The sequence below is a fragment of the Eucalyptus grandis genome, chromosome 11 (genome assembly GCF_016545825.1).
Source record: "Eucalyptus grandis isolate ANBG69807.140 chromosome 11, ASM1654582v1, whole genome shotgun sequence".
NCBI classification, from domain to species: Eukaryota; Viridiplantae; Streptophyta; class Magnoliopsida; order Myrtales; family Myrtaceae; genus Eucalyptus; species Eucalyptus grandis.
Window position 1 is genome coordinate 37,640,554 of NC_052622.1, and position 141,865 is coordinate 37,782,418.

At 40.3% G+C, this 141,865-nt stretch overlaps 12 protein-coding genes and 1 long non-coding RNA gene across 18 annotated transcripts; 6 read left to right on the top strand and 7 right to left on the bottom strand.

The window, feature by feature from the left end:
- Positions 1-5,230: 5,230 nt before the first annotated feature.
- Positions 5,231-8,147, top strand: LOC104444091 (short-chain dehydrogenase TIC 32 B, chloroplastic). Its single transcript, XM_010057692.3, has 9 exons — positions 5,231-5,442; positions 5,551-5,733; positions 5,846-6,077; positions 6,178-6,257; positions 6,389-6,545; positions 6,913-6,994; positions 7,144-7,231; positions 7,327-7,373; positions 7,681-8,147. The coding sequence occupies exons 2-9, from the start codon at positions 5,613-5,615 to the stop codon at positions 7,879-7,881; spliced, it is 1,008 nt and encodes a 335-aa protein (XP_010055994.2). The 5' UTR covers positions 5,231-5,442; positions 5,551-5,612; the 3' UTR covers positions 7,882-8,147.
- Positions 8,148-10,937: 2,790 nt separating this feature from the next.
- LOC104444092 (methyltransferase-like protein 17, mitochondrial) lies at positions 10,938-16,032 on the top strand. Its single transcript, XM_010057693.3, has 12 exons — positions 10,938-11,151; positions 11,260-11,525; positions 11,913-11,986; positions 12,066-12,160; positions 12,503-12,600; positions 12,786-12,869; positions 12,988-13,068; positions 13,205-13,285; positions 13,410-13,505; positions 14,689-14,768; positions 15,147-15,235; positions 15,421-16,032. Exons 1-12 carry the CDS (start codon positions 11,019-11,021, stop codon positions 15,759-15,761), a joined length of 1,518 nt encoding a protein of 505 aa, XP_010055995.2. The 5' UTR covers positions 10,938-11,018; the 3' UTR covers positions 15,762-16,032.
- Positions 16,033-32,039: 16,007 nt separating this feature from the next.
- LOC104444093 (transcription factor MYB1) lies at positions 32,040-33,757 on the bottom strand. The gene is made up of 2 exons (XM_010057694.3): positions 33,480-33,757; positions 32,040-33,030 (listed from the first exon to the last, which is right to left on the bottom strand). The coding sequence occupies exons 1-2, from the start codon at positions 33,610-33,612 to the stop codon at positions 32,204-32,206; spliced, it is 960 nt and encodes a 319-aa protein (XP_010055996.2). The 5' UTR covers positions 33,613-33,757; the 3' UTR covers positions 32,040-32,203.
- Positions 33,758-42,595: 8,838 nt separating this feature from the next.
- On the bottom strand, positions 42,596-46,987 carry LOC104444094 (ORM1-like protein 3). The gene is made up of 3 exons (XM_010057695.3): positions 46,513-46,987; positions 44,819-44,967; positions 42,596-43,051 (listed from the first exon to the last, which is right to left on the bottom strand). Exons 1-3 carry the CDS (start codon positions 46,687-46,689, stop codon positions 42,913-42,915), a joined length of 465 nt encoding a protein of 154 aa, XP_010055997.1. The 5' UTR covers positions 46,690-46,987; the 3' UTR covers positions 42,596-42,912.
- A 2,472-nt stretch (positions 46,988-49,459) lies between these two features.
- On the bottom strand, positions 49,460-51,070 carry LOC104444095 (protein yippee-like At4g27745). Its single transcript, XM_039304056.1, has 4 exons — positions 50,993-51,070; positions 50,866-50,962; positions 50,636-50,769; positions 49,460-50,033 (listed from the first exon to the last, which is right to left on the bottom strand). Exons 3-4 carry the CDS (start codon positions 50,726-50,728, stop codon positions 49,809-49,811), a joined length of 318 nt encoding a protein of 105 aa, XP_039159990.1. The 5' UTR covers positions 50,729-50,769; positions 50,866-50,962; positions 50,993-51,070; the 3' UTR covers positions 49,460-49,808.
- Positions 51,071-53,467: 2,397 nt separating this feature from the next.
- LOC104444096 (mavicyanin) lies at positions 53,468-54,423 on the bottom strand. Its single transcript, XM_010057697.3, has 2 exons — positions 54,164-54,423; positions 53,468-54,048 (listed from the first exon to the last, which is right to left on the bottom strand). The coding sequence occupies exons 1-2, from the start codon at positions 54,354-54,356 to the stop codon at positions 53,639-53,641; spliced, it is 603 nt and encodes a 200-aa protein (XP_010055999.1). The 5' UTR covers positions 54,357-54,423; the 3' UTR covers positions 53,468-53,638.
- Positions 54,424-55,411: 988 nt separating this feature from the next.
- On the top strand, positions 55,412-59,542 carry LOC104444097. The gene is made up of 5 exons (XM_039305329.1): positions 55,412-55,431; positions 56,975-57,115; positions 57,525-57,999; positions 58,665-59,022; positions 59,119-59,542. Exons 1-5 carry the CDS (start codon positions 55,412-55,414, stop codon positions 59,319-59,321), a joined length of 1,197 nt encoding a protein of 398 aa, XP_039161263.1. The 3' UTR covers positions 59,322-59,542.
- A 349-nt stretch (positions 59,543-59,891) lies between these two features.
- On the bottom strand, positions 59,892-61,151 carry LOC104444099. Of its 2 annotated transcripts, XM_039304309.1 has the most exons (2): positions 60,405-61,151; positions 59,892-60,347 (listed from the first exon to the last, which is right to left on the bottom strand). In XM_039304309.1, the coding sequence occupies exons 1-2, from the start codon at positions 61,050-61,052 to the stop codon at positions 60,219-60,221; spliced, it is 777 nt and encodes a 258-aa protein (XP_039160243.1). In that variant the 5' UTR covers positions 61,053-61,151; the 3' UTR covers positions 59,892-60,218. The 2 variants fall into 2 exon arrangements, with proteins under 2 accessions (XP_039160243.1, XP_010056001.2); XM_010057699.3 differs by having other exon boundaries at positions 59,892-61,151.
- Positions 61,152-62,163: 1,012 nt separating this feature from the next.
- Positions 62,164-67,697, bottom strand: LOC104444100 (pentatricopeptide repeat-containing protein At4g19440, chloroplastic). 4 transcript variants are annotated; one of them, XM_039304945.1, is made up of 6 exons: positions 64,860-67,697; positions 64,269-64,443; positions 64,067-64,140; positions 63,561-63,659; positions 63,387-63,446; positions 62,164-62,740 (listed from the first exon to the last, which is right to left on the bottom strand). In XM_039304945.1, exon 1 carries the CDS (start codon positions 67,487-67,489, stop codon positions 64,916-64,918), a length of 2,574 nt encoding a protein of 857 aa, XP_039160879.1. In that variant the 5' UTR covers positions 67,490-67,697; the 3' UTR covers positions 62,164-62,740; positions 63,387-63,446; positions 63,561-63,659; positions 64,067-64,140; positions 64,269-64,443; positions 64,860-64,915. The 4 variants fall into 4 exon arrangements, with proteins under 4 accessions (XP_039160879.1, XP_039160878.1, XP_010056006.2 ...); XM_039304944.1 differs by lacking the exon at positions 64,269-64,443; XM_010057704.3 differs by lacking the exons at positions 64,067-64,140; positions 64,269-64,443.
- A 731-nt stretch (positions 67,698-68,428) lies between these two features.
- Positions 68,429-73,553, bottom strand: LOC104444101 (small G protein signaling modulator 1). Of its 2 annotated transcripts, none has more exons than XM_010057706.3 (5): positions 73,076-73,553; positions 71,539-71,674; positions 71,353-71,402; positions 70,417-70,470; positions 68,429-70,331 (listed from the first exon to the last, which is right to left on the bottom strand). In XM_010057706.3, the coding sequence occupies exons 1-5, from the start codon at positions 73,384-73,386 to the stop codon at positions 68,708-68,710; spliced, it is 2,175 nt and encodes a 724-aa protein (XP_010056008.2). In that variant the 5' UTR covers positions 73,387-73,553; the 3' UTR covers positions 68,429-68,707. The 2 variants fall into 2 exon arrangements, with proteins under 2 accessions (XP_010056008.2, XP_010056009.2); XM_010057707.2 differs by having other exon boundaries at positions 72,717-73,208.
- Positions 73,554-80,055: 6,502 nt separating this feature from the next.
- LOC104444102 (embryogenesis-associated protein EMB8) lies at positions 80,056-85,414 on the top strand. Its single transcript, XM_010057709.3, has 8 exons — positions 80,056-80,551; positions 80,884-81,012; positions 81,272-81,403; positions 82,024-82,166; positions 82,250-82,347; positions 82,532-82,626; positions 83,865-83,918; positions 84,960-85,414. The coding sequence occupies exons 1-8, from the start codon at positions 80,144-80,146 to the stop codon at positions 85,173-85,175; spliced, it is 1,275 nt and encodes a 424-aa protein (XP_010056011.1). The 5' UTR covers positions 80,056-80,143; the 3' UTR covers positions 85,176-85,414.
- Positions 85,415-92,292: 6,878 nt separating this feature from the next.
- LOC120289450 lies at positions 92,293-95,629 on the top strand. The gene is made up of 2 exons (XR_005547465.1): positions 92,293-92,662; positions 95,194-95,629. It is a non-coding gene; the product is annotated as an uncharacterized LOC120289450 (long non-coding RNA).
- An 8,160-nt stretch (positions 95,630-103,789) lies between these two features.
- On the top strand, positions 103,790-105,586 carry LOC104444103 (transcription factor MYC2). Its single transcript, XM_010057710.3, has one exon. It carries the CDS (start codon positions 103,796-103,798, stop codon positions 105,320-105,322), a length of 1,527 nt encoding a protein of 508 aa, XP_010056012.2. The 5' UTR covers positions 103,790-103,795; the 3' UTR covers positions 105,323-105,586.
- The last annotated feature ends 36,279 nt before the right edge of the window (positions 105,587-141,865 follow it).

The following is a 141,865-nucleotide window of genomic DNA, read 5'->3' on the forward strand; positions in this document are numbered from 1 at the left end:
ATAACAGGAATTAATAACTTACCTCGACAATCAAAGCATATATTATCTCCCGATTGACCAAGATGCTCCCTTCGATTGTTGACTATAATATCTTGATAATACTTTCCATCCAAAGTACATATGCAAATCCGCCTACCATGATTGTAATCATAGCCATCTATTCAATTGTTCATAGCTAGCCAGACATGTACAATAATGTACTTTGTACAAGTCATATTTGCTAGGAATCTTGACCACAAAAACGAGCATCTAATTCATGCTCTCCACCAAGTCTGCAAGAAAAACTTGCCAATATGACTATCATCTAATCTCTCGTTCGTTTCTTCTTACTTTGTGAGGACACCCTAGCTAGATTCTAGTTCTCTTGCCAAACCTATTTTTGGCATGGTAGGGTTAATGTTGACTTTCTTGATTGCGAGACTACTAGATCAACAAATTCAGCTCCTCGAAAGATGAAATTTTCAAATCCTCCTCTCACTATTTCTATCTCTCCACCCCTGAACAATGAATCATCACTAGCACATGAGTCGAAATTGTAAACTTATAGATTGGAAGGATCTCACATAACACCCATCAAAATATATGCCAGTGAAACGTTCAAATTTACACGAATCTGATGCACGCTAAAATTTTCGTCAAATGATACCTATTTGTTGGGTGCAGATGGAAACGATGCCTCAAGTTATACATTCCTCTTTCCCCTTTTTCCTCTTTTTTGGCTACTTTCGTCATTTGTTTCCATTGCTGGTGCACCGTTGCAAAAGTTGTGAACCTCTTTTAGTTTGGGCCACGAAGAGCACTAACATATGTTTATATTTTAGCTTTGAGCCGGATAGGAAGGGACACTTTTTTTTTTTGAGCTGGCGACAATTACAACATCTGTTGGCCATGCTTGGGGATACTGGATAAGGTGCATGATGATAAGCAATTTGCGCTGGTGTAGTTTTTGGCCAATGAAAAGTAAAGGAGAGCGTGTAGCGAAGCTCCTTCTTTCTAGCTCATCATCTCATCATATTGCCAGTTCCATAACTTTCATAAAAATGCCATTTTCTTTGTGGGAAAATAAGTTTCATCAGACCCTCGTAAGAATAAATAAACTTGAAATGTGGTAAATAAAAGAATTGGGTGAAGCTGAAGGAATATGATGTCACTTGGCCCCTCCATTGGGGCACGGGGATGTGAAGTGCTCCTAAAAAGCTGAAGTTTCGAGAAACTTTTTGTTCGTGATCAAGGCCCTCCACCTACCCTTTTTTTTTTTGCTTTATATATAGTCACAAAATGTGGCTTCCCCATTTCCTTTTTTCTTTTGTTGCGTATTGACAACATGCCTAAATTTGCAACTTTTTCACGATTTTTACTGAAAATGTAGTGTGGTAAAACCAAATGGGTTCCATTTTTGCACATTTGCCATGACTGTACATATTTGTTGTTTGTAAAGTTCTCCCAAGATTAGCATGTAAAAAAGAGTTCGTGAGGAAAAAAACAAAGGAGGGTTCGATACAATTTTGATATAAATTTTTGCAAAATTGGACGGCGCGGCAAGGGAATATGGGTTTGGGAACTGAAGGTTATTCTGCAAATCTTATTGAACTGCGTGTAAAATTTTTTAGGGCTAGTGTCACTTGTACAAATCAAAGTCGGACTTAACTAACTCATAAGACTCAGATTATTCGACCTCTATATAGTCGAGTCTCTATATAGTCAAGTCTCTTAAGTCTATGCCCCTAAATCGAAACTAGTTACAAGAATAGGGAAAAAAAGCTCCGAATCAATCTTTCGGTGGTAGATTTTTCTAGTAGCCACTCACGAAATAGATTAAATATCCGAGCTTAACGTCAGTCAATATAGAGACAAAGGAGAGGTTAGAAATATGATTAAACATAGGATATCATTTATTTTTTAAGCCTAAAAATGATAATTTAAAATCAGGAACCACATGGGTTCTCGATTTAAAACTCCCCATTTCTTTTGGATCAATGTTTTTTATTTCTTTATTTTTATTTTTTAGTGTTGCCCTTCAATATTAAAAGTATTAAAGTAATCGAATCATTGACCATCGAGAACTTTGGCCCGTGGGATTATATGACCCCGGTGAAATGATAATGCAAACTTCCGGAAGAACTCCCCCACGTGCGATCCCCTTTTGACCGATCGATCTCCAACCGAAGCACACCTCGATCCTCGTGCCTGCCTCCCCTCCGTTTAGTCATTTGACCTAATCGCCCGGCTCTTCCTACTAAACGGAATCCGATTAGCGATAATCAACCATTTAATCGCGCGAATCGAGATTAGCGAGTTACCTTAATTGCATTCATGAATGATGAGTATATATTATTAAAATGAGAGCACATGACTAATTGCTAATGACTAATTTTATAGTGACATGATGTTCTTTGACATGATGTGATGTGATCACTATATGTATTCTCTTGTCTAAGCATTTTGAGTATGGTGATGTGAATATGTTGCAATGCCTTACATGGCACATGATTACTATATCAATCCTGCATATGACACCCCGATAGCAACACTAATACGTCGGTATAGAAATAACCCGGAGTCTTTATCGCTTTGGGTACTTGAACTTGTTGCACCTAAATCGAGTTGATCACAACAACTGTTGTATGAAGTGCACAAACTTAGCACCATGAAAGGGTATAAATGCTACATTAAGAGTTGTACGATTCAAGCTCTTGTCCACATAGTACTAACCATCATGTCGTCCGGTTGGGCAATTTGACATCTCGTATCAATTACCTTTAATGTACTTCAGGTGTTTTTTTTTTCTTTCTATGCGCATTAAAGGGTTAGGGTTGAAAGACTGATTCATAAATCAATGCAATAAGTTGTGAATAGATAATTAAACAAGTGATACATACACAAGTACGTTACAAAAATCGAATTGTATTAACAAACTTCATACAAGACTTGATTTTTCTAAACCATCGGTCCGGTTAGTGGAGCCATGATCTTGCGACCTACTTAATCGTATGTGATTCATCGCATGGGAAATGGTGCATGGATTTGACTAATGAGATTTTTTTGTGGAATTCAAGGTGGAATTAGAGATGGTGTCGAAATGACGAGGTCAAAGTTCCTCGGGAAAAGTAAATTAAGATTAGAGGAGGTCTCTTCCTTCCACATTTTGACCGTTCCACCATGCATTACGTCGGTTCAATAATAATGCCTGTACGTCATCAATTCGACTGCTCCGGAACTTTAAATTAGGCTCGGCGAACCGATCGCGTCTTTTAGCACTGCTGATGATGCGGGCTGCAATTCTTTTGCCTCCCCAAACATATATGAGATGTGAAATATGAATTGCATGTTGCTCGCACAAGGGGAAATTACACAAAAGAAAGTTTTAAATCCATTGCGATTATACTAACTCAATCATAAATACTTCAATCTGGTCAATTTAGTCTTAAACATTCTGACAATTAATTAAATTTAGTCATTTCAATCAATTTTAATTGAAAATCACTAATAAAAAAGATAGGGTGCGTTTGTTTGCGTTTCTGTTTAAAAATTGTTCTAGGGAACAGTAAATAGAAAAAAAGTGTTTACTCCTGGGAACAATTTTTGAACAAAACAACGCGTTTGGTAAACTTGTTCCGGGAATAAAAAAAATAAACGTAAAACATGTTTGGTAAATTTGGATAATTTTTTTATTTCTTTTATTTTTTCTATTTTTTTCTTATTTTTCCTTTTTTTCTTTTTTTCTTTTTCATTTTTTTTTTTTTCTTTTGGCCGGTCGGCCAAGGCCTTGGCCGCGCGGACGGCCCGGCGAGGCCAAGGCTCGCCGCCGGGCGAGCTCGGCCTCGTCGGATCGAGCTCGGGCGAGATCGAGCTCGCCTTGCCGGCGAGGTCGGCTCGCCTTGATCCGGCGAGGCGCGGCCTCGCCGGCCACCGCCAAGCGAGGCCGAGGCTCGCCGACCGCCGGGCGAGGTCGGCCTCGCCGGATCTCGGGGGCGAGATCGAGGTCGCCCAGCCGACGCGAGGTCGGCCTCGCCTGGATCCGGGCGAGATCGAGGTCGCCTGTGCCGGCGCGAGGCCGACCCCTTGCCCAGCCCACGGGCGGAGCCTCGGCCTCGCCTGGGACGGCGAGCCTCGCCGTGGCCGGGCGAGGCCGCCGCCCTCGTCGGCCCGGTTGCCGGGCCATGGCCGAGGCTAGAGGCGACCACCAAAAGAAAAAGAACAAGAAAATAAGAGAAAAAGAAAAAAATTAAGTATTTCTCAAAGTGTTTAAACAAGAAACACAAAATTTGTGTTTCTTTTTCGTTTGTTTTTTTTTTTTGTTTTTTTTTGTTCCTGGGAACAAAAGAACAAAAAACAGAAAAAGTGTTTAAAAACACAAAAAGAAATACAAACAAAAAGGCCCATAGTCATCTTATATAGTACGATTAACGTTGATATGAACAATTTTTATAAATTTTTTAACATTTTCTTTTTCATTGGTTTTTTTAATTGTGTCTGTGAGAGTTATCAGTAACGTTCGTCAGCTGCAAAATCATTCCCTAAGGCCTTCGCAGCCTTGCACGGATCGCCGGTGACTCTTGTCGGTGTAATAAAGGAAAAAGCAAAGAAAAATGAAGATGAAAAAAAAAAAGCTTTAAAAAGTAATAGAAAGAAAATTTCTTAGTTATTTCTTTTCGCAAATCTAACATTAAATAAGTTTAAATTAAGTTGCAATGATAATAACCTGAAAAGGATAATCAAAGACCAATTCTTTTTTTTTTATCACGAATTAAAGACCGATTCAAAAGGTTGACAAATCTTGCATTTTTTTTTTCTAATTAATAGCAGTTTATTTTTTCATATTTATTTTTATGAATTCTCCTTTTAAGTATCTCAAATAATGTTCCTAACTAAATACATAGGGTTCGGTACTCTTAGAGGGTCAACGGTGTCGAAAGAAGGTGGGGGTTTTAAAATGCAACTTCTAAACATAATTCGGGGGTACAGTGAAATTCCACGTAATTATCCAAAAGCAAACCATCGACAGCAGCACTGGTCATCATCATCATCATCATTAAAATTTCTCCAAAACCATCTAAGATTTCTTGGTATATTATGCATTAATCCCCAATTAAACAAAAGATCTGATCCCACTCCATCCAACCCCTCCATCTCCATCATCTTCATCATCATCTTCATCAATCAAAACGGCAAACCTGTCATCTTCTTCTCCATTCTCTCTCTCTCTCTCTGGACCACTATAAATCCTCCCTCGCCCCGACCCTTCTCTCCCTCTGCAGCCTTCTCTCTCTCTCTCTCTCTCTCTCTCTTCCTTCTCTCTCTACTGTTGCTGCGTAGCTACGGGAGACGGGATATATATATAGAGGCGAAAGCATAGCCTGCGGAAAGAAGCTGACAAAAGCCGACGACGAACGACGACGAAGACAACGACGACAGCGTCCTTTCACTGCCACGACAGAACACGTACTACACACGCTTCGATCCCTTCCCCCCCTCTCCCTCCATTACTTTCCTCTCCGCAGTTCGCTTCCCCCCTCATCTTCTCACCGCAATAAATCCCTCGTCGGCCAGCGCGCGGCTCGAAGCGGAACCCCCAAATCGAGGAGAGGGGCGTGTTTGAGTGGAGTTCCAGCATGCTGGAGACCGTGAAGTACCTCCTCGGCTCCGCCGGCCCCAGCGGGTACGGCTCCAAGTCCACCGCCGAGCAGGTCACCGACCGCCGCGACCTCCGCTCCATCACCGCCATCATCACCGGTAACTAAACTCTAAAACTCCGGCTCTCCGCGGATTTTCCCCGCTCCGTAGAGCTCGCTTTCGTCGCGGAAGGGGGACTGACGAGACTCGTTGATGATGGTGTTTGATTCAGGTGCGACGTCGGGGATCGGGGCCGAGACGGCGCGGGTGCTGGCGAAGCGCGGCGCCAGGCTGGTGCTGCCGGCTCGGAACCTCAAGGCCGCCGAGGACGCCAGGGCCCGCATCGCGTCCGAGTGTCCGGGCTCGGAGATCGTGGTCATGGCGCTCGATCTCAGCTCGCTCGCCTCCATCCGCAGCTTCGTCGCCGAGTTCGAGTCCCTCGACCTGCCTCTCAACCTCCTCATGTACGTAGAAAAGCCCAAACGTCTCGACACGTTTCGACTGCCAAAATAAAATCGCTCCGGCGAAGTCTAACTCCGGTTTCTTTCTCCGTCGCCGTTGCAGAAACAACGCGGGAAAGTTCGCGCACAACCACGCCATCTCCGAGGACGGGATCGAGATGACCTTCGCGACGAACTATCTCGGTAAGGACGGCGCACGAGGATCCTCCTCCTCCGCCATCTTTTTCGGACATTTTTGAATTCGGAGAAGTTGGTTTGTCTGGTCGTTGAGTTCGTTTTTTTTTTTTTTTTTTTCCGGTGGTCGTGTTGTTCAGGTCACTTTCTGTTGACGAAGCTGCTGCTGAACAAGATGGTCGAGACGGCGCGCGCCACCGGCGTGCAAGGTCGGATCGTGAACGTCTCGTCGACCATCCACGGCTGGTTCTCCGGCGACATCATCGGCCATCTCGGGCTCATAACCCGGGACAAGAGGTAAATAAATCGAGCGAAATCCGTACATTTTATGCACCCTTGGTACGAAATTCATCTAGTTTAGGCCATTAGATCACGTACATCTTAACGTAATTCGTCACGAAAACATAAGTTTCGGGAATACCAAAAACCGAGTTCTACGTCGCGCTTTGAGAATTTCTATATATCTTGGGATTCCTTCGGAGGGGAAAAAGAAGAAGGAAGTTTGGAAATGATATTTATGGTACATTTGATTCTTTTGTACGAACTCGCACGCCCGCACGCACTGTAAATCGCACAGACAGGTTCTTTTTTCTTTTTTTGATCCAGCACAGACAAGTTCTTTCACGGAGCTATAAATGAAGTAAATTTGACTTTTGCACTGCAGCCAGTACGACGCGACACGTGCGTATGCTCTCTCGAAGCTGGCCAACGTTCTGCACACCAGGGAGCTTGCCCGCAGGCTGAAGGTCCGCCCTCTTTACTTTATTACTAATTTTCGAGAAAAAAAAGTTAAATTTGTTCTTTTCCTATCATGTTCTTTATTGCCATCTCTCCCCATTTTTCTTTATGCTGAACTTCCTTTCGTTCCTGAATTTTAATGGAAAATGCGTTGCAGCAAATGGAGGCGAACGTGACGGCGAACTGCGTTCATCCGGGGATCGTGAGAACCAGGCTCACCAGAGAGCGAGAGGGCTTCGTCACCGGTCAGTGATCAGCCCCGTTCGTTCACTGACGAATGCTTGGTTTGTTAGGTTTTCTGTGTTGAGTTCTTGAATGTGGTCCTGAAATGTGTGTGCAGATCTGGTTTTCTTCTTGGCGTCCAAACTTTTGAAGACGATCCCTCAGGTACTTTCACCAGTTACCACTTGATCCGAGATGGGTATTTTGTTTGTTTTATTATGCGGTACATATGTCGTGCAACGGACAAGAATCTTGTAGATGGTGGTATGATTAGGGTTTCTTCAATCTACCCAAGTGGTTTCTCGCAACCCGGGATAAATTATTCTAAAGAATGAATGAACTGTATGCTCAAGACATAACAGAATGAGCCTCTTTGAAATTCATACGTGACTTTACATGTTTGAAACGGAGAGTGCATGTAGTTTCTATGTATTCTATGTGATGTGATGAATCGAACGGTTTCGTTTCATAGGCTGCTGCGACCACATGCTATGTTGCAACACATCCTAGGCTGGCCAACACGTCGGGGAAGTACTTCTCGGACTGCAACGAGGCGTCGCCTTCCAAGCTGGGGTCCAGCTCGCTCGAAGCCTCGCGGTTATGGTCCGCCTCCGAAATCATGGTTTCTAGAGATCCAAAAGCAGCTTTCGGTCTGCCCGATCCGTCGCATTGATGGGACGAGAGATGCACAAAGAAAAGGCGAAGTTCGATAAAGACATAGGGGGGAAAATGGAAAAAGGGAAAAAAGAAGAGAGGAAAGAAAGGAAATTTAGATTATACACGTCTAGTTCTAAAGGGAGCCGATCCATGGAGGAACCCAATATTAGAAAGCTAGCTAGCTAGCGGGTGGGGGCAAAAAATAAAGAGCAAAAAATACTTTGTACAGCATTTAAACTAGTGTACCCTAGAATCAGCAAATATATCTATGTTAGTTTCGTACCTTGTATGGCTTTTTCCTTCTTCTTTGCTAGTTAATACACGTTAGGCAGCTTCCTCTCGGCAGTTGTCTTAACACTTTTGTGGTTGGACTAAACTAAGTTAGATTTAAGGTTGGTTCTCTCTTGTGATGATGATACTATGATTGTAGAGGATCATATCGATGGGGGTTTTGAAATAATAGTGACAATGGGGAGTGCTTAGATACCCTTTTTTATGCTATAGTTAAGGTGCATAGAGAGGGAGAAAAAATTGGGAAATGGAGGAAAAAATTAAAGAGTGTGGGATAAAATTTAAGAACATGGGGTCGGTCGCCACCCTCCATGTGGTGGTTTCTTATTTTTAAATTTCTGGAGTATCTTTGGGAGGTGGTGGTGGAGGTGGTGGGTGGGCCTTGCCAACGTGAGCCGCGGGATGGAGGGGTTCGGGGAGGCCATGCGTTTAAGGGAAGGAAAGCTCTTTCAATGGATAATAGCTCAGCCTAGGCATCGCTAATGGGACTCGATCAAGTCAAAAAGGGATTGTGCTGTAGATACAAATGTGTAAGACAATGTAAGGCTAAGACCGCGATTATGATTTGAGACATGAATGGGTGTGTGAGAAGTATGACACGAGTTTGGTATCCAAAAAAATTACTAAAATAGTCATAAAAGTTATATTGCGCTCGTACTAATCAAGCCATAAACTTTTTAATTGAATCGATTTAATTTTAAATATTTTTAAAGCTCGCCAACTGAGTCATTCTAATCATTTTTGGTCAGATATCGCTAAAGTAGACACTGCTCATCCTACATGGCATTATCGGTGCTAATATGAACAATTTTTATAATTTCAAAAATATATATATTTATTTGAATTTTTTTAATTTTTTTTTTCATTGTAGCCGGCTAGGGTCATCATCGTTAGTTACAGAGGCTCTGGCTAGATTGGGGTGTGACCTCGCCGACAATGAAGGCCTTGCTCCCTAGGGCCTTCGCCGCCTCGCTAACACAATGAAAATGAAAAAAAACAAAGAAATATATATTTTTAAAATTTTTAAAATTATAAAAATTATCTACATCAACGTTGGTCGTGTCGCGTAAAACAGCTACCATCCATATCGAGGTTTAATCTCAAAATGAACCAAACATGAAAACTACCCATACTCAAGCAATTTTTTCATGTAGACCCAACTCTTCCATTTGCCACCTTGGGTTTTATCTTTCTTGTTTTTTTTGTTCGTCTTAATTTAAAATTTTCTCTTTCTTTTAGGTTTTTGCTTTGCTCTTAGTTATGGACCATCGGCACCATATGAAAAAAGTACCCAAAAAATCATAAATTTATTATATTTATATCAATTCAATTATAAACTTTTCAATTGAATTGATTTAGTTTAATATTTTTTATATTAGTATCAATTGAATTAATCTAGTCAATTTATGCTAGAAATTATTGACATAGATATCGGTTGTCCTATATAGCATAACTAGAGCTAAAGTGGACATTTTATATAATTTTCAATTATTTTTTGAGTTTTTTTATTAATTTTTCCTTTTTTCTTTTTGCCTTCTCTTTTCCTTTTCTTTTTTTTTTTTTTAAATTTTCTTCCACCTGCCTCCGGTTGATAGAGGTTGTCGATTGTTAATGAGGGCCAGCGAGTGTTAGGAAGCCTTGGGTAGCCCCTGGTGAGGGTAGCCTCTCTTAAATGAGGCCTCTTGCTTGGATGAGGCCCCTTGCCATCCGACAAGGCTGCCCTTGTAGCGAGGTCCTCTTGCCAAGCAAGGGGTGGCTTCGTCGGCCTTTGGAGTTGGTGAGGGGCCTCGTCTAGGAGAGGCCGACCCTCACCCTCATCGACAATCAGCAGCGTTAGTGTTAGTTTTGCCATATAAGACAACTAGTACCTATGTCAATAATTTTTAGTATAAATTGGCTTAATAGACTCAATTGATAACAATGCAAAAAAATTTATAACTAAATTGATCCAATTAAAAAATTCATAACTGAATTAGTATAAATGTAATAGATTCATGACCTATTCGGTACTTTTCCTTGCGTCACACCAAATGATTTTAAGCATGTGTTTGGTTTAGAATGGAAATTGGGCTTTGGAGCTCTAAAAATCCATAGACAAATGCTAAAGTGTTTGACAATTATTTTTTGGAGCACATTTGGGAAATGCTAGCATTTCCTTAGTTACGTAAGAATTTGCCTTGAACTTGAACTTTCAAAAGCCATATCCAGGGTTTAATGATTGCCCCCATCAAATCATCTAAATTCTAGTTCTATCATCGCATTATACACCAATCTCTCTCCTCCCGTCTCTCTACTCCATCGTGCCACTCGACTCGCCATTTTCGGTAATCCAAGTCTAGCTTATCCGCGTCCGGCTATCGTGAGTAAATTTTCTTTTATTTTGGCCATTTATTTGGAATATATAACAAAAATATTTGACAGGTTTAGTTTTTTCCCAAAAATATCATTTAAATCAAATCTAATTTTCAAGGCGCTTTTCAATTACACTTCACCAAACACCGTTTTCGTTCCGAAAAAACCCTTTTGACCTAAATTTCTGCATTTCCATTTAAATTTTTTTTTTAAATGTCAAATCAAACGCAACCTAAGAGAGTGGACAGGTGATGTGCCTTGATTTTCCATGTCGGAGAGATCAGGACCCGGGAGGCCCAATTTCAGGGCCCAATACGGCCCCGTTCCAACCCCGTTCCTTCAAAAAAATTCGGCCCACATCCATCGAGGGCCCTAAAACCCTAAACAAGAAGAAAAACCTCCCTCCGTCCCTCCCTCCGTCACGCTAAAACCCCCCCGAAATCCCCATCTCCGCCGCAGCACCGCCGCCTCCCTCCCTCCCTCCTCCGCCGTCTCCCCGCCGCCCGCGCGATGGCGGCCCTCGTCCCCGAGACCGTCCAACGGGCGTTCACTCCGGAGACCCTGCGCGCCGCCGCCAAGCAGTCCAGCGGCTGCCTCACCGTCCCCGTCCGCCTCCGCCGCGCCATCAAGAAGTACCTCCGAGGTTCCCCCGCGCTCTTCAGATCCATTTCTTCCCTCCACTGCCGTAGGAAAAGTTGCTTTTTAAACACTCCTGTCGTGGTTTTTTTTTTTTTTTGTGTGGGAATTGCAGAGCTGGAGGAGCCGTACCTCAAGAGGAAGGTCCTGAGGCTGTCCGCCTCCTTCAGCGAGATCAAGGACGTCAATCTGATGCTGACGGCCTCCACGTCGAGGGAGCTGGTCGAGGACCCGCTGAAGTCGGCGGAGAGCTCCAGGAGGTGGAAGATCAAGAGCGCGTACGGCGACATCGGCCTCAAGTACAGCGACGACGAGACCGCCGCTTACGTCGCCTCGCGGATGCCGGCCGTCTACTCCGCCTGCCACCGAGTCCTCAGAGAGGTACGGGAGTAGTAGTTTCGCGGCGGGAAAGGCGTGTCGCGCGTGTGTCGTCTTTCCGGAATTGTGTCTTTATGCGGTCGGTTGAGGGAGATGTTAGCCGGCGCTTTCAGTTGATGGAATGAGTATTAGCTCAAAACTAAGAGAGTTATGGCAGGATCGAGAAAGTCGCTGTCGAAACTTGGAGAATTACTTGGTCGCAAGAAAAGTATGATTAAATTAAGCTTGTCGCAGAATGGGGCATGGATGTGCTCGATTGAACTATACTTAGCCATGTCGTATTCGCGGTTTTCCTTGCTCTGCGAGCAACCAATGAATGCATCTTGGAATTGGAGTGAGAGGTTTAGGATGCTTGTGGAGTAATGAGAGAACTTTGATGTCTTCTTTCAGATACGCAGAAGGTTACCTGATTTCTCCCCGGCTAGAGTGTTGGATTTTGGTGCGGGCACGGGATCGGCTTTCTGGTAATCCAAAGTCGATGTGAAATGGTCCGTTGCCCACTTTTGATGCAAAAGTAGGGTCTAACTTGATTAACCATTGCAGGGCACTCCGGGAAGTGTGGCCACAGTCTGTCGAGAAAGTTAATTTGATAGAGCCGTCTCAATCAATGCAGCGTGCTGGTCGGAGCCTCATACAATGTAATGATTGGTCCACTACTTGGTTTTGACACATCTTTTCATGTGATTACGATAATCAAAATTGGTAATTTTGTAAGTAAGGGATTCTAGCAGATTTACATATAATTAAATGGGTGACTCTAGTCGAATCAACACTTTTACTTCTCCATCAGCATCGTGTGGTAGTGGTGCTCTGTAAGAAATTGGTTACTCTCTTACTCTGGCAGGTTCTGTATGATATGAGACTAGGTGATGTTACTGTCACCTGTTAGCTGCATTAGCGTTTGTATCTTCATCAAAATTCATCAATACACTGACCAATTACATGCTGAATGATATCTGGCTAATGCGTTAATTGTTTAGGTATGAAGAACTTGCCACTTATTCATAGCTATGACAGCATTCAATCACTTTCTAAGAACATCAGCAAGTCCGAGAGGAAACATGACCTTGTGATTGCTGTAAGTATTCTCTTCTTGCCGTGTTACCTGCAATTGGACAATAGAATCTTACTGTTCATTTGATCTGAATATGAGCATACTATTCTCTGCAATTACCGCCTGTGTGTTTACTGACCCATGTCTGGTGGAGTATTTGAAATTTTTTAGTCCCTTAGTGGTGATTAATTCTATTTTTCTTTCTGAAGTCATATGTGCTAGGGGAGATACCCTCGCTCAAAGATCGAATTACAACAGTTCGTCAGCTGTGGGATCTCACAGAGGATGTTCTGGTATGTTGACAACTTCATTGTTGGGAGTCTTCCCTGAATCAATAACAAATCTTTTCTAGTTTGACAGCTGGCTATAGTATTTCCACTGTTAGCATTTTAAATGAGAACAAAACTTCAGGTTTTAGTTGAACCAGGGACACCTCATGGATCTAAGATCATAGCTCAGATGAGATCTCACATATTATGGATGGAAAATAGGGTAAGTTTCCTTCCATGTTGTTGTTTAGAAGTTGAGTAACTGTGAATTCATAAAAATAGATCATTTGCTTGATTTCCTATGTGTGATGTTTTGTTTGCTCTGCTCATGTTGTAATAGCATATTCATGACTTCCTAGAAATTGCGCAAAGCTGCAAAACTAAGTCACGATTGCAAGGATTTGGTGGCTCTCAAAAGCGGGGTATTTATAGTTGCTCCTGTAAGTCCAAATCAGATTCCACTATCTTTGCCTCTCTCTTGGTTTATGTCAATTTTTATGTTGCCCGGTTGCCCCAGTATTCTTCTTCATCTCGTTTCTCTCTTTGATGGAGCTGTTATTGCAGTGTCCTCATGATGGGCGTTGTCCATTAGAGAATACGGGCAAATATTGCCATTTTGTTCAGCGTTTGGAGAGGACATCTTCGCAGCGGGCTTACAAGGTTGGTTAATTTTTCTAGGTCGTGCTGCCTTAATTCTTTAATTATAAACATCATGTATTACCATCATCCTCTTCAGTGTGGTTTGCTCATGGACGCGATAATGTTTAATGAGGATAAATATGCAGGACTGTGAGCCAGCATCTATGTTAATTATTTTTTAGGGATTTTAGTTCTCTTCTCATTAGTCAAGATATCATTTCATGTTTCTTGAGTTACTGTATTATGCTGTGTTTTTGCTCATTATATGTGTCTGCCACACAATTTAATTTTTATTGGAATCACTATTTGCATTTTATGGACTTGAGGTTTTTATTCACGACTTCTATCTTTATTTGACATTTATGCTTCAAGATAATTTAGAAGTGTTTATGGGGGCATGTCCAGGATAGTCATCCCATCAGGTAATACATTTTAAGGGATGAAAAGTGTAAGTAAACTTTGGGAGTATGATGACAGCTTTGTTTGCTGACAGAGATGTATGTTAAATTAAAAATAGTTGGCTCATTAGTCAATACTCTACCTCCCACTACTGGAGAAGTTTTTGATTGATGATACATCTTCCCTCGAAATTATAGACGTTTCATCGTGCAAATGTACTTGTGATGTTTTTCGTGCAGCGGGGTTATTTTTGTGATGATTTCTTCTCCCATAGAAGAATAAGTATATGCTAATCACTGTTAAAATTCTGCAATTATGTGAGGGGACTTTTGTATTCTGCTAGCTATGGATTGAGTATTAAACCAGTTTTTCATTTATTTAATGTAGACTTGATTCGACATATTTTGAGTTGTACTCATGGTACTCCCGTGTCATTTCAGAATGTCGTGTAACTGGTTATAGCTGAAATGCTCTCTTCCAGTCTTGTCTAAAGATGGGGATGGTTAGATTACCAGGATACTGATACTATAATAATTAATTTGCATTATGTCTCATCTTGAATGCCATTGCAACTCTCACATGGCAGTTTCTCTAGGATTTTGATAAAATTTTGGAGTGCAGAAAATGACTATTTGACCAGCATAAGTATTAATGTTCAAATTTTCTTTCCTTCAGCTGTTGCCTTGATCCACAATTGGAGATGCTGTTTAAATATTTATCTTGGAAGCAATTTGAATGCATGCTTCAACGTGAGGACTAATGTGATGAGAACTTGTCATTCCTAATAAATATCTCTCTTTTGTAGCGCTCAAAGGGTGAGCCTTTACGAGGTTTTGAAGATGAGAAATTTTGCTATGTCGCTTTCAGACGGGGACAACGACCTAGGTAAATGTGTTTGATTTTGTTTTCCTGAAATTTTGCTTCGTGTATGATACATCTTACGGAAGATCTGTTTAAGTTTAAACAATTTTTTTTTAAATGGTGACAGAATGAGTTCCTAGGACTCTACCTTAAAGGTTAAGATGGGGAGGAGTTTTTGAACATATGGTTGATTGATGTGTGGTTTGATTCAAATGATGAGGATGATACATTAACATTCTTTCTGTCGTATCAATTTGACAGTTGACACGATCTTTGTTTAGATACGTGCTTTATTGGAATTTGTCTAAAGCAGATGCTTGAGGCGATTTTCTTGTTCTTTTAGAGCATTTCTATCTTGCAGTGTGATGGTTGACTCAACCTCTATGCTTGATGACTTGACAGGGGAGCTTGGCCACTGGATGACATGAAATTTGAAACATTGAAGGAGCTGCATGCTAAGAGAAATCCTGAGGATCTTGAAATTGACCTTGGTATGGACACGTGCACTTGCATTATTCGTACTCTCTTTGTTTCTCTCAATAGTTGGCGTGTTAAACTTAATGTTGCTCTTTCTTGTTTCACTATTGCATGCATCAAGAATTTCCACTTGATGTATGTATGTACTTGTTCTATTGAGATCTCTTATTCATGTTCAATTTTTACTTCCTTCAACTAGAGGACTACATGAAGATGCAATCAGTTGAGACTCCACCACATGAAGAGATAGATCCAGTTTCATATGATTCTGACGTCATAGAATCAGATGCAATTGATGAAGATATTGAAGAGGAAGGAGACGAAGAGGAGTCTGTTCGTGCTGATCTTGGAGGTGGTTGGGGCAGGATTATCTTCACTCCTGTTCGTAGAGGCAGGCAGGTCGCAATGAATGTGTGCCGGTCAACCAAACGCGATGGCTCAGAAGGTGCATTTGAGCGCGTGGTGGTCACGAAGAGTAAGAATCCCAATTTGCATCATCAAGCTAAGAGATCTCTCTGGGGCGATTTGTGGCCCTATTGAGATTAAAGGTTTTGTCTCCACTCTTTTTTTTTTTATTGTTGTACTTGTCTGTAAATAAAATCATAGGAGATTCAATTTTTGTTACAATCTGCTTCTCTCGATGTCCCTGCGTATGTTTGCGTTATGTAGCATTAAGCATAGGTATTTTATTGGCAAAAATTGCTCAAGGGAAAGCAGATGAATATTTGTTTCATCTTTTATTGTCTCCAGCATCTGGAAATTATTATTATTTTTTAATGCTAGAGACAGAAATTTGAGTATTGTTCTTGAAGTCTACTTCCAACACCGTATAAATTTCATTAGTGCAACGATTAGAGACTCAGTGCCGTGAGTTCTAATGTGACATTCATTTGTTTGCTGACCATCCTTTCCCCAGTTATCGACACCAATTCGACGACTCTGCGTTGGCCATGTCTCTCTAGCAAATGATCATTTGTCGTCGGACTCGTTATAGTGCTATCGAATGTGTCGTATGTTAAGAAATAGGGAGATTCATGCTTATTTCGACATGTTTTCTGAATTGTGAGTCATGTTGTCTGCCATGTCGTTCACGAGGCGGAGCCCAAGCTCTGCTGTGTATCCTCAAATCCATGAAAGTACTGGGTAAAATCAAACCAAGTCGGGATCACTGGAGGCTCTGTGCTCTTTCATGTTGATCGATCTTCAAAAGTGGGTCGCTTCTTTGACAAATTTTGGCTTTGAAGAGTCAATTTGTCAAGGGTTTTGATTCAATATGCTTCAGACTAGTTTTCCTTGCTGTCCATGGAAAGGCTTCTCGTCACGTTGACAAGACACCGTTAATCTGGCGCTATTTGCTGTCAAGAATGGGATCTCATCGAGAAAATTGTGCCATAATTTTTATATGATGATTATTTTAATATCAAAACTTTTTGTCGGATTATTTAAGCGTCATTTTTAAGAAAAAATGATTATTTAAATGCTAACTTTGATTTGGGATGAAATTTGATGTGGCTTGTCAATTTCTCCTGTTGATGTGGCTTGCCAATGTGTGCAATCAAGTATTAAAAGGCCTAAATTACACATTATGTCTTAAATAGAAACCATAATTTGGACAAATCAAGTTATTTCCCAAATTCTTCGGACCCTAATTTTGAAACCCCAAATAAGAGCTGAATAATGCAACCAAAAGTAGGAGTAAGACAAGTGGCTGAAATTTGATTCAACAAAGGTGAGATGAATGTGAATATTATTGTGAATATGGGCTCAGAAGTTTGAAGAAGAACAACTTGGACAAGGTTAAATCGTGTGAGAAGATTCCATGGATGCACTTATTTTAGGGAAGGCTAAGTGCAAATATTTCAGATGGATCGATGCGGAATTTTCAAGTTGAGTAACATATATGATCTTAGAGTTACTTGAAGGATGACATTAACCTCCACCTATATTAATGGATGGGTTGGACAATGTTGACTTAATTCAAGCATAATTAAAGATGTTGGAATCTCTAGTGAAGAAGGAAGTTTCAAAGATGAAAAGTGAAAGCAAAATTTATTAAGTGTTGATTGTGTTGTTGCTATGTACTATGACTTATTTTATGCTCAAATTTAAACTAAGTGGCAAGAAGAAGCGTATGGGTTAGTTAAAGATAAGTAAGTTAAAGATAAGTAGAATATATAATTGTATTGGGAGTTGTTGCCTTGTTTTGTACTGAAAATGTTGCTTTGTTACTCAAATGTAAATTAAATTTAGCCTACCAAACAAGCTTCGACCATTATTTTTTCTCGTAATTGCAATGTGTTAGTTGTTACCTTATAGCGTGGGAAATTTGCTGCTACTTTTTATAGTGCTACAATTTTTAGTTAACTCTTATGTCTAGAAATTGTTGGTTAAGTAAGCAAGAATTCATTCACTGTATCAATTGTGTGTGGGGGTTAAATGTCCTCTTATGTGGTCAATTTGGTGGATAGTGTCTTTTCATTAAGTTTTGTGTCACAATTTCTGCTACAATAGTTTGTAAAGTTCACAAGTGATAATTTAAGTGCAAAACTTTGTTAAATGTGATCATAATAGTGTCATTTTTTTTTATTAAAAGTGATCACTTGAATGCCAATCATCCTTGTACTATTTCTAGTTGGAACTGGGACTATGGGTAATTAAATTGGCTTTCCTATCACTTATACCTTTGAAGTGATCAAAATTGAGTAGTCATTTGAGGGGAACTTTTTGTAATTGATGTTGGCTCTATGACAATGGTGTTGGGGTCATCGTTAGTGTTAGGATTGGTTGGTTGATATGGAATTGGCGTTGGGTTCTTTGTTGGCGGCTATTTTGAAGTTAGAGCCCCATTGACACTAAAGTGATCCAACTTACATCATTGCTTTCAGTTGTCCTTCTTGTTTTTGCTTCTTCAATTTACATCCCGCCTTATTGTTCTATTTCTTATCATAGTGTGAACACTTAATTTTTTTTCCCAACCCTGCTCATCCTCTTACTAATGCTCTTAAAATCTTGAATTCCCCTTTTCTATTTTGACTTGCCTACTTGCTTCTTAAAGAAGCAAAGGGGCAAGGGATTCATGATATATTGGCTCTCAAAATTTGCTACTTCTAATAGGCTGTATCATGAAATGATATGAAGCAAGATATTTGCTACTCTTGTATCAGTTTCAAAGATATTTTGGTGCTTGAGTTAGATGAAACAAATTGTACATTTGCAAACATTCCAATTACTTTTTGGGTCGACATGAACACTTTCTTATCTCCAGATTGTCATCTAATCTCTTGGTAATCCTAGAACCACATTATGTAGTCCACTTTGCGGCTTCATCTCTCTTTCCTTGCTACCTTGTAATGACCATAACATGTATGTCCTCAAGAATGCTAATGGTTGATTTGCACTATGCTTCTACTATCTATTACCGAATGCTTCATAGAGGTTTTTGTCAACAATATCACACTTGAATTCTGCAGTAAAGAAAGTTCTACACGAATCCTTAGCTTTAGTATGGAAAAGTGCGCTAAACCCTTTCCTTGTCAAGGCATATAGCCCCTGTTTGTGAATTCTGAAATCTACTATGTTGGTGCTCTTTGCAATATATGTGCCTCACATGCTCGGCATATGACAATGCATGAAGGAGTTATTATAACAATTCGACAAACGATTGACAATAATTCAGCATATGGAATCAAAAAACATATGTAAGCAACAATATGAGATGCATATTAGAAAGATAACAGTTGATAATGGCATTATCTTTTGTTGATTGCTTATGAATGTTCAACCTCCCCCATTACTTATCTCAACACTAAGTCATTACATTTATAAGAAACGAGGACCAAGTGTCCTTATTGTCGACCTTAACAACAGCCCGGACTAGAGGAAAATTCAATTATTTCCATCTCTTCCAACATGAGTCAATTACTCTTTTTTTGCATAAACCCTTTAGGAAAATTTATCCAACCTTATCGCTATTCTACATCTAGCCACGAACCTCTTTTGGCATGCATTAAATATGTATAATTCCAATCAAATTTAGTCATAGAGTCAGGTAATGGTTTCCCCACAGCCTCTACATATGCTTTACTGGGAGGGTTCTGAAGCCAATATTCCTAGCATAATCCCATGTCGGAGCATATTCTTTATTATACCTATTCATCAGTGTGCTCATCATCTTGTGCTCGACTATTTACACTAATTTCTAGACGCATTAACCCCTACTTGCTACTTCGCTAACTATTTCATTTGAGGATTGTTTGGCATGACATTGATTGTATTGAAGAAGTGCTGGCCAACTAAACAATAGTTACCCTTTTATTGTCAAATACAATGCTGCAAATAACTTGCTTTTGAAATGATCTGATTTGAAGTGAGCCAATTCTTACTCATTGAGACATATATCTTCCCTGTACTATTTTGACACGAACACTTTGCTCTCATAAAATTGCTTGGTATATATAGTGAATTCAACACTCCTCCGTTGAGCAATTAAGGACTTCACAATAGCATCTTTAAATTGTTTTGCATCATCAAATTCCAAATACACATAACGCAAGATTTGCAATAGTTGGATCATGACAAGGATACATACTTTTCCTTCTACGCACAACTACTTCATCATCTTCATTCTTATCCTCTGAACTATCACTCTCATCAACACCACTACTTTTCTCATATTCAATCTCATTATCATCAGCCACTGTAGCTCCTTCGTCCCTAATCTATCCACCAAGTGGTATGAATTGTTTTCGATGAAATTCCCTCACTTCTTGCCTTATTTGTGCAAGTTCATCATCATCATCATCATCACCATTGCTTGGGCCTTTTGCATACACCAGATATTCATTATCTAAATTACTCAATAGAGAAACTTCCCAATCCAATATTGTCCACTCTTCATCACCTTTGTCTTCACTAGAAACTATGGGACATATGCTTATTTGCCGAACTCTCTAGAACACGAGTTGTGTGCCTTGCCTCACTCTCCTCTTCTAAAACAATTTTATCCCTAGCTTGAGTACTCTTTTCAATACCATCTCCCACTATTCCAACATCATTGTTGTCATCTTCGTCACTGAAATATTTAACATACACATACGTAGCCCCACTATAAGGATAATGATAAATAAAATTTCCAATACCATGACCAGCATGCAAGTATCTTGGATTGTCTTTCAAGCTCTTACCAAAACCCTATTAGCAATTTTTCTATTTTGCATTTTAAGTGTTCCATCGTTTCCCTTACAAATTCTTTTTATGTATCCTACTTACGTTAATACGGACAATATCGACATTTCCATCATCATATTCCTACCTGTCGCCAATAAGATTCCCACCATGGAAAATAGTGATGGTTGTGGTGGTGTCACTTGTGCTAATGTTGTACCTAAAAAAAAAAAAGTTCTAAGACCATAACGCAGAAAAATGACAATTTCACATGAAGTCCCCACAATTGCACCAAATTAGATAAAAGTTGACTTACTTTGTCGCTTAGTTTGACAAAAAATAACAATGCATTTCACAAAACACAATAAATCATTCACATTTCCTCGTTATGAGATTCCTCACTTCCATGATGGGTGACTTCAAACAATGAACGAGAATGAGTGTCGAAGTCAAGGACAGAGAGAGATTTGTCTTTTGAGAGAACGACTTCATGTGTCATAGTCCATGTTGGACTAAAAAAGCACATATAATTAAACTAAGAATAAATACACTAGAAGTCTTAAAACTTATAATGAAAATATAATTAAATTCTAAAAATTTAAAAAGTGTAATCGAGTCCCAAAACTTATCATCAAAGTGCAATCGAGTCCATCGATCAATTTTGATCGAAAATTGCTGACATAGATATCAATTGTCCTATGTAGTATGACCAACACTAATTTGGGTCTTTTTGTAATTTTTTTGATTTTTTTCTTTATTTTCCCCCTCCCTTCTTCCTCTAATCGGTCATTGGGCCTCGGCAACTGACCGGAGGCAAGGGCCAGCAAGACCTCATTGGCCTTGGGCGAGCCTCATTGTTGCTAAGTGAGGTTGGCCTCACTAATGGCTAGGCAAGGCTCACCTTCTCCGGATCTAGCGAGGGTCAAGCCTCGCCATTGGCAAGTTTTAGAACTAGGCAAGGTTGGCCTCGCCAGTGGTTGGGCAAGGCTTGCCCTCGTCAAATTTGGCGAGAGTTAAGCCTCACAAGTGGCAAGGTGAGGTCAAACCTCGCCAATGACAGGGAGGGACACGCTTCGCCAATTGTTGAAAAGGTCAACCTCGTTGACCCTTGCCTCTGGCTGGTTGTCGAGGCCTGGCAAACAACTAGAGGAAGAAGGGAAGGAAAAAAAACAAAAAAAAAAAAAAAAAAAACAAAAAAAAAATATGTACATATTATTAAAAATTATCCACATCAGTGTCAACCATATCGGTCATGTGATGTAGGACGATCGGCGTCTACATTAGTGATTAAAGTCAAAAGTTATCAACTTTATTGTGTTATGGAATCTATGCGTATCTTTTCAGCTTTTGTTTGTCTAATAACTCTCTTATATTCCTTGCCAATTTGTAATTTGCTTTACTGGCCACATTGGTCATGAAAAATGTTTGTATTATCCTCAACCTTCGATAAATAAGACAAGATGGTGTTTAAATTCAAAATGGCAAAGTCAGGAAAATAGAAAATTTCCCAAAATTCTACTATATACTCTCAAATATTATTGTGAACCTTTTTCCTTTGGGCCCTCTGATATTTGTTGGACATAATGACAATCCCAATCAAATGAGATGGGCTGATTTGACTAGCATACTGTCAACTTGTCCCCTTAACAAGTACTCTCAACTTGTCCCTTTATCAAGTGGAACTTGTGGACGGCAATGTTCTTTTGATACTGATTAAATGTATACGGACAGTAATAGGTGGTTCCATTTAGTGGCATAGAGGAAGGGCTCGTGTTTGAGAAAAGCACGCCTATCTCAAATCTCCATCAGCCTCTCTTAATCACCTCACACTCCTTGACAAGAACCCTAATTTGGCTAAGAGGCAATGTCGTTATGCCCCAAGAATAGTAATTTCAAGACCATTATCTTTCCCTAGAACTTAGTTGTTAGAGAAAGACCAACAACAGAGAAGCTTACATAGCTTGATTGAGAAGTAGGCTATCGTTTTATTAGGGAAAAAAAAAACACGGTAAAGGTGGCGTGGAAGAAGAAGAAGCGGGGCCGGGGGGTGATTGAAAATAATTGAGAAGACGGAAGACACGCGAAGCTTTCAAAAGATTTCTAGAAAAACCCAACAAAAATTAAAATATAAAAATATAAAAGGAGAAAAGCTTCTCCAATGGATGATCAATAACATGGGACAACGGACCGACCTGCTCCACTCGCACGTTGCAAACTCAAATAATGGAAAAATCAAATCAACAAGGAATCCACAAAAGATTACGCGATGGAGAAACTTCCCAATCCAATTGTATCCACTCTTCGTCACCTCTGTCTTCACTAGCAACTACGCGACATGTGCTTATTTGCTGAACTCTCTAGAACACAAGCTGCGTGCCTTGCCTCACTTTCCTCTTCTAAAATGGATCCATCCTTAGCTTGAGTACTCTTTTTAGTACCATCTCCCACTATTCCTACATCAGTGTCTTCATCGTCATCACTAGAATACTTAACATACACATACGCAGCCTCACCATGGAGATAATGATAAGTAAAATCTTTGATACCATGACCAACATGCAAATATTTTGGATTGTCTTTCAAGCTCTTACCAAAAACCCTATAATGCAATTTTGCTATTTTGCATTTAAGTGTTCTATCGTATCCCTTACAAATTCTTTTTATGTATCAAGCTGACATTAATATGGACAACATCGATATTTCCATCATCGTACTCCCACTTATTGCTAATAAGATTCCCACCATTGAAAATAGTGATGTTACGGTGGTGCCACCCATGCTGATGTTGCGCTCAAGACCAAAAAAGAATAAATGTACAGGACGATAAAGCAAATAGAACGATTACACCAAATTAAATGAAAATTGACAGGCTTTGTCGCTTCGCTGACAAAAAATAACAATGCATCTCATGAAACACAATAAATCACTCACATTTTCCTTGTTATGAGATTCCTCGATTGCATGATGGGTGACTTCAAACAATGAACAAGAGTGAGTGTCGAAGGCAAGGACAAAGAGAGACGTGTCTTTTTGAAAGAACAACTTGGTACGTGTCATTTAGGCCAAAAACCTGCCAACTCATAGCCCATATTGGACTAAAAAAGCACATATAATAACACTTAGAATAAGTGCGCTAAAAATCTTAAAATTTATCACGAAAATGTAATTGAGTCCTAAAACTTTCAAAAAGTACAATCAAATCCTAAATTAAAATTTATCATGAAAGAGCAATCGAGTCATAAATTTTTCAAATAATACAATCAATGGAAGGATTTGGTTGGACTAATTTGACAAATTTAAAACTTGGTTGTAATTTTTGAATATTTTAAGATTTAATTGTACTTTCATGATAAATTTTAGAACTTAATTGTACTTTTTTAGACGTCTTGCACTTAACTATACTTTTATGATTAGTTTTAGAACTTTCAATATACTTATTTCAATAAATTATTTATTAGAAAATCCATGTTAGACTTTTGACTGAAAATTATTGACAGAGGCACTTAAATGACTGTTCTGAATCTCATCTGTGTTTGGCTCTGATAGGGGACTCTCCACCGAGAGTGGTTGAAGTCCTTGCTCGAAGTGGAAGTTTAATGCTCATCGGTACCTAGTGTGGTGTTGCAGCTGTCGCCAGTGCTTCAGTTATAAGCATGCAGTGGATGGTCCATTTGCTGTGACGAAGTTCGCGGCGGATCTCACCTCCGAACGTTGTACGACACGATGCTATCTTACTCCTGCGAAAGACACCGTGACCGCGACGTTTGATCGGGGGAACCTCGATGTTCGATCGGAGGAACCGCGACGTTAATGTGCATTTAACCCGCCCGGTCAGCAGGACCAGACACCAGCAATAATTCGAAGTCGATGGGACCAAAGTCATGGGACGGACAATCCGCGATCGACTCGTCATTTCCCCAAGTAACGTGGAAACGGTACGTTGTGCGCGGGGGATAGCAAGTAAGAACAACCAAGGAGGACATCGGCTCGCGTTTCCCTCCTATGGCCAGCGTCCGGCTGTCCACCTCCACCGTTCACGAACTTGCCCCTTCGCGAAGGCGGACCGGACTCCCCTCGGTCGATTCTCAAGAGAACGAGCGATTGACATTAATTCGTATGTTGTGCAACAGTTGGTCCATCGGTACGAAGAATCTCGCCTCGGGCCGAGTGCTCTCCCATTATTTGGGATTGTCTCCTATGTCCAGTTGTCTCCATTGCTGGGGGTCACGAAAGCTCTCTCTCTCTCTCTCTCTGGTGCTGCTGAACAAAGGGAAGGACAAGTTGGGGATGAATAAGGTAGGATTAAAGGAAAACGGAGGATCGCGCGAGCTTCACACGTTTCGGGAGAGTAGTTTTGAACCCGTTTGGTTCGGATTTTGGGGAATGCATTTGTAAAAATGCAAATACCTTTGAATAAATAAGATTTTCCGAAATGCAAATAACGTTTGGTAAAATTTACATTGAGAAATAATTTTGGCCAAAATACCATTTGGTAAAATTTACACTGATAAATGACTTTTATTAAATTAAAAAAATGAATATATATTTTTAAGTCCAGCCATCAAATCGCCAGATCTGGCCCTCGAACGATTGCTCGACCCTAGCAACCGTCACCTGAGGTCACGCAACCTCAGGCGGTCACTTGAGTCGCGCGATTCAAGCCATCAGTCACCTGGGTCGAGCGACCTAAGCATTGCCTGAGGTCCGGTGACAATCGTCAGGGTCGGGCGTCCCTCATTTGGCAATTGCCGGCGCGTCGCCGGTGAACACGACCCCTTGGCCGGTGGTCATCGGCCTCCAATCGGCTTCTCCATTGGAAAAGATGAATAGTAATCGAAACTTGTATTTCGAAAATGTAAGTTTCTAAAAGATCTCTAGACCTGCTTTGGATTAAGGGCCCTTAGAAAGTCGCCCAAAATATTGAACCAAACGCGTTTGCATTTAGCCATGAGACTTTAGAGTCCCAAAACCCATTCCTAAAGCTGAACAAAATGGGAAGTATGCAATGATCGCGGCGAGTGGACTTAAGGCAAAAGCAAAAAAAGGCAAAAAAAGAAGAAAAGAAGAAAAAAGATCGTCACAGCAGGAACTGACAAACTAAGAAAACTGGCCTGCTCTCTTGTCACGGGGTTCGCCCCAGTGGCCACCCTTCCAACTTGGAAGGGGGAGGTAGGGGGTTCAATCCACACATTCTTAGGGAGGGGGGATTGAGGTGGGGACGGTTTCATTTCAGGAGTGAGTTTCGACTCCCACGCCCTACAAGGAAGCAGGGCAAAAGTCTGAGAGTGAGTGTTAAAGTATAATTAGAGTATGACCAACCAAATATATATATAAGGGGCCCAAAAAAGGAGGAATCGTGGCAAGTTAGTTGAAATTTAGCATAGCATCACGTGGATGAGATTTCTGTAGATTTATACCAATTTCTTTCCGAACCCACGGCCGACCTTGCTGTAAGGCTACTAGGTTTGTAGCAGGATTTTCACCCGCCCTCACTTACTACATGCACGAATAACTATCATACTAGCCTATTTAATAATTATCATGATCAAAATTCTGACGTGGTGTTTATCTTTACCATCGTAAGATCTCATAATTATTCCTCTATCTTTATCTTCCCAAGGAGGAGGGAATAAATGATGACATTATGGGATCTCCCACTCCAGAGCAATTTCTTCCTCATGAGTCTTTTAAGGACTTATTTAGGTCCAAAGATTTAATGGGTCAATAAAATTTGAAATTTGCTTGAGGTGCTTTTTAACTTTTGAATTTTTGTTCGTCAAATGTTATGGTGCAAGTATATTTCGGTCTTTCTTTTTAATTTTATGCGCATGAAACTTTCACGATTTTATTAAATTCGACACATAGCTTCATGTGCAAATTTTTGAATAATAGTTTTTGAATTCTGGCTTAGGCATTGACGGAATAGCAAAGGCGAAGAGAAATATTAATTTAGTCTGTTTGCATGAGTGAAAAATGGGTCTATCATTACTATATTGGATGTCTAATATGATACTTTTTGAAAAGAAAAATGCAAAATAGCCCCAGCATTAAAGTCCAAAATTCATTACCAGGTCTGTCCACGCCTTTTAAGAAAGGCCCTTCCTCCTTCAGCCGAACCATGACACGTGGCACGCATGTGCACCATATCATACGCATGATTTAACTAAGTGTTATCCTCCGTTGATTTACATTTGGAAGTTTAATAAATATGTTTTTCGAGATTTAATGTCCATCTGCTCTGTTCATATACAGATTCTCTACTTCCAGGTGGGACTTTGGCATATCGATGAATTATGATGATTTGCTCATTCACATGTTAGATATGTGATTTTCTTTTTTTAATATCTATTTTGATTATTTCCGTACAACGATAATATAAAAAAAAAATCGAATCTAGGCATGCAGCATCTATTAGAGCAGAAATTTCCAACGTGTACTCGTTATTGACAGAGACACGGGATTTAATAATCGGCTGTCAATTTTGTTTGACAAATCTATTCTTGTGGAACAAGTATGTGCTTAATATTCTGTTGATGCTCCTTATTTTCTAGATTTGATTTTGTTTTTAGTATTCTTGCTCCATTTCAATTTGTTTTATCATGAAGAATATGTACCTATATTTTTTGAGTAATGAACACAATTTTTTCTCGACAAAAAAAATCGAATGTTCATATCTAACCAAAAAAAAAAAAACCAAATGTTCATACCAGTAATCCCACTAAACTGAAAATTCTAAAACTTATAAAAAAAAATGTAATTAAGTCTTAAAATTTGGAAAATGTGCAATTAAATTAAATTGATTCGATCAAATCTTTATGTTATCTCCGATCAATTTGGTTAAAGCAAATACTACCATGGCTTTTTTTTTTAATCCTATGTAGTGATGTCATGACTATATCGTTTTGGTATAAATCTAATTTTTAAATACATTTTAATTATATTAAATTTAAAAAAAAAGATAATTTAGAAAAGAGGAAAGAGGAGAAACGGGTTCATGAGGGTGCCCCACCGTTGCCGAGAAGGTTTGGCAGGCAACTTGGCCATCCCTGCGTGGGGCGATGGCGAAGAGGCTGTAGTTTTCTCCGCCCCACCACCCCCTCCTTTTTATTTAGCTTATTTTTAAAATTTAATTTAAATAAAATTTGAATAAAATCATATCGTTTTAGCCTTATGTTTTATAATTTGGTCGCGTTATCACCACGCAAAAGGGAGAAAATTGTTTAAAAAGGCACGTGAGTATTTTTCATTAGCCAAGTTAGACAAAATTAATGGAAGTACTCAATTCTACCAATTTGATAAGTTTTGGGATTTGATTATACTTTCTGTAAATTTTAGCATTCGATTGCACTTTCTTCATAAGTTTTAAGATTTTAAATACATCTATCCTTATTTTTTATATAGGAAATTAGATATAGTAAAGGTCTAGGTTGAATGAAATTAATATATCTCTTACTGAGTATTTTTAAAAGGAGAGATCCTTTTTTCTCGAATTTCAGCGAGAGATTACATGTACCTTATAGAGGGTATGATGGTTAATTTAACCCGATAGATAACTTCACGGGTCATATTTTATGCGCCAGGAAGGTTTTGCGTGTTTGACATTGAATAAAAAATCAAACTTTCGGTAGTACACTAAGTGAAAGAGAATGGAAAAGAGTACGATGACAAAAGTGAATTTCACCGGAGTGAATTGTGAGAACAACCGGCATGAATTCTTCGCTGCCTCTTCATGCAAGTGATGCAATTGCATTTCTGTTAGGGCACAAATGTTATGCAAAATTTCGGAAAAAATTATTAAGGAATGGAGCACAAGGAACGACCAAACTTGGCAAATGGATATTACAAATTGATGCTGGTGACAAATATTGAGCATCGGTTTTACATGGGGAAACTAAGGGGAAAAGATACATTTGGAAACGTAAGAGTGACTACATTCAAAGAAATCTCAGCCGTCAAATATGAAGTTAAGAATTTTGAGTTCCATCTGAACAATTGTAATTTTTCGTGAAAATAATTCATCATTTTTTACTTTTTCAATGGGTAGAATGGTTTTCACAATATTCTCGTGAAATCAAACATATTAAAGGTGAAAAAGACATTGTTGCATATCTTTTCTTAAGACCTAAAGAAGTTTCATCCCCGTATATGTCCCGTTAGCAATGGCAACTAAGCTGTCGGCAGATCGACCTCAGATCCACCAAACCTACGAGGAAATGTGCTACTTGAAAATAATTTAGCTTGTCCTTTCGGTACACTTTTTTCAAAGATGCGAAACGTCTCATTTGGGATTTCGTGTTGAAAATATCCAAATAATAAGAGGTTTAGATCTCAAACCTCTTGGGATCAATTCAGACTACCCTTTCGTCCTTCTCTTCACGTTTGAGATCATCGGTTTTCCGTTGGAATTAAGATGGTTATAATGGTATTTGTTTCGAAACTATAACATAGCCATTGAATTCTCTACATCCTCTGTGCATAGGATCATTACCTCCTTTCTTGCTAAACATCTTCAGAAGCATGTCAAGCATTTTGTAGAGGTTCTTCACAAGTTTCTCAACTTTTGCCTTGAACTGAAGTGAAGGGCTCCAGACCTCAGCGTTCGTACAACTATTTTCTTAAATAGAGGATGTAAACATTACATCTCAAGGCTCGTAGAACAAATCAATTGTCCTTATCTTATTGCTAAATTGTACAAATCTTTTGGATGCAGTCTTAAAGAAATTCATAAAGAATGTCGAGTACTTTAGAGGATCCTATGCAAAGAGAATAAAATTATTTCAAAGTTTTTAAAGCCCATAGTGCTAATCATGATGAGATGACATGGGGTTATTCCCACGCATATCATGCCACCGGAGATGCCATCAATTGAGGGAACTTCTCTAATTGATTTTGAAGACACTTCCTTATATTTCGAATGATTCTAATGGTAAGTTTTCTACGTGTTACTTTTAGAGCAAATATGTTCAGATCTTATTCATCAAATTCAGAGACTTATTGATCTATATGTGAAGATCTTTTTCTCTGCGTTCGTGCTTGTGATATATCTTAATAATTAAGGACAACGGTATAAATTGTAGGAGAATTGTCAAGCTAATACACATCATTAGCCGATTTGGAAAGATCTCTAATCTTCGAATTAAGTTTGTTTATATGGAGCGCAATGGTTAGGAATAGGCCTGGATTTCTTATATTGATTGTTCAGAAGGGATGAATAGCAACACAATCCTTCCATAATAAGGGTTCATCATTTATGCGACAATCAATTGGAGATGAGACACACTTTTCAAATGAGGAATTCAGCTTATGGAGACCCAATCTCTGTTGTATGGACAGCAAAATCAAATGGAGACTTTAATCTTGGCATCCTAGAAGCAATCAGATCTTCCTATATTATTTAAGTACAATAGGTTGATTGGATGAATGATCCTTAGAGTTTCTGTCTAATGGTCGGCTAGTGCATAAAAAGAGATTGTGATGCTAAAGGAAACGAAAGATCTAAAGTCTACAAATTCCACAGTTCAAAGAGAGCTTCATCGTTACATACTTGTTTTCGTGAGCTTAAACTGTAATTTCTTAAATGTTGTTATTGAGAGAGTGAGATCATAAGATATTATCACCCCCACTTGAGTGGAGAATACTTAGACATTGTAAACTTTGATTGATCCATTAGTGAAATCTAGTCAATAAACCGTTAGCGTGAGAGAGTGGATGTAGGCTTATTATAAATTGAATCACTATAATTGTCATGTGCATTTTTCTATCCCCTAAACTCTCATTTATTACGACAAAAAAAAAAAAACTGTCATTTATGACTCTTGATAGCTTTGCACACAAATAAAACCTAATCACTGCACAAGTTTGTCTTCAAACGTTATCATATTGACCTATTCACCTTCCTCTATATGATAGTTGTGGCCCTAACACCATCCACCGGCAGTAGATGAGTACAAATAGAATCAAGCAGAACCAATGGATTTTCTCAAGATCCATGGGAATTTGTAGAATCTTATTTTGAAGATTCGTGGCAACCGGATGTTAGTTCTAATGATGATTCTATACTTGACCCAAATCATGGACTCATTCATAGATGGGGGAATTTATCAAAGAAAATTATCAAAACATTCTAAAAATCTATTGTACCTTCGCCAATTCAATTCTCAATTTTTAGTTATGCCAATTGAGTCCTAAATCTTTTTATATTTTGCCAATTGAATTTATCTGCCAAATTTTTGCTGAAAATTACTGATAAGGACACCAACCATCCTATGTAGTATAGCCAATAATGATGTAATTTTTTTTTTGTAATATTTAAATATTTTTTTGAATTTTTATTTTTATTTTTATCCTTTTTTTCTTTTATTTTTCCCTTCCCTTCTTCCTTTAGTCAGTCATCGAGCCTCAGCAACTGGCCAAAAGCAGTGGCTGATGAGGTCGACCTCACCGCCTTGAGTGAGCCTTAGTTGTTGCTAGGTGAGGTTGACCTCGCTAATGTTTGGGCAAGGTTCACCCTCACTAGATCTAGCAAGGGTTGAGCTTAGCCAGTGGAAAGTTTCAAAACTTCTAGGCGAGGTCGGCCTCACCAGTGGTTGGGCAAAAATTGCCCTTGCTGGACTTAGTGAGGCTTAAGCCTCACAAGTGGTAGGGTGAGGTTAAGGCTCGCCAATGACCAGCAGGGGTGAGCTTCACTAGTTGTTGGCGAGGTCGACCTCGACCCTTGTCTCTGGCTAGACATCGAGGCCTAGCAAACAACTAGAGGAAGAAAGGACAGGAAAGAAAAAAAATAATAGAAAAAAAAGGAAAAAAAAAGAATAAATGAAAAATTCGAAAAAAAAAATTAACATATTATTTTGTCCACGTTAATGCCAGCCGTGTCACATGAGACGGTTGATATTTACGTCAGTGATTAAAGTCAAAAGTTATATAATTTATCGTGTTATTAAGTTTATGCCTATCTTTTCAGCCTTTGTCCGTATGATAACTGTATATTTTCCTTGCCAGTTTGTAACATGCATTACTGGCCACATTGGTCATGAAAAATGTTTGTATTATCCTCAACCTCCAATATATAAGACAAGGTGATATTTAAATTCAAAATGGCAGAGTCGGGAAAAGAGAAAATTTCCCAAAATTCTACTATTTTCTCTCAATAACCTTTCTCCTTTGGGCCCTACGATACCGTTGGACATAATTACAATTCCAATCAAATGAGATGAGTTGGTCATGCTTTCAACTTGTCCCTTCTTTAGGTGGATCTTGTGGACGAGAATGTTTTTTTGAGGATGATTAAAAGTATACGGACACTAATAGGTGGTTCCATTTAATGGCCGAGAGGAAGGGCTCGTGGGTTGAGAAAAGCGTACATATCTCGTATCTCCATCAGACTTTCTCTTAATCACCTCACACTCCTTGACAAGAACCCTAATTTGACTAAGACGCAATGTCGTTATGCCTCAATAGTAGTAATTTCAAGACCATTATCTTTCCTTAAAACTTAGTAGCTAGAGAAAGACCAACAGCATAGAAGCTTACATAGCTTGATTGAGAAGTAGGCTATCGTTTTATTAGGAAAAAAGAAAATCACAGTAAAGGTGGCGTGGAGGAAAGAGAGAGGGGGAGGGGGGCGGGTTTGGCGTGGAGGATTGAACAGAATCAAGAGGACGGAAGACACGCGAAGCTTTCAAAAGATTTCTAGAAAAACCCAAAAAAAATAAAATGTAAAAATATAAAATAAGAAAAGCTTCTCCAATGGATGATCATTAACATGGGACAACGCACCGACCTGCTCCACTTACACATTCCAAACTCAACTAATGGAAAAATCAAATCAATAAGGAATCCACAAAAGATTCCATTTGGAGGTGATCCTCGGACTTGAGCAGCTCGTGATACTCCTCAAATATCTTCTCCAGCATCTTCTTATTGTTGTTGTTGGGTAACCAAATACGATGGCATGGGGAAGAAGACGATGTGTTTTTATCATCATTCGAGCAGATCATCTCATCGCCACAGCCACCGCCGCCGCCGCCGCCGCCGCCGCACCCTTCGACATCCACCATGTCATTGTAATCTTCATCATCGCAGAACCAGTTGTGTTCTTTAGCCTCACTCATCATCCACGAAAGATCATTGTTACTGTTGATGATCACATCATTGCTCTCGCGCTTATCATGCGCCATCACTTCTTCGTCAGCGACCTCCACAGTCTCGAAGCTGTTGTTCCTTGCGATGGAGAATATGTGTGAAACCCTAATTGCCTTGGGTTGGTGGACTTTTATCTTCTTTGTGGTGGCGACTTCTTCTTCTTCTTCTCGATCTTCCTGAGGGCTCTTCTCTGACCGCCTCTTCTTCTTGTTGGCGGCGATGAGGTTGTTGTTGCTTCTCTTCTTTGGGCCTCTCAGTCCCTTGCTGTGGTTTTCATTGCTGTCGGTAGCGACCCTCTTGCTGAGGTGCGAGTTCCAGTAGTTCTTGATTTCATTGTCGGTTCTGCCCGGCAGTCGCCCAGCGATCAGCGACCACCGGTTTCCGAGGAGGGCATGAAGCCTCATGATGAGGTCTTCCTCATCCGGAGTGATGTTCCCTCTCTTTATGTCTGGCCTCAGATAGTTCATCCACCTCAGCCTGCAGCTTTTCCCACATCTCAGCAACCCTAAATGCATTGCACAAGACAATAGTGATAAAAAAAAAAAAGGGTCAGTTTCTCTCAAGTTCTGCAAGTTCTGTTCAAGACCCCACTCATCATTAATCCTCAAAAAGCAGACAGAAATTATACAGGGAAATGGTCCACCTAGAGCGACACTATAAGTAGCTCGGCTGGAAAATCAACGCTTGGGTCAAGAAAGTTTACATTTGCCATAATTTTGATTGAAACGACATCAAAAAAGTGCCAACTAAACAGAACAAAGAAAACCCTCACGGCATATGACTGGAGGAATTAGTAACCCTAGCCAATTCAGCTTCTCTCTTCTTCTGTCATTAGAAGAGAAGGAAAAAAATATCATCCGGGAAAGCCCCGTAAGAGACACTCCTTTTAAGTTCGCGGTAATGGCCTCCGAAGGGTTTCAGCTGAACATGAAAAGAGAGCAATTGAAGTTTAACCTGCTTTTTTAGGCAAGGATCGCCAATGACCTTCTCCATGCGTTTGAATGTACTTGACAAGCACCGTGTCTTCTTTGTTCGTCCAAGGCCCTCTACGTAAACCCACCTTAGAACAGCATGGTGCTCTTCCCATGCTTTTGGCTTCTCTCTCTCTCTCTCTCTCTCTCTCTCTCTGTAGATTGCTTCCAGCAGGAGGCAAGCTACGCCGGGGTCCTCTGTTGTACACCACGCGAGAGCCCTTTGAACTTTTCCAGGCCTTGCGATGATTTACCACCACCGAAGAAAACAGTCCAATTATATACTAATTATCAGAACATGCTCAACGCTTCCATGCTGTCGCTTTCCGCTGGGCACAGTGTGCTCTCGAGTTGCTGGCGATAAACCAGCATTTTCTCCCAGCTTCCATGTACTACTCGGTCAAATAAAATTTTCACTGAGAAGGGTTGTAAAAAAACATTTTTTTCGCAAGAAATAGAATTAATTATTATTTTATAAATCATCAGATTTATTGGGTTTTGGAATAATGTGCTTTTAAGTTTCAAGCAAGTGGATCATGCCACTTGAGATCAACAGTGGTATAATTAAAATAATATGTAGCTGATTAGCGTAGAGTGTTGTCCATGCAATAAACAATTTCAAACTAGTAAGAGCTTCTAATCTTTGCTTCTATCTATTGCGAGGAAAACGATGGATTTCAAATTTTCAATGGATGCCCCGGTCAAGAGCGTTTTGGCTTCTCAAGGTTTCCAAGATCCAACGTTGATGGGTTGACATGATATCATTATCTATATGCGGATTATTGAAAAAAAGAAAGCTTTGTCTTTCGTGGGATTTGCGTAACCACGAAGGCAAATGGAGTTTTCAAGCCTTCCCCTTTCCCCATGACCTTGGACAATGACAAGTGGACACGGAAGGCCTTCCGGAAAAAAAAAAAATGCATTATTGCGGTCAGAATTTACCTCACCTTTTCGCGGCCGTAAACGCGGGGGGGAAATAATTGAATCTCTTCCTTAAAGGAGGGGAAATGAAGCACAAGCACCGGTGCCACGTGCACATTTGGAAAACGATAGATAAAGAATTTGTTGTCTTCCTTTTGAAAAGGCATCTCCAATGAGATATTCATCTTGGTGACGAGAAAAAAAAAAAGGGGCTTTTTCCAAAAAATAATCTTGCAAAAAAATGAATATAATTAAAGAAGGATCCGGTCCCATGAAATGATCGTAATTCTGATATCATATCAAAAATTCCAAATTGAATACTTGAGCCAATAGGCAGAGGGAGACCACATACATGTAAGGCGAGTACAAAATCATGTATAATTAATTAATGATCAAAAAAATTTATATCTAAATATTTTCGTGAAAAATGAAATTATATTTTGTTCGTTCATTTTTACAAGTGATACAAATTATCATTTTTAGAAAAATATTTTTCAAATAACTTATTTTTTTGACGAAATAAATGAATCATTGATTTTGACATAAAGGTAGGAAAACACTTTTTTAATGCTTTCACTTAATGGTAAACAAATAGGCCTTATTTTAATAAAACCGCGAGAAGAAATCTCTTGTAGATCTCAAAAATAGCTACGTGCTTACTTTCTATTTTACAATCTTCAATAATTACTTAAAAATACTTATACTAACAAACACGTACGATATGACAATAATTAACTTAATTAACTAGTTGGGTGTCTATTGACATATCGACTCACTAATCATATAATTTCCGTGTTCTTTTTATTTTTAATTATCGCGAGTGATTGACACGCTAGGGGTGAAAAAAAAACCGGAGATGTCGGCTAGTTAAGACTGCAAAAAATCATGTGAATGTCAGGAAATGGAAACGACAATGGGCGATGAAGGGAAGACGTTGAAATCGCCATGGGAAGAAGGTAGCCTCAAGCTCAACTACCCCTCCTCCCCCTCCCCGTCCTCCTGCTCTTCCCCACCTCTTCTTCATCATCATCTCCATCTGCCCTTCTCGATACGCAGACAATCTCGATTGGTCGCCGGGACGTGGTTGGTGGCCAATTTTGAAGCGATGGAGATGTGATACTATAATCGAAAGAGGGCACAGCAGTCGACCGTCTTGCGTGATGCCAAAAAAACCAGGTTGAGTGCGGAACACAAATGCACGACTCGTAGATAGAGCACGAGGTGATGGTGGTGGTGGTGGTGGTGGCGGTTCCAAACAGCTGAGGGCAGGCTCCCCCACATCCGGCGATGGGTCCAAGGATTATGGTGATCATTTGGTTTTCAGTCGATTTGGATCGGAGTGCGACGTGCAGTGAGCGGGGTTGGCTTGGTTCGAGACAACTAGGAAAGTCAGTTTAAAAAAGCCCTAAATCTATTGTCATCTTCGATTCTAAACTTTTTGACTTTGCTAATTGAGTTATAATTTTTTTCTCATTTGGCTAATTAAGTCTATTCGATCGATCTTGAATGGAAATCGCTAGCATGGACGTTCACCATTTTACATGACACGCCCAACGCTAATGAGGATAATTTTTAATAATATTTTTCAAAAAAAAATTATTTTCTTCTCTTTCTTTCTTTTTTTTTTTCTTCTTTATTTTTCCCTTTTCCCTAGGCAACACGCACCCGCCTAGGCAAAGGCAAACCTTGCCCTCACCGGCCCAAACCCAAGTGTCCCTCACCCAATGCAGCGGCCTCCGCCAACCATTGACAAGGCTTTGCAAAGGGAAAAAGGGAAAAAGATAAAATAAAAATAAACAAAAGTAGAGAAAGGAGGAAAACAAGAAGGAAGAGACAAGAAAATAAAATTTTAAAAATTTAAAAATATTAATATTTTATTTAATATTGTCCATATCAACGTCGGTTGTGTTACGTAAAATGGAAGTTATTTATGTCGGTGATTTCCAATCAAAATTAACTAGATTGACTCAATAGGCAAAATATGAAATGATTTAGGATTCAACTGGCAAAATTGAAAGGTTTATGATTAAATTAACAAAATTACCATAAATTTATGACTTTTTAGATAATTTTTTCCAAGATAGTTGATAATGTATAATATTAACAAGCATATGAGAGAAGAAGTCCTTGGATTGAACAGTTTCATACCAACCCCACTACTTCAATCTTGTAGCTAAACAACATGTGAACCTGCGGATGAAAAACCCACTTACTAGCAAGTTTAGTCCTCACATGTCTAGCTGACGATGTAATTTTCCACGCATAGAAAAGACAATTGATGAAAATGCGAGGACTGCGTGTCGATAGTGTCCGTTCATACCAACTCGCGATATTGGTTTAAGTTGATTACTTGTCGAAATAGCAAAAATATCAGTGATTTGATCTGTTTTTTGGACAGGTGGCACGACACTAATGGAACAAAGCATGTCAAAGCTAGGAAGTCGAATTTGTCTTCTCACGTGCTCCCTTTGATTTTGCAATCGTAGGGACAATTCCCCCCAATCGAGGATGGTCCTTTTAGGTGCATTGCATTTTAGCTTTTAGCCGGAGATAGAAATGGAAATAAAGTGATTCTAGAATTCACATCGGGGCAACAGCACAATCGTGTGAAAAGACAATCTCCCATTTGGGCATGAGCCTTTTTTGGAAAATACGTTGTGTTTTTAGCAGGAGAGACAAGAAAAGAATCAAGTGACTCTAGAATTTACATTAGGTAGCAAGCATACTCTATTGTTAACAACATATTTTATGGATCTTGTTTTCTAAAAAGATAATAGAAGGGACAGAGACCCTCCGGTCCCATCAATATTGATTATAACTACTTGAATAGTGGCTCTGAACAATGAAGCCAATTTAAGTCGAGAATCAAATTAAATCGTGTTTACTTGGCCGTTCATAAGAGAATTGGTTTGATTCTTCTCCGTCAGAACAGCCACTCACAAGTCCTCCGATTAAAGATTTTCGCAAAATTAATAATGACTTTGAGCATTTCAACGAAAGTTGGTCATTGTGGTGTCCTTATCGACACCTTTTCCTAACTGCTCCACATTTCCACAATTTTATTCATCCACTTGATCTTGGCGACTCCCAATGCAATCATATGTTCTGCAAGAGCTGTCCCTTCATTTGCAAACCAATTAAATTCAAACACGTCCCTGCCCTTAATTCAAGCCGATCGGGGTTACCATTTTCTTAGTCTGGTCGAAGTAGTCGTCGATGCATCCCGGGTCGAAGTTACTTATCACGAACCTCAGCTCGAATTCAGAGAAGGTCAGCCCCAAATCAGGATCAAACCCAACGAAACTTGACTTCTCACGCCACGCCCTGCTCCTTTTTAGCTTATTTCAATTGGCAGATGTCGCCTCAGCATCTGCTGGGGCGTTGATTTTCACCACCAATCATAACATACTAAAAATCTTCTTGAACGTGTACAGTACCCCTTGCACGGCATTGGGATTTGGCACTGCAAATTTGAAGGTGCCAGCACTATACTGGAAGTCACTAAAGCACCGGTCAAAATGTTAAAAAAGAATTCTAAGCTGGATCTCGAATACATTATCTGATAATGATATCGGGACATGAACAATTTCACTGCAAACGAGGAAAAACCCTATAATCAAATCGCCAAATCAAGATTAAGTGGTATCTTTTTACTGTAATTAAATTAGATGCTGTTATGTTGAGATTGCATGTGATAATCCTGTCGCTACAGATTGGCATTGGCCAATGAGAGGTAAATGGTATTTCTTTTTGAGCTAACCATTCGAGACGATCCAAAATCATAAAGAGTAGAAAGAGATTCCAATGAGCACGTCCTTTTGAATTCAGGATAAGATTCCATGAGTAATCGGTGCTCATAGTACCCATGTTTGAAAGATGAATGATTTATACGATCGCACGATCATGAGCTGTTTCCATGAAGCATGGTCGAAAAATTATCCACGTTTTTTTGGGGATAGTAGCAATTCCCTCATCAAGGTATCACTTAGTACAAGTAATATCACGTAGTACAAATAATATCGCGTACTCTTTTAATTTTCAATTGACATCTCTAACATGTGTGTCCAAATAACAAAAGTTAGTTGTTTCACCGATGCTTTCTTTCTTGTATAATGTAAAGTCAACGCATCGACAATGGAAAACATCTCTTTACTAGTAGGTATAATCAATAAAGGTGTGTTTGTTAACGATTTTGTTCCTAGAAACAAATTTTAATTAAAAATTATTATTTGTATTCTGTTCCCGGGAATTGATTATGAGTAAAAGAACGCGTTTAGTAACTATACAAAATTTCTGATTTTGGAATAGAATTGTGTTTGATACCATGTTCATTGATTCTATTCCAAATCAATTTATTTTAATTTTTAAATAATTTTCTCATTTTGTTTCTTTTCTTCTTCTTTTTCCTTTTTTCCTTTTTTTTTCTTTTCTTTCTTTTCTTTTTTTTTTCTTTTTTCTCCTATTCTAATTCTTCTTCAGGCCGATCGCTGGCCCTTATTGGCTCGGCCTCGCCGGCAGCTGGGCGAGCCCCGCCTAGCCATCGACGAGCTCTTTAGACCTCGCCCTAGCTTGTCAGCGGTGGTGAGTAGTGATCGCGGGATGGCGGTCAATGAAGAAGAAGAAAAGAGAAGAAAAAGAGTTTTGATTCTCAATTTTGTTCTCGAAACAAAAATCAACTTTTTTTTTATTCTTGATTATTCTTGATTCTCATCCCAAACTAATTCTGGAAACAAAAAATTAGAATCAGGCCTGAGTGTCTCCCCGTAAATTCAAAGGAACGCAACAAGTGTCTTCTTATATTTAGGCTTTTTATGTCCTAATTCTTATAATTGGAGTCTAGTGGAGGAGATCACGCATATAAAGATCATACAAACCTTATTTTTTAGGCGATGTGGGAATTTTTAAAACCTCCTCTAATATGCAAACTGTAAAATTTGAAGTTTATAGATGGAGAGAGACTATGCAAAAAGCATAAAATCCCGTTATTAAGTGACACGGAATATTTCATCAGGTCACATTCCCAAAATGTTATGATATCAGTATTTCGCCAAGCTGCTTTTGTAGCGCTTCACTAGCAATTAGTATAAGTTTGGTTTTAATGGGAAAAGCTCAAATACTAGATACCGAGGGACGATCATAAGAACCGGCAAGCAAAAAGAAACAAGAAAAAGGCAAGACCCAAAAAGATATCTATCCGGCGAAATTGGAGGATACCCTTTTCCTTTTTTTTCCCCGTCACGTTGGAGGGTTGCCTCCCAAAAATGTTTAAATATCAGTGTTCTGACAGGTACGTTAGGTCGGCACGCCCTATGAACAGACAGGGATTCTTCTACCAAGTTGGACAAATTCCTTAATGTAGCAGTCGACGACGCAAGAACCACTGACCTGGCCACCCCCATCAAAGTACGGTCTGAGGTCTGATTAAAGTTTGAAGTTTCGGTTCTCAATGATGCTCGGTCTGACCTTCAACGGGGGGGGGGCGCTGTTCGGCCTCGCGACGCACTGTGAGGCATCGATCGGGTACTACTACGGCACATAAAGGAGCCGCGGGAAGGACCAATTGTACGTCCGGTGTCGTCGCCATCGGGTGTAGCCCCACACGGGCATGTGTCGATTTACTTTGTCCGCAAGCAAAGCAAAATACGACCCACGACGCGGGGTTTCGTTACACAGTGCCCAATGACGTTGTTCGTTTCTTTTGTTCTTTCTGGGTCAGCCAACGACTAGGAAAGAACTCGAATCGTTTAGCATGACACTGATGATCGGAAACAATCCTTGCGCAAAACGGGAGATTGATCCGATGACCCAAAGATTCTCTCTCTCTCTCTCAAAGTGTGGGTGTCATGCGTGATCAAGTTGTTCGAATGATGTGAGATATCCTAAAAACAAGTATTGACATGCTAACTGGTGCTGTTATATGATTGCGTTACATATATAAATGCGTTCATCATCTTCTATTTCGAACTCGCTTTTCTAAACACCCATAAAATCATGCCGCATCATTTAAGGTACGTTTGGTTGGACTTTTGAGAAAAACTTTTGGAAAAATGCAAAAAACTTTTAAGTTAAAAGGGTTTTCTAAAATGTAAATTGTAATTTGAAAGTCCATAGTGAAATACTTTTGAGTAAAATAGTGTTTGGAGATATTATATTTACAAAGGACTTTGGTGATTAATAAATAAAATATAAAAATATAAAAATAAAATAGTTGGCCGGCGAGGCAAGCGGCCGTCAGCGGCCTCAAGTAACCCCCGAAGAAGACCAACGAGGGCCGCCTGGGGTCGGGCAACCCTCGGCAGCCCTTCACGGAGGTCGCTCAACCTCGCGGCAACCAGATTGAGGTCGCATGACCTCCCAGAGACCAAATCTGGGTCGCACAACCTCCGGCGCCAGCTTGACCAAACCTAGTCGCCGCGAGGTCGCACGACCTTCGGCAACCCAAATTTGCTTGGTTGCCGTGACCGTCACCGGCCTCTCTCTAGTCCATTGCCTGCCCTCCGCAGCCCTGCACAATCCAAACGTCCACCTCAACAAAGAAGATGAACAATAGAAGCAAGGGCAGAAACAAGGGCGAAACCAAAGCCGAAAGCCTAAAATGGGGTTTCTAAAATCTTTCCGAAACACCTAATATTTGACCAAAAGACCTTTAGGTGTCCAAAGCTTATTGGAAATGCAGGTTCTAAACACACCAGTCCTCCACAGTTTAAGGGTAGATAGCATTGGTCATGTTCAATGCGCTACCAGACCTCTTATTCTTCTGTAGAAATAGAGGACGTGATGGGGCACCGGTAAAACCGTTTGTCCAGTACAAGTCTCAGGAGAGTGTTCGCACACAAATACTTGAGAACGGAGGTTGTAACTTGTGTGTTCCGACTTCAGGTGGGAGCTTACTGAACCTGACAAAATGGCCAAACACACCTGAGTAAGCCATCGCCTTGCTTTAAATTTTAGGTGGACCACTTACAGCGAGTCGCACGTAACAAGGCGCCATCGAAAATTAAGTAGCAACTTCACGAGGCATCGGCTCATAGTATGAATGTCGCAATGCCGCAATGCCGCAGAAAGTGGGGGGTTCCAAGTGATGAAGTTAAAAGGTAGAAGTCGCAGCTTTGTGATGGAAGTGCATGTCGAGGCGAGAAGCCTCTATGAGTGTGAAAGGGCGAGAGCCTGTGATTTGTGACGAGAGTTCTAGATTTAACATGTACCCCTAATTAGTTTCATCAAAGAAAGCTTTCGCTGGGAATGAGTGAAAAGTCGAATCCGATTCCTGTGCTTTCTCTTTGCTGCCAATCTCGCGTTCAGAGCAAGGAACGCGCACACGCTCGGCGAGCCAACCGTTGCAACGGCGAGTAAAATGGGTGGAAGAAAAGGGACATCCTAAGGACAACACCATAAAATCGTGGGACAGGTTTGGCTTCAGAGGTGGGTCACTATTCCTAATTGGAAGCAGCCCAAAGTCTTTACTAATCCACATCCATGTCATTCTCTAAATCTATACTTCAGCATAGACAGATCTCAGGATATCCTTAAACTGTTTCATCTGAACTTTGGGACAAATAACTCGAGGACAGAGAAGATAAAGATAGAACCAAGAATTAAGAAGTTTTCTCGTGTGGGGAAGGCAAACTCCACTGCAACTTCTTCGGAAGTTGTTTGAGAAATTGGTAGGCCGATATAATAACCACCCATGCCAGTGAAGGTAGGAGAGGGAGGTAAAAGCCCTCCTGCTAGGCAACTTATAGTCTTTACTAATCCACATCCGTGTCATTCTCTAAATATATACTTCAGTACATGCAACTCACCTGGACCAACAGTCTCAGTATCAAGCAAAGTCAGGATCAACGATGACCGTGGCATGGGCTTCAAGTTTTGGTATCGGCAGGTAGACACTCCAAAACTTGAGGGGTATACACTGCAGTTAATTACATTACAACCACCCCACATAAATGAACCCTGCAATAGCTAGATGACTCCCACCATGATAGGATGCACAGGATGCACGTACAGCAGACCATTCATGGACCTGATGTGAGCCAACGGTATAGTTTTTCAATCAGTGCAATTAGAAAAATTTCTTCATCTTCCCCTCACTAATACTGGGATAGATATATTTGGCCACCCATTAACAGCAAGTACATCATAACCTTCCTCGCCTCCAAATAATAGTAGCACATAGCATTGACAAGTAAATCATAAAGCAAAAATCATCATTAAGCTATATGAAGATAAAAATATCCCCAAGATAGGGGAGCAAAATAGCAAAGCAGTAAGCTTCACCCGATATCTGTGTTTAACAGAAAGAAGACATTCATCCTAGGGACCCGGGCTAATAAGAATATACTTTTTCTGTTTGATGTGTAACTAGGAGCATCGTACATTAAATCCTTAAAAGCAAAGGGAAAAAAATACATCTTCCAGTTCTCAGCTCTGACACAGCACAGAAACGTCACCATTGGCTCATACATCCCAAAATAATCCACCTTGGAAGCCTCCAGTTAGTGATCAGCATTTATTCCAAATATGCGTACCTTGTGCATATTGGGAAACTTTGCTACCACCAATACAAATACTGCCAATGTGTTGAGGAAGAGCATCGGGTTCTTATAGTCTGTTGTGTGTGAGGCTATGAGATACCTGCCAGAATGAAACGGGGCTATGACTTCTTGCGACTAAAAACAGCATAAGTGACTCTAAATCGTGAGGTTAATTGTATCTAAGATAGCAGATTTTATAGAAGACATTATGTGCAACAATGAATAAATTACCAAGGTTTAAGATGCTTTTATGCCCCCCAGGCTCCTAGCTTAGTGTGAAACATTTTATATCCTCTACTGCTACCAAATAAGATGCACAATAAGTAAACTATATATACACAGCCGTGCAATTTTTCTTTCGATTACACATATCTAAATATGATGCAGTCAACGATATACTAGAGCATGCAGAGCAGACATAGATATGAGTATGATCGACCATATGCAAATTGGAACTCAGATCTGGGATTTATGACCATTGTATGTCCAAAGGTACGAAAACAACAAAACTAGTGGTGAGGACAACATAACACGGGTTAAAAACTTCCACCACACCACCAAAGGGCTATAGATATGATGCAGTAAACTATATATACACAGCTGTGCAATTTTTCTTTCAATTACACATATCTAAACATGATGCAGTCAACGATATACTAGAGCGTGCAGAGCAGACATAGATATGAGTATGATTGACCATATGCAAATTGGAACTCAGATCTGGGATTTATGACCATTGGATGTCCAAAGGTACGAAAACAACAGAACTAGTGGTGAGGACAACATAACACGGGTTAAAAACTTCCACCACACCACCAAAGGGCTATAGATATGATGCAGTAAACTATATATACACAGCCGTGCAATTTTTCTTTCGATTACACATATCTAAACATGATGCAGTCAACGATATACTAGAGCGTGCAGAGCAGACATAGATATGAGTATGATCGACCATATGCAAATTGGAACTCGGATCTGGGATTTATGACCATTGGATGTCCAAAGGTACGAAAACAACAAAACTAGTGGTGAGGACAACATAACACGGGTTAAAAACTTCCACCACACCACCAAAGGGCTATTTAGGATGAACTCCACAAAGAACTATGTAAAAGAGTCCCTGAACTAGGCCATAAACAAACTGAAGTTTATGCCTTTCTGGGTCGGGGTGGGGTGGGGTCATTCCTTCTTTGTTTCCTTTTCACAGAGGGCAGAATATAGGCAAAGAGTGGTCACATTGTACTCGCAAACCAACAGAGGCTGATTTCACCATTTTTTCAAAATTTGCAAATTTTGCCACAAATTGTCAGGAACCACGTGAGCTGCACAGGGCAAGAGTAGACAAGGAATAAATAGAAAACTGAAGGTCAGAGGTCCAATTCCCAGAGAAGCAATATCTATTTTTTGTTTTTTTTTTTAGCCTGTTCCTATCCCATCCTATATCTATTATAAAGCCATTGTGTGTATGCACTATGTGCTGTGTGCAGGTTGCAAAACCCTGCTCCCTTACTTACGCGTCCCCACCCCAGCACCCCAAGAAGGTGAAGCATCAAACTCCCCACCTCCCCCTTCCCAAGTGAGAAGGGTGCCCACTAGGCCAACCCCCGAACAAGTAATTTCAAATGCATCAGTTCAACACATCCTTGGACGTATTTTCTACTTAACCATCAATCCAGACACAATATGCAACAAGTTTCTAACTTAAATTAGGATAGGGAAAAATGTGTTTTAGAGGATTTCTACCAACTTCATAAACAAGAAACGGTGCACGACATGTCCCTACGGGTACAATAGACACAACTATGTTACAGAAGTAGCCTAATAAGCAGGCAAAAAGGCTTAAAATGACATGCAAATCACTTACAGCACCACAGGAACGACAGTCAAAAACTTCCTATTTCGAGTGAGTTGCTTGCCGCTGTCTATCTGTTCCCACCAAGTCAAAGCATTGTAAATTCCCTGGTCATCAGAAAATGGCGTGCCCTTCTTCCAATGAAAGAAATGATAAGTTACCTGAGGAAAGACGTAACAATCACCATACATTCAGTAACTCAAATGACAAAAGGGATATTATAATTGCAGAAGAAAGATTAAAAAAAAAACCACAGCAGATGAAGAAACTCTAATGTACCTCTATCCAAAAATAAAGATATGAAAAAGACACTTCTGCAGAACAGGTACTCCCTATAAGTAATAATCACTTGAGGTACAAAGAAATTCCTAAGTTATTGATCTCTTCACCAATCAATAAATTTTACTCATTCCTGAAAAATAACATCCCATGTCTAGAAGCCACAGTGACCAGACCAATGTAGTGAAATATCTTCAATAACAAGTATTTTAGCCAGAGGCAGTAAATGCTGAGTTACATTTTGCTGGACAGTACGGCCCAATGCCCTTGTGGCTTAATGTAAGGTCAGCTGAAGTAAGGCTAAAGAAGAGAAAGAAGATCACAGAAAAATGCCAAAAGTAACTCATAAAATTAAAATCACAGGCACTCCCTGACCAAAAATTCAAGATGGATCATGACTTTTAAGATCATGAATCTGATTGCCAACATATAGAGGCACAAAATTTGCAACATATCTAACATTTGCACACATAACCATGGCCATTAATCAGCAATACTTCGATAAAAATGATGAAGTTCAAGACTGAGAAACTTCAACAAAAATGGTACTGATGCATGGAGTACAACCTATTAGCATACAACCATAAAATAGTCCCTTCAAATTATACAAGATAAGTGTTTCAACACTGATAGTTCTAGGACATTATGGCGAATAATCAGCATGAAGCTGGAGAAATAGATGTTAACCATATATTCATGGCGCTATTCACCAGACACTCATGCTGAAATTTCTGCTCGACAGAATAGAAAGGTAAAATCTCTTTCGTACTCAAGACAAAATATATCAGATACTTACCTGCCCTTCTCCACCACTTGAAGGTAGGTTATCACGATTCTCAACGAAATGACAATCTACAGCCTAGACAGACCCTAATGCTAGCCAATGCTCCCAACATCCAATAGGACACACCCCAGATTCCTGGCTGTGATCATCTACCTACTTACAAGGAAACACCAGAAACATGGAAAAATCCCAATTCTTGGAACTCACAACCGTGACATAGGGCAAATGCAATACCCACATAAAAATGAGATCAACCCATCTAAAGCCCACCACAACACTCTTTTTCTTGCTTTTGAGAGGGGGAACTATCCTGAAAAGAAACAAGCTGATGAATTCCTAATCGACCCACTTTCCTTCAGCTCCTAACGCCACAATCAATGAGCCCGGGACGCCCAAACTAATCCATTCCAAAACCCACACACGCTCGATTCCTCCAAACACTCAGCACCACCTAATCCCCCAAAGCAGCGACTCAACAGGCAGAACCCCGAAAACCTGAACGCACCAGGTCACCGCACAACGACGGAGACAGGTGATCGACCGATCCCCAACCTCGATCGACACGACGCCGGAACTTCTCGCACCTCCAGAACCGGAAACGACCTTAAAAAAAAACAAGAGGGGCGGAGACAGGGAGACGTACGAGGAAGTGGGAGAGATTGACGATGGTCCAGGCCATCCCGGGGGAGCAGTTGAAGAGGGAGAGGACGATCAGCCACGAGATGAACAGGATGAGGATGTACGTCGTCCACACCCCGGGGTACGTGAACCACTCCGTGTTCCGGTTCAGATCCGTCGGAGGCACAGCCTTCACGTACATTCTCTACCTCGCTCGCGCTTACGCCTCCTTTCAATCCGATCCGATTCCCCGGAAATCGATCCAAGCTTACCGCGGATTGCAGACAGAAGGAACTCCAGGCAGCGGCGGGGCGGGGGCGGGGGCGGCGGCGGCGGAGGATTCGCGATCGGCGGGGAGCTGCCGGAATCGATCGAGGAGAATCGCGAATTTTGGAGAGGACGGGTGAGATTCGTGAGGAAGAAGGGAGGGGGGCAATGGTCAGCGGAGGAGACCGGGCATAGGTGGGGAGATAGAGATGGACGAAACCCGGGGGAAAAGTATCTTCCGTGTGGCTAAATAAAGAGAGAATTTTCGCTAGGTTTATATTTAACTTAATTTAATTTAATATATTTTTATAATTAGTTTAAAACGGTTTTCTTTTTAATTAATTAATTGGATTAAATTGCGACAAAGCAAATTAGAAAAGCATGAGAGAGTAACAAATCTTAAGATATCAATGAAAATGATGATGAGTAGAGAATCATTGTGCTATAACATACGAGATGGTGTTTAGTTCATATCATACTAATTTTTTTAAAGAAAATGAAAAAGAAGTATATAAAGTTGATTTGATCTTGTCTAGTTCCCCCTAGAGATTATTTAATTGGAATTGCTTTTATAATATTGGGATACATTTGTGTAATCTTTTTTTTTTTAGTGATTTAGAGAAACCGTACAGTTGGCTGTTGGCAGACAAACCCTAGAACCGCACGAGGAAACCACCACCCCATGCAAGCGGTTAAGGCACCAAGCGCTTATGCTTAGTTTCGAAGATCAACAGGGCCTTATCCAGCGGAACCACCACGGCGAGTGGTCGGAGTGGCCGGTGGTTGCGTCTATCTTTTGTAATTTCAAGACTATAAATTTGAGTTAAGCAATTGAGCAAAAGGTCGTTTCCGTGTAAATTATAGATTCGATACATTAGGATATCGCTTTGTGATCGATAAATTTTTAGGATATTGCTTTGTGATTTTATCTTAGATGCGCTTCTTTTTCAAATTTCATTTTCCGGACCCTCCTAAAATACAAATTTCAGGATATTGCTTTGCTTGTGTACCTGCTGGACGACCTTTTGTCACTTCTGCCGCCCCACGATGCAAAAAAGAGGAGGAGAGCCAAGAGCACGTAATCATTTTCTAAAATGCGATCGGATGTTTGTATCTTTTAATGTGTGCTGATTCAAATATTCAACAAGCGGATCAAGTGACATCATGGAAGGATTTGAAATGATTTATGCTCCTTAGATTCTGGGCATTGTCTGTTGAAATATACATCATCTTTGACCTTTTCTTTTAAACGCAAACACGGAGAACGTATTTTGAGATTTAATAAAATTAAGGAAAAGTCACTCTTTTTTTTTTTAAAGGAAAAGTCACTTATATAGAGGTTTATATTCGCATATCTTGACGGGTCTTGCACCAAATAAATGTTGACTTGCGAGGAGAAAAAAGAAGGGAAAAACTTTTCGCTTAATGCCAAAAGGACCCAAAACCTTTTAGACATGTATAATTACGGGCATATGAAAATCATAATCTAAGTTTTTGATAAGCAACTCAATAAGTAAACTCTTTTTCGAAGGCCTTTGTCGTGTTACGGTGTGGAATATAACCCGGACGATCTCCAAAAGTTGAATTGCATATCTGGGCGCATAATGGCAATTGCATATCTGGGCGCATAATGGCACGGTAGAGAGGAATTGGTTCGTTCTAATAAATTCGTATAGCAGTTACCAAAAAAGAGAAGAAGGGTCATGTAGCAAGAGCAATCTAGAAAATCGCCTTGTTTCATTACCCAAAATTAAAATTTATGTTGCGAAACTTGTCATCAAAGGTTTTATCCGCATTTTAAAATCCAAATTATCTGCCTTTTATGCCATCCACACGAAATCCACGCTGTTGCTTTCCACAATTATGGAAGACTGCTAAGTAATCAACGCCTACCTAAAGGCTAATAAGAAAATCACTATCAACCATCCGATATTCCGATTGGCAACCAGCCCACCAACACGATGCTGCCACCGCCACCGCCACCGCCAACAGCGCCCCTCAACGCCACCCACCAACCGCCGTCCTTTTATATTCGATGCCCCACTTGAATATGGAGAGCAGGAATCATTCACATGAAGGGACCCCTCGATGAACGTTTTCAAGCACGAGGGAGTCAGCTTCACACGGGTTCTTGGAGCGTGCAAGAGGGTGAAATTGAATTTACAGCTTTCTCCAAAACAATGGGATACTAATCACCGTAACCAGATTCGAGACTCGAAACCAGAGGGCGAGCACGGAACAGAGCACCCGAGTCCAATCTCATGAATCAGGAAAACAAGGATGGAGCGAGCCGCTGAGAAGACGGCAATTATGCGTGGATCGGTGGAAGAACGAGCTGTGAGAAGCCCATTGATCACATCCATCTGCTTCTAGTTTTGTATTCAAGGCACTTCGATAAGCTCCTTCAGAATTTGCTTTGTCAGCCCCTAGCTCGACTTTCTTTGGCTTGTATTATGCAGCACAACGCCACATACAAAGAAGTAGCTCAATCCACCTCGTATTTCACCAGTTGCAAACCGCATAAATAACAATGTCAAACATCTTCAGCACTTCTTTCATCATTCAGGCAACAAGACCTGTGAGCAAATCGGGAATCCTCACAAGAATGAACAATCATTGAGAATCTGTTTTAAATCACAAACATAATTGGTCATCACGAAAAGATTCAAAGCTAAACTTCTGCTGCCATAAGAACAGACTGCAAAGTCAGGAAATACCACACTCCGCATAGAGGCCATGTTAAGCCTCTTTCTGCATTTATCAAGGAGGTCCATCTGTACATACCGACCAATGCATTGAAATGCACATAGACAATCCTTCACAAAATGTACAATGTTGTTCAACAGATACAAAGCACAAGAATGACTGGCAAATCTGTACACAGGATTTATTAACACAGTCGAATTGTCAGAGCTACAAACACCATGCAAAAACACAAGAATAGTTCAAAGAGAAATGGTGGACTATTTCCGGTTGAGAACATCTGCATCACCTGAGCTACTGAAGCATACCAGAGACCAACCATATCCATGACTATGAACACAAGATGGACTATCAGTTCTCCATCACTATTCTTGATTTCTCGAGAATGAACTTCCCTTCCTTGTACTTTTGAGTTTCTTCATATGCCCTTTCATACTTCCACCCCAGAATCTCGTGGCAATCAGAGCAGTGCACATCAGCCACCGTGTGAAGGCCGGTCATGAGCTGCCTGTCCTCTTTAGGTCCGACCTTAATGTTCATTGCGCGGGAGAACAAAAATGCTCGACCATGTCTTCCCTGACACGAACATAGTAACAAATTTATTGAACTCTACTCCCTACTTCATCACACTCCTAGTTGCAGCATGGTGACAACATTCAATAAAGCTTCGGTTTCCTTTCATGCGAATTCTACTTTCTACACTCTGTTCTAGCCAACTTCATCAAGATTATGTCATACCCTCTTATAAACAACGAAGCCAAATGATTTCTGGCTTTGGAATTCATTGCTTTTCTCTGAATTTTCTCGATACATTGTATTTTGACTCCAACCCACCAGCATGTCTAGTACTTAAAACTTCACAGTAACTTAAAACATCTAATACCTCTCTCAAATCATCCTAAGTGCGGTGTAATCTTTCGAAATTTTTTATCAAAAAAAAACCTTTGTTTCACCCCACTTGAACTGAGACCCCATGCAATCTTCCGCTCGCTCTGCCCTCCCCGCACCCCTCAATCCTAATTCATGCGCCGGCCGCTCCTTGACTCTTACATTGTGAAGTTAATTAGTTATTCCGATTTCCATCCGAGGGCCCTTGATACATCACAGACCAACGCACAACCAGAGCAAGCGCAATGCAGAGTAACTGATCAGTTATTCAAGAGGAAAATTAGCACTACCTGAAAACTCTTGGAAATGACATCGTCGTGAAGCGCCACGTGGTTCCGGCAATGGCAGCAACTGTACAGCCTCGGACCGATCACCTTCGCCATTGCCGCCGCGAGCGACCAGACCCACCTCGCGCACCTCCCCCCTAAAGATCAGAGAAACCCCTAAGCTCTCTACATTCTCGGCTCAGAGACCAGAGCAAAATCACGAACTCAAAATCAGCATCAGGTAAACCCCCTACCTTCCTCCGACGGCTCGGCTCGTGCTCCCGGGGTCGACTCGGTCAGCGGCGCCGGCGCCGCCGAGGCGAGCAATCGAAGAACGGAGGACGGCGACGGCGACGGCGACGGCGACGGCGACGGCGACGGGTAGATTCGCGGGTGGGCGGGAGACGCGAAGGATCGGAGGGCTTCGGAATTCGCGCTCCTTGCTGCCGGTGCCGGAAGGATTTACCGAGCGGCGAGCTCGATCCGATCGATCGCGTGGATTTCTCTGCAATCGGAGCAGCGGAGAGCTGAGCTGAAGAGGGGAGGAGAAGCGCCTGCGCGCCAGGGGGTCGGGAACTCGGCGGACTCACTGATTAGAAGACGGCCCGAGTTGCTTCTGGGGCCGCTGGACGACTGGGGTCCTCAAGCTTCGGCGGAATTTACGGAAATCACCCATGTCGGACATATTATGGGAGTGAGCAAAGGTTCGGAGTAGGACCGGGAATCGGACGGACCGGACAGGTCATGAGAACCGATCCAGTTCCAAGTTTTCATGATCACCGATTCGGTTCACAATTGATGATATACAGTTTGGTTCTTGGTGTCTAGGTAAGAACCGAATCAAGAGCGGGAACTTGGGATTATACGTTGTAACTTTGTAATTAATGAATGTTCCTTTTTAATATTGTAATTTATTTATTTATTTAGATATGAAGTATCCTAATGAGGATATTATCATCCGTAAACAGAGTTTACAGGTTCAAATTATAAATGGTAAGGTTTTTTCAATAATTATTTTAGTTTAATTAAGGTTTTGTGTTATGTGTTTCAAATTCTTTTTTTACTTATTTTTATTTACATGTTCATTTTTAATGGATTCTCATTATTGATAAATGATGATTTTTATTATTGCATCCACTAAGAAGGGAAAAAAAGGAAAAAAAAACAAGACTATTTCTCAAGTAAATCCTGGAGCTGATTAACATGGTCAATTCAAGTTTGAAGGTATGTATAGTAGGTTTTGAGTTCTAGGTAAAATCCGAAACGACTTTGGAATCGCCTATCCCTGATCATCCTTCAAAATTTATTTTTTTCTACTGTCCAAATAAATAAAACGAATTTATATCCCCTCAACTCTACAAAAGTCCAAACAGATTATCTGAATTTGGATTAAAATTAATCCATCATTTTGAGTAAGATAATGTCGGGTTAAAACAAAGTCTTTTCTGAATGCTCGATGTCTCGTCAAACAAGATTGTTGCTGTTGTTTAGCTAAATTATGTTAGTGTCCCACTATTAAAAAAGAAAAACGAAAAAATTGACCGCGCATTGCTGTCAACGGTCATCGACAAAAGTTTTTAGAGGTACAAGAACACCACATCCGAACAATTAGTCTATATAGTGTAGTGGGTCGATAAGAATGTCAGTTTAGTCGATAGAGGTTTCGACAAGAAACAGTTGGGTGTTGGAACAAAAGTCCGTAAATGAAAAAGATTGGTTTGGCAAATGAGAAAGAATGTGCAAAGTAACTGATAATTTCTTACAAATTGGGATAATAACACAAATAATCCATTAAATTTAGCTTAATATATAATACGATTCATGAACTTTTAATTTGTTCAATGTGATTCTTGAACTTTAACCTAATGTGCAATGTGATCCTCGAACTTTTAATTATTTCAATATATTTTAAGAACTCTTGTTACATATTTAATACAATTCATAAATTACATTCGAATGTTTAATGTAATCCTTTCATTAATTTAATACCATAGATTACATTGAACATTTTCATGTAGCTTAAGGACTGTATTAAATATATATTGAAAGTTCAAAAACTATTGGACAAATTAAAAGTTTAGAAAACTACATTACATATTAGATTAAAATTGAATGGCTTTTTGGGTCATTTTTCCCTGTAAATGCATATATGATTAGGAAATCATTCATAAATTTAAGTTCAATAATCTTTTGTGTAATCGTCAATATTGAGCTATAAGTACTCTATATATACTTTTCGAAAAAGATCTCCACTTAGTTACCGAATCCAACATCTACTACAAATTTATTATTTCCTTTACTTTCCTCTTAGAGATGACGACGACTATTCCCATCATTTGTCTTTTTAAAATTGCTGTCAATATACTCTTTACAATTTATATTGATTTATATATCAACCCGTCCACGTTTCAAAAGTTATTTCATCAATCTCTTTGGTGAAAACAATTGGGTAAGCTCGTGCTTCATATCTGAGAAAAATGCCATTTGGATCTTGGCATGATTTTGTGATTGGATCCTAGTGATTAGAACTTTCGGTATAGATCTTGGCGCCCATTGAGGAACAACGAGGCGTGGTACTGTCGTCGCCACCGACGCGCAATTCTAGCTGGCAAAAAAAATATATTAATTGATTCTACTTAATTAATTAATTAATTAAAGCAGCTTTTAAACCTTGAAAATTGCAATAAGGCATCCAGCAACATCACGCAGGATTTCTGGGACCACCCATTGGTAATCTAAATCTAAATCTATGTTCCGTAATTCTTGTTCTTCTTTTTAGAAATCTGCGAAAGAATTTTCATTTTTTCTTTCTCTCGGATTTCTAAAAAGAAAGTAAATACAATAAAGTGGGTCCAATTCAAAATATTTAAAATGTTTATTCTCTCGAGCTCCGACGCAAAGAATTACAACGGTTTGCCAAAAATTTAAATTTACTATATGCAGAAATTCTCGAATAAGTAAAAATAGCCGAATGTAAAATGCTCAATCAATAATGCTCAACCGTGTTGTTCGCCGAATTTCTGCTCCTCACATGAAACCGGCGCACGCGAGGAGGCCGACGGCCATCGCCGCCGCGATCGCCGGAACGCCCTGCGGACGGCGCGGCGCCGCGGGCGCTGAGGAGGAGGACTGCCCGGCCGGGATCGACCCGAACACGTTGGAGTAGGACGGGGAGATGTCGGCCAGCGCGCTGGGGCCGTCGGCGGACGACGGGGCGTCGGCGGAGCCGTTCGCGTTGAGCACGGAGATCTGGAGCTTCTGCTTCTTCTCGCAGTGGCCCGGGGACCCGCTGGTGAAGTAGAACACGCCGGGGGAGGTGACGTTGAAGAGGGAGTTGCCGTCGTCCATGTGCAGGATCGGATCCGTGACGTTGCAGGCGTCGAACGCTCCCCGCGTGACCTGGACCACCGAGTCCTGGCTGGGCGGGTACAGGAACACTGCCATTTCCGGGGGGGAAGGAAGGGAACGCAGAGAGGACACGTAAATTTCAAACTTTTCGACGCGACTAATCTCTACCGGCTAAGTTTCGAAAAGGGTAATCGAGGAGCTTACGGAGGGAGTCGCCGAGCTTGAAGGAGTGGGACTTGGACCAGTTGGCGTAGACCTGGGAGTTGGACACGGCGGGGATTCCCCAGGCGTGCAGGTCGCCGACCTTGTACTGGTGGCAGAAGGCCGGCGCGGCGGAGATCAGGAGCTGGAGGGCAAGGAGGAGATGGGATCTCGCTGGTCTTCCGAGAATGGCCATTTTCCCCTGTCTTTGCTCTGCTTCTCGGAACTTCAGGGGTGGAGGGAGGCTGGAAGCCTTGGGCAGGGGGGCAAAATCTTTTATTGGTTCGTTCAGTGAAGTCCAGCTTGGCACAGACGAAGAGAGCCATTTCGGCTGGATTTACCATATTGGCCCTCTCATGGACTCATGGTTAAATTTATGATTATCATCACGAAAAGTACACATGTAACGAATTTATCCATATTACCATCTTGGCATCCATGAGCATCTTTATACTCCGAGTTAAGTTGGATGACATATAACAATCAATAGGTGTACCGATTTTGGGTTTTACCTTTATTTATCACAAATATATTAATTTGAAGTTTTTCATGTGATTAATTTAATAGAAAATTAACGGAGAGCAAATTTATCAGTTTAGAAGTCTTCAATGATAAAAAAAATTAGTTTGTGATGAGTGTATCAATTTGAAATTATTAACAGTCAATAAAATTAATTTGAAATAAATTTATTATAATATATCGATTTGAGATATTTTCTTTAAATTTATTTATTAGTTAAAATTCGGCGCCTTACCGTGGAAAAAATGCTCGACTACTTTGTCTATTCTTTCAGTGAAGAAGGCTCCAGAAGCGCACCAAAGGAAGCCCCAAAAAGGACTCTCTGACAGCTCGAAAGTGCTCCCAAACTTATTTTCTAGACATGCCTTGCGAGCGGGAAGAGAAAATTAGAAATCAGCCTGCAATTCTACTTCAGTCGGTAGGGAAAAGTGTAGCATCGACTTCGTTGACCGATAATTTCGGATCACTCGTCCGGCCCATAATCAATCTTTTGGTGGTGACGCTCGGCCTGCTAGCCGAAATTCTTGTAATATTAGCGTAAGATGAAGTGAAACATTAGACGATCTTTCGGAAAGATAAAAGGAGACTGTCAATAACGGTAACTGGGAAAATCTCTTTTGCTGATGGCGACTGAGCATAACCATCGTAGGCAAAGCCTAGACAATGTTTCATCTCTATAAATGAGTCATAGGGTCAAATGGCAAAAAAGGGAATCCAGCAAGAAGACCAATAATGGCACATGGTCCAGTTGGGTCAGTCATATTCTCCATCGGCAAACCATATAATATATATAGCCAAGAATACAACGCATTTTATTCTATAAATCGAGGATCGACGGCAGGAAAACATCGTGTGGAGATGGCAAGAGGGGACGGCGAAGCCTGTCTTGTCTCCTTTTCACGCAGTGTTGTCACGTGGGGGGTTTTGGGGGAGTCCATGAGCAGTATGATGTGACGAGAGAATGAAGGGAAAGGGCCTCCAATCCAATTCTCATCCATTGACAGTTCATGAAAGATTGGGAATGCCATTATTGGCTCGAGTAAAGGTTTTTTAACGTCCAATCTTCTGCCGAGTTCATGTGCCATTTCATGTTTTTGATTGCATTTGGGTCCCAATCTTATCTTTTAACGAGGTTACCGACCTGACAAATAAGTTAAAAATATTATACTTCATACAAGTCGACCCGACGGAAACCATTGTGACTTTCACCATCTCACCCTTAGGCATGGGAGTTTATTATATCTATCTACCTAATGATAATTTTCTCTGAAGAAAATAGGGAAAGTCTATCTCCCCCCCTATAGCCTCCCATATTCCCAAGTTTATATTTTTCTTCCCCATTTAAAATGGAATATCATTGAATTTTACACTTTAGAGTTTAGACGATACTGTTTAAAGACTTACTTAAGTTCAAAAGTTTATTTTAGTTGACAGGTGTTGTGATAATAAAAAAAGAAAAAAGAAAAATCACAATAATTACTAAAAGTGATGTTCTCTTCTTTATGTATTGACGTGTGAATGGTTCATAGGAGAAATGACGTGGCACTTTTAGGGTATCTAATATTTTCTCTTCCTATTGACCCTAGGGAAGCCCAAAGATGGGGTGGGGTGATATGAGATGGGATGGCGGATGAAGAAATAAGATAAAGGGATTAAGTTGAATTTATATAGGAAGTTATGCATTAATCAATCCAACATTCTGTAGGAGACGTGGGACCAACACTTAAAAATATAGCTACGCTGGTCACTTCTATTGCCTATGATGTATTAGTAAAAATGAGTTCGATGATCTCTTAACAAGTGCATGTACTCATTTTACTAAAATTATATAAATATTTCATAAACTTTGATATAATGTGCAATGTGATTTTTAAACCTTAGTCCAATGTGTAATTTGGTACATGGATTTTTTGTACACATTCAATTCAATTCTAGAATTATATGAAAATATTTAACATAATCCCTAAACTTGAATTTATAGAAGGATAATATTAAACATTTTCATATAATTTAGCGATTAAGTTAAATTTGTATCAAAAGTTATTGAGGGATTCACGTGACTTAATTATTTCTCTCTCTCTCTCTCTCTCCCCCTGCAAGGGCAAGGCAACCCTGCTTGGTTCAACTGGAACCCCACCAGGGGAAGACTCCCCAAGGGTTCCCGTCATTACTAGGGGAGCAGTTTAAGGACCTGCTCAAGTCTATCTTACGGGGAGTTCCCCAGCCGCTATATTTATCGAGGCATGGGAGCTACCTTTATCTCCGATTCTGATTAAAGTCTTTCGGAGGTTACAGGGGCTACCATCTTTGGACTCTCCCTAGTTCAGATGATGTTCTGCGTCGCGGGCGGGTGACCCAGCGGGTCCCTACTCCCATGTTGGCGAGCATGCCAAGCGGCCTCATCGCGAAGATCAAGCTCGGGGGTTATCAAGTTTGGTTACAAGCTTCGGCGGTTTATCATTACCCAATTTTACGTTTGGGGTTGACTCCGATGAACGGGATAGTTTAAGGACATATCTAGGTCTAACGGTTAGGTTCTACTACATACAAAATATTTTTCCTCAAAAAAGTCACAACCTTATCCATATTTTTTCATTTAAACAATTCGCAAATAGTTTTATTAAATTTTTTTACTTATTTATGAGAGTCTTTTTCTTAAGAAAGGTTTGTAAATATGTTATCAAAGCATTCGATCTCACGAAACACACATTTCAGGATTTTTTTTGTTTTTTAATTCAACGGATCAAAATCGACTCAACCCAAATAATAACAATAATAATAGTAGTTGATAGATTGAATTATTGACGTCCCTAAAAATCATTAATGGTGGAAAAAAAAAAAAAAGGCAAAAAGGAAAAAGCTCAGTTGTCAAGCCGCCAATTCGAGGAGCCGAGGAGAGGATAAGCAAAAGCTCCAATGGAAGCGCAGCTCCTCCTGCGATCCCTCGCCCTCCCGGCCGCCTCCCCGAGTCGCGCCGCCGCCCCTCGTCCCCGCGCAGCCGCAGCAGAGCCGCTCTCGGGACGGCCCTCCACGGACGCCGCCCGCACGTCCGGCGGGCGCCTCGACCCTCGGTCGCGAGATGCAGCGCCTCCGAGGACGAGCAGGGCGGCGACCTGAAGGGCGCGCTGTCGGGGATGGTGGACGCGCGGGTGGAGGAGCTCCTGAGCAGGGAGGAGAACAAGGGCTTGCTCGACGGGCTGGAGAGAGCGTCGCGGAGGGTGGACAAGGCCAGGAGGGAGCTCGCGGAGATCGAGAGGCAAGAGGCCGAGGCTCGGGCGATGAGGAATTACGTCGAGCAGCTCGAGAGCAGAGCTTCTGAGGTGCTTTCTATCATCTGTGGAACGTTGAAATTTTACCCTTTTGAAGAAATTCTGCATTGTGTATCGGAACGTTGGGAGATTTGGGATGGAACCAGCTTTCTGTTTAAATTTGAAATTTTGGGGGAAAATGCGTGGTGAGACTGGCATGAGCGATTCGTAGGCTTGAGAGTGGAAATGATTAGTTTCGGTGGAGGGAGAGATGATATTTTAGGAGGTGGATTGATTGAGCTGCGTGCAAGCTCCTTCTGGTCGATTTGAGCTCACTTGATGTGAGCTTGTCTCGAGTTTTATCCGAGTTCGAGCGGTCAAGTATCAAACTTTGACGAATTTGATCGTCAAGTAACGTTAGAATCGCTGTAATTTCTGTTCTTTTTATTGTGTTTTTGATGCTCGAGCTGGAAATTCGAGTTCAAGCTTGAGTCGGAGCTTATGAGGCTCGAGCGCATTTAATAGTTATGCACTCCGACTCGAGCTTGACTTTATCAAGCTCGATGGAACATGAGTTGATCGAGTCTTCATTTTCAAATCTGATAAGCGCTAGAGCCGAGTTGTGTCTTGGTCATATTTCTTGTCGGCAGAACTTTTGCTCCTGATTATGACATGACTTCGGTCTTTGATCATCGTCGCTGTCTCTCATGAGGAAATCGTTGTTGCACATGTTGAAGATTGCAGAATCCCAGAGGGAGCTGTCGGAAGCAAGGGCCTTGGTCGAAGAAGCTGAGCGCTCGCTCTCCCAAACTGCAAAAGCTCGGGATGAAGAACAAGATGGTACACAAATTAATCGAGAAGAAGAGAGATTGGAGTCTGTTAAAGTAGCTTCTGTATCGGCACTGGTAGGTACCCTCGCGGGTTTACCGCTTTCGCTCACTCAGGTCACTGCAGTGTCCCAGCTGATACTCCCCTTGGGGATCAACTTCATCAGCTGTGCGCTATTTGGAATCACCTTCCGCTACGCAGTCAGAAGAGACTTGGACAACATTCAGCTCAAGACAGGAACATCCGCGGCTTTTGGGTTCGTCAGAGGTACGTGCTTTGAGCTCACGGACTGAGGAAAGGATTTCTCAATTGTTATGTAAAGATTTAGCGCTGAATGTTTACTATTATGAATTTGCGGCGCAGGTCTTGCTTACCTGGGTGCAGGCCCGCCTCTGGAACTGAATTTGGAAAGTTTCCTGTCGCATGCCTTTTCTGGGGCGGTGTACATAGCCGAAGGCCTGCTCATATTTGTTTTCGCAGCAGTAAGCCTAGATTTCTGCTTCAAGATGCGGGTTTTGAGTCCTTTTCCTATAGAAAGCCCAGAACCAAGAACAGGTTCAGATTAGAACCGGTGTACATATGTTTTATAAGCTGATCATACAACATTATTCAATGTCCAATTGCTACGATTCCTCGCTGCCATCACCCGGTTCGGTTTGGGGAGTGTAGTCTCAAAAACTGGTCAAGCTGATCAAAGCGAAAAGGAGCAACTTTGCATTAGAACCCAGATGCGGGTTCTGATTCCTTTTCCCGTAGAAAGCCCAGAATCAAGAACAGGTTCAGGTTAGAACCGCTGTACATATGTTTTATAAGCTGATCATACAACATTCTTCAATGTCCAGTGTCTGCGATTTCTCGGTGCCATCATCCCGTCAGTTCGGTTAGTCTAGTCTCGAAAACCGGTCGGGCTGATTAAATTGAAAAGGCGCGAGTTTGCATCTGAGTCCTTTTCCCATTGAAAGGCCAGAATCAAGAACACGCTCAGGCTAGAACCGTTGTACATATATTTTATCAGCTGATCATGTGAACATTATTCAATGCCCAATGTCCGGATTTCTCGAGGCCATCGCTGGCTCGGTTTGGGTAGTTTTTAGTCTTGAAAACTGGTCGGGCGGATTAAAGCGAAAAGGCGCGAGTTTACATTAAAACCCAGACCGGCACTAGTTCAGTCGGGTCCATTTCCATGATCCTTAGATAGTAGAAAGCTCCATTGATGTCCTGGAGTAAGACAAGTCAAAGTCGATCTGCAATGTGACTTTCATCGTCTCTCTCGTTCTAGCTAATCGATACAAGAAATGGAGCTTTGCCCAAAATTGAGACTTTCCCACATCAAAATTTGCATTGCAAGATGAGGAAATTGAAGAGGGTGGTGGTATCAGATCTATTTACATGGAATATTGAGGTTAAAAAAAAAATTAAAGTTAGAAATCAAAATTCTCCCTCCAAAGTTCCAATCTTTATCATCAGAGGAATCTCCGGCGCCGGAGGCTCTTGGCGGAAGCCTTGGACACCAAGTAGCCGACGCCGAGGCACGCCACCCATATCCCGACGTCGACCGCCCACCTCACTCCCTCCGTGTTCACCTCCCAATCCTCGCCGTCCGGCCACTCCATATCGTCATCGTCCCGGCCGTCCGATCCGCACTCCCCCTCGCCGTCGCCGCAGCAGCAGCAGGCGCCGCCGCCGCCCATGTCGCCGTCGGATTCGCTCTCCGTCTCGCTCTCCTCCGGAATCTCCTCCAGCCCGTAAAACCCCCTGCCGCCCTTCCTGCCCCTCCTCTTCCTCGCCACCATCTCCACCCTCTCGCTCATCGCCACGCGCCCCCCCTCCGCCGCCGCGCAGACCTCCGACACCCACCCGGCGCCGGCCAGGACCTCCCGCTCCAGCGCGCACGCGCACTCCAGCCGCCAATCCCGCTCCTCGTCCCGCCGGAAGCTCCCCCGCAGAGCCTTCTCCCCGCCCAGGTACACCTCGAACCGGAGTCCCGGCGCGGCCCGGACGCGGTCCCGGGAGCCGTATACGACGTCGCCGCCGCCGCCGCGGCTGGGGGCAACGACGCGGTGGAGGGTGAGGAAGGCGGGGTGGTCGGGCCGGACCTTGGCGCCGTCGATCTCGAGGGGGCGCCCGGCGGCGCCGGGGAGGTAGAGGAGGGTGAGGGAGTCGGGGAACGGGCCGGGTCCGGGCTCGGGCTCGGGCGCGGGCCGGTGGGCCGAGAAGCGGACGTAGAAGGCCTTGAGGTCGAGGCGGTCGCCGGCGGGGGAGGGGCGGAGGTGGGGGAAGTCCGTCGACCGGCACATTGTAGTTTGAGCAAAACGGCTATGTTGATTACTGAAGATTGAAGAAGAAGAAGAAGAAGAAGAAGAAGATTGTTTTGGATTTGAGAATTGGAGATGGGAAAAGTGCGTTTTGAAGTCTTATAATATCTATTTTGCTAAAAAAAAAAAAAAAGTCTTATAATATCTATGGACCAAAAAAATAGAAAATAAAAATAAATAAAAAGAAGAAGTCTTATGATATGGTGGGGAGTGGCGGCGGAGACGGGGGCGGAGGGGGAGGAGTGTATGAATGGGAAAATCGGGGGTGGGCAGGCACACGGTTTTGGAGGGGGCGAACTTGGATTTTGTCTCTTTCTTTGTCTTATTTTATTGAGAGCAAAACTCCTTTGTTTTTTTTTCTGTTCTTGTCACGTCTTTTTCGAAATTGTCGCAATATATAAGAAATATAAGAAAAGTTTCGACAAATTTGTGTTTAGAATCCAACCTAATTACCTAGAAAACCCTGAGGTTTAGGTATAGTTTTAATTCTAACTTAAAACTTTTTTTTTGTCCCATAAAAAATCTCTAATTTTATGTCTAATCCTATATTTATCATAAAAAAATTGTCTGATAAAAAACTAATAATTTTTACTTGAGTCCATATTTACCTATTAACCTTTTGTCCAAAATCACTCTCAGCGTTCCTACTTGGCATTTCCACATGGTAGTTCTAATTTTTTTTCTCAAATTTCAGATTTAAGAAGACGCCTCTTAGATGTGTATTTTCAGCACAAATTACGTATTCTTAGAACTAAAATTTGGGTCATAGTGAGACGTCAAAGTCAGTCATTTTTTATTGATGTATAAAATATACTCCTTTTTTTTTCATCCCGCAATGGGTGATTACGGTTTGGGTTGGCTGATGAGCCTGCAACTCCCCGCGTGATGAGGTAAGCTCCCAAGTTCCAAGTAGTTTCTCCCATCACCTTTCCTTTTTATTATTATTATTTTTAATTTTCGGGTCCTTTTTTTAGTAATTATTTTGTAACTACTGGTTTCTAGATGCAGTATTTTCATTAAGCTGAAGTCAATCGTCAACGCACGCCGCCTACACTCTTTTTCAGCCTCGAAAACTATTATCATCGTCCACCAATTCAAAAGCCAATGAAATTTGCTTTGACAGAGTCAAATTATTTAAAAGAACAAATGAAATCGGATTTTTCTTTTATTTCCATGTTTCCTGCTATCTTTCTTATCGTAAAGAATGAAGTGACATACACGGCTCCACACAGCTATGCAAATTATACGATTGACCCTGCCGTACGGTGCAGCGTATCGGAAAAAAAGAGGGGCGGCTCTGGCTGGAGTGCAGTCGTCGTCGCAATACCCGTCCGTCCGCCGCTTTTCGTGCAATGTCGTTTAGCTTCCGAACCGACCCTTGTAATGGTCCCTCCCTCTCTCTCTCTCTCTCTCTGTGAGAATACCTTGGGCTAAATCGAAAACTTTGCTTTCCTTTGGCACTCGTTGCTCGCGGCGACACGGATGGCGAGGCAAGGGATCGAGCTCTATAATAGCCGAACAGGACCCCCCACGGCATGACACTGGAATCCGAATGCGGCCACTTTTCATGGCGAGGAAGCTCTGCCCTTGGGCCGTTCACTCTTTCAGATGTGTTCACGCCGCTCTGTTCCGTCTTCTCATAAGTCCGACTAAATCAGCAACAGGGCCGCCTACACTTGACATTCACAATACAAACATATTCAGAAAGAGAAGCATGGATGGCCAATTAGAGGTTATGAGAACTAGCTCAGCATATCCCACGAATTTGCCAGGGGAAAAGACTTCGATTCAGGATCAACTCCGAAGCCCTTTTGGAATTGGCTTGTTAGGTTCTATAAGCTCTTGGCTCATTCGGTGTATGTTGAATTGGGCTTCCACCAATAAACATAGTTACACCTCTGTCCTCTCATATCTTAGTTTACTTACCAAATAAACAAAATATGCTCTTTGAAACATGAATTTAGTGATACCTTATCATTTTTTTAACATTGTTTTTATCTAGTTAAAGGAAGAATGATATCCTCTCATTGTTGTCCTTTACATATGTGATCATCTGGTAGGCACATAATAAAAGTTAATATGAATTGTTAATCATGATTGAGAGAACCTTCTCTTCGGATCACAGCTCAAATCAAGAGATCAAACCAAATGCGAGTGCACCTAATGCCCTTCAAAGAGACGAAAATTGATTATGCTGACCACGTGAATGAAGCAAGCAAATCGTAGGTTAATTGAACGCGTGAATGAAGCAAGCAAATCGCAGGTTAATTGAACGCTAAATAATAATGGGGCTTGATGCCAACATAAGAAACGTACCTGAAAATATTTGTAATCTCAACTGTGCAGGAGGAGCTCTAGTGTGGTCATCAGGCGAACCTATCAGCCATAAAAAGAAATTAACATGTCAGCAAGAATTCTAAAAGAGAATTTCAATAGATCATGCTATCCCTTCAGACGTTCTAGTTTGCTTAGAAATAAGACATCAATTACCTCCAATGGGCACCAAATCATGGACGCAATCCAGTGTTGTCAATTCTAAGGAGCGGCAATTTGTTCACGCATCAGGTTGATGATGCTCAGTCCGTGCAGCTGGGCAACAACAGACAATAAATGAAATAGCTGTCAATTCTAAGTGACGATGTCAGCTTCATGCATCAAGTTGATGCTCAGTTAAATGTAGTGATTTTACATAGCTGGAAAAAAACAGACTTGTCTCTAACATCAGAAAATAAATATTTTTGGAGTTTATGGATCATACAGGCCCATGCAAACCACCCAAACATTTCACCTGATATTCAAGGGTCACAAGGGCTCGAACCTGATCATTTTAGAAAGACATATCACTTAGCCTGTATAACTTACGTGCAGACTTTACTCCCAAAGAAACGTTAAAATAAAAAGAACCTAGCCATTATACAGACATGTAGATGGATGCCAAACGTTCAAGATGCATACTTGCCATTGAATCTACATATCTTCTGCCACACCATTCTTACCATGGTGACAGATCCAAATCAAATGATCGTTACTTCAGCATATGCTATAGGACAAGCACATAGTCGAAATTCACCTGAATAAATATGTCAAAACAGGTCACTCCTTTGGTACCGCGTGAGATTTAAAAGATACAAATTCACTCCATGTGTTGATCCAGAGTCCCAACAGAATAAAGATACATAGCAGATGACAGAAGATTACCAAATGAACATGTAGCAGAGCCAATGGCAGATGAAGGGTCAAAAGTCAGCTTTGGACTCCCAAGTGTGATGCTTATGACATAATTCAACTTATGAGAAGGCATGGCAACAATCCCAATGACTACCAAGCTTTGTCCCACAATGTCAACTCAGAAAATCCATGTAAATTTTAATTCCTTCATTAATATGAAAAGGGAAATTCCATCTCAGGAGTACGACATAAGCATCTCATCTATGAGTCCATAAAACTGACTTAGACACCACATACTATAATTTAAACAAGCGACATAACAACCGGAAGAGAGGATGGCCTAGGAATGTTGAGACAAACAAAATATGGATGACAAGAAGATTTACAAGTACCTATGCCAAGAAGCTAAATATCACGTGACGCGAGTAAAATGAACCACCTAAGAGATAAACTATTAGATGGTGTCATCTATTCGTGGATGAAAAACGCATGCTAATGGCTCTAGTGCTCGAAAATCAACTTCCCTAAAAATAGACATGCTGAATAAATATACATTGAGCATACAAAAGAGAGATCAATAAATGTTAGCCAGAAAAGGAGATGGTGGAGATTGAGCTTTACCAGATGGACCAAGAGCTTGTTCCAGAATCACAGTTGCTTAAGCACAAGATTCTTCCTCATGGCCCTGGATATCTAATATTTGGCCTCTGAAGCCACCCATTGATCAACGTGGTATATGTGATTTCATCAAACAGTAATCCTCTGCCACACACCTGATCGCACATTTCAGAAACTTCATCTGCCTTCCCGAGTTTACTTAACCCATTTTCCAAGACATTGCTAGTAATGATATCAGGAGCTATCCCATTTACTGCCATCTCATTCAGAAACTTAGTTACTTTTATCATATCACCACATCTAAGATATCCATTAATCATCACAGTATATGTAACTTTATTGGGGTGTATCTTATTTGAAGACATTTCCAGCAACACAGCCTCAGCCTTATCCATCTGGCCTAGCTTGAAATAGCCATCGATGATGGTGGTGCAACAGAAAACATCTGGCTGGACACCCTCCTTGATCATTGCACTTAAGAGGGATCTCGCTTCCTCAACAGAACCATTCATGCACATTCCATGCATCAGGGTACCATAAGTGACAGAAGTTGGTGGAATGCCCTCAGTTCTCATTGCATCACGCAGCTGCAAGGCCAACAAAGTATTTCCATTCCTGCAATATGCTCTGATCAGTATATTATAGACAACAGAGTTTAGTTGCACTTTTTTCGTGACCAATTCATTGAAAAGCTTTTCTGCTTTTTCAAGTTTGTCAGCTCTGCAGTAACCATCCATCATGATTGCGTAAGCGTAGATATCAGGAGTCAGACCAGCACTTTTGCATTCATCCCAGAGATTAGCAGCTCTCTCTATGTCACCCATATCACAAAGACCATGTAGTAGCAAATTGTAGGTAAAGATGTCAGCCGGAATGCCTCTCTTAGCCATCTCATCCCTCAACTTGAAACCTTTCTCGACTTTTCCATTCTTACAAAAAGCCAAGATGAGTATGTTGTATGTTATTATATCCAAGACCAAACCGCTTTCTACCATCTTCTTGAGGATCCTAAAAGCCTCTTCCATATTATTAGCTATATAAAGTCCATGAATCAAAGCATTTGATGTGACGGTGTTGGCTGTAAATCCTTTTCCCAGTAGCGAGAACCAAAGTTCCACTGCATCTGAAATTTTTCCAGCTTTACAAAGTCCACCAAGCAATGTGGTCAACACTGCATCATTGGGCTTTAAATTTCTTGATAACATTTCCCTCATAAGTCTCAGAGCACGGTTGAATTTAGAACTGCTACATAACCAGCTAGCCACTGAATTAAAAGCACCGGGATTTACGGCTAGCCCCTTCAGTAGCATCTCCTCCAAAAGGATCTCAGCGCTCTCCATCTGGTCATTTATGATATAACCCCGTAAAAGAGAATTTAAAGTTACTGGATTAGTACTAATACCCTTGGATGTCATATCCTTAATAATCTCCTGTGCCTTGCCGATTTTTCCTGCTTTAGAATACCCACTTATCAGAGGGTTGTATACAACATGGTTCAAAACAAACCCTCTGTCAGAAGCTTCTTCCATGAAAATTTTGGCCTCATCAAATCTCCCCAATTTCATAAGGCAGTTAATCAGAATGCTATAAGTTATAAGATTCGGATTCACACCGTTTTCTGTCATCTTCGCTCTAAACTGCAATGCAGCATCTAATCTCCTGTTCTTGCAGAGACCGTCAATCATGCTATTGCACGTAACCACATTTGGAGATACCCCCGATTCTACCATTCTCCTAAACAACCGGATGGAATCTTCCACTCTCCCTCCTTTGAAAAATGCATTGATTGCAATGCTAAACAAGTTAACGTCCGGAACAACACCACGAAGCATGGCTTCAAATGCTTCATAGCACTTCTCAAGCTCGTTCGCTTTGACTAAAAAACTCAACAGAAAATTGCAAGTCTTCAAAGATGGAAACATACCCTTATCAGCTAATAACCTAAACGCATCAAAAGCATAACCCGAACCCTTTTCTTTAAATTGGGTACAGCAAACATGTATTAACGTATCCAATGCCCGAACTCCTACTTCAGGACCAGACACCAGGTTCAGCTCCGCCAACACGGCAGCCAACTCAACGTGTCGGTTCCCGGGATTCGCACTTGAAACAGGCAGCTTCCCAAGAATCAATTCCGTCAATAGCCATCTGGCGCGCGGCATCCGGTCCGAATCAATGAGCAGCAGGACCAAAATGCAGTACGTCCGGACGGTGAACGGGAAGTTAAAGGACTGCGCCGCGACGTAAAAGAACTTGAGGGCGGTCTTCATTTTAACTTCCGACCGGACCGCGAAGAACACCCGATCGAACTCAACGGGCGACAACCGCGCAATCACCGCCCTACACTGGGACTGCGCGAGGCGCGGGCTCGAGAGCATTGACGACACGGACTCGAGCACGCCCCGATCGAGCCGCCGGCTCGAAAGCACCGGAGGCGCCAATCCGGCCGGGCCCCCGTCGGCGGGGCGGCGGCTCGGAGGAGGCTCGGGCCGGGGATCACCGGGCGGCGGGTCGAAGCGGCGGTCTGGTTTGAGAGGCGACGGGGCATTGGAGGAGAAGCTGATCAGGGGGCGCGCGACGGAAGGGACGGCGAGGGAGGGCTTCGCCGCCGGGACGAGCCTCCTCAAATCCATGCGCGAGCGAAGTTGATCCGGAGAGGAGCGGCTCGGAGCGGGAACTCATGAGGTTGGAGATGGGAGCGGAGGAGGCGGGGAAATGGGGAACGGCGGCGGCGGTGGCGGTGGCGGCGGCGAAGGCGGTGGCGGCGGCGGGGGTAGGTCGAGGAGGATGCGGGGAGGAGCGGCGACGGAGAGGCCACGCAGATCAATAGGCACCATTTGAGGTTTGCTAGTAATTGATGCAAAGTGGAAAGCGAGGGTTGTTGAAGAAGATGATTCCCGATTGGGCCGTGCGGGGAATTGATATTGGGCTTGCATTTAACGAGGGTTGTTGAAGGGGAGATGATTTCTATTGGGCCGTGCGGAGAATATATATTGGGCCCGGTCTGATTTGACGATGTTTTTCAAGTTAACAGAAGTCCAACTCTCGACCTTTTTGCGGGAGTTGTTAATCTTTAGTGATCGGGATGGCCGTCTAAACATCTCGCCTGTATTTTCCGGGTTATTGGCAGGAACGCCTTGTTTTCGCCGATTAATTACCCAGGCCCAGGTAAATTATTTTAGAGTCGGGTTTCGAGAGTTGGAAATCAAGGTCAAGGAGGAGAGATGCGACAGCGGCGAGATGGTAATTCAGGTAGTGAATTTTGCCAATTGAAAGGGACAGTTATTGGTGATGGCGGTGAAGGAAACGGCCGGGGATCTGTTTTTGTAGTTGTGGAAGGGAAAGGAGGGAGAAGGGAGGGCAAACCCGTGAGAGTGACGGTCTGGTGGTGGTGGTCGGGGTGGCCGAGGGAATGGTATTAAGATGGCCAGGGGGTGCAAGGCTATTGATGGCGGCGCCGGTTGCGGAGGGAATTGCGAACCGCTCCCAAGAGGCCCGAAAGCTTAGAGAAAACTATTGGGAGTTTAGTTCGAGCACAACTTTGAAATACGCAAGAAAAGTTCACCAAAGAATGAAAGCAACAGGCCATGCAAGAACAGGCCATAGGAAACGAACATGTTAGTTCATTAAAAAGCGGCGATTCTGCCACCATCACTCGACGAGACCAAGTGCGGGCAGTATACATAAACCTCATTGTTTAGCTGATACAGAAATCGGCGTGCCGAGCGCTAGTTGTGAGTCGCATGAACTTGTGAAGCGACCTATAGACGAGCTCTATGTCAATAAGGTCCCCCGACAGGTCAGACCAGAATAATGTACCAACAGAAGGCAGCGAAAACAAGGAAAACGGATCAAGAAACCGATGCCCCTAGTTTGTTGTGAACAGTGACGACCAAGTCGTGCGCGTCGTCCAGAAGCTTCCACACGTCCAAATGACCAGCCATGCTATTACACTCCCTCATGATATCCTCCATGCTGCTGTACTTCTCGATAATCAACTTCCTCCTCTGCAGCACACAAGCAGCAATTGCGTATAGCAACAGATCGTCGGTAGGCGGGGCTCGCACCCTCATCCTCCCCCAAGCAGACTTGGCGATCCCGGCCCTTACAGCGACCTGATCGGCCCACATCACCTCCCAGAGGCACAACGTTTGCTCAAAGTTCAATTCTCTCCTAAAGAGCACGACCACCATTCTGTAGACGAAGAAGCAATCCTCAGCTTGAAGCTTCTCCAGATGGCTGTAGAGATGGGAGTCCTTGTGCTTTATGATCTTCGAGACGATGTTCAGCTGTCTACGGATCCCCACTTCGTCTAGCCTAAAGTTGTGGCGTGCCTTTTTCATAAACCCCACAAAGCACCAGAATGCTTCATCATCCTCCTCCATCACTGAGATAATCGGGGAAAGCAGATCGCTCATCCCCTGGCAGTAACCAATCTCTGGGTCGTACAGTGCATAAGCTTCAAGGATAGAGACCAGACGAGCAGCATGAAAAATCCGGCAAGGCTCGAGATGGTCATAATCTTTCAATCCCACAATGTCAGCAAACTCCCTTGCCTTCATTTCACTCACCACTGCCTGAGATGGAGAGTAAACTACCCAATCAGCATTTGCTCGCAGAGCATCAAGGCGGATGATTCTCTGCCACGTGGCAAAATCTTCATCACTATGTAACTTAGTCTTGGTTTCAGTAGCAGCCACAGACGATCTTTCTTCAGTAAGCTCACTGATTTCACTTTCTTCGACCTCTTCGATTGGAAGAAAGTCAGGTATATTAACATTCTCCTCAGAGGAATCAGAATCAGTAGAATCTGAGTCACCAGCAGAGGCAGCCTCTCGCATCAGTCCACTTTTTTCCATGTTTGCTTCCACTTTTAAACTGGATGACTGGAGAACCTCACCTTGGTCCTTTTCTGTATCTCCTTCCACTTTTGTATGTGAGGATTGCAGGCCCTGATTTGCAGTCCGCACTTCTCCTTCTGATATTGCACCGCAGGATTGAGGGATCTGAAGTCCACTCTTATCGCTACCTCCTTCTATTGCTGTACCTGAGGATTGAATATCCTGATCGCCATTCTTTTCCATATTATTATCTCCTTTAACAGTTGCAGTGAATGATTTAATGACCTGATCTCCATTCTTCTTCTCCAAGTCTCCTTCTGAAATGGTATGAGAGGATTGAATGACCTGATCTGCACTACTTTTTGTATCTCCTTCTGCAATCAAATTGGAGGACTGAGAGGCCTGATCGCTCATAGAACTGACTGTACCATCAAGATAAGTGCCACTGCCATCCCCCTCCATGCAAGGTGATCTCCTCGAACTTACGTCATCATCCATGGCAGAATCCAGAACTTGACTGAAATCCCCACTGCCTTCATTACAGCTGTCCCCAGCACTTTCCTTTGACATTAAACTCTTCTCACTGCGGCTGAGGATTTGCCGACACTGTTTCCGTAAATTCTCATACTGCTTTCTACATTGCAATAAAAGAGCATCAGGTACACAGTAACTAAAGCCAGGAATGACAAATATTAAGAAGCCACTTAATCTGAGAGTACCTATTTTGACTTCTCACAAAATCCCTTTCTTCCTTGGAACTGTTAATGTCATACCTGTAAGAACAGAAAACATTGACATAAGGAAGGAAACGGAAACTTGTGAAGCGACATTACGAAGTTAGTACTTTGCATATGCCACCTTGTTGAAAGTCAACCCACTAAAGTAGAATGGTGAAAGCAATAGACAACCAAAAACAGCATAGAAATATCAAGAGAAAGTCATAATAACTCCATATGTTTGAAAAGATCAAGGAAAAGGACAACATCAAATGGGAGAGATCTTGGATGATCCCAAAATGACAGCTATAGACTATAGGATAGAACCAACTAACTGTTCAACTCAAGTTATCACCATCTCCAAAATTTCTGTTAAGGATACCAGGTGAATGTAACCCCATCAATTTTGACTTTAACCATGACTCTTATTATAAACTGAGTGGTTGGATTTTAACTCCTAAAACGGTTGGTTTATCGCTTCCAAGTGGCAAAAGTAAAGATACGACCATCATATAATCCTTCATTTAATGTTATGTGTTATCAGCTTTTTATACACATTCATTTTCACTCAAAAGCCAAAGACATGGCCAAAAGCTATGTGAATAGCTACAACCAAAGTTCTACTACTGAAACAGTTCGAGTTTCTCCCATATTTTGATTTTTGCAAAAACAAAAACATTATTTCATCTATGAAAGAAAATCTCCGAATTCCTTAAGTCAGCAAGAGAAGCAAAGACTAAAATATCCCCCACAAGCATGCTCTAATGTTGCCATTAACACAATCAACAATGACCAATTATATACTTATAGCCATACAAGAGTATACACTAACAGCTTAATCCATTAAAGATTCAGAAATACAAGCGTTTATAATGTGGAATTGTCCTCCAAAGATCAAATGCAAAACACTTGAGTAAAACATAAAGGGAAATCACTTACACTCCAAGGAGAAACGGCCAAACCTCTGCTCTAATACTTGGATCGATACCCTGCAGATAAAAAAAAATTGAACTTAAGCCACAAAATAGGAAATTAATTCAAACCAAAGATTTGCAGCAACAAAAATTAAAGATCGGATGGGTGCAATAATCATTATATATATACCCAAAGAATTTAGTCACTTACTCCACTGCGCACTTTTTTTAATAATTTGACTCCACCATCAGAAAGTTTTCCATCAGGTGTAAATAAGCTCCTCCATTGCTTCGGTAATAGTGCGTGTTTTCTTCTTCTCCGTGACCATGGTGATTTAAGACTACCCCTGAAAGAGGAGAAGGAATATTGTTAGTTAAACTGAGAGAAAAATGCAAGACAGACCGACAAAGAGTTGTTCAACAGATTATGAAGTAGATAGCTAAGCAATGACTATTTATATGCATTATATAGACAGCTATTCACGATATCCTAAGAAACAAGAACCCGAATCTTATCAGGAATCATCAAAATAATTGCAAGCCACAATGGGGAGGTAATGTCACTTCGAAGGGGGGGAAGCAAGTTTAGACCATATAACATTCATATAACACAGTGAGGGAAAGCAAGAGAAATAGAGAGGCTTCGCGATTGTAGAATATCTTATCTTCCACCAAACAACATAGTTCTCTACCATCCACACTATCGCAATCTTTCATCCCTCATACATAATTATCAGCAGGAAGCAGAATATAGGGGTTCCTATTGTGCAAATACCTAGTGATTTTTGCACAAGAGCCTACACATTTAACATTTAACTCAAAAGCTTCCTTAAATGTCATAGAGTACAACAGCATGAAACAATCAACTTCAATGCATTCACTTGATTCACTTCGATCCAATTCTTTCTCAAGTTCTTGCAACTAACTCGAAAGTGGCTCTATACCCTCTTAAACGCAAAACAAATGCACAAAAGCAAAAATGCTGTCATTTAAGTCCTTATCACACCGTCCTCATTTGATGCATTAGTTTTCTACACCTCCTCAAACTACCACAACAGTCTCAGCACTTAAAATTGATAGGCGGAACCTGTGGAACTGAACCCACGATGCAGAGAGATAGAGAGAGATCGACAGAAGCAATGACAGATTGAGCAACGGACCAGAGAGTTTCCACAGAAAAACCAGTTGTGTGAGATCAAACAAAATCAGTAGATCTGGATCCAAAGGCAAATTCAAGAAATCGAGAACCCAAAAGAGTGAGTGGAATCCAGAGCCGGCCAAAAATGGCCCCATTTTGAACATCAGATGGCCAAACGAAACTGGAAAAAGGAACAGAATCGAATCGAAGTATTAGTAGGAAGATTCAAAGAAGAGGAATGTGGAACTCACCGATTGGAAGGAACTGGTGAGGACGATGAAGAAGCGACGACTAACAAGACCGATCGCAAATGAATCCACGATGAAGACGACGACGACGACGACGTTGAATTTGGCGGCGAAGAGGAATTCGGCGACGACGAAGTGTGGCTTCGCCGTAGGGTTTTCATTAAAGGTTCTTTCTGTTCAGCGAGCATCTGACCTTCTAAGTTCTACCTATCAATCGATCAATCAATCTACCGAAGAAAAAAGTGACTTGTTCCCTAGGGTTTCTGATTTCGACGAAGAGAAAAACGGGAATCGAGCGCGCTAGGTTTCGCCCTCCGTTCTCGAGGATCGCGATTTTTCGGAGTTCTCGGCGTAATCTCTACCTCCGAGAGTAGACGAGGGTGGCGGCCAAGGCGAGCCCGGCCATGGCCGTCACGACAATGGCTATCGTCCCCACATTGGAAGGCGCAGCCGCCGAGGACCAGAACCCCCCGCCGCCGCCTCCGCCGTTCCCGCCGTTCCCGCCGCTCCCGCTGCCCTCGGCGAACAAGATCCACCCCCCCGCCGCCCCGCCGTCATCGCCGCCGCCACCGAAGCCGCCGGTGAGCAGGAGCATTAAATACAGGGCGACCGGGCGGGTTCCGGCGAGCCGATCGGTGATCTCCTCTCGCAGTCGCCGGATGGCCAATACCATCACCAACGGAAAACCCCCGCCTCCGCCTCCGCCGCCGCCGCCTCTCAATCTCGCTCCGCCCTCCCTTGGCCGCGCCCGCTTGCTTTCCGGCGAGGTGCTTTTCTTCTTCAAGAGAGCTTCTTCACTCGCTTTTCCATTGAAGAAGACGAAGGAGGTGAGAAAATATGATGAACAGTGGAGATGCTATCGACTAAATAAAAAAACGCGAGATAATATAAAATAAATAGAAAATAAAAATAAAAATAAAAATGATGATTAGGCCTTTTGCTTTATTACGGTTTTCGTCGTTTTTTTAATTTTTCTCGCTTTCGCCTTTTTTGCCACGTCTCCTTCTCGGCGCAGAGAGGACAAGACGAGGAGCGCGCGTGGGCCCGTGGGGAATCTCGGACCGGCCCGGCCCATTTCGCCTTCTCAGGCCCGCCATTTCCGCTCGCGGTATCGTCATCGTTCGACCTCACTCCCTTACCCTTGCAATTCTTTTTTCCCAACTTTTTCTTCGTCACGAGTTTTTTTTCTTTTTTTTTGCCAAAAGAAAAACCTCTTGCAATTTTTATCCCAAATTTTCATGTAATGTCGCAGTGGAATATCGTGCCTAATAAGCTTTGTTTCATGCTCATTTCTCGATGAGAGGACATTAGTTTTAGAAAAGATTGGATTTGAAAAGCACAAGAAAAAGTCGCTTATCTAATTTGTTGTACTTCGAGTTTGGTGTGCCTGTAGACTGTACATGTTCAGCGACCTACCAGACCCATGACGAGATCTAATTTGTGATCAAATGATGCCTTCTATGCTAATCGATGAAACTTATGTAGGAAGTAATGTGAAGATTTTTTTAATGAATTCTAAATATGAATCGCTTGTTTGAGTACCTCTCTTCTGGCAACTAGCCTTTTATGCATAACATTTCTCCCCTCAATCCTCCAATAATATTGTTTCGACTTTTGCCCCGTATGTAACCTAACTTATTAATGATCGCTCACTAGATTGCTGTGCATATCAGCCTTTGAAGCTAAATAATAAACGATTGACGCGTGCATAAGAGATAATTATGTTGCTTGATTCTTCCATATTTTAATTATTCGACTTTTTACGTAAACTAATTCAGTATTACTGATCTTGAAGCAAATTTTTATATATTTATCTATGTATAATATTGTTAAAAAGGAGAGATACGGGGAACGGAGCCTCACAAATTGACCATCTTACCCTTCAATATGACTTTCATATCTCTTAACTTTCGCATTTTATTTTGTGTATTAAAAATGTTTTTGATGCTCTTAGTCTATTAAAAGACGAACCTCTATAAAGTTTGTCCATTCACCGTCAAGTAGTTGGTGCAATGTCACATGAATGATTGCATACTTTGAATTTGTCATTAGCGACGAGCTAATCGAATCCCTGACATCATCATGGTAAAGAAACCTAGTCAAAGGCTCGTATGTTGACCGTGGAATACTTTTTTTCAGCGGTTTTATAATAAGAAGTATTTGAAAATTATACTATCATGATCATCTCATACTATCTACTTCATAGTTTATACCTGTATAGTGGTGTCAAGAAAAATCATCACTATTATCAAATTTCATCAAATGATGATGTGCAAATGTTCTCTAAATGGGTGGTAAACTCATTAGCATCCTTACTATATTTTTATTCCATTGAAAATGTTTCCTTTGGCAAATGACTTAATATTTATCATTCCTTCAAAAGTAACTGGCATTTTATGTTGATTGTATTCCGAATCTCTTAATCAAAGCTTCTTTTTTTTTCTTTTTTCAAAACCAAAATCGGAGTGCGGCTTGTTGAAACCGTCGGCATAGGCCCGCCTCCTCTACCGACACACCCAAAAAAAAAAAAAAAAAACTCAGACTGCCATTCTAACCCCATCTAAGACTTCAGATGTGCTCTTCATGCTTGAGACAGCCGCTATGATTGTTTGCTTTCACCTCAAGGCAGGAGACCAGTGACAAAGGCGAAAGATGAAGACATGGAACACCACATTAAACCAAAGTAAAAAAGGACAAGCTCTACAAAAGGACGTGAAACTCCATCCCAGGCCCCAACACAAAAGCATGGAAATTGAAAAAAAGAGGGCATAGAGAGGGGCGCCTTTGGGAGGACAGGGGCACTCATTGATGCCTGGACCACATGATGCCACCCTTTGCTTTGCCCTCCGCTCCCTTCTAAAAGCAGTCACAGGAAGCACGGCATTAGGGCTTTCCCTCAGTTGTCCTTTACCACCGCTTTTTCCTCTAAAAAAAAAAAAAAAAATTTTGCTCTTTTATTGAATTTCTCTTTTGTTACTTCTTGCTTTTCATCATTTTCGTTGTTGTTTTCCTTCCTTCTTTCTTGGAGGGGGTGAGGAGTGCTTTCACTTTCATTATGGCTGCTTGGGTTGCTTTTGCCATGCTCTTGTGGATTTGGTGGGTATGGAGCTATGATGCAATTCTTGGACATATTAGGGATGTATGATGGAGATAGATCCTTAAGTACATGGATTATCTTATCGAGGGTTAGATACGTGATAGATTTTGAAGTATTATGAATTGTACAATCACAATGGTTGGTGGCAATGGCAGGGAGTCCAACGTGAATTCCAAGTGATTTCGATGATGGCAATGATATTTGGTTCATATGGCTTTGATCTAAGAAAATATTTCTCCGTTTTAGGGGGACTTAAATGTTGAATGAATTTGAGAATATGACCGATCATTTAGAAATAAAAAGATGTCTAACTCATGTCCTTGATATCCCAAATCTAACATCTTCAACTTCTCAACAGTCAATCATGTTCGGACTGAAAATCAAATCTTCTTCTAGAACAAAATCGTAAATGAGATACAAGTCACCATAAGTGACAGTCCTTCCACTTGTTCTGACCCTCTTCTGGGGTTACGTACAATAATGAAGTATTCATTTACCCACTAAGGTCCATTCTCCTAGGCCGAAGATGTTGGTAGGGTGCAAGCATAGATTGCACGGTGCCTATGGGAGAGCTCGCGACCAAGCAATGAGAGCCCACTCAAGCTACCAGAAGGGGGACTCGCTTTTCTAGATTCGGTCTGCCGCACCGGGCAGATCATAACCATCGATTTTATGGAATCCCACGTGAAGCCCACATCGCCGATCTCGCAACACTTAATGGTGATTGCGCATCGGGTTGACCGGACTGGGTCCAGGCTCTGGACAAGTACGTCCGGAGGGCCCCCAGGGCATGGTTGTACTTGGGCCCTATACCGGTTGATTGCCACTTCGCAATGGGCCACCACACTGACCCAACCCAGAAGCGTCGAGACGGGATCGTGGCCCAACGCAAAAGCGTTGTCGGAGTGCGTGGGCACCCTTCATTTTGCAAATGCACGACCGTGGGGCAAGAAAAGGGCCGTGGAAATGTGGATCGATGATGATCTCATCGATCAATGCGGCCACAAAGCAAAACTTATTTGGGAAAATGATGTATTTAGCCCAATATATAATGCCATTCACAAACTTTTAAATTGTTCAATGTAATTCATAAATTTTTGATATATTTTCAATTTAATCAACGGACTAGAAGAATAATATTATACATTTTAATATAGTTTAAAGATTAAATTTAATATATACGACAATTTCCGGGTCAATATTGCATATTGAATTAAAGTTTATGAACAATTCGTGTTACTATCCCAATTTTTTTCATTCAGCATTTGGATGTGGAAGATGAAAAAGGGCAATGTGTATGACATCTACCGGTCTTTGTTTGAGCAATCGAATCATAAAAACTAGTTTGGTATTACTATACTTCTAACAAGTATGAAATAACTAAGCTCGGATTGTCATTTAGATTACAATTTTTTGTAATTATTTTTTCTTGGGTTGAGTACACGATGAGTTATTAGAGTTCTTGTTGTGGGTCAATCGAGTTCTTCAAAATTTCACTAACTAAGCCGTTGATGTTTAAAAAATTATGCAATCGAGTCTCAAATTCTAACCTAGTGGGTTTCTTGCACGGGAAACCAATGTTTCTCCCACGTGGTCTTTCTTAGATGCCATGCGATCATCGACTTGAGAGGCACATAAGATTTCTCGCGTTAGGAGTTATTGAATGGACTCCATTGATTAACAACAAAAAAGTTAAGAATTGATTGTGTAATCCCAAATCAAAGAGTGAGGATCCTAACTTTAGTAAGATATCTAAATACGGGAAAGTTTGAAAGCTGCAGATAAGAGAATTAACTATCAAAACATACGAGTTTGTGTAATTATGTTGGAAATTAATCTAGAGAAGATACACTGTTTGTTGTAATCAGATCATCAATGTAATGAATACGATCACAACTTTATAATATCCTCTTACAATCTTGAAAAAGAATAAAATAAGATATTACTGGAAAAATAATATAAAACTGAAAGTGAGGTACGAATATCCGAATGATTAGTTCCTATCAATGGTGCTATGCAGATTTACGAACTATGCCTCCCAAGATACAACACCTTGAATTTGTTTGGATTAGCACTAAATAAACATGACTCAGTTGAATCGTTCAATTGAACCAGCACACTCAGTAAAATCAGAAGAGTATAAGAGCAGCACACTCAGAAAAATTAGAAGAGTATAAAAGTATATCTGCCTTTTTGGAATTGAGTCAGAAAAATAAAAACCAAAACCGTAATGAAACTCTATGTTCCTATCTATTTATAGAGATTTTTAGTTCATGTATAGAAGAGATACATGAATTAAATAGATACATGTATCCATGAAATTCATAAATCAAGAGATACGTGAATGCAAATACGTGAATTCAAGAGATTCGTAAACTCAATAAATACATGAACTAAAAGATACATGAATCTAGGAAATTCATGAATTCAATGGACACGTGAATAGAAAAGTTTAAGAAATTCAAGAATTCAATAGATACGTAAATAGAAAAGACGTATCTTAATTTATTGATTTTCGTTGATCTATTAACCATAATTATAACATTCTTGTGGGAAGAAACAATGACTATCAACATTTTTGTGGGCTTGGGTCGATAAAATTGTTAACCTTTGAATTTTCAAGATACGGGTATTGTAAAATAATAATTACTTAATCTAAACATTCTATAATGGGTATAAGGCCCTTATAATAATGTGCTCGTGGAGACTTATCAACGCCTTTGCACTCCAGTACAAAAAATCCGCGACACATTGAAAGCCAATGAAATGAAAAAAGAAAAAGGAAAGAAATGATTTGAAATGCCACGATATATATTTCTTGATGTGTTCTTTTTTTTTTTTTGTCCTGGTGTCTCGACCACTACGATTGAACGGGAATGAAGCGAAGCCGGCCGGAGTCGTGTCATCCTAACCACCACTACCACGTGAAAATGGCCCAAAACATGATTGGCCACTGGGCGTTTGTCGCTTGGGATGGGGGTTGGTCCATACTTTAAAGGGTCCAGGTGCCATTTGGGTCGATTTTTGACCATCTTTAGCAAAAAAAAAAAAAAAAAAAAAAAAATATATATATATATATATATATATATATATATATATATATAATTTCAACGAATTGATTTTCCCAAATACGAAGATGACAATGCTTTATAAATTAACGAATTTTCTTTATTATTGTTAATAAAACCCTACTCTTAAAAAAAGACGCAGGAGGTCATCTTGCTTTTGTAGGTGGTTTTCCTGACTAACATTGACATTGGCGATTTTTTTGTTGTGTTAGCCCTTGACTTTGTTGATCGGAATGCGAAGATTGTTATGGAAGGGTTGGCCCATTTTGTTTCAATTCTTTCGATTAGTTGAACAATTTTAATAAGGCCATGAGAGTACAAGGCTTGCATCTATTGAAGTTTGGGAAAACGATATAATAAAACCAAGAGGTAATTAATAACATTGGATGGTGTTGAAGAAAATTCAGAATATAAACACACCAATGAGAAAGTGGAACATGTAGTTTCAGAGCGCCTGTCCGGTATTTTCTATAGCGAAAGAATCAATTTTCAAAAATTTGATTGCACATGACAAGATGGGCAAATAATACATAAAAGACCATAATTTTTCTTAGTTGGGTGTTTAACAATTGCCTCTAGATATTCATGGACAAAATCTCAAGTGAAACGCATCAATTAGGTGTCATCTCTCCTTTATTAAAGAGTTTCTTTGAGAGGTTTTCAAACCCACAATACTTATAGCTTGCAAAATGAATGAGTGTTGTCGAAATGCATTCAATGAAACTCGTTAAGTAGTTAGAGTAAGGATTTGATTTCGAATATATATAACTTTCTCATAACATGTGTAATTAACAATTGGAAGGGGAAGGTGGAGGTTTGATTTTCTACTTTTTAAGGAGGAGTTGGAGTGAGGACGATTTAATTTCAAATATGTATTTCGACTTTCACGCTTTATAAGAATACAGCAAAAGTCTGAGTGAGAGTTAAAGTGGTAGTAGAGTGGGATTAACGGGAAAAAAATAATTGAAAAACTTTCGAATTAATGATTTGAAAAATATTTTTTTTTAAAAGGATGGTTGATATCACTTGTAATAAAAATATTTTATTTATTGATAATAATTTTTACCTAAACATATCTCGCGGTTAACGTCATCCTAAATTGTCCAAAAAAAGAAAAACGTCATCCTAAATAAATAGTCATTAAATAGGTCGTCTGACGTGGCCTTTTTTAATACTACTCGCAGTCTCCCCGGAAAACACTCCCGAGTCGCCATTTTCGACGCCTCTCTCGCGACGGCGCGATCGCGAAGCCCGGCGGCGACCAAATGCCAAGGTGCTGCTTCGGCTCTTCGCCGCCGCCGCCGCTGCTCTCGTCCTTCCACGGCCTCGCCCCTCCGCCGCCGGCAGCCCCGCTCCGCCGCGTCGCCGCCGTCTCCGCGGCCCGCGCCGGCCCCGCCATGTCCGGCCCCCATCCCTCCCTCGAGGTCCTCGGCGGAGGCCGCGACCTCCTCCTCCCGGCGCTGACGACGCTCGACCGGCCGTACTCCCCGTTCCCCGTCGTCGGCTGGAACCGCCACGTCGAGACGATCTTCGCCTCCTTCTTCCGGTCCCTCCCGGAGGTCAGGCTCCGGCGGGAGTGCCTCCGCACGAGCGATGGCGGCGCCGTCGCCCTCGATTGGGTCTCCGGCGACGACCGCAGCGTGCCGCCGGATTCGCCGGTCCTGATTTTGCTGGTACGTGGCGGCACTCATGCGTTTCTCTCGATTGTTTTCCGTTTGGTTGCCCACAAATTGGAGGAACTAAGCTCGTAATTTAGGGAAGAAAAATGCTATTTTTACTTTATAATTTGGAAAACCACGACAAGATGGAGATGGATTTCATCCCATCGATCCATGTAGTAAAAGTCCGATGCTGTTTATGCTTTGTGATGGCCCGATTTTCTTGCACTTGCATAGCTTTTGTACAAAGCACTGGCTTGTGATTAGACTGGAGTATAATGCTTTCTTCGAGCTATTTGTCGCGATCTGTAATGTTGAATTGAGTTCGATCTAGTGGTTGATTGCAGCCTGGTTTGACGGGTGGCAGCGGAGATTCGTACGTCAGGCATATGTTGTTGAGAGCTAGAAGCAAGGGATGGCGAGTCGTGGTGTTCAATAGCCGTGGCTGTGGAGATAGTCCCGTCACCACACCTCAGGTAATAGAATCCAACCCATTCATCATGCCTTATCTTTCGCATTTTTCCTGGACAATTCGATACTGCAAGCTGTTAATCCAGGACTGATGAATGGGACTCTTCTACAGAGAAATTGTTGTAGGGCGATATAGCTCTTATTATTGCAGCCGTTCTTGATTTGTGATCAAATTAACTGTGGGATGCGACTAAAAGACTCTGACTCTAAATTTAGTTTCACTAGAATTATTGTGCTGATAGCAACTTTTTTGCTTGCGCACAGTTCTATTCAGCTTCGTTTACGGGTGATCTACGTCAAGTAGTAGCCCACGTGGGTGATCGGTATCCTAAAGCCAATTTATATGCTGTTGGCTGGTCTCTTGGGGCAAACATTCTCGTTCGCTATCTTGGAGAGGTAAGGTAATTGAGTTTTGGTGGCCAGTTCTGCTCTGATGTCGTATGTATGTAAACGCTGTCTTCGATTTACCAGATCTGAATAGTAATTTCTATGATAGAACAATATGGGATCTGTGATGATACTTAGAATTTATAATCGAGTTACAAGGCTTTCTTCAGCTCGTTTCTTCTTAACTCTGCATAGATATGGGCCTAGACCAATAAAACTAGTTTTGCCAAAATATTCCTTAAAAATTTGTTTTGAAGAGTTCGGGTAAATCACTGCCCTCCTCAGAGAATTTTTTGTTGTCTAAGATGGGTTTGCTTTTGAAGGACATTCTGGTGCTGTGGCATTCTCTATCTTAAGAAATACTTTGGTTGTGTTGCCCTTTTTTCTATAACAGTAAGTTTTTTTGACTACTTTGGTCTCGGTTTATGTATTACATGGAAGCAGTTTACTCTATTTTTTGTACTTGCTCTTGGTGAAAACAGGCTAGGGTGGGGGGAGGGATCAGTTTTTATTCTAAGCTTTGGATAGCATTGTTAGTTTCTATTTTCTTTACATTTTGTCACCCTTTAAATTCCTGGTTCATGGTATACTCATGGTTCATCAATGTTTTCACAATGTCTTTTTCTCAGGAATCTCATACTTGCCCTCTTTCTGGAGCTGTATCGTTGTGTAATCCTTTCAATTTAGTCATTGCAGATGAGGATTTCCGTAAGGGCTTTAACAATATTTATGACAAAGCTCTTGCACGTTCTCTACGGGAGATCTTTAAGAAGTAATCATGTACTTCTTTTTCATGCATAAATAGATTTCTCTCATTCTCAAATTAGAGGCAGAGTTATATCATACTTCATACAGGCATCTCCTCCTTTTTGAAGACATGGGTGGCGAATATAATATCACATTGGCTACTAATGCGAAAACCGTCAAAGATTTCGATGAAGGATTGACCCGTGGTATGTTTTTCTTGTTGACATGGATGCCTTTGGTGCAAGTGGGTTCATGGGCCTGCAGGAGCACGTGTATTGTTTTGGACATCAAGTATATGCATCATCCAAAATCATGAAATTTTGCCCTGTGACCATTTCCAAGTGTCTTACATGTGACCAGTGTAATCACACATTGTTATTATGCTTGCAGTTTCATTTGGTTTCAAGTCAGCCAATGACTACTATGCTAATTCAAGCAGTTCGGATACCATAAAGCACGTGTGCAAGCCTTTACTGTGCATACAGGTTAGCAAGAGATTTCTCATTTTATGTGTTGTTTTGATGAATTGCTGTTGCACCATTTCTGAAAAAAAGAGAGGAGCTTTTAGATTATTTATTTGTCATGTTCACTATAATATGCATCTGCAGTAAATGGGATCTCTATATACATGTAGATATATAGATTTGCTTATAAAAATGGAAGAGATGGTCCTTCGAGTTGCAATGCTTGTCGGTCTAACAATGATACATTTATATATAAATTATTTATGGAGTTTAAAAATTTTATTTCAGAGCTGGGTGTGTACTTTATATGCTTGCAATTAAATGATCTGTTTCAAATTGCTACTCTTTTTGAGTCACAGAGAAATTAAATTACCCTTTAATGGTCCCAATTTCGATAAGGCTGCTAGAATAAGGATGTGGGCAGGTGTTGAAAACCCGAGATTGGTTACTTTTTAATTAAAAACAGGCAAATTTTGTTCTTGGAGAATTTTTTTACGCAAGAAGATAAGACACATACTTAGAAGCTTGGTACGGCTCATTGTTTCCCTTTCTAACATGCCCAAGAATCATCTGCAAGTAAAGGAAGAATTGCAGGAATATATGTTCAGTTTATTTTGTGGACTATAATCTTACATTGGTACTACACATTGTTTAAGTTCTGTAACGACGTATGATTATTCAAGTTACAGGAAATAACCAAAGAGCATAGAAAAAGTATACTGCTGTAAGTCAAAGAAATGAATATGATATACCCAATAGTCCTAGATATGATACTATGTCCTGTTCAGCTGGTTATTCATGAAAACACTTTTGCTATGTACTATGGAAGAGTTCCTGGATGGTAAGTTAATAAAATAGATTTTCTGATGAAACGCATCCAATCAGATGAACATTCAAAAACATTTGATTGACTTATAGTTTTCAATGAAGTTTAAATTACTACAAAGTCAAAGATCCTAATGATGAGAAATTGGTTTGCACTGAGAACCTGTAGCTTGGAATCATTCTGAATGCCAAAGGGATCGAGATTATTTCTCAAGGTTTATTGAATGACTTGAGTTGTTGAATGTTGTTGTATTGAAGAGTAAAAGGGAGAGATATAATATGATTAGGATGCTAAGTAGATATGACTGAAGTTTGGTATAATGAAAAAAACGACTGATTTGACTGGAGGATTGTGCATAGAATAGATATTTTCAGCTCCTAGTGTACAAATTTTCTGTTCAAGCTTTTATTCAAGACTTGTGGTCTCTTCTCAGGCTGCAAATGATCCTATTGCGCCAGCTCGGGGGATTCCTCGTGAAGATATCAAGGTTCGTAATAAAGATCCCAATCCTTGTAATAAAGGGCTTACTGCAACACGACTTTATCTTCTGAAGTGTCTCCTCTCCCTGAACATCTCTTTCATAGGAGTGTTAAATTATTTCAATGATTTCCTCCTAGATTCTTTAATAGGCCACGGGACGGATGTAATTTTAGTTACTGACCCTCATCCCTATGTCTTCCTCTTTGTATGTCCATTCCCTAATGTGGTGTTAAGTGATGGTTAGAGCATCGATTAGTAAATCTCAGTTGCCTCTGTTGTCTCTACCACCAGCAGACCACTACCTCTGATTGTGGAAGAAACTCGATAATATCTCTTTCAGATGGGATATTGTGCATTCATACAGTTTAGTGAGCTGTAGTACCTTGACCATCTTCTTCGGAGGTAGCTAACTTAGTTTATGCCTCGAATGTCTTCATACTTCCCTCTCAAATCCTCCCTTCACGATATCTGAAAAACTCTCCGCATTATAGACCGCCATATTAGTTTCAGTCAGACACTGATCCATCTCGGGAATGACAGATTCTGTAGCTCGTGGATTGTTCTTTAATTTAATTTAATCAACTCTCACCATTTTCTGAATTTAAAGGTAACATGCAAGGCCTAGTGACTTGCATATCTAAACTAAGCACATTCTTATTAAGTGTTGTCCTGATAAAATTTCTAGAGGAACACGTGCGATGCAACATTTTTTTGGATAAAAAAGTTGAGAGACAACTAGCCAAATTGTCTTGAAATGTCCGTTGAAAATTTGGTCGAGAGTAGCGAGAGGGCGACCTAAAGCATGTGAGGCACGTGTTGTTATCTCCTTTTTCTCATTCAATGGAAATAAAATTTTCTATTTCTGAAATGGTGATATATGGACACATGTAAACACAGGCTGACAGAAGCATGTGAGTACTTGAGCTCAAAACGTCCATAGGACCTCAATTTCTCATTGTTGCCCTTATGAATTTGTGTATGCCGTGTGCATCTGATGTCCTGTTCACATGTGTAATCCCTTTCTTCGACGTACTTTTTCTCACTGCAGGAAAATCCGAATTGCTTGTTGATAGTGACTCCAAAAGGCGGTCATCTCGGGTGGGCTGCAGGTGCAGAGGCTCCTCTCGGAGCTCCTTGGACTGATCCCGTGGTTATGGATTTCCTCGACCATTTAGAGAGACGAGTATCTCAACCCGGTGCTTCTCTCAGCAAAGATGAGGATAGGAAACACGACACGGAAAACTTGCATTGCCTAGAGGTCTAAAAAGAAACTATTCTCTCTTCTAAGTGCCTCTTCAATATCAATCTTGTTCCTCCCTTGCCAAGGAGGCCATCTGATTATTTAGTAATCACTCGGAAGCCTAATGAAATAATGCTTCCGCAAGTCATGTATTTTGTGGTCCGGCGAGTCAAAGTAACAACTGGCTCGAGAACCACAACGATTCATCATGTATTATTGGATTTCTCACATGATTCAATGAAATCGCGATTTGTCTACCTGAATAAGACTCGACGATGTCGATCTAGCATGTCTGTAGCAAATCACCTCTTCTGTCCACCAGCAACTATGATCATCATTTTCCATCTCATTGTAGGATGATTCCCCTTGTATTTGAACTTGAGCTTTTGAATCGGGGAGTCTCCTTGCATGAGCTTCTTGACCACGCCAAAACGTATGATTCCCCTTGTATTTCAACTTGAGCTTTTGAATCGGGGAGTCTCCTTACACGAGCGTCTTGACCGTGCCAAAAAGTATGCTGCATTGTGTGCCCGTCTCGACTTATATTTGTGGACCCTTTTCCGATACTGACCGGTACGTGTAATCACATCAATTTGCGTTATGCAAGATTGATTTTCTGCTATCTCGAAGACTTATGCACGACCGGTCCAGAAAAGAAGGGTCGAATTTGAAGGATCGAATTTTTCTTACTTGCGATATAGTCATGCTAGATTGTTTTTGACAGTTTCAACAAATCCAGCAAACTATAGTTCTTTGTATTGTACATGATCAAGGGAAGGAATCCAAATATTTCCCATTTAACTATATACTCGTCTGTTTGTTAACCCTTTGAATTAATAAAAAATAAATTCTGACATAATCAAATACAATCCTATCGTAACCGCTTACACCATTAGATCTAGCAGCTCATGTAGCCTATACGTCTGTTTTAAATTTTCATATATTTGGATTAGATACATGCGTTTTCTTCTTATGTGATTTTTTTTATGGCATATTCATGCATGTTGGATGCTTATTTCTTAGGCATGTTGTATAACATTGCTCACTTTGATTATTTGTTCTTCTTTTACTCCGTTTGTTTTTGCAGAAAATGAATAAGTTAAAAAAAAAAATTATCTTAGAAATACTCTTTCGTATCATTTACAGAAATAAATGGATGAAAAATATTTTTATCTTTCATAAAAATATTTAATAATTGTTGTCAATAATGAAAATAAATTTGCTTATTGGTTAATTATTTTAATCAATATAAATGATCACTTTTAAGAAAATATCTTCCAAATCAATCATTTTTTACGAAACAGAACTTTCATTAAGTTATTTTCTCCTCCATATTTTAAGAGTTTTAGGAGAATATCATTAGCTTACATGATCATACCACATTTCTCCCCCTCATAACGCTTAATCACCAAACGTCTAACCGTAGTAGTTTGTCTTGAACTCTCTTGATTGAAGGGCTAATTTTCCTCCAACCAAAATTACCCTTTTCATCATCTTAAAATTCTGTCAATTTCGCCTTAAAATCTTGCACTTCTGACTCTAATTATCCCAAATAATATCCCCCAAGTGTGAACTGAGTATAAAGCCACATTTGAACATCGCTGGAGCCACTTCGTTTCCCATTCAAAGAATTACTTTCCCTTTTCTTCAAAAGTCAACATTCTCGAGATTTGCGTGGTTCTTCCCCTTGAGAAAGCCAATTCCTAATCCTCAAGAGGGTAAATCAAGAAAGGTTCTTTTGACTAATCGTCTGCCCATTGGGACTCCATCCTAATTTTAATAAAGTTAGTTTTGACTCGAATAGACCTAACTTTTTGAGCAAAAAGGAGGGTCAACCTCGGTCAACAGAGCTATTTTTACCCTAAAATTCCAATTTCCCCATCCTTTTCTCAACAACTCACATTAATTAAACAAAAGTTAGTATTGACTTTTTCTTTTAGTTCAGAAAAGTTAACATTGACTCAGAAAGTGGGGCTTCATGTTGAGGATTACCGGAATGCGAAGTCGTCGAGTTGACCAAGCTGGGCCTGGCTTTCCTAAATTCATGGGCCTGATGGCCTCATCCTCTACTCTTTACAATACACCCTTTACGATCTGAAATCGAAAAGAGCCAAAAAAAAAAAAAAAGAAGAAGAAGGAAAAATCACGCTTCAACCATACCAATCGAAATTATAGAATTTTAAAGTGCGGGCTTTCGTACGATTGATGTGATATCCAAATCCCGTACCATGCAATTATGATGATAACGAAAATAATTGGCGTTCGGTTCGGCCTCCATTACCTTTGATGTACTGGGATTATGACATCTAATTATTTCGCTCGCCAATCCATGAACAGTGAAAAGGGCTACAAATGGACAAGAACATTTAGTGTGTAAAAAGTTGACATAAGATAATGCACAAAAACGGATTAGAAGTTTTTATAATTTAGGTAAAGACCACATCAAATCATAAACATTTTTATCGATGCGATTGAGCCCAAAATCTTTTTTGAAAAATATAATCCATTCATTAGTCTTTCCTTTTATGCAATTAAGTCCTAAGTTTCAATTGAAAAGAACAACAAAGTCCCGAACACATACTGAAAGAGCGTAGATTAAGGCTGTAATAAACAATTCATTTCTAGTACCACAAAGGCAATTTAAAAAAGAAAACCCGTTTGCCAAAATCTCAAAATCGGCGTGAACGACATACAATAGTTTTGCTCAGAAATTGTTCCATCCTGCTCTTTATTAAATTGTCGCAGCATTGAATACGAAATTCAATATGTTGTGGCCTACATGTTCGTGCTCGAAATTTTCTAACACCAAGAAACGTATGCCACCGTCGTTCGTCTTTCCTACGTCGTGTGGTTCTTGGAGAGAATCTTCCCCCTCAATCAAAGACAAACTTGTGGAGTAGGGTTAGCCCAGAAAGCCATTGAATATACTCGAAAAAGCGTAGTTGGCCTTTTCCCTACTTTTCAACCACTCTCCCATTTTAGAGCCCTCTTTTTATTATTAATATTATTAATATTATTATCATCATTATTATGTTCATCCCGGGAAAAAGGGGTATAATTCAATTTATAAAAAGAATTTAATTTTTCTTTTCTTTTTGTCCCCCCTCACGAGCGACAGCAAATGCTTGTCCTTTCTAAGACCACCGCCAGCTATCGAGCTACCCATGAAAGAATTAAGGGGAATTTGAATGCCAGCTGTGACATGACAACCCCAAATAATCCAGGAAATAAATTCTAATTAAGGTTCACTAAAATACACGAGATATAAACGACGTAAATGAGCTATTTTTATTTTTTATTCGGAATTTGGTCGATGAAATGGGAAAAAATGCCTTGTAACTCATGGTTTGCTCCCACCAAAATCTTCGCACGAGTACTTGGTATTTAAGTTTTTGACGTTTTTGTATTCAGTCCGTTATGAAATATGATAGATCGCGCTGAAACTCCGTATGTAATTCAATATACGAAAATGTAGATCTACAGACACGAGCACTGAATGAACCTAGACAACGAAGGGTTTACGATGAATGTTACAATTACATCCTGTTTCCATGCCTGTGAACTGAGAAATGGTCAGAGTAGGTTCTGAGTTTTAGGCTTTCGGTTTTGACTCCATGCGAACGAAGCGAAGCAACGCAGGAATTAGGGAAAGGCTGTAAAGGCCCCGGAGGGAAGAGAGAGAGAGAGAGAGGAGACAACGCGGTTACTGTGCGATGGGAAACAAAGGGAAAGAGCAGAAAACAAGGTAGCGATAATGATAAGGTCTTTTAACTCTTTATATTGTGGAAATAGAGATAAAGTTTCTAACTCCATTCAAACCCCGCACAGAGAGAGGGTAAAAAGGCGGGTTAAAAAGAAAAAGGAGAAGAAAAGGAAGAGAAAAAAAAGGAGCTTTATCTAGCTTTAGGAGAAAAATTCTTGCTTGATTTGGAAGAAATGGAAGAACGCAGAAGATTGCGAAAGAAGAGATGGAGATTGAGTGTAAAGAAAAGTGCGATACTCATTTCGCTACTTGTTACACTTTTGGGATCAGACGTAGGGGGGAAAAAGGTTTGCCAATCAAGATCCAAATTAGATGGTTCGGTTTTGAACATATTGGGCAGGTGGAAATGGAATTTGCTTTGGAGGGTGCCGACACAAACAGAAAATATTCTGATTTTCATTTGAACTTATTTATCTTCCATAAGTTTTAGCCATGACGGTTTGTTCAAATTAGAAACTAATTAGAGTTTTGAGCTTCTACTAGAGTGGGATTTCATATTCGATTCATTCTCGGCACACTCACTTGAGGCTAGAGTTTAATGAAAGAAATTTTTTACAAATCTTCACTACCCGATATGTGGATGTGATTTGCTTTTCATCAATTGAGACATAAGTATTTAGTTAAGCATTTGACTTAAATGTTGTGCAATTGATATTATGGACACTTGAATACCTGAATGCATCTCAAATAATAGTCAGGTAGATATATTTCACCCTAAAATTTCACTAAATCTCGATAGAGATGAATCGACTTCATTTTAGAAGAACACCACATCAAATTTTCTTTTCCAAACCTCCAAAAGAATCCAGAAGTCGTGGTCTTAACCCTCCACATTTTCCCAAAAACAAGTGAAACCAAGAAAAAACTGAGGCCTCATGGAGAAAAAAGAGGAGGGTGAACTGAGGGATGTGATATGGACCCAGAAGAGCTAGGGTTAGGGTCAACACAAAAAGAACCTTTTGCTGAAACATTTCTTGGAATCAGGGGAAAAAGAAAAATAAGAAAAATGAAAAATATGTGTGAGAGAGAGAGAGAGAGAGAGAGAGAGAGAGAGAGACCATATGAGGCTTTTTGTGGTCCAGAGAGCACCTGAACGAACCGCAGGAAGCTGACTCCAAGACTTCAAAAGAAAAAGAAAATTTGTCAGTCAGTCTTCGCCTGTCGTCATCTCGAATCCCCCGCGAGCTAAGTAAAAAGAGCAAGAAAACAAACGAGAAAATAACTCGATAAACAGGAGTAAATAATTGCGCTGAACGAGGGTGGTTTTACCTTTTCCATGCACAAAAGTTAAAAGTAAGAGCATCTGCTATACCCTCCTCAATTCAAATATATATATTTATATATTAAAACTATTTTGACACGAAACCCATGAATCAGCTCATCAACCCAAGACGTGGTTGACTTGTTGTTGGTGTGCTCTTTCTTCTGTAGTGTATCATCAGGTCATGACTCATGACTCCATTATCAACCTTACATCACATGCCCTACTCGTTTGTCTTCTTACAACTTAGGGTTACTGGGGTCCTTTAGTTTTTAGGCACAAAAAAAAGAAAAAAAGAAAGAAGAAAAAAACCTTAAGCAAAAGCAAGGAGGTGAAAGTGGGTTAGTTAGATTTGTCATGTGACGAGCACTACAGAGACGCTGACAAAAAGGAAAATAAAGTATAATAGGTGGTAATCCTTCTTTTTAGCAGTATGAATATCTTTGAGGGAATCAAGTGGGTTTTACACTAATAAAAAGAGATATAACAGCATGCCCATAAACTTTGATTTAATGTGCAATGTTGTCCCTAAACTTTTAATTTGTGCAATATGATTCTTGAATCTTAACTCGGTATGTGATGTTGCCCATAAATTTTTAGTTTGTTCAATATAGTCTCTAAACTATTAGAAAATGTTCAATGTGTTCCCCAAACTACATGAAAATATTAAAAGGTTTATAGACTGCATTTAACATTGAATCAAAGTTCAAAAGCTATATTGAACAAATTAAAAGTTCAAGAATAACATTGCACATTAGATCGAAGTTTAAGGACCATAGTATCATTTTCTCTACAATTGAGAAAATGAGAAGAAAATGCTAACAAAGGATTTTGGAGCAACAGAGTCTCGGATAGAAATTTAAGTGATTCATTTTTGCTTGAGTTAGCAGTTTCATATTTTTGATTATCATGAGTTAAATTATGACTTCGATCGTGAGTTTTATGGTTGGTCTGCTAAATTGGTTTATATGGAATTTTAATTGACAAAATCATCCTTTTTCTTCTTCTTAATGTAATTGTTAGAGTATAAGTTATTCGTTGAGCATATTAAAGTATTCCATAGCATCGCCATTATATAATACAGACAAGAGCTAATTAGGCACGGACAATGTGCAGATACCATGTCTTAATAGCAAAATATCCACTTAGCAACTCCATTACCTCTTCTTTTAACTTTCTATAAAAATCACATGAATTATGATTGTCATTGGTCCTACATTCTTTAAGAAGTTCTAAGTACACCCTGTAAAGCACAAGCTACCAAAAATTAATCATGCATTTTTACCAGCGACCAAATATCCGATTTTCACTTTATTTTCGTGAGGGATTTGGACAAGAGGGAGAGAATAGAAAGGGCTAAGCTACAGCACGCTATATATAGGCACGTCATCAATACTGAAAGCTTTTCATGAGAGAGGCAAGTTGTCCCTTCCTTGAAAAAAAATGTGTATGTGATCGTTACATATCGGAGATAAAGGGCAGGGAGAGAGGATAAATCTCAATTCAATGTTCACCACATAAGCAGATTTACAAATGCAACTTCATATATATGTTGTGACTTCCATTGTTTATCGAGTTCATTGGCTAAAGTAAAAATACAGGAAATATGTGCAAGAGCCAACCACATGCGGATCTCCTCCTTAATCTCGACCCAAAAAAAAAAAAAAAAAAATCCTCCTTATCTAAAACTGTGGAGGGTTGTTTGTGAATTTCGCTATGATAATTTTGAAATAATATGCTTCGCCTGATTGGGTGTTATTCTTCTTTAGAAACCGGTTAACTCTCCGACCCCTAATTCGCCTTGCTGTTTACCCTTATGGGTTAGCTTCGTTCTAAGCTAACTCCCTATGCCGAGACGCATATATTCATATTCTTTCTATTTGCTCGTGTACGTCGGCAAGTCTAGTATACGGTGTAGTTCAAAGACCACTTAACGACAGAGAGGAAGATGAGGCAAGAGCGTGCGGGGGCATTCTCGGTAAGGAAGATGGATTGTAGGGCCAAGGCGGTCTTTAACATTGTTGCCTCTTTTTGTCCTTTTTCGCTCCCCTTCTCTCCTTCCCTGCCCTTTTTATCTCCATCACTCTCCTTCTCAATTCTCACAACCCAACCTCAACCATCTCCCTCCCTCCCTCTCTCACTTCTCCATTATCACACAACTCTCTCTTTCTCCCTCTCTCTCTCAATCTCTCAGTTTCAAACTCAAAGACAATTCCAAGCATCTCTCTTGGGCTCCAAGCAGGAGGGGAAGCCAATCTTTTTGAGGGGAATGTTGTCTGGCTCGAGGCCGCGAACCGTAGATCCGCCAATTTTTCCTCTCCAATTGGATCAATTGTTCTCTAGATCGTCGCATCGGTCACCGATCTAGCGTTAGCGGCGTCGGACCAGGCTTCATTCCCCCCAATTATTGCTCTTCCAATCTTCAAGAACGTCTCGGTGCCTGAGGTGCGAGAGTTTTGAGTATGATCCTCTCCCTCTCTCAAAAAGGTTGGATCTTTTTAGGGCTATGATTGGTATGGAATATTTATAGATGTGGGTTGTTCGTTACTCGTATGTGCATGAGCAGATCATTGTGTAATGATGATGGGTTTTGACTATCTTTTTGTTTTTTTTTGGGGTTCTGACTGAATGAGGAAAAGTTTCATCATTACGCTTTGAAAGATTCACGGATGAGTTGTTGGGTTTTTTTTTTTTTTGGGTGGATCTCTGTCAGTCTCTGTTTTTTCCTTTGGTTCAAACTGAGTTGAGATTCAGATTCATCATTGGACTACGATTTTCTTCATGATGCTTTGAGTATCTTCTCTGTCTGTTTATGCTCCTTCGCTCGTTCACTTTCTTCACCTCTTCCGCAGGAAAAAGAAAAAGAACGAGACTTTAGGGTTTTCATCTGTTCTCACCCTTTTTGTTTGATTTCCAATTCTCGTATTCGCATGTGATCTCACTGTATAAGATTAGAGTTTTCCCCGACACGAGTCAGATGATTATCACTTTATCTGTCTTAGTCAAACTAAACTGGCTCCAGGCTGTTTCCTTCTTTTTTTTCTTTTCTTTTTTTTAAGCATAAGTTAAAGACTGTTTCTTCACTGAAATTATTAGCATAAAAGAAAGAATTCTCTGCACAATGTTTCAGACTCACGTGGATCTATCGCATGGGCACTAGTTCTTGGTCTTTCTGTATGTTTTTTTGTCATGACCATTCAATGTTATGCAACTTTGATGGAGATGCATGGGTAGCGACATGAACTGTTGCTATAATACCAAAAGATATAGCCCTTGGATCAGATTGTTTCTTAGCGTCTCTTCTGACTGATTTGGTCTCAAGTGCATGCATTCTCGTATCATGTAAATCACTGATTATATTGGAATGTCGATATCTCGAATCATATATACAATGTATGACACATACCTTGGTGGTTAAACCTTAGCCTAGTATGCGGATGAGAAAGTGGGAGATAAATACCCTTTCTTGGTTTCGTCACTGAAAGCAGCATTGGCGAACTTGTACTGAAGAAGATAGACTTCATCTTGTCTTTGTTTTTTTCTTTGTAAGGATTTGGAAAACGGCAATGCATCGATATCCATTGTTGCAGAAACCCTATCGGTACCTGTGGAGATCTGATACCGCAAAGAATTACGTTTTGAATAGCCCTTTTTTTTTTGTTTAGGGGAGAGAAAGGAGAAGAGGTGAGTGATGTGATTTGCGATGGACGATGGGACCTCTGATGTTGCTAGACCTTGCAGTGTTGTCTTGTGCAAGAAGGGTTGCCTTGTACTACTCCACATGAAATGAGCACCGCCCATTATTTTATTAGTAAAGCGTTACCCATTTGATTTAATTTAGGACCAAAGTGAATAATGGAATATCTGCAGGTAATTTTTGGCTATAGCTTTAGTAATATCATCTTTCGTGGAGAGAAACTTGTTTATCCATATGCTAGGCATATGAAGAGAGACAGAATGATATGATTTATAAACCTAGAGAGAAAGGAGGTTTCTAAATTCGTTCCCTCCCTTGATAGTCTTAAAGGAAGAAGAGATGATAACAATCATCCAATTTCAGTTGCATAAATCAAACATATATTCCAATGTGTGTCCTCTTGTTTCCTTTACCTCTGAGCTCTTCAGTTAGGGTTTAGGGAGACATTGTGATTAAAAAGGAGAACAACCACGAGAGGAACGTCATCAACAGGAAAACAATGGTCATTTTTGTTCTTCTTGTTGATGATGATGGGGTTCTAGTGCTGTGTGCATCATTCTGTCATCAATTTCTGAAGCCAAGAGAAGACCACACTGGGCTGGAGACTGAGTCATAAATGGCTCCTTCTGACTACTCTCTCTCTCTCTCTCTCTCTCTCTCCCCCTCTCTCTCTCCCCCCTTTTAGATTTTCTCTTTCTTCCACATACACACAGCGAAGTGGAGTCAACATCAGCATTTACCACAGGAATTCACCTTTACCCAGAAGACTGTGATCATTAATTCATCATGGACTACGATGTATCCTCCGTGCATTTGGCAGTGTACCAGTGAATGAAAACATTTTTCTTTTTTGTTTTGAATCTCATCAAAGATGGTGAACACAGCGAAGTCCTTTTCCTAATTAATTATCAGTAGTCATGATCATATCACGTGAACTATGTGCCCATGTCTATACGACATCTTGGTTCATATGTGGACACGACACTGCAGATACAATCACTCGTGCCACAATTAATACGTGGGACGGTGACGTAGATAAGTGCTTTGTGATAAATTATTGACTTGAAATGTCTCATAAGAGCAGATGCAAAGACTTGATGTGTTCAAGTCTGTCTTTCTATGTAATTTGAACTCAAATACCTGAAATCTTTGTCTTATCGATTGTTTGTTTTATATTCTTTTTAACTTGTTAGTAAGGACATAGTTCCAAGGCTACTCCGCACTGTACTTTTGGAATTCGATCTGGTTTGACTTTCTTGGAACTTAGCTGCATTGATTTGTTATGTTTATGACCCACCCTATGTGACTTTTTCTTGCTTAGATTCTCACGCCCGCGCGCACTCCATAGTTTTGTGAGCAGATGGGAGACAAGAGGCAAAACATCTAATCGATACAAAGTGGTGAAAAGAAGACGAGGGTCTTGTTCTGCGTGGTAAGAAAGAAAACGAGGAATTGGTAAGAGTGTATGTATGTACATTGAATAGGAGGGGAAAGAAGAGGTGCGCACACTCCATACTTTCTTGATCAGACGGCAGATGAGAGACAAAACATCTAATCGATACAAAGTGGTGAAAAGAAGACGAGGGTCTTCTTCTGCATGGTAAGAAAGAAATGAGGAATTGGAGAGAGCGTATGTATGTACATTGAATTGTGAAAAAGGGGGGAAAGAAGAGGTTCACGGTCTGAACTCGACATGAAACAGAAGTAGCAATTCATGGCTCATAGAAAAGTGAATCCACAAAGCCTTTATCTTTTAATAATCTCTCCCTTTAAAAAACCCTTTGTCGTTTTAAAGTGATGCAGAAATAGAGTTTCAGCCGAAAGTGACACCAAGACAGCTAACTTTTCTTCTGTTTATTAATCTTACACTACATTAATTCATTCATCTTTTCCTTTCGAAGTTTGGTCATCGTTTTAAGAATTCAAACGAGGTGTATAAAAAAAAGATTAGTGGATAAGTACGTGGTAAGTTTGGATTAGAAAAAATGGGAGAACAAGAAATCAGCTGAATTAACAACAGCACAAGTTGGTTGTCGAGAGTAAAGCTTTCGGTGAAAAAGGATAAACTTGAGTTCCTAGGGTTTGTCTCTCCATCGCCAATAAGTTGCCTGCATCAAGTCGTAGCAGACACAGACATTCAGCGACAGACGTATCTTTGGTCCCAAACTGTTCATTCATTCATTCAAAACCCTAGAACACAAAAGTGAGCAATACGTTCTAAAACGTCAACTATCTTCGTTTAAATAAGCGAAAATCTTGAACACAACGAAATATTTTACAAACATTTGTTGGGTCTAGAACCTTTTTTTTATTTATTAGAGGGGAATGAGAATATACAGTGTATGAAATTGGATTGAAAACAGTGGAAACTTGTTCTCGCCCGGGCATTACACCTGAAGATTAATTAAGGCACAGAGGTTTTACATTAATTTACATCATTGTGACTCCTCAATGGCTAAGAAAGTCATGCCCTCGCTACCGAGCTAGCTAGACTAGTCTGATGAATTGGGCTTGATTTATCAGCTTGTTTGTCTCTCTCAAAGGGCCAAGAAAATGGTTGAATCATCACGCACAATTGCACATGCACAACATTAGGCGGGGCCTTTTCTTTAAGGGTCCGTTACCACTACGTTTTTTTGGGCCACAGGATCCATGCTAGGGCTTGCGAGTGAGTCGCGTTGAACCGATACAGTGCTAAGCTAAGACTCAGCTCGACTCCCCGTGCTTGGTGCTCGAAACTCCGCTCGAAACTCCGCTCGAAACTCCGCTCGTGAGCTCGACTCAACTAGGTAACCGAGATTCTTGACCTCGACTCGACTTGACTAGATTGCAGCTGAGCTATAAAAAGGAAAGAGATCGAGCTTAGAAAGTAATTTTTTTTTTCATGCATTTATTTTAATACATGGGCATCTCATACAACTGCTTTTACGACTATCAAATGTTTTTGCAAGAAAAATACCAGCTCTAACAGACGAGTCTGAGCTCTACTCAACTCGAAACCAAGCGAAGCCCAACTACTCGCAAATAGCTTAACTCAGTCTCACTCCTAAACCATGTTATGTTGACATGTCGTGCTATTACTATTTTCCTCTTAGTCCTACGAGCATCTGTCCAGCTTTTCTCATCAAGGTAAGAAAAAGAAAGACTTATCTTATTCAATACTAAAGGAATATCGAAATGTCACGCACTCTTTTTTTTTTCCTTTCCTTGGGAAGAACAACCGGCACTTCATTAAGGGGATTCGCTTTTCGTTTTGGGTCAAAGTTGAATTGAATGCGAAACGTACGTAGGACTAGTGTAAAATTTAAAGTAAATAGCACGATCCCTTCTTTTTTTTTATTATAATTAATTATTGTTTTTCAACTCGAGAACCAAATTAGAAACTTGCACAGAGGAGTTGGATATGATCAGGAGTGACCGACGAATCAAGACTGTCAGAGTTGACTCAAAAGTTAGTACTGACTTGGGAACGATGATTGGCGATGGCCACTTGATGGTGGTTCGACCGATGGAGGTGGTAAGAGGTCGACTACATATCGGAAATGATTTTTAGTCTCATTAAATGCATAGATCCTCTTTTACATTCATAATTTTTTATGTATTTTTTTTTTTATGACCTAGGAAAATTCATAAATCGACAGCGACGGGTAGATCCGAGTCCACGGAGGAACCCACCACCCCCGTAAAGCGGGTAAGTCCACCTGTGACGTGCTAGGGATTCGAACTTCTCCCATTCGTGAGGGGGAGAAAGCTTGAAGCCAGCAGTGCCATTCAGTGCGGTGGTTTTATGTATTATTTTCCTTTTTTGATCATAAAAATTATTCAAAAGAAAATCATAAAAATTATTTTCTTTTAATCCACAAAAGGGTGCGGTTTATGCTGACTTTCTACAGTGCTTTTTTGGACGAGCTTGTTCTAACTTTTGAAAGTTCTGGCTCTATCATAATGCTAGGCATGGAAAAATATTTAGATGTTAACGTGGCTTTTTATTTTTATTTTTTTCATATCTCAATCTAGAACTTCTCCTTTCTCATTGACCTAAACCCTAATTTTTCGGAACCATGCCAAACATCCAAAAATGAGAAATTATGTGTTTCGCCAATAGTTTTTCTTCGTTCAAATGAGCCACCAGATTTCGTCCCTAGTATAAGTTCCTCTTCGATAATGCTAGGTTGAAACGCTAAACAATGTTACAAACTTTAACGTATATGACGTCGAACATGATTGATTGGTTTGTCTCTTATGTATTTGGTGACTTGCTTTTTTCACGGCTAAATGGGCATTGAGATTCGCTTATGCTTATTTCATTTGTAATAATGCCAGGTAAATCAAGAACCGTTCACGTGGTGGTACGGTACCCAATTTTTCAAACTTGACATACCAAAAAAAAAAAAAAAAAAAAAATCATACTCAACGCCGTATGTCAAGTTTGAAAAATTGGGTACCATCGGCGTTGAGTATGATCAACCGCTCGTTTTAATGCCCCTAATTACATCAACTCCCACTCACGTCGTATATCATATCAACTGTTGCAGGCGAATCTTGACGTAACCTGAGATGGCCCCCTTCCTTTCTCTTGAATCCTCAGTGTCGGGGCGGAATTGAACAACCAGACCAAGAGGGAATAAAAGAGCCACATGTAAACTGTACTTAGCCGCCCACATGGAACACGACATGAGTTCTACCTGTCTCTCTCTCTCAAAGGAACATGGAGTCCCCGTTTTAGAATTCCTTCTCTTGGCTGGTGTTCTTGTTCGTAGGGCCAGCATCCGAGGAAAACATATAAGCTTGTCTGGCGTCCGAGGAAAAATTAAATGCTCTCTCCCCCCCTCTCTCTACGTTCACCTGTGTGATGCACAGGATTCGACCGCTATAGTACTCGCAAGTCATTCTCCATTTTGTCCAGTTAAAGCTCCTGAAAAGCATCTGGCATGGTGATATGGAATTCATCTGGCCAGTTCTTATCTAGTTCGCAGCTCGAGCCAACTAAGTCACCAAACAGCGGAGAAAATAATTTTTTATCCCTCCCGCCCTAATCTAAGATACCACAATTAAGTCATCCATTGGTTCGAAACATATTTGGTATTTACCCAATAAATAACTCGATAAGCGAATGGGACGAAGTCATTTACGAAAGAGAAATACCGTCATCCTTGGAAAAAAAAATTGCGATTGATTTAATGATAATGCAAACCTAACACCTCGAACCATAAAATCAACAATCACCTAATATTTTTGTGCGAGCAACCGCTTTTTTACATCTATTTGTCTCATTTCATGATTGTCTAAGTCTTTTAGATTTTCACAATTTCTTTACTTAAATGTTTGCATTCTTATGTTCTGCGACTCTATATATTTTCTAAATTGGAGATTATGCGGCTGAACGAGTAGTTGATGCAAATTTGAAATGGCTAGGAAATTGCCAAAAGTTGGCGTGCATGGGTTTGTAGATTCAGTTCTGGCATGCATGCTCAGATGGTCGGCGACGGCTCATTCGTTTGACGAAAAGAACCAACACTTTCTTTCGTATGAACTTGACTCGATTGAACATGTTCACTTTCTAAATCCCACTATTGACCTTTATTTCGTTTGATTCACATTGTGCAGCACTTTAATGGTCAACTTGAATAAGGAGAGAGTTCGTCGAAGTTACATATAGCTAGACTTGTTAATATGGGTCATAAACTTATTTCTTAATCCATTTTTGATTTTGACAAAAAAACCCATATATGATGGGTTAAGTTATTATAAAAGAATATTTATATACAGAAAATGAGTCATTAATAAATTTACAATGTAAAACACAAAATAATATGGGTGTTAAATGAGTTAAATATGTAAGTATTTTAGCAATATGGGTTAAGTTAGGTATTGATTGGGTATGCATTGGGTTGTGTTTCGTCAGGTCGGGTATGAGCTACTAGATTTGTGGTGTATGAAAATGGCTAAAAACAATTAAATGGGCCAATTTGAGTTGGACTGAATTAACCCAAACCTAACCCCGTCCACCTGTTTGATGGGTATTCATATAGCTATTATTAGTTGTTTCTCTCTCTCGTTTTTAGGTCAAGGTTATGATTAACTTATAACATCATATAGCAAAAACCGTCTCTTATGCGTCAGAATAACATCACTAGAATTGTTGTGAACGCAACTCAACGTGATTCACATGCTGGTACAGTGTCCCTTTAGGAAGGGGTTGTGTTGGTCGGAATCATTGGGTTTCTCGATCTACCTTGTGAGGTGGTTGAACTGATAACTGGGACTGTTATGACCATGCGGAGCGTGAACATGCTAAACCACTTGAGTAAGAAACAAAATTGAGGATATTAAACTTGAACATGGACAATTTACGTGGTTTGGTGGTGTGCCTACTCCATGGCGAGAGATTAATAAGATGATTTTGATGTGATTGATGAAGAGAAAATTACAATCGCTCTAATACTTAACTCTCTTGTGTTTCCCAATTCTAAATAATATTCAACATCAAAAGAATCGATCATAAAAAATGAGTTTGTTCACACTATTAACTCTTTTAGATGACAGCTCTCGAAAGTTATCTTAGGATTTTCTCTTAAGTCCCTTATGAAATAAACATCAAAGTAGGGCTATAATGTTGACCGGCCATAATAGGCCACGCCCAGGCCAGCTACTCGTCTATGCGCCTAACCAGGGTTACTCAATCCACAACGTTCTCATTGTAGCTCTACTTCCACATCTGCTGTGATCATTCATCTTCCATTTTTCAATCTATTATCGAGACTTACGGGACGAATATGAGTTCATTGAACGGTCGTTATATTCAAAGGTGATGAGCTCAACAGGTTATTGGGTCAAGATAATCAAGTTGAGGAGGAGAGAGAAGGGGGTGGGGGAAGGAGGTCTTGGAACGATGTCAAGTTTAGTGAGAACATTCAGAGATGAGCATCGCTTCAGGGGTTATTAATTCAAAGTAATCAAGTTGATTGTACTTTGAAAGAAAGCCAAGTCTGGAAGAACTTTGAGGGATGAACGCCACTTTGGGGGATTTTTAGGATTTTCCTTAAAATGAGTGACGACGATATAACATTAAATAATCGACAAACAAGTGAACTAAGAGAGTCCTCTCAATTTTTTAATGAACTTCTCATTAGATTCTAAATGCGAAAAATAATCATTCCCATTCTACAACTAATTGAATTCACCAAGAAAAGTTCTCTTCTTTTTCCCTTTATGAGTTTTTTTTTTTTTTTAAAGGAATAGACACCAGAGGACCTCGAACTTTGTTAAATTGTTCAAGTAGACAAATTAATTCTTACATGTAATCTTCTCGTGTTGATTGGATAATATATATATATATATATATTTTCAAAAACACAGAGAGAGATTGAAGAGGAGGGCCGGGGGTTGGGGCTACAAGGGGCGGCGATGGTGCCACCCATGCGTCGGCAAAGGCTGCTATGCCCTTCTCGGTCGTCATCAGGGTTGCTCAACCTTGGCCAAGGCTAGATTTGGCTTGAGGTTGCCTGACTCAAGTCTGGCTTGGGGTTACGTGACACTCGATGTCACATTGCCAAAGGTCGTGACCCCGTCTGTCACTAGGCCCAGGTCGCGCTTCCTCGCCGTTGCTCGCCAGGGTTGGCCAGTCAAGGTAGTGTGACCCCCGATCTGCAGCCCATCTTCTCTTCCGTCTTTTCTTTTCAACTATCCTTTTTCTGCCATTTTTCTTTTTTCAAAATTTATATTTTTAGTTTTTCTTATCTGTGATTTTTCTTTTCACGTTACTTTAGGGCCACATCAGCATTAAACGACGACATAATGGCCACATCGTGATTTCCATATTCTTGATGGAATGATCAAATCGAACATAAAAGCATATAATTTAGGGTTCCAATTACAAATAAAATAAAATAAAATAAAATTCAGAGATGAATAATTTGAAAAATATTTGGAGACCTCTAGCTCTTTTTCTCTTTTTTATTTACACACATATATTTGCGTGTTTTCCCTTTCGGATCATTCGAGGAAACTTCAATAGGAGTCATGTTCATTGTCTAGTAGTTGGTACGAACACATGGAATCATAAAGAGGAGGTTCAATTCAAAGCACCCACGAAAGTGGTCCCAATTAGGATCCGGTCAGGTGTGTACGATATGGACTGCGCTTTTAAAAGGGCCTAATCCTTTGATTGAGGACCCCATTCCCAACCTTGTCTAGCCCTTTTAGTGGAATGAAGTTGATCTATCTTTCACTTTTTACGTGCGGTGTTATTATCTCTTGGTATTATATTTATTTTTATATACATGAACATGTACTTTATTATGAATTGCACTTATGTGTTAATGAGGAAAATCATCTAAAAAGTCCTAAGCCTATTATATAGTGACTGATTTTGTCCTATATCTTTTGATAATTTGCCAATAATTATTCCAGTTAAAATTAGCTGGAAATTGATAATGTGGATATCGACCATCTTACGTGACATCACCGGTGTTGACATGGATAATTTTATAAATATTCTTTTGTTTTCTATGTTTTTCACTATTCTTCTTCCCCAAAGGCTGGTGGGTCACCGATGGTTGGTGACTCTTGTCTGTTGTGAAAGAGGGCTATCGTGACCCATGTGTGTAAGGTAAGAGGCGAGGGCTGTGATACCCTTGCTTTGCTAAATCTATGTGGGATGAGGGCTATGAAGGCCTTCAATTCACTAGATTTGTGTGATGTGGGAGTTGTTGCGGCCTTCGTTGGCTTGCATAGTGGCTAGGGAGGGTCACAATGGCCCTCACCCAGTGGCTAACAAGGTTTTGTGGTCCTATCTTGTGGCTAGTAAGGGTTCTTGGCCATTATCAAGGCATTGGCTGGCCTAATGGGGAAGAAAAACAATAAAATGAAAGAAAAAAAGAAAAGAAAAATATAATAAAAGAAAAAAGATTCAATTGTTTAAAATTTTTCCATATAGGATGGTTGTCATTAACGTAATTAATTCTGGCCAAATCGATTGGAAGGACTAAACCGAGAAATCGTCAAAATGTTTATGCCTAAATTGGTAAAATTAAAAAAGGTTTATGATTGAATTAGCTGCCGTATAATATATATAAAACCTTTTGGACAATTAATCCTGATTGTGAATGTATGGATTCGTGGTATTTTTGTTCATTTAATAAGAAATTTCAAAAGAAATATAGGGTACCCTAAAACATGTGACGGGGTTTTGTTGTGGAGGTTGTTCTAAGACCTGTAGATTTCGGATTCCAAATAATAAGATTTAGTGCTTACAAGATAAGTTTCAAGGTATGGCAATACTCTTATCAACCACTTGTTCATTAGTTTAGGGCCTTAGTGAAATTAGGTATTTTCCCACACTATTCTTTTTACGACTAGAAGCCAAATTGTGGAAAGTGGAATCATGGCTCATGAAATGCTCCACAAAACCAATGAATCAAAGCGAGAGACACGAGACATACCTGAGTTGGGGGAACAAACGTGCATGATTGATCAAAACGTGCTTCAAAGTCGAGCGAATGACAAAGTGCTGATGTGTACATGACACATGCTCAATCCCTGAAGAGATGGGAACACGAAAAAGAAGCATCACAAGGGCAATTAATCCTATCAATATGAAAGGAAGTTAGAAGGGTCGTTTTTGGTTCTCCTTTCGACTAATGTGGTCATCGACTGTCATGTGATAATGGAGTTGGTTGTTTCGATCCTAGACCCTTTCATCTTTTTCTGCTCCAAGGGGGACTTTCACAATAATTGGACGGAGATTTTCCTTTTGGGAATCAAAAGTGGCGAACTATTTGTCCGTTGTCCGAGAATTATGAGGGGTCCTGTGGCGTGTTATCATTACCAGCAAGGAAATTCCGCGCGAAGGACATGTATTGTCTACGCTCATGTAAAAGTACGGAGCATATATAATCGGCGGATCTCATGACAAAGAGTGAATGTCACTGTATAAATTATGCCCGCATGAATGGAAGAAGAAGCGTGCGCTTTTATCAAGGAAAGTTGGGAAAAGAAACCCTAGTTCCACCTCACAACCACCGGACCCGATGGAAGAAATCACATCTTCTGCTTCTTCCTCTTTTCTAGTCCCTCTGCCTCAGGAAACCTCACTGGATCTCCAGCAATATCTTCACTTCTTACTGCAGATCCGACCCGATGATTGGGTCTACTCCATTTTCTGGCGGCCCACAAGAGATGACCGCGGTTGTCTCGTCCTAACCTGGGGCGACGGCCAATTCCGAGGGATGAAAGGCCTCGCAACCCATAACTCCAACAATCAAAGGGTGTCCAAAGAGCTCGGGACACCCGAAGGCGCTGATTTCAGGTCCTCCTCAAACATGAATACTAAGTTGGTCCAAAACGAGGTCTGCGATCTCGAACGGTACTTCATTGTCTCAGTCACAAGGTCGTATTCCTCCAAGGAGAGCATCCTCGGGCGGGCATTATGTTCTGGGACTTACATCTGGCTGTGCGGTGAGGATGAGCTCGGATCTTACGAGTGTGAGAGGGTTAGAGAAGCAAGCATGACTGGAATCAAGAGCATTGTGTGTATATCAACTCCTCATGATACGGGGGTTCTTGAATTGGGTTCCACCAAAAGACTACAAGAAGATTGGAGTCTAGTCCACTCAGCCAAATCCCTCTTCAATTCTCATTTCTTGAGCACTGGAATTATTCCTCATGTCCATGGAGAGCATCAGTCCAATGGTGTTCTAAAGGAAGAATGTTCCACGTTAGACGGAGCTGGCGCTTCACGCTGTGACACGTGTCCTTCAGACACGTTTGGGCCTTGGGGTTTCAAGAGTGACATAAAAAGAGCGGGCGCGTCGCACAATATCACTTCCCCTTGCAAGAGGGCTGCGATTACAAAGATGGAGACGGATGATGCAGAGCCAGCCCAGTCGCCATTTCCTTCCCGGTTGAACCATGTGGAAGCCGAGAGGCAAAGAAGAGAGAAGCTGAAGCAGAGATTCTACGCCCTAAGATCTGTCGTCCCCAAAGTCACGAAAATGGACAAAGCCTCTCTTCTCTCCGACGCGGTGAGTTACATCAAGGAGCTACGGTCCAGGATCAATGAACTTGAGGGCGAGGTCAAGTTTCTGCCCCAAAAGCCTAGCCTGAATAAAGTGGCCAGCCCTTTAGGCAATGAAACCGAGAAGACATTGCAAGTGAGCAAGATCGGATGGAGCCCCTCACTGAATGTTGCCATGGGTTTGAGCAAGATGGAGGTGGAGGTGAAAGTGGTAGGCGATGAAGCGGTGGTTCGGGTCCGGAGCCCGAACCGGGACCACCCGGCTGCGAGGCTGATGGACGCACTCAAGGAGCTGGAGCTCGAAGTCCACCACGCCAGCCTGTCGAGCGTGAAGGGTACGATGCTTCAGGACGTGGTGATCCGGACGCCGATTGGGTGGGCGAGCGAGGAGAGATTGAGAGATGCGATTCTTGCAAGATTGTGCAAGGTATGACTCATGGTTAAGGTGTTAGTTGTCAGGTTTGTGCTTTTGTGGTGGTGTTGTTAATGATTGAACTTCTGTCGTCAAATTTTCAATTGTCGTGTTGTTTGTCCAACTATTTTTTTTTTTTGGCGATCATTCCATGTTGTACTGCCACCGAATACATATTGTTATTTCATGATCTAAGTGACGGTCCGATCTAACTTTTACAAATAGTATCAACATAAATGTTAAAGACCCTACAACATTACATCGATGTTTTATGTTGGGATTTAACAAGATTATTTTAGAAGGCAACGGTTTGGCCATGGATCTCATTTATCTAGACATACAGTGCAGTTCTGCCGAATCATTTTTGTTAGTAAATAGACTTTCATGAATTGCAAAGTACTACTATGGAGAAGGTCACAGTATCTAGTTCTGAGTAAATTTGGATTATATCTGCATGCGGTGTATAAACCTCTTCAAAGATCTTCCACCTTATCCCTAATTAAGGTGTTCATCAACACATTTGAACAAACTGTGCATTTCCATATGGAAGGGGAACGATGGAACAAGGTGATTCTTTATGCAGAGGTGAAAGTGAATTTATTGGAGGAAGGAAAAGTTTCCTCGGTCCCAGAGAAGATTTTCATATAATTGCGATGTAATATAAAGCATCTTTCGTATTAGCTCTCCGCCACCGACGGAATCCCTTTGTTTTGGAAATTTCATGTTTGTCATCGTGGCTGATTCTGAAAGGGTATTATGCCTTGCGTGCCTTTCCTTTTCGTGATAATAGGGAGTCTCACACTTTTTAAAAGCTTGACTAATCTTTAATTTTTAGGGTTGCGCCACACGAGTTTCCTTCTTCACGAACGTTACAAGAAAATTTCAAGTCCAGATTCATTTGGTTCTTCTTGTCCTTTTTCCTGCTTGTTTAGTGTCCACACCCAAAATCGCTATTCATCCCCTTGAGACGGCTAGACATACGTACTCATTTTAGTAATTTAATTCAGGACGAGCATACAATTTTCATCTAAAATCTGATAGAGTTTCCCCTTAGCCAAACGGCCAAATTCATTTTTTCCCATAAAAGAACAAATCGCACTTCAAATTCGCAGGCATCAAAGGAATCTTTCACCTCGATATCACAGTTTTCTGAAACTAGCACGAAATATTACATGGCAAATAATAGAGGTTAGCGTTGACCAAAAATAAAATAAAATGAAGGAGGTTAGCCCTCACCAACATCAGCATAAGTTCACTCCCGAATAGGTTTACATCGCCAACAAAAGAACGAATAAATATAAAGACATCATATTTAACATCTTATAGAAAGAGTAGCAAAAAGGAGTAGGGGTGATCGGTTCCCGGTTCGGTCCGGTTCCAAGGTGGAACCGGGAACCGGACCGGGAAAACCGGTTCCCAATTTTGGGAACCGTGGGAACTAGACCGGGAACCGTGGACCGGACCATCGGTTCCAGTCCGGTCCGGTTCGGTCCAATAGGATCGGCACTTTCTTTTTTCACTAAATAACGACCATTCATTAAAAAAAAAACTATGCTCCGGACCGATCAATCCAATTCGGTTCCCAGGCGATCTAATAAAACTACTCACACGTGTTTTCACTTGCATGAATATTAATAATAATTTATGTGTTTCACTATTAATTTTAAGCATAACTGTGCTTGGCTTAGGTTTTATAGACAATCTCTCTTCTATGCTTTAAATGTTTAGTCGATGTCAAACTCTTTGAAGCTTGAAGTGTCTTGTCGTTTGCAAGTGAGGGGAGCAAGAGAGAGAGTGAGCATGAGCAACTCCTAGAGCCTTATCCCACATCGAGTAGAAAATAAAACTAATAAATAAGTTTTCTAAAAGCTTTGGTGGTCTCTTGGCCACGTAAGAGGTTGTTACCTCAATTGCAATTCCGATTGCAACAAATTTCATATATAATATTCATATATTATATGTGTTAATATATTATATGTATATAAATTATATATATAAAAATTGGTCTGTCCGGTCGGTCCGGTTGGTCGGTTCCCACCTTGGAACCGGGAACCGGACCGTCGACCGTGGGAACCGCCCAAAACCGGCCGGTCCGGTCCGGTCCGATCCGGTCCCGGTTCGGGTGGTTTCCGTTGCACACCCCTAAAAAGGAGTGTTGAATCATTATCCTGTAAGAAAACAACTACAAGATAATATTACTCGAGAGAGGCGTACCAAATCAAGTTCAGAATAGCTCGACATGGATAACTATAGGTATTTACATATGTTTATATGAATACATCGTGGTCCTTTGCTTAATTCATATATTCTGTCAGATAGCGGTCCTTCACCCTGAGTTCAAAGCCAATAGCCGCGTTTGGTTGAACCTTGAAAATGGGCTTTGGGCCTCTAAAGGCCTTTGAGTCAAAGTCACCGTTTTTGGCAAGAAAATTTCAAAAATTCGAGTCAAAGTCAGAATTTCCAAAATCCCTGAGTTCAATGTGAGGTCTACCTAGCTTTGGCTTGAGCATTTATAGAATGCAAATAATTTTTTTCTTCCAACTTTGCACTTTCTATATTTATAAAGAGAAATGATTGTTGACAATTTTTAATTTATTATTAGAACAACAGTCTATTATGTATCACAAAAAAATTAAATAACAAATAATTATAAATTACTATGGGGCTCATTCATTCAAAAATTTATGGCTCACAACAAACTGTTATTTTCATACTAATTCAAATATTATTATACTAGCAAAACCCATTTGCAAAATTTCAATTTTACTCTCGTCCATGTGTGAAGGCGGTGAGGCCGAATCTAACCTTGGTGATGGCTCATTGGCATCCTTCCATCGCTTGAGCATTGCTGGTTGCTGATCTTCGAAATTTTTTTTTATTATTTGGGAAAATATAACTAAAGTCTTTTCCAAGTGTAGTTTTTTCTTTTCCAAAGAACATTTAAACTAAAGTTGCTTCTCAATGCATTTTTCAATTATACTTTGCTTAATACTATTTTTTTTTTTTTTTGAAAAATCTCTTTAACCAAAATCCTCTTCATTTTTTCCAAAGACTTTTTCCGGAAGGCTCTCACAAAGGCATCTTTTGCTGGGTTAACAGTCAATCTCCATCCTCATAAAGACGAATCTTCAGACATGACACGACTTTGCAAAATACTGTCGAGGAGCACGAAGAGAAAGATTAGCGGTGCAAAACATCGCTTCAGGTTCTTGCAAGTGTATAATGCTCTATGAACAGCAACTAATCACGGTTGTAATGAAAACGAGATCGTGTTTCACTTGTCCACGTCTCGAGAGACAATCAGTACGCCTTGCCTTTTTATCCATCAAGAAAGATCCATATAGATGAAGACATTGCTAGTGACATATCAATGTTATAAGGTGAAGGTACGACATTATGCTTTCTGAAGCATCATTTTTCACACCACAAAGTTGTCATTTCTCCTCTTACGGCATCTTGAACAGAGCGTTGGATGAAGTGGCCAGAGGACTTTAGGTCATTATCGTGTCAAATCAAATTCATATCTGTATTTATATCAGGTTTGTTCCATTTGAAAGGGAACCTTTGATTGGAGAGGCATGTGTGTCACTTCATGCCATGCCTAGCTTGTAAGATTTTGGGGACTATCTCTAACTATTTTAAAAACTTAAATTAATAAATTATGGGTTATTTTGGATATACTAATTATTTTATATCAAATGAATTCTCTAATATGGGACTTTCTAACACGACTTGCATGTGCTCTTAATAATCTCTCCCTTCAATTGAGTAAAGATGGTATTGGATGAAGAGTTCAATTGACTAAAAATGTAGCCTTTATTCTCTTTACTGCCCCTCTCTCTGGAAAATACTAGAATATTTACATAGTATCATAGTATGAAGTTTTGAGTTCAAATCTTTCTAAACTCTATTCACCTCATTGAAATATTTTCACGCCTAATATTTGGCAAAAAGACTTGACTAAGCATGAGGGAGAGTGATAGAATATTAAACTATTAAGTTACATTTTCATCTAATAGTTTAAGTTTTTAGAATAGTTGGTAGTGGTCCTATAAAATCTCATACCACTTATTTTGACAAATACATGTGTTGCGCTTCAAAATTAATTTAATTAGCATCGATTATATTTTTTGCGTGCAAGAATGAGTTAGGATCTTATATAGCATGCGCCCAATTTAGATAGATGTATGAATGCAAAGACTTTAAATGGTGAACGTGGTCTCACTTTAGTGCTAGTTTCATATTTACGTGTACGTTATTGTGTATTTCTTAGGATCAAGATCGACCCCTCTTAGGTTCCCTATGCCAATCGCCAGTGATTGTGATTTTCCGACATAGCAGGTTTTTCTGGATAGTATTTTAATATAAGAAGTGCAATAGTTGTAGATTTCCAAAAAAATGAGGCATGCCTCTAAGTAAAATCTATAAAATAAAGAGCATGAACAGATTAAATTTAACTTGCCACCAGTTGTATCAAAGCACATGAAACATACGTCTAGCAGGTTTAACTGGCGATGGGCACAGAAAACTTAGATTACAGAATCAAATCAAAATAAAAACAGCTCAATATCTATCATATGCGTTTGTTATCGAAATCTTCCTGATTTGGTTTGGGGTTAGCCCACGATTGAATGTGTAGATCAATGCACAATATGAGTATAGTGACGTACTATGAGGTTAGCAATAGAGTGAATAATTGTTCAAAAAGTCTCAAATCTATTGTGCGGCGGTAATTTTAGTCATAAACTTTTTAAATTTGCCTATTTAGCTCTAAATTTTTCGATGATTTGCCAATATAGTCCCTCTGATCAAAATTGATAAGAAATTGAGGATGTGAACACCAATGTGATTGGTGCCGACATGGATGATTATTAATTTTTATAAAAATTTTTGATTTGTAATTTTTTCCATTTTTTATTTCCTTTTATTATTTTCTTTCCTATTTCTCTTTGCTAGTCACTAGGCCTTGGAGAAAAAAAATCATAAATTTTAAAAAATTGCAAAAGTCATCCACATTAGTGTCAGCCGTGTCACATAGGATGATTGGTGATGATTGGATTGTTACGTCAGTGATTTGATGTCAAAATCAGTTGGAAGGACTATATTGACAAATCATCTGAAGTTTTAGGACTAAATTTCTAAATTGAAAAGTTTATGATTAAATTGGTTGCTATACAATAGGTTTAAAATTTTTTAGACAATTTTTCCGCAACAAAGAAAAGCCAATCGTATTTATTAGAACTTTTACACTTGAAAGTTTAAGTTGATAGATGTAGAGAGATCACGTGAATATAAAATGCATGTAAAACTCAATATCAAGCGATGTAGGACACTACCTCGATAGTCTCTCTCATATGCATGCTGAATTACAAGCGACACATGGAATATGGAAAATTTGACTAATGGAGGGTGGATGCACATTCACGAAAGGTATAACACTAGCTCTGATATCAAGTTAGATTCTCTAACCCAATAATTTAAACTTATAGGTAGAAAGAGACCACATGAATATAAATAGCATATAAGACTTGTCGCCAGGTGATGGGACAATACTTCAACAATATTCATGGTCTCCTATCCTGTGGCCAAGATTTGTTCGAGCCATAATTGGAGCTGGTGGTTGCACCTTCCTAGCCACATTATGATTTCTCTAAGCTCGCCTTCCAAACTTATTATTTATTTATTTATTTATATAATTGTCCACTTTTTTCCTCCATCAACTGACTCGGATTGTTGAAAGTTTATAGGATTTTCACGTTCCATATCGTAAATATCTTTTAGTTGTATAATAAGTGAGTCAACACTCTTAGATTAAAATTCCATCATATATTTGGTGCAGCTTAAGATAGGATAGAGGACTTTTGAAAATTTATCGAATATCCTCTCATTCTCTCTCTAATTGTACCTCCACTTTTCCGATGCCTTTGCTGACAGCGATGAGCCACCAGAATCTCCTCTCTCCCATTGCCCCTTTGGCGAACCAAACCACCTCATGTTTGGGCTACTGCGATCGCTTTTGCCCCCATTAATGCCTCGACTTCTACTCCCCCTCTGCCGTTGACTTCGTTGTATCAGCTTCCACTTATACCATCCCCAGCTCACTCCTCCCGGCCATGTTGGTCAGTGTTTTCCTACACCCTTGGCTAGGAATCGACATTCATCAGGTAACCACACCCAAAGCAAATACAATTCCAGGAAAGGAGCATATCATGCATTCCCCTCAAGCACGGACAACAATGTTTTCGTGGATCTGCTCCGTTCATTCACGTTAAGTAAGACTCTTTCACAATGTAAGAAGAAAAGATATTTAGATATATGTGTATCTATGTATATATATGTGTGTGGGTGTGTGTACATATATATGTATCAATTCATCCACGGCATACTAGTACCTGGTAGGAGCATGGTGACTCAAGTCTGCGTAAGACTGAGGTCTGCAAGCAAAGAAAAGCCAAGAATGCACGGCATACTAGTACCTGGTAGGAGCATGGTGACTCAAGTCTGCGTAAGACTCTGAGGTCTGCAATCAAAGAAAAGCCAAGAATGTTTGAGGTCCCCCCTAGCTTGTGGCCCGAATTCGGACGAGCCATTATTGTAGAGCTGGTGGTAAGTTGGCGTGTTTCGTATATTGTTTCAATTCTGAAAATGACGTTGATTTCCTCAGAGAAAGAAAGATCGCAGTACTAGGACACCATTTTTCTGACGGCACACCGGCCATGTTATTGTTGGCTAGTGCTATTTTGGCCCCTTTGGTTTGGAATTGACATTCTTCGGGAAAACACCCAGAGCATATACGATTCTAGGAAAAGTCGAAGGAAGTATGACATGCACTGGTGAAAATAATAAAAAAAGTCCTGAATCTATTATAATTGTGCCGATTCAAACTTTTTTTTTTAACTAATTGAGTCTTAAACTTTTTGCATTTGTGTCAATTCAATCAATTCAATCAATTTTGGCCAAAAATCGCTAACATGCATGTCGGTTGTCCTACATGTCGCAGCCAGAGTTGAAGTGGAAATTTTAGAATAATATTTTAGTATTTTTCTTTCTCTTTCCTTTATTTTCCTTTCCCTCTTCCTCTAGCTGGTCGTTGGACCTCAACTATTGGCGAAAGGAGAGGGTCGATGAGGGTGAGCCTTGCCTAGCCATGGTGAAGCTTACCCTAGCTTAGTGACAACAAGGTTGAGCCTCCTCTAGCCACTGTTCAGGCTCACCCTTTGTAGATCTGGCGAGCTTCACATAGTGATGGCAAGGTTGACCTCATTGGCCCTCGCTTTTGGCTAGTCATTAAGGTTCGGCGATCAGCTAGAGGAAAAAAGGAAGAAAAATAGAAGGAAAAAGACCTTCCAACTCTCACCTCTGGCTAGTTGTCGAGGTTTTGCGATTGGCTAGAGGAAGAAGGGAAGAAAAACAAAAAAATAAAAAAATGAAAAAATATTAAAATATTAATGTAAAAATGTCTAATAAGCATCGGTCATGCAATGTAGAACAACTGGAGTTCATGTCAGTGATTTTAGCCATAATTAGTTGGATGGATTGAAATAACAGAAATACAAAAGGCTTAAAACTCAATTAGTGAAGTAAAAAAAAGTTTAGAACAATTGACATAATTTCATCACGTTTATGATTTTTTCGGTATTTCTCCCCATGCATTGCCATCAAGCGGAGGCAACCTTGTTTCTCTTGATCCATGTGAACAGCTCCATCTAGTTCATGTCATGACCTTGAGATAATTTTGCTTGGGAGGAAGAGGATGTGATTTGTGATGGAGAACAGTAACAATTCGAACAATATCGAATCAATGCAGCGGAATAAAATAATCTACTCTCTTGTGTAAACCTAATAGGAATCGATATAGTAAAGTAAAATAAATACCAAGCACGCGAACACAAGACGATTTTTTACGTGGAGAACCTTCTCAATGTGAGGAGATCAAAAACCACGGGACCGGAGTCCACCCGAAATTCTTCAGTATCAACAAAATTGTTCTTCTCTAGCAAATACTAGAGGTACATAGCAGCAAAGATCTCAAGAACATAATTCTTGGCAATACATATGAACTTCACAAGAGATCAAGGATAAATCTAACAAAAAACGCAGGTTTTGATCAATCCACGAAAAACCTAATGTATGGAGCTTCAAACGAAAATCAAATTGTTCAGATTCAATAAAATTGCGCCACGAACATGCTGACAAAATTTCAGCTCAATTGGACCACGAATCAACCTCCGACGCCAGCTTGATGTAAATCAGATATTGCCCCAAACTCCAAATTTTCTGCTTTCTCTTTTTCCCTTGTTACTGTTTCCTTTTCTGCGGCTACCTCTTTATATAGATAGTGAGAAACCCTATTTCCTTATATAACTTATCATATGGGCTCAAACTGTGACATCCCGAAATTCGACCCTGTTTCAACAAAGTGAAATGGACCTTTCGTCGACGTGCCTACGGTCCTTTTTCTCTGAGCTGATCACTTACGAGTTAACTAACCTATTGAGTGAAGCCGTTAAGGGATGTATCCGCGGTAAAAATCCCTAAAAGTTACTTAATTGGTTGGATCGGACTAAAATCACATCTGATCAATTTTAATCACGAAATTGAACTCGATTTCGGGAATCGAATTTTAAGCGTGTCAAAATTCTTTTTTAGGACATTGTCTCATCATCCGTCAAATTATTGACGAGTTCAAAATTTCAGGAAAGAAATTATCGGAGGAAAAATCAAAGACTGGAGGAAAATAAAAAGGGAAAGAGAAATGGAAAATAATAGTAATTTTAAGAATAAGATAAATTTCTTATTCTTGTACTATTTCCTTTTTCTATTTCTTTTTCTCTCTCTCTTCTCTCTCTTCTCTCCCCTCCCCCTCGTGCGTTTTTCCTCACCGAACACTTGCCCCTTGCCAAATTCAAATTGGCTTCTTCTCTCTCTTTCGTTTTTACTTTGACTAGTCAAACTCTTATCCTTTCTCTCTCTCTCCTCTCTCTTCTCCCCCACTCCCTCGTAACTGACTTCTTCTTCTCCCTTCTTGTTTGTGCGAACCGGGGAAGATAGCAAAGCAGAAGCAGTAGCCACCGTTGTTTGAAGACTGAAGCTGCTTGTTGTTGCCGCCACACGCCGCCGGGCCGCCGTCTGCACCACCCGCGCGATGCCACGCGTTCAGCCGCCCGCCCCTCGCGCCCATGCGTCCTCCCCCATGCGAATCCGCCTCTGCCCAGCCCTGTTCCACCCCTATTCGGCCACCTCCGGCTGTCGTTCGACCCCGTCGAACCTCCACCTGCCCTCACCCGCGCCTTGCCGCCCTTGCTGTGGTAGTTTGTTGCTGTTTTGTGGTTTTTTTTTTCAGCCAACTCAGCCACCCCGCCGAGTGGGTATCTAGCCGGTTCGTGGTCGGTTTTGGGCCGTTTCCGGGCCTCGAACTAGAGCCGTGCTTCGGAAGGAATCATTCCTCACGTTGTGCCCTTCGGATTGATCCGAGTTGCATGCGATTCCAGTGAGTAATCTCACTAATCCTTACTTAGTTGGCTAATTATACTTAATGGTTGTTTAGTTTTATTTAATTAGGTTTAAGTGGTTAGATTAGTGTTTATTAGTTAATTGTGATGCAAATTAGACAAATTGAATGTATATTTAACAAGTAGACATGGTCTACTATTTATTGAGGGTAGCTCGTGATTTTTCCGAGCCTTTATCGGGCTTCAATTTGACAATTCGGGCCTAAGTGAAATTTTTAATATTTAAATATTATTTTTCAGAATTAAATTAATTAATTAATTATTTTCCGAAAATTCAACTGGGATGGCCAGTGACTAGAATATTATGCTGATGACCGTGGTGAAGTCCGTTTATTTAATTGGGCTTTATTTTGAGCTAAATATATTTTTTATTATTAATTATTTAATTTTCGAAATTTATTTAATTAATTATTCATTTTTCGGAACTTAAGGTTGAGATGGCCGACGACCGAAATCTCGTACTGATTGTCGTAGCATAGTCCGTTTATTTAATTGAGCTCTACGTTGCATGGAATTAAATAAATTGTGATATTTTAGGGATTTACCCTAAATTGTTTGAAATTGAGTGAAATTGAGTAATTGATTGATTGGTAGATGTCCAAGTATGTTGATTTAACATTTATAATGCTTTGTTGAGTTGTAAAGTGAGTAGAATCATGAGAGTGAATCGGAAATACTTTGGGTTTGAACCGATCAGACACGGTGTATGGGCTTACGTGGTTCGGTGATTTGGGATATTATTGGCGAAAACGACGCCTTAAAGAACGCACATATCGGTCTAGTACTCATATTATTATAGGCATGTATGGTTCGGTGATTAAGGACATCACTGGCGAAAACAGCGTCTTAAAGAACGCATGCACTTGTCTATTAAACACATTGTCATAGGCACGTGTGGTTTAGTGATTAAGGACATCACTGGCGAAAACGGTGCCTTAAAGAACGCACACAATTGTCTATTGAGTATATGGGTATAGGCATGCGTGGTTCGGTGACTAAGCATGTCACTGACGAAAACGGCACCTTAATGAACGCACGCAATTGTCTAGTGGATAAGTCACCTTGGCGAACTTGACGCTCGAGAGCATTGATGTGGCTTTGTGACCGAGTGCTTGATGGGAGGTTATATAGTGTGGAATCAATGACCTAGAATGGTTCGTCTGACATGTAATCGACTAGTTCGATTGATCAATGATTTGATCAGATTGTCGTGATTTGATTGATTGTTCGTTATGATTTATGAAGCGTTCATATATAACCTTGAATTGCAGGTTGAGACTGAGGCCAAGGTAAGTCCTCTGACTCGTGCCGTGCTTAGGCAACCGAGTAGTGTATTGGTTCCCTAATTGAGTTTTAGTGGGGTAGAACTCGCTGAGACGTAGTCTCATCTCGGTTATGGGACAACATTTCAGGACCCCGATGAGGAGCTAAGAAGGGGGAATCTGAGAAGGAGAACTCTGAAGTGAAACCTAAGGAGAAGGATTTTTTGAAGAAGAAGATACTGCCGCTAGAGCCTCTTTCGCTAGAGCTGCCCCTGTAGCTGCACCGGTCGTTGCTCCAGCCGCCGTGAATGTTGAAGGTCCACCGGGGATAGTGGTCCCTGCAAGACCAATCCATAAGCTAGTGGAACATTTCCTAAGACTAAATCCACTATTGTTCACTAGGTTTGGAGATCCCGAAGTTGCTTCTTCATGGGTTCAGAAGCTCGAGAAGGCGTTTGCACTGCTGATGTGCAACGAGGCTGAGAAGGTAATGTTAGCAACTTACCAGCTGGATGGAGTTGCGAACACTTGGAGGATGACTATCCGTGAAACGATCTTTCCAGAAGGCGCTGTTTAGGACTGGAACACTTTTCATGAAGCCTTCAATGAGAAGTATTTCTCCGAGACTGCTAGAGAGGTGAGGATGGCATAATTTCAACGTCTTCGCTAGGGTTCCCTATCTGTTGATGAGTATAAGGCGAAGTCCGCTGAACTTTTGTGATATGCCGCCGATTTAATTGAGAATCCTGTGAACCGAGCGAGGAGGTTTAGAGATGGATTCAGACAGGATTTGAGAAGCGCCTTAGTCCTTATGGATTTGAAGACTTATAACGACATATATCGGAGAGCTCAGAAAATTGAGAAAGATCAGAACGATAAAGCTGCCTCATCTGGATCGAGGTTTTGCTCTCATAGAGACAACATCCGCCAATGAAAGAGGCCGATGTTGGGAAATAGATTCCAAGGCCCGTCCAGTAAGAAAAGTGGATTTAATAAGCCGGTACCCAGTAGTGTTGGTGCGTGTCGCTTTTGTGGGAGAAGACACGGGACAGCACCATGCCCAGCTAGGGCGGGTGCGTGTTTTGAATGTGGCCAACAGGGCCATATGGTCAGAAATTGTCCGAGGAAGCAAATAAGACAACCTCAGTTGCCACCGCCGTCACCGATGAGACAGATAGGAGGGTGTGCCCCTCAGAATGCATCGCAAGGAGGACAGCAGAGACCTCCAGTTCAGGGCATCATGTACGCAATTACACAAGGTCAGGCAGAAGCTGCGCCTGACGTGATTACAGGTACAGTCTCGCTCAATGACCAACCTGCTTATGCTTTGTTTGATTCGGGAGTAACTCATTCCTTCATTGCCGAGCAATATGTTAGGATGTTAAGGTTGAGTCTTGTATTGTTGGAGTCGGCAATTTGCATATCTACACCCTTGAAAGATAAAGTTATTGCTGCTTTGGGATGTTCAAGGTGCAAGTTAGAGATTGGTGAGAGAGTGGGGAAATTTGACTTGTTAGTTCTAGCCATATATGATTTTGATTTGATAATTGGCATGGATTGCCTCACCAATCAACGAGCTAAAATGGACTGCTATCGCAAAGGCGATTCAGTTTGACCCGTTAGGGGCTAAGAGTTTCGAGTTTGTCATGAATCGAGGATGACCCTCAATTTCCTTAATCTCGTCGCCGAAAGTAGCTCGTTTGTTAGACGAGGGTTGCCGAGGGTACTTAGCAACTGTCGTGGATACGACAGTTGAGGAACTGAAAATGGAAGATATTTAAGTGGTACAGGAGTTTCTAGATGTCTTTCTAAAAGAATTGTCAGGGTTACCGCCGGAAAGAGAGATTGAATTTATAATCGAGCTAGCACCAGGGACAGAACCGATCTCAAAGGCACCTTACCAAATGGCATTATATGAATTGAAGGAATTGAAAGTGCAGATGCAAGAGTTACTGAATAAGGGATTTATTCGTCCTAGTGCATCACTTTGGGGTGCGCCAGTTCTGTTTGTTAAGAAGAAAGATGGTTTGTTGCGTTTGTGCATCAACTATCGGCAGCTCAATTAGGTAATGATCAAGAACAAGTATCCATTGCCGAGGATAGATGACTTGTTTGATCAATTGCAAGGGGCGTCAATATTCTCGAAGATCAACTTAAGGACATGATATCATCAGCTGAGGAGTAGGAAAGCGGATATTCCTAAGTCAGCATTTCGTACCTGGTATGGGCATTACGAGTTCACAGTGATGCCGTTTGGGTTGACGAATGCTCCAGCTGCATTCATGGATATGATGAACAGAGTGTTCAAGGAATATCTAGATCAATTTGTGATCGTGTTCATTAATGACATCTTGGTCTATTCGAGAAGTGATGAAGAGCATGAGAATCATCTGAGAGTAGTACTCCAAACCTTAAGAACTCATTAGCTGTATGCTAAATTTAGCAAATGTGAGTTTTGGTTAACTCGTGTTGCGTTATTAGGTCATGTGAATTCCGAAGAAAGAATCTCCATCGACCCAAGCAAGATAGAAGCCGTGATCAAGTGGTCGAGACCATCAACAGTGACATGGATTAGAAGTTTTCTAGGGTTAGTAGGTTATTACAGACGGTTTATGGAAGGGTTCTCATCGATAGCGTCGCCTCTGACAAAGCTTTTGAAGAAAGAAGAGAAATTTGTATGGTCAGATAAGTGCGAGTGTAGTTTCCAAGAGCTGAAGGAAAAGCTGACTACCGCACCTGTGCTGACGATTTCATCTGGTCCTGGAGGATTCGAGATCTATAGTGATGCATCATTCAAGGGATTGGGTTGCGTGCTGATGCAACATGGTAGAGTTGTTGCATACGCTTCTCGTCAGTTGAGACCTCATGAACAGAACTATCCAACGCATGACTTAGAGCTTGCAGCCATTATCTTTGCCCTGAAGATTTGGAAACATTATTTGTGTGGTGAAAAATTTCAAATCTTCACGGACCATCAGAGTCTTAAGTATTTGTTCTCTTAGAAGGAATTGAACATGAGATAGTGCCGATGGATGGAATTGCTGAAGGATTACAACTGTGATATTCTATATCACCCAGGAAAGGCGAATAAGGTCGCCGATGCATTGAGTCGGAAGTCTTCAGTGGTGCGGATCTTGGTTAAGGAGTGGAACTTAATCGAGAGAGCTCGAGATTTAGAATTCAAATTTGAGGTAGGCCACCTTTCAAGTTTTATGGCCACCCTCAGAATTGAACCGGATGTCCAGGTCAGAATCAAAGAACTCCAACTGAAAAATCCAGATGTACAAAAAATTCTTCAAGAGAATACTGATAAAAGAAAGGCTGATTTTCAGGTTGCTGATGATGGGGTACTGAGGCTCCGTGGACGTTTGGTTGTACCTGACGATGTAGAGCTTAGAGAAGAGATTTTATCTGAAGCACATCGTAGCAGTTACAACATTCATCCTGGAAGCACTAAGATGTATCAGAATCTGCGTCAACGCTATTGGTGGTCAGGTATGAAGGCGGACATTGCCAAGTATATCACCAAGTGTTTGACTTGTCAGCAAGTAAAAGCCCATCATTGCAAGCCGGGAGGACTTCTGCAACCTCTTGCGATCCCCGAGTGGAAATGGGAGCATATCACGATGGACTTTGTGACTAGACAACGAAGGAGTCAGAGAGGGAATGATTCAATTTGGATAGTAGTCGACAGGCTGACAAAGTCGGCTCACTTCATTGCAGTTCGAAAGGACCTCAGTTTTGATAGGCATGCAGACTTGTACGTGTGTCAGGTGGTTCGTATGCATGGAGTGCTGGTTATGATAACATCCAATAGAGACTCGAGGTTTACTGTTGCTTTTTGGAAGAGCTTGCAGAGTGCTTTAGGTACAAAACTTCAGTATAATACGGCGTATCATCCTCAGATGGATGGCCAGTCTGAAAGGACAATTCAGACTTTTGAAGACATGTTGAGAGCGTGTGTAATAGACTTCAAAGGAAGTTGGGAAGACCTGTTTTATCTGGTGGAATTCGCCTACAACAACAGTTATCAGCAGAGTATCAAGATGGCTCCTTTTAAAGCGTTGTATGGCAGAGTGTGCATAACTCCAGTATGTTGGGATGAAGTCGGGGAAAGAAAAATCATAGGCCCATAGTTAGTTCAGCAATCAGTAGATGCCGTGGCAGTGATCAGAGACAGATTAAAGACAGTGCAGAGCAGGCAGAAAAGTAATGCAGATAAGCGTTAAAGGTCTTTGGAATTCTAAGTTGGTGATCACGTTTTTTTGAAAGTGTCACCAATGAGGGGAACTTCGCGCTTTGGTAAGAAAGGCAAGCTGAGTTCGAGGTACGTAGGTCCGTTTGAGATTCTTGAAAGAATCGGAAACCTAGCGTATCGTCTTGTGTTGCCGCCAAGATTGGCACAAGTGCATGACGCCTTTCACGTGTCGATGTTTAGGAAGTACGAGCCTGACTCGACCCACGTGTTCAATTTTGAGGAATTGGACGTGGATGACCGTGTGTCATACGTTGAAAGCCCGATTCAGATTGTTGATCGCAAAGAGCAAGTTCTGCGTACAAAGACTATTCCATTAGTCAAAGTGGTCTGGCAACACCACGGTACTGAAGGAGCGACTTGGGAGACTGAAGAATCGATGAGACAGTTGTACCCCTACCTTTTTGATCAAAGAATATAAGGTTTAAATTTTGAGGACGAAATTTTATAAGAGGGGAAAAGTTGGGACATCTCGAAATTCGACCTTGTTTTGACAAAGTGAAATGGACCTTTCGTTGGCGTGCCTATAGTCATTTTTCTCTGAGTTGATCACTCACGAGTTAACTAACCTATTGAGTGAAGTCGTTAAGGGATGTACCCGTGGTAAAAATCCGTAAAAGCTACTTAATTGGTTGGATTGGACTAAAATCACGTCGATCGATTTTAACCATGAAATTGAACTCGATTTCGGGAATCGAATTTTAAGCGTGTCATAATTCTTTTTTGGGACCTTGTCTCATCGTCCGTCAAATTATTGACGAGTCCGAAATTTCAGAAAAGAAATTATCGGAGGAAAAATCGAAGACCGGAGGAAAAAAAAGGGAAAGAGAAATGGAAAATAATAGTAATTTTAAGAATAAGGTAAATTTCTTATTCTTGTACTATTTCCTTTTTCTATTTCTTTTTCTCCTTTTTTCTCTCTCTCTTCTCTCTCTTCTCTCTCTTCTCTGTCTTCTCTCCCTTCCCCCTCGTGCGTTTTTCCTCACCGAACACTTGCCCCTTGCCAAATTCAAATTGGCGTCTTCTCTCGCTTTCATTTTCACTTTGACTAGTCAAACTCTTATCCTTTCTCTCTCTCCTCTCCCTTCTCCCCCACTCCCTCACAACCGACTTCTTCTCATTTCTTGTTTGTGCGAATCGGCAAAGACAGCAAAGCAGAAGCAGCATCCATCGTCGTTTGAAGACCGAAGCAGCTCGTCGTCGCCACCGGGCCGCCGTCCGCACCACCCGCGTGACACCGTGCATTCAGCTGCCCGCCCCTCGTGCCCATGCGTCCTCCCCCGTGCGAATCCGCCTCTGCCCAGCCTTGTTCTACCCCTGTCCAGCCACCTTCGGTCGCCGTTCGACTTCGCCGGAGCTCCACCTGCCCTCCCCCGCGCCTTGCCGCCCTTGCTGTGGTAATTTGTTGCTATTTTGTGGTTTTTCTTTCAGCCAACTTAGTCACCCCGCCGAGTGGGTATCTAGCTGGTTCGTGGTCGGTTTTGGGATGTTTCCGGGCCCCGGACCCGAGCCGTGCTTTGGAAGGAATCGTTCCTCGCGCTGTACCTGTCGGATTGATCTGAGTTGCGCGCGATTCCGATGAGTAATCTTACTAATCCTTGCTTAGTGGGCTAATTATACTTAATGGTTGTTTAGTTTTATTTAATTAGGTTTAGGTGGTTAGATTAGTGTTTATTAGTTAATCGTGATGCAAATTAGACAAATTGAATGTGTATTTAATAGGTAGACACGGTCTACTATTTATTAAGGGTAGCTCGGGATTTTTCTGACTCTTTATCGGGCTTCAATTTGACAATTCGGGCCTAAGTGGAATTTTTGGTATTTAAATATTATTTTTCGGAATTAATTAATTAATTAATTATTTTTCGGAATTAATTAATTAATTAATTATTTTCCGAAAATTCAACTGGGATGGCCAGTGACTGGAATATTATGCTGATGACCGTGGTGAAGTCCGTTTATTTAATCGGGCTTTATTTTGAGCTAAATTGAATTTTTAATATTAATTATTTAATTTTCGAAATTTATTTAATTAATTATTCATTTTCGGAAATTAAGGTTGAGATGGCCGACGACCGAAATCTTGTACTAATTGTCCTGGCACAGTCCGTTTATTTAATTGAGCTCTACATTGCATGAAATTAAATAAATTGTGATATTTTAGGGATTTACCCTAAATTATTTGAAATTGAGTGAAATTGAATGATTGATTGGTAGATGGCCGAGTATGTTGATTTAGCATTTATAATGCATTGTTGAGTTGTAAAGTGAGTAGAATCGTGAGAGTGAATCGGAAATGCTCTGGGCTTGAACTGATCAGACACGGTGTATGGGCCTACGTGGTTCGGTGATTTGGGATATCACTGGCGAAAACGGTGCTTTAAAGAATGCACATATCGGTCTAGTACTCATATTGTTATAGGCATGTATGGTTCGGTGATTAATGACATCATTGGCGAAAACGACGCCTTAAAGAACGCATGCATTTGTTTATTAAACACATTGTCATAGGCATGTGTGGTTCAGTGATTAAGGATATCATTGGTGAAAACGGTGCCTTAAAGAACGCACACAATTGTCTATTGAGTATATGGTTATAGGCATGCGTGGTTTGGTGACTAAGCATGTCATTGGCGAAAATGGCGCCTTAATGAACGCACACAATTGTCTAGTGGATAAATCACCTTGGCGAACTTGACGCTCGAGAGCATTGATGTGGCTCTGTGACCGAGTGTTCGATGGGAGGTATATGGTGTGGAATCAATGACCTAGAATGGTCCGTCTGACATGTGATCGACTAGTTCGATTGATCAATGATTTGATCAGATTGTCGTGATTTGATTGATTGTTCGTTATGATTTATGAAGCGTTCGTATATAACCTTGAATTGCAGGTTGAGATTGAGGCCAAGGTAAGTCCTCTGACTCGTGCTGTGCTTAGGCAACCGAGTAGTGTATTGGTTCTCTAATTGAGTCTTAGTGGGGTAGAACTCGCTGAAACATAGTCTCATCTCGGTTGTGGGACAACATTTCAGGACCCCGATGAGAAGCTGAGGAGGGGGAATCTGAGAAGGAGAACTTTGAAGTGAAACATGAGGAGAAGGATTTTTGGAAGAAGAAGATACTATCGAGAGGGATCTTTAGTACGACTCGGATGGACTGAGATTCCATCTTCTTTTGTGAACTCCATTTTGATGTGAATAGAGTTAGAGTAAAAAGTTGTGAATAATTGTGAAGTACTCTGGTTTATGTTTTGTATAAAAGTTTGGTTATAAGTTTCAATATGAAAATATGGCATTGCTTTTCTATCCCATCAATTTACAGTCTGGGGATTTATAATTATTTCCGCATGTGCTTAATAAATGAAAGGGTCGGCAATACATAGTCCTGGGATATCGCATTATAAAATCGACCAAGGGAGAAGGATGTGTGCGTGTCCGAGGATCAGGGCGTGACACAAGCCTTTTTTGGGCTTGCAACTCATTGGGTCTCCTCCACATAGGGGTGAACCCAGCTAACAAATTTCCCTTTTACGACAATGTGGAGGGATTCACCATCCCTGCTATCAATTGGCAATGTTCAAGCTTATCTCTTGGTAGAGTCTTCGTCATCATATCAGAGCCATTATAATTCGTATGAATTTTCTCAAGTTCCAACAACTTTTCATCTAGAACATCTCTTTTTTAATGATATCTAACATCAATATGTTTCGATCTAAAATGAAAATATGAATTCTTACCAAGATGAATTGCGCTTTGATTATCACAAAATAGCACATACCTCTTTTGCTTGAACCCAAGTTCTTCTAAGAACTTTTTCATCCATAACATCTCTTTAGTAGCTTCAGTCGCTGCAATAAATTCAGCTTCGGTTGTAGAAAGTGCAACACAGTTCTGCAATCTTGACTTCCATGACACAGCTCCACTCACAAAAGAAATCAAATAACCAGAAGTAGATTTACGAGTATCAATATCTCTTACCAAGTTGGAATCTGTGTATCCAACTAACTCAAGTTTCCCGATCCTGAAACTGAGTTTCAAATTTGAAGTTCCTCGAAGATACCTCATAATCCACTTCACTGCATTCCAGTGCTCTCTGCCTGAATTTGACAAATAGCGACTAACAACGCCAACTACGTGCGCCAAGTCTGGGCGTGTACATACCATCGTATACATTAAGCTTCCTATAGCTGAGGCATATGGAACACTTTCCATATATTTATTTTCTTTATCAGTCATATGACTTTACTTCATATTTAATTTAGAGATAAGTGTTCCAGAAGTCCTAAAACTTGTCACAAAAATGCATTTCAGTCCTAAAACTTGCAAAAAATGCATTTCAGTCCTACAACTTATCAAAATGTTTTAAACGAGTCCTAAAATCGACGCCGTCTAATTTCTTAACGGAAAAAGCTGACATGGCCCCCGCGTGGCTTTTTTTAATCATTTCTTACTCCTCCGTTGCGAATAGTTTAAAAAAAAAAGCCATGCATGCAGAACGACGTCGTCTCCTCCTTTCTTCTTCAGAACGACGTTGTCTCCTCCTTTCTCCTTCACCACGACGCCGTCTCCTCCTTTCTCCTTCACCATGACGTCGTCTCCTCCTTTCTCCTTCACCACGACATCGTCTCCCCCTCCGTCTGTACGTCTTCTTCACCGTCATGTTCTCCCTCCCCTCTCCATCTCTACGTATTCTTTCGCTTTTCGAGTATCCCCTAAGCCCCAAATCGAACTCGTCCGAACCCTAAGCCCCAAATCGAATTTGTCTGAACCCTAAGCCCCAAATCGAATTCATCCATACCCTAAGTCCTAAATCGAATTCGTCCGAACCCTAAGCCCCAAATTTGATGATTTGCAGTTCTCTTGCGATTTGGGTCCTCATCGACCTCGAGTTCGACGCTCGTCGTGAGTTCGTGTTCTTTCCTTCCTTTGACGATTGCGAGTTCATGTGAAGACCTCTTTGCGGGAGTCTGAAATCTCAGCGGTGAAGCGATTGGCGTCGGGGACGACGACAGGGTTAGCGAAGACGATGGCGACTCCTCCTCATGCAGGTATCGCTCTCTGCATTATAACATTTGGGTATCTCATGGTAATGCTACGATTTTTGTTTTTTGTTTTGCAAAGGTGCTTTAATCTCTGTATTATGTAAAACGATGTCAATTAGCGTCCTCATTTCTTCATTATTTGGAGTTCAGAGAGCTCGAGTTTGACACACATCAACTTTATGTTCTCTTCTTTGATGATTGCGAGTTCATGCAAAGATGTGTCTTGTGGGCATCTCGGCATCTCAACGGCGGAGCGAGCGACATCAGGGACAGCTATGGTGACTCCTCATGTAGGTATTACTCTACATTACAGCATTTGGGTATGTCATAGTAATATTACCATTTTTTTTTTTTTTTGGTTTTGTTTTGCAAAGGTGTTTTACTCTCTACATTATAGCGGCGTTTTACTCTCTGCGTTATGGTTGTTTTGCATTTTCCAATTCTTGCGATAAATTATAACATTGCAGCAAATTAGAACATTGCTCTCACTATTGATCATGTAGTTGCATTGTGGTTGTAAAACGGATTATGCTAATTTGCTGTGTTCTGTATTGATTGTTAATCATTTATAAAAATATCTTCAATTTAGAACTTGAACATTGCTTCAATAATTTGATGATTGAAAGTGCTATGCTTTTTGTTTATGTTCCCTTGTAGGTCCAATGGCTGAGAACAAAGTTTATGTCACTGTTTGCTATGGAGGTAAATTAAAAGTTGGCCCACCATTGGAATACATAGGTGGAAGGGCTGATGTTGCTGAAATAAGTTTAAGTAAGCCTTCACTGTCTAGTATAATTGAAGCTATTGAGGCTTTGGGTGTGTGTAGAGTAGAGAAACTCTTTTACAGAGTTCCTGGAAGTAAGACTCTTGTAGACAGAGTAACTTTTAGGTATTTATGGGATAACGCTGATGTGATGGATCTATTTTATCAACATTTGTGCTCTGAAAATATTACGCTATATGTTGAGCATGTTGATAATGAAAAGGCAGGAGCTGAGATGGGGGGTGTTGAGATGGAAACTGGAGGTATGTCTAATGTAATTAGGAATACTGATGATGACGGGAATCGGGCTGAAGTTGCTAATAGGGATCTAGGTGAGGAAGAGGATGATGATGCACATAATTTGGTGGATATGGAACAGTCGAGTGATGATGATGACTTTGAACTGGTTAAAGCAAGGAAAAAATTAATTGAATTTTCAGCAAGACATAGGCTCCAAATTTTAAATTATAGTGAGGCAACTAGTACTTCCCAACCACCGATTGTGGATGAGGCTCAATCATTAGATGATTCTGGGTACGAAACAAAGTATGCTGATTCAGATGAGGAAAATAGTCTTCAATCAATTTTAAATGATGAGGGTGGTGAAGAGGTTGATGTTATTTCAAGGAGGAGAAGTAGGTTCCCATCATATGATCAAAGTGGTACAAATCCAGAATTTATTGTTGGCATGACATTTGAGGATGCAATTGAGTTCAAGAATGCAATTTTGAAGTATTCTGTGGCTGAGCAAAGAGTAATCAAATACACTAAGAACACAAAAAGTGTTGTAAGAGCCAGGTGTGGCCAGAAAAATTATAATTGGATGATCTATGGTGCTCTTGATAGCAAAACTGGGTCATTTCATTTGAGAAGGTATGTAAATCAGCATATATATAGTATCACTTTCGAGAATAAGAGTGTCTAGCACTTATTTAGCTAAGCACTTCATGATTCTCATTTTTGCAATGCCTAAAATCAAAGCACCTGAGTTAAAGAAATTAGTTAGAGAACAATTTGGAGTAAATGTCACTTTCAGTCAGTGTAGGAGAACAAAGCTGAAAGTATTGAAGGAACTGTAAGGCAATTACAAGAAGGAATATGCACAGATGCACGACTACTTGGGAGAGCTTTACACTGCAAGCCCTTCAAGCAGTTTTAAATTGAAAGTTGAAAGGCCATTGCCAAATTCTCTACCAGTATTTGATAGGGTTTACATTTGCTTTGATGCTTGCAAGAAAGGTTTTTTGGTTGGATGTAGGAAGATCATTGGATTAGATGGATGTTTTTTGAGGGGTTTGATCAAGGGTGAGTTGTTATGTGCCGTCGGAAGGGATGGCAACAATCAAATGTATCCAGTGGCATGGGCAATGGTAAGAATCGAGAATAAGGACACATAGACTTAGTTTATCGAATTGTTGAAGTCAGATCTCAATATGTGTAATGGTGACGGATGGGCGTTGATAAGTGATCAACAAAAGGTATTTTTTTTTCTTTTTTCATTTGTAAATTGATTGTGACATTACAATGTTTTTCTTTTTGTTTTCATATATATATATATATATATTTTTTTTTCGGTAATTGTTAGGGTCTCGTCCAATCTGTAGCTGAACTGTTGCCAAATGCAGAGCATAGGATGTGTGCAAGGCACATTTATTCCAACTGGGGTAAAAAATACAAAGGAAAACAGTTGCTGAGGCAATTTTGGAGATGTGTCAAGAGTAATAATATGTCAGATTTTGAGATGTATAGACAGAGGTTGAAGGAACTGAATCGGGAAGGTCATGATGACTTATTCTGTATTGAGCAAAAACATTGGTGCAAAGCCTTCTTTGACATCGACATTAAATGTGATGTCGTTGATAATAATCTGAGTGAAGCGTTCAATGGCAGGTGTGTGGAAGCTAGGTGCAAGGCCATTGTGAGTATGCTGGAGGATATTAGAATCATGGTTATGAATATAATGCATACTCAGAGGGATGGATGTGTTAGGTGGACTAGAAATTACGGTCCAAGGATTATGCGTAAGTTACATGAGAATACATCTGCTAGTAGGTATTGCCATTTGATATGGAATGGAAATGAAGGATATGAGATTACAGAAGGTGGTGACAAATATGTTGTTGATTTGAATTTAGAAACTTGTTATTGTAGAGCTTGGGAACTTAGTGGAATTCCATGTTGCCATGCCATTTGTGCAATACACCATAAGAGAAATGATCCGACTGATTATCTAATCGAGTGCTTCAACAAGGAAAAGTATCTAAGTGCTTATCAATTCATGATGCCTACAGTGAGAGGACAGAAATTTTGGAATAAAACCAATAAAGAAGCTCCTCAACCCCCACCAATGAAGAACATGCCTGGTAGGCCAAAAAAGAGTAGAAGAAAGCAACCAATTGAGCTTGTAAGAGGTGATAGAATGACTAAAGAGGGTAAGCAAATGACTTGTTCTGCTTGCAAACAAATTGGACATAACTGCAAGGGATGTCCTTTAAAAAACGTATTTCCTCAACTAACTAATCATCTTAATGCTGGGCATGTCACTTTAACATGTTAATCAATACTTAATATGTGCTTCTCAGGCCAATACTGGGGCCAATGTATGTACATCCAATGCTGGGCCAATGTACGTACATCCAATGCTCAGGTCAATGTATGTACATCCAATGCTCATGCTAATGCAAGTACAGCTGAAGCTTATGCTCAATCTCAGGCTAATTCCATTGGTCCAAGGCTCGGAAAAAGACAAGTAAGCTGTCATCTAACAATTATTGTAAGTTTTGTATGTCAAGATTCCAATTTAGTAATTTTGAATATATATTCAGGCTAAAGCTAAAGCAACGACAAGCGTAGCTGAAGGAGGATTCGAAAGCCATGCTAATGCTTCTGCAAATGCCAATTCAATAGGAGACAATAGTGGGCATGTTAATGCTTCGCTCGTGCTAGTGCAGATGTAAGAGAATGTAGTGCTCGTGCAAATGTAAGAGAATGTAGTGCCACTGCTTCTGCTCATGCTGGTGCTGATGTTAGAGGATGTAGTGGTGAGGCCAATGCTTTTGGTGAAGTTCGTTCGGATCAAGGGGAAGGCAATGCACCAGCCAATATAATAGCTAAGCATAGACGTGAAAAAATTCCGGTGAGTAATACCTCAATCCCCAAGTATACATGTATTGTGACTACGTTCTCATGTTGAATGAATTTTCTATTATTTTAGTTTAAAAGACCTACCATTGAAAATTGCATGATACAGAGAGAATCACAAGCCAAGAGGATAAAAATGATAGGGTTGGGTGTGACGCAAATCCTATGACAAACTTTCATATTTGCAAGGTGAGTAATATTTTTAAATTTTTATAATAGCAATTACTTATCTCCTTAAGCTAAAAAGATACTAATTCTTATGTAGCCTAATACAATTGGTGCAAGAATCGTTAACCTACCGGAGAAAGGGGTAGTCACAAGAGCTATGTCAACAGCAAAGGTGCATTCCCAAGTCAGTGCACAACCTTAGTCATATCATATATCAGCAGCTCCTCGAAAACAAATTGCGGTGACGCCGAAGCCACTATTACAACCCAAGGCCACTTCACAACGTCAGTCATATCATGCAACAGTAGCTCCTCCAAAGCACATTGCAATGAAGCCAACGACACTATCACAACCTCAGGCGGTTCTCAAGCTCAGTCATCTCAAGCTACAATAGCTCAGAAGCATCTTGGTTTAAAGCGAAAGGCACCATCACAACCCCAGGTAAGTTCCCAACCTCAATCATCTCGTGTAACATTACCTCCTTGAAAGCATGTTGCGCTGAAGCCAAAGCCACTATCACAACCTCAGGCCAATTCCGAAGTTCAGTCATCTAAGGCTATAATAACTCAGAAGCATCTTGGTTTAAAGCGAAAGGCACCATCACAACCCAAGGCAAGTTCCCAATCTCAATCATCTCGCGCAACATTACCTCCTCGAAAGCATGTTGCGATGAAGCCAAAGCCACTATTACAACGTTAGGCTCAGTCATCTCAGGCTACAACAACTCCTCCAAAGCCTATCGGCTTGCGAGACCATATATAAGGAAAAGCGCCAGAATTCTGAATCAAGTGAAGGCTCAACCCTCTTTTGGACCACCGGAGACCATCATATTGGATTGATATGTCTACTGAAATTGGTGTTGTTAGGTGAATGTATATCAATTATTAGCTAGTTTTTTGTATGAGACGTGTAACGTTTGTGCATAGAACCTTTTCTGCATTGAAAGTGCATATTTTGTTGAACAGAACCTTTTGTGCACTGAAAATTTAAGCATGTTGCTTTGTCAATGAATCGTGTTTCAACAAGTTATGTGGGATGCTTGGTTTTGGTTTGGATAATGCACGAAAGTGATTACTCTTCGGGATTGTTAATAGGTAATTACTGAAATTGGCCATGCAGAATTTTCATTCTTCCAATACTTTTGTCATCTTCTTTCCCATACATTTTTCTCGAGTTACTCAGGGGCATTAATGGTAACCGATACCACCACCTCTTATTGCTAATTTTTCATTTTATATGATGGGGTTTTGCTCTACGTGGTCTCTGTGGCCCGCATTGGATGATTCATGGAAGATTTGATTAGGTAACTTAGGTATTGTAGCCGACTGCTTTGATTTCACTTGATTTTTTTACACATTCCATTTGAGGCAAGCTCGTTATTAAAATCATGAAAAAATCACCAATTAACAATCTCAATTGCATAATAAGGGAGTTGTCACCATTTTTTGAGGTTCCAAATTTATTCTGGTGGCAATAACTCATGTAGTGCTATTGACAAGCACACAAATCAAGCAACATTTTGCAATACGATAGTAATTTCTCACATGGCAAGCAACCGGTCTTGCAAACTACAAACTCACATCAGATTTCATTCCCATCTCAATTATCCACAACTAGTGTTCAAATTTACAAACTCAGATAGAAGGTACTATGGAAGACTTAGAAATTTCCCACCAACTTTCACATTATATATAACCAATACAGCGATATAACACATGCATAGAATGAATGCTGATTGATATAGCATCTTTCCTTTCTTTACTTGTGCAAGCTCCTCCTTTAAACGTCTATTTTTTGCCTTTTGAGTCTTCATTTCAGCTAGCAATGAGCTCACCTCGACTCCGTCACCCCTCGATTGGTTTGATTCAGACAATGTTTGATTTCCTTCAAGGAGGTCAACTATCATGCCCCTCACATGATTTGGTATCTTTGGATCCACCCACATGAAGAAATTGCAGCAACTTGGACTATCAAACTTAGCACATCCATGGAACCTTCTTCCTGCGTTTTTCTTTGTCTTTGCCATAAGAATTGGCGATTGAAGGCCACAATAACATGTTGGCTCCGAGTTGACCTCATTAGGAGTTACGCTACTTGATGCAGATGTTGCCGCCCTCATTCTTCTGGGCTTCGTATGATAGGAACCTAATAGAAGTATATTAGCGATATTATGATTCCTTCATAACGTCTTCATATTAATAACTTCTACATAATGCAATGTGTTTACTTGAGAGATTTAGGAGATGTTTTCAATCTCCAAAAAACATCTCTTTTTTCATATGCACTGGATGAATAGACAACCATAACTTACTTCTGCATCAATGTTTTAATTTGTCACTAGTATTGGAGAATGGAAAACAAGAAAATGCTATAATGTAGAGAGCGATACCTGCGTGAGGAGGAGTCGCCATCACCGTCGTTGACCTTGTCGTCGTCCCTGACGCCAATCGCTTCGCCGCTGAGATGTCGAGACTCCCGCAAGCGAGATCTTCGCATGAACGCGCAATCGTCAAAGGAAGGAAAGAACACGAACTCACGACAAGTGTCGAACTCGAGGTCGATGAGGACCCAAATCGCAAGATAACTGCAGATTGTCAAATTTGATTTGGGGCTTAGGGTTCGGACGAAATCGATTTGGGGTTTAGGGTTCGAATGAGATCGATTTGGGGCTTAGGGTTCAAACGAATTCGATTTGGGGTTTAGGGTTCGGACGAGATTGATTTGGGGCTTAGGGTTCGGACGAGATCGATTTGGGGCTTAGGGTTTGGGACGAATTCAATTTGGGGTTTAGGGTTTGGACGAGATCGATTTGGGGCTTAGGGGACACTCGGAATAGAGAAAGAAGAAGTAGAGATAGAGGGGGGAGGAGGAGACGACGTCGTGGTGAAGGAGAAAGGAGGAGACGACATCGTGGCGAAGGAGAAAGGAGGAGTCGGCGTCGTGGTGAAGGAGAGAGGAGGAGACGACGTCGTTCTGCATGCGTGGCTTTTCTTTTTTTAAACTATTCGCAACGGAGGAGAGGGAAACGATTAAAAAAAGCCACGCGGGGGCCACGTCATCTTTTTCCGTTAAGAAATTAGATGGCGTCGATTTTAGGACTTGTTTGAAACATTTTGACAAGTTGTAGGACTAAAATGCACTTTTTGAAAGTTTTAGGACTGAAATGCATTTTCGTGACAAGTTTTAGGACTTCTGGAACACTTATCCCTTTAATTTAAAGTGGGCAGCAAGAGGAGTACTAATCACTTTAGCTTTGTCCATGTAAAATTTCTGAAGAATCTTCTCGATATATTTCTCTTGCGACAAAAACAACTTCTTAGCATTTTTGTCTCGGGTAATTCTAATGCCAAGAATCTGCTTCGTCGAGCCCAATTCTTTCATGGCAAAAGACTTGCTCAACTGTTTCTTTAATAACTCAATTCTTAAAGCATTCCTGCCAACAATCAGCATATCATTAACATAAAGCAAGAGAATAATAAAGTCATCATTAGAAAATTTTTGGACAAACACACAGTTATCCGAGGAAGTCTTCTTATAGCCTTGTTCTGTCATAACTGACGCAAACTTTTTGTATCACTGCTTCGGTACTTGTTTTAGGCCATAAAGACTTTTCTTCAATTTGCACACATAATCTTCTTTCCTTTTCACTTTAAAACCCTCAGGTTGTTCCATGTATATCTCCTCCTCCATGTCACAATATAGGAAGGTTGTTTTAACATCCATTTGCTCAATTTCCAAATCTAGGCTAGCTGCCAAGCCTAGTACCACACAGATAGAAGATATTTTCACTACCGGAGAAAATATATCATCAAAATCAATACCCTTTCTCTGACTGAATCCCTTAACAACCAATCTAACTTTGTACCGTGGTTGTAAAGTATGTTCATCTTGCTTCAAATTATATACCCACTTGTTCTTCAAAGCTCTTTTACCTTTAGGTAACTTCACAAACTCAAAAGTATGATTATCATAAAGTGACTGCATCTCATCTCGCATAGCATCGAACCAATTGCTTTTGTACTTATCTTTTATTGCTTCTGCATAGCACTCCGGTTCACCTGCATAAGTCAATAATACATACTCATCTTCAGAATACCTGGTGGAAGGTTGTTGGTCTCTAACGGATCTCTGGACTGGAACATCCAGTGGAACATCTAATTGAGCCTCTGGTTCAGGAATAGTATTATCTATTTCAACATGTTCAGGAACATGTGCGTTATTTGGAACATTAACTTCCTGCTGCTCTTCATCAACCTGTGTAAGAATATTTGTAAGAGGAACTGGATCTAAATCAACCAGATTATCACTAACCTGTGGTGCTGAAATCATCTCTGCTTTCTCAATATCCTCTATTGTTTGATCTTCCATAAACACAACGTCTTTGCTTCTTATAATTTTCTTTTCAACTGGATCATAAAATTTGTAGCCAAGCATATCCTGTCCATAACCAATAAATATGCACTGTCGTGTTTTCACATCAAGTTTAGACCTCTCATCTTTGGGAATATGCACAAATGCTTTGCACCCAAAGACACGCAAATAATCATAAGAAACGTCTTTGCCTGTCCAAACTCTATTAGGAATATCAAACTCTAAAGGAACGCATGGAGTAAGATTTAATACATGCACAACTGTACTTAAAGCCTCACCCTAAAAGGATCCGGGTAGCTTTGACTGTGAAAGTAAGCATCTTACCCTTTCAACCAGTGTTCTATTCATTCTCTCAGCTAAGCCATTTAACTGAGGTGTCTTGGGAGGTGTCTTTTGATGTCGAATACCTTGTTGTCTGCAATATTCATCAAAAAGTCCAATATACTCTCCCCTGTTATCGTTACGATGCATTTCGGTTTCTTTCAGTCGTCTCTCAACCGAAGCCTGAAATTGCTTAAAAACATCTAACACTTGATCTTTAGTTTTCAAGGTATAAATCCAATTTTTCCTTGAAAAATCATCTATGAAGGTAACAAAAAAAAGAGAGCCACCAAATGATTTTGTTTTCATAGGACCGCAAATATCAGAATGCACTAATTCTAGTATTCCTGAATTTCTTGAAAGAGGGGAGCTTTTAAATCCAACTCTGTTATGTTTTCCTGCTAAACAGTGAGCACACTTCTTTAGCGCTAGACTTTTCAATCTTGAAAGAAACTTCTTGGCCAATATTGACAAACCCTTCTCACTGATGTGACTGAGCCTCTTATGCCATAGTTCAGCTGCATCTTCGCTGTCTATTGCATTAATTTTGTCGATGGACAACTTTGCCTGCATAATATACAATGAAGAATATTTTTCACCTTTAGCCACAACAAGAGAACCTTTGGTGAGTTTCCATTGACCATTACTGAAGGTGCTGCAATACCCCTCATCATTCAATTTGCTTGTAGAAATCAAATTCAAGCAGATATCAGGTATATATTTAACATTATTCAATACTAACCTTCTGCCATTGCTGGTTTCTAGGCACACATCACCGATGCCTACAGCTTGAGCTAGTCCATTGTTTCCCATCTTCACAGATCCGAAGTCACCTGACCTGTATGATGTAAAGAAATCCCTACGAGACGTAGCATAAACGAATGCACCACTATCAATTACCCAACTGGTCTTATGAGATACAAAATTCACCACATCACCATAAAAAATAGTGAGAAAGTCTTTAAGTGCAGCAACACGATTGTCATCATTGTCATTATCACTTTCTTCTCTTTACCTTTCTCCTTTTGTTTCTCCTTTTTTAACTGGCAACAAAACCTCTGAATATGTCCATTCTGATGACAATAATGGCACTCAACATTAGCAAATTTATTATACTTACCATTGCTTTTATCTCGACTTTTATCTCTATTTCTCGAACCTCGAGACTCACTTCTTCCCTTTTTTCTCAACAACCAAGGCATTAGAATGTGAACAGGACGATCCTTGTGTCTTCCTTCTCATCTCTTCATTTAAAATACTACTCGGCCAAATCTATGGTAATCGTACTATTCGGGGCAGAATTAGACAAAGATGTTTAGAACGTCTCCCAAGAGTCCGGCAAAGTACCAAGCAACCATAGTGCTTGTATCTCATCATCTAACTCGATCCCCATCGCAGCCAACTGATTTATAATTCCTTGAAAAGAATTTAAATGATCAGTCAAACGAGTACCGTCATGATATCTTAGAGCCATTATCTGTTTTATCAAAAATAATTTATTATTCCCAGTCTTTCGAGCATATAACTGTTCGGGCTTATTCCATAAACTATGTGCATGTGTTTCCTCAATAATATGGTTCAAAATATTATCATCTACCCACGGCCTGATATAACCACACACTTGACGATGAAATATAGACCATTCAGCATCGGTTTTATTCTCTGGTTTCTCCTCAGCAAATACAGGCAAATAAAAATCTTTCACATATAAAAGATCTTCCATCTTCCCTTTCTAAATATGATAATTCAAACCATTAAGTGTAACCATTCTACTCATATTCGTTTCCATTATTTAACACAAGGCAGAAAAATCAAGCAAAACCAGATGCTCTGATACCACTCTGATGGGAGAACAGTAACAATTCGAACAATATTAAATCAACAAAGCGGAATAAAATAATCTCCTCTCTTGTATAAACCTAGTAGGAATCGATAGAGTAGAGTAAAATAAATACCAAGCACACGAACACAAGATGATTTTTTACATGGAAAACCTCCTCGATGTGAGGAGATCAAAAACCACGGGATTGGAGTCCTCCCGAAATTTTTCACTATCAACAAAATTGTTCTTCTCTAGCAAATACTAGAGGTACATAGCAGCAAATATCTCAAGAACATAATTCTTGGCAATACACATGAACTTTACAAGAGATCAAGGATAAATCTGACAAAAAATGCAGGTTTTGATCAATCCACAAAAAACCTGATGTATGGAGCTTCAAACAAAAATCAAACCGTTCAGATTCAATAAAATTGCGCCATGAACATGTTGACAAAATTTTAGCTTAATCGGACCACGAATCGACCTCCTACGCCAGCTTGATGTAAATCAGATATTGCCTAAAACCCCAGATTTTCTGCTTTCTCTTTTTCTCTTGTTACTGTTTCATTTTCTACGGCTACCTCTTTATATAGATAGTGAGAAACCCTATTTCCTCATATAACTTATCATATGGGCTCAAGCCCTTTTTGGGCTTGCAACTCATTGGGTCTTCTCCACATAGGAGTGAACCTAGCTAACAATTTGGACATGGAATTTGTTGCATCCTCAAGGTTTAAATGATAGAGAATCTTAATCAAGCAAAGTCACGCCAATCCCAAGGCATATAAATCACTTGATTTAGGTTCCATTTGTTTTGCGGAAGATATGACGTTTCTAAAAAATGTTTGGTAGGAAGTCATTCTTCTAAAAAATGACAACATTTTTTGGTATTTGACTACAACTTGAAATGAAAAATCTAATTTGATCTTTTTAAATACACATACACTACTCAGTCACTAATAACTTAGGCATGGGCAACTGGGGAGCTAGATAAGGGCACTAGTCTTAGATTTGGCCTTGATGGACCCTAATAGGCATCAAGGACTGAGGCAAGGGTACCTAAGCATGGGCACTTGTCACGACCTACCTCTTGAGGGAGGGAATATGTTTAAGGGTATTATCTAAAGGCGTGCATGACAAAATTTCTATTTCTCGATTTCTTTGTTTCTCTGTTTCTCGGAATAGGTTTGGAACATAAATCTGTTTGGTATCACAATTTGATTTCTCTATTTCTGAAATAGATTTATATTCCAAAAATAGAGAAATTGAAGAAATCAGAAGTTGAAATCAAACCATATAAAAGAATCTTGCGCTTTCTTGCTAACTTAATTCACTCATAACCATAACTTCACAAATTATTGCTAATTTTCTTTTTCTTATTTTGCTCGTGTTTTTAATTTTTTTTTTGATAATTTCCTCTTTAGGATGAAAGGCAATCAAATAGGTCCCCAATTTTAAAAAACGACCAAAGTTCTTAAATGTTTACTTAAAAACAATGGGGCTCTTTCCTCCTAGAAAGGGCATGCGCATGGCCAGTTGAAAAAAAAGTTCTTACGTAATAGATGGATAAAAAATGTGTCTAGAAATTTAACCTTGTTTCTTTACGGATTCAAAATTCTTGCAAAATCAAAATAATTAGATTGTTACACAATCTTGAATTTTAATTTGAAGGCAAGAGATTCAAGAGAATCTCTCTCTTTGCTATGCAATGGCCATTAAAGGTTCATTGAGCAATAATAAAGAAATTAGGGATGAGCAACTGGACTGATTCAATTTAAGAATCAAAATAAACTGACCTTCCCCCGATTGGTTCCTAACCATAAACGTTACTTCAAGGTAGAATTCTCATATATTCCTTTACACCATCAATTTTATTTTGTTGATAATTTTGTATAATACTAGTCTTTGATAAAATGACAGGGCTATATAGGCGCCATTGATGGCACTCATGTTTATGCTTCCGTAGTACTTGTCTGAACTTACGCAGGATGAGCTTGCAAATGATACATTGACCGAGGAGGGAAACCAAATAAATACGCTTAGGAAAACCATTGCCAATAAAATGGCAAGGGATAATAATATGCCGAAAATTCCATGAAATTGTATTTTCAACTTTTGTAATGTATTAGTATTATTTTGACTATTATTTTGTATTTGAGGATTTCCTATGTTGTTTTAGTATTATTTCGACTATTATTTTGTATTTGAAGATTTTCCGTGTTGTCATCTAATCAATTCCTATTCCTAAAAATAGAAATTTTATTATGTTATCAAATGAATTTCTGTTCCAGAAATAGAAATTTCGAGTCATTATCAAACGGGTTTCTTTGCTCAGAAATTTGTCCGGGGAATAGAAATTGAGAAATCAATTTCTGGAATAGAAATTTTGTCATGCGAACCCTAAAAGACTGGCTTACGGCCCATTATCAAGCACGGGCTCTCTCAAGCCCATACCTCGCATGACATTGGAAGGTTCATAAGAATTTTGTAATAAGGAGTCGCTACTAACCTGTTGGAATCGGCTAGAAACCGAGTGAGGTATGAGACGTACTTCACTTTTTACGCAACTAAAGAATCTAGTTTTGGGGATTTGATTGTACTAACTAATCAATTAGTGCTATTTTAGTACATAATTTTGTTCATTTAAAAAAGAAGAAGATGTTTTTGTCAGGTAGTCTGGATCGATTTTATACCTACCCACGTGAGGTGATCATACAAGTGCATAATCATTAACGTAACAATTAGCAACCAATGGAAGCATTAAATACATTTCACGAGATAGCAAATATTTAACTCTAAGGAAAAGATAAATGCTAATTCCAACTAGACCAAAGGGGAGCCAAAATAGATGTACCAATATTGTGTAATTAAGGATATTTGTCTTTAAGGACAATTAAGGCTACGTTTGGTTCAGCATTTGCAATGGGCTTTGAGTCAATATATATATATATATATATATATTTTTATTTTTTTTTTTTGAAAATTGAACTAAACCCTTCGCGGATTGGCAAAGGGCTACAGCCATTGGCGAGCCAGATTTGGTGTTGCTGGCCGTCGGTTGAGGTCCCCCGAGGTTGGGCGACCTCCAGCGGCCGTCAGCTAGGTCGCGTGACCCTCGCCGAAGGTCGTCTGACCTCGGGCGACCTCAGCCAACAGCCGCTGGCGCTAGATCTGGCTCATCGGTAGCCGTAGCCCTTCGTCGGACCGGCGAAGGGCTGCCTCCTTTTTCAATTTTTAAAAAAATAAATAGGGGAAAAATAAAAAAATATGAATAATTAGTGAGGATAATTTTGTAAGAGAAAAAATAATTTCAGCATTCGACGGAATGTTGAAAGCCCAAAGCTAGTCCGTACTAGCTTTGGCTTTTAGCATTTTGAAGGCAAGTTGAAAACTGAAAGCTTGCAAAAAAATTAAACCAAACGGTCTAAAGATTTCCCAAGGGCTTTTGGGACCGAAAGCGTTGGAAACGCCGAACCAAATCTTGCCTAAAACGTTAAGGTATAACCCTAATGGCTTGATTAACCTTGAGCATGATTCGAAATTAAAAGACTTCTATTTTTCGGGAGAAAATAACCCAAAAGATTAATTTTAAACTTTTTGAAGATTTTTTTAATTTTTAATGTTTTAGATTTTTTTGGGATTTTCGGAAATATTGAATTTTTGAATTTTCCAAAACGTTTTGGATTTTTTAATATTTTAGAATTTTTGCGTCATTTTTCTAATTACTATTGAAATGTTTAGACTTTTCCAAATTTTGGGATTTTCCGAGAATTTTTGAATTTTTCTTAATTTTTTAATGTTTTTGATTTTTTTAAAAAATTGGAACTTTTGATTTTCTGAAATTTTTGAATTTTTTAATATTTTCTGAAAGCTTTTGAATTTTCGGAATTTTTTTAATTTTTTTAATTAATTTTTTGGATTTTTTTGAATTTTTGAAATTTCTAATATATTTTTAATATTTAACATTATTATATTCGGGACAGCAGGTTCAGACTGTAAACCCGATCCGACTCGCCGGCCCGACCCAAAACCGAATCTGACCCGGTCAAATTAAAAAAGAAACTTTTCTATATATATATATATATTTTATTTTTCTATATTTTTCTCTTTTTGTCTATTCCTCTGTACTCCTTCTTTACGACTCCTCCTTCCCAAAGCCGACTTTTGCTTTCTTTTTCTATGCTTTTTTTCTTTTTCTTTTTTCTTTTATTTCTTCTTTCTGCCCATCTTCTTCTTTGCGACAGCTCCTCTGCATCCACTTCCCCAAACTTCTTCTTCCATGGATTTCGACCGAACCCATACCATCCGAAACAATAACATCCTCCGAAGGCGTTGTCACGGGCACCCACGACGGGCGTCCATTTCGATCACCACTTGCCGGCCAACCTCTCCACCGATTTCCTTTTGTCATCAGATGGCCATTGTTGGCCACAAAGCAAGAAACGCAAAATGACGTAGAAGATGACAGTGGCGGGGACAGCGAAACGACCGAACAACCAACGCCGGGGCATGCTAATTAAAAAAAAACGACACCTCAACAAAACGAATTGACACGAAGACGCTCGGTTTTGGCCAAAATGGCAAAGCGAGACTGGATCTCGATGAAGCTTTTCATCGAGCGGGTTGTGTGCGCCACCGAACAATTTGATTTCTGCTCCTGTACGTCTTTGTCGCCACAGAGGAGGGCGCGTTGCGTGAGGGAGGAAGGGGGAAGAAGATGGCGCATGAGCCGGGCTAGGAAAAGAACAAAGGAAATGGGTTTGGCCCAAGCAAGAAAGAGGAAGGAGGGAAGAAGAAGGGAAAAGAGAGAAGGCTGGGCCAGCCTAACCCCAGCCCGACCTTGCTTTTTTTTATTTTATTTTATTTTATTTATTTTAAATAATAACTTTTTAAAAAATATTTTTTTAAACCTTTTGTTTAGAGACTAATCCCTAATTATCCATGCAATTAAATTTTAATAAAAATGACAAAATTTAGGTGTTAATAGCAAGACTGAGGTCCTCAACTTGGCCTTTATGGACTTGAGCTTAGGTAATAGGGATCTGACCTTGAGTATCGAGTTTCCACGCTCAGCTTTTGTGGACCTAGGCCCAAGTGCAAGGGCTTCAGGCATGGACACCGAGGCTTCAGGCCGAGCCTTTATGGACTCTAGCGCCAAAACTAGAGGCTTAGGTCAAGGCATTAGGGTCCCAAGCTTGACCTTGATGGACTTGGGCACTGGCATTGAGAATATGGGCATTAGCATAGAGGTCACGGGCTTGACTTCGATGGACCTACGCCCAGGTGACGAAGACATGGTTGCGATGCCAAGGATTGGCGAACAAACATTGGGATTTCCATGTTCAAGCGTTGAGTTTCAGATCAAATACTGATACCTAATCATATTTTAAATATTGATTTTTCATTGACTAGGAAAATATTTTTTTTATTGACTTGTAAATGTCAAAAAATATTTTCCATGAAATAAATGAAGTATAAGAGAAAGCTCTTTTGAAGGCAAGGGCCATAGACCCGAAACAATCAAAGCCACGATCATGTGGACTCACTTGTGAGGCCCACATGGTTAACGTCTACAATGGAATCGGTTTATGTGAAACACGATCATGGTAAGAATTTAAGAATTTGCCTATGTGATAATTCGTTTCCTAGCAAAAATTGGAGCTCCCACATGCATACTGGAATTTGAGAGTAATATACCTGTCTACTTGATTCCTTCACATCCTCGCTAACAAATGGACACCAATTTCCTTCTCTACGGGCGCAGCACAAATATATCGCATCATCTTGAGATCACGTAAGTCAAGTTTATTTGAACCGTTGATCATGTAAATCTGAACACATAGTAGTTCTGATGATCTTGATCCATATAGTCTAAAGACTATGCAACAACTTCTCAAAGACACTTC

Excerpts from the sequence above, each read along its gene's own strand:
- LOC104444091 (XM_010057692.3), top strand. The coding sequence starts at position 5,613 with ATGCTGGAGACCGTGAAGTACCTCCTCGGCTCCGCCGGCCCCAGCGGG. Across the intron at positions 5,734-5,845 it reads CATCACCGCCATCATCACCG|GTGCGACGTCGGGGATCGGG; the intron begins GTAACTAAACTC and ends TGTTTGATTCAG. Across the intron at positions 7,374-7,680 it reads TTTTGAAGACGATCCCTCAG|GCTGCTGCGACCACATGCTA; the intron begins GTACTTTCACCA and ends TTCGTTTCATAG.
- LOC104444092 (XM_010057693.3), top strand. The coding sequence starts at position 11,019 with ATGGCGGCCCTCGTCCCCGAGACCGTCCAACGGGCGTTCACTCCGGAG. Across the intron at positions 12,161-12,502 it reads TGGTCGGAGCCTCATACAAT|GTATGAAGAACTTGCCACTT; the intron begins GTAATGATTGGT and ends TTAATTGTTTAG. Across the intron at positions 13,506-14,688 it reads CTTCGCAGCGGGCTTACAAG|CGCTCAAAGGGTGAGCCTTT; the intron begins GTTGGTTAATTT and ends TCTCTTTTGTAG.
- LOC104444093 (XM_010057694.3), bottom strand. The coding sequence starts at position 33,612 with ATGGGAAGAGCACCATGCTGTTCTAAGGTGGGTTTACGTAGAGGGCCT. Across the intron at positions 33,031-33,479 it reads ATCCTTGCCTAAAAAAGCAG|GGTTGCTGAGATGTGGGAAA; the intron begins GTTAAACTTCAA and ends CAATGCATTTAG.
- LOC104444094 (XM_010057695.3), bottom strand. The coding sequence starts at position 46,689 with ATGTACGTGAAGGCTGTGCCTCCGACGGATCTGAACCGGAACACGGAG. Across the intron at positions 44,968-46,512 it reads TCAATCTCTCCCACTTCCTC|GTAACTTATCATTTCTTTCA; the intron begins GTACGTCTCCCT and ends GTCTTTCCTCAG. Across the intron at positions 43,052-44,818 it reads ACTGTCGTTCCTGTGGTGCT|GTATCTCATAGCCTCACACA; the intron begins GTAAGTGATTTG and ends TCATTCTGGCAG.
- LOC104444095 (XM_039304056.1), bottom strand. The coding sequence starts at position 50,728 with ATGGCGAAGGTGATCGGTCCGAGGCTGTACAGTTGCTGCCATTGCCGG. Across the intron at positions 50,034-50,635 it reads TCATTTCCAAGAGTTTTCAG|GGAAGACATGGTCGAGCATT; the intron begins GTAGTGCTAATT and ends TGTTCGTGTCAG.
- LOC104444096 (XM_010057697.3), bottom strand. The coding sequence starts at position 54,356 with ATGGCCATTCTCGGAAGACCAGCGAGATCCCATCTCCTCCTTGCCCTC. Across the intron at positions 54,049-54,163 it reads CAAGCTCGGCGACTCCCTCC|TGTTCCTGTACCCGCCCAGC; the intron begins GTAAGCTCCTCG and ends CGGAAATGGCAG.
- LOC104444097 (XM_039305329.1), top strand. The coding sequence starts at position 55,412 with ATGGCACATGGTCCAGTTGG. Across the intron at positions 57,116-57,524 it reads CTCGGGGGTTATCAAGTTTG|GCAAAAAGGAAAAAGCTCAG; the intron begins GTTACAAGCTTC and ends AAAAAAAAAAAG. Across the intron at positions 59,023-59,118 it reads GGCTTTTGGGTTCGTCAGAG|GTCTTGCTTACCTGGGTGCA; the intron begins GTACGTGCTTTG and ends TTTGCGGCGCAG.
- LOC104444099 (XM_010057699.3), bottom strand. The coding sequence starts at position 61,052 with ATGTGCCGGTCGACGGACTTCCCCCACCTCCGCCCCTCCCCCGCCGGC.
- LOC104444100 (XM_010057704.3), bottom strand. The coding sequence starts at position 67,489 with ATGGATTTGAGGAGGCTCGTCCCGGCGGCGAAGCCCTCCCTCGCCGTC.
- LOC104444101 (XM_010057706.3), bottom strand. The coding sequence starts at position 73,386 with ATGGTATTGGCCATCCGGCGACTGCGAGAGGAGATCACCGATCGGCTC. Across the intron at positions 71,675-73,075 it reads ACCCTCGTCTACTCTCGGAG|GGGTAGTCTTAAATCACCAT; the intron begins GTAGAGATTACG and ends CTCCTCTTTCAG. Across the intron at positions 70,332-70,416 it reads TTTGTGAGAAGTCAAAATAG|AAAGCAGTATGAGAATTTAC; the intron begins GTACTCTCAGAT and ends ATTGCAATGTAG.
- LOC104444102 (XM_010057709.3), top strand. The coding sequence starts at position 80,144 with ATGCCAAGGTGCTGCTTCGGCTCTTCGCCGCCGCCGCCGCTGCTCTCG. Across the intron at positions 80,552-80,883 it reads CGCCGGTCCTGATTTTGCTG|CCTGGTTTGACGGGTGGCAG; the intron begins GTACGTGGCGGC and ends GGTTGATTGCAG. Across the intron at positions 83,919-84,959 it reads TTCCTCGTGAAGATATCAAG|GAAAATCCGAATTGCTTGTT; the intron begins GTTCGTAATAAA and ends TTCTCACTGCAG.
- LOC104444103 (XM_010057710.3), top strand. The coding sequence starts at position 103,796 with ATGTCACTGTATAAATTATGCCCGCATGAATGGAAGAAGAAGCGTGCG.